The sequence below is a fragment of the Ranitomeya imitator genome, chromosome 9 (assembly GCF_032444005.1).
Source record: "Ranitomeya imitator isolate aRanImi1 chromosome 9, aRanImi1.pri, whole genome shotgun sequence".
NCBI lineage: Eukaryota > Metazoa > Chordata > Amphibia > Anura > Dendrobatidae > Ranitomeya > Ranitomeya imitator.
Genome location: NC_091290.1, coordinates 147,648,273 through 147,792,451, shown reverse-complemented (window position 1 = coordinate 147,792,451; position 144,179 = coordinate 147,648,273). Strand labels below are relative to the sequence as shown.

The following is a 144,179-nucleotide window of genomic DNA, read 5'->3' as shown; positions in this document are numbered from 1 at the left end:
CACAGGGGCTATAAAGGGGCGTTCCCGCCGACCGCCATCTTACTGCTGCTGATCTGAGCCTAGGGAGAGGTTGCTGCCGCTTCTTCAGAAGCAGGTATAGTGTTAGGCAGGGTCCATTAACCACCAAACCGCTTGTGCTGTAGCGATTTCCACTGTCCAACACCACCTTTGTTTGCAGGGACAGTGGAAGCTACATTTTTTTTTCCTCCGCGCTGTAGCTCATTGGGCTGCCCTAGAAGGCTCCCTGATAGCGGCATTGCTGTGTGTACGCCGCTGTGCAAACCAACTGCTTTTTTCAAAGCACAAATCCTGTTGTTCCTTCCTTTCTGCACAGCTATCTTGTTTGTTTGTCCACACTTTTTATTTCATTTGTGCAGCAGTCCACTCCTTATTGCTGCCTGCCATACCTGGCTGAGATTACTGCAGGGAGATAGTAATTGTAGGACAGTCCCTGTGTTTTTTTTTGTTTTTTTTTTAATTCTCCCTAAAAAAAAAAGCTGTGGGAGATTAAGATTGGCATTTCTACTCGAGTGCCATCCCTGTGTGTGCCATCTCACATAGTGGGCCATAGAAAGCCTAATTTTTTTTTTCTGTTTTTTTTTTTTGTGGGGTTTCTAAATTCTCCCTGAAAAAAAAAAAAACAGTGGGAGATTAATATTGGCCTTTTGGCTTGTGTGCCAGTCCTGAGCGTGCCATCTCTCTCTCAAATAGTGGGCCATAGAAAGCCTATTTATTTTTTTTTTATTGGTTTTATAAATTCTCCCTGAAAAAAAAAAACAGTGGGAGATTAATATTGCCCTTTGGGCTTGTGTGCCAGTCCTGAGCGTGCCATCTCTCTGTCAAATAGTGGGCCATAGAAAGCCTATTTTTTTTTTTATTGGCTTTATAAATTCTCCCTGAAAAAAAAAAACAGTGGGAGATTAATATTGCCCTTTGGGCTTGTGTGCCAGTCCTGAGCATGCCATCTCTCTGTCAAATAGTGGGCCATAGAAAGCCTATTTTTTTTTTTTATTGGTTTTATAAATTCTCCCTGAAAAAAAAAAAAACAGTGGGAGATTAATATTGCCCTTTGGGCTTGTGTGCCAGTCCTGAGCGTGCCATCTCTCTGTCAAATAGTGGGCCATAGAAAGCCTATTTATTTTTTTTTCATTGGTTGTATAAATTCTCCCTGAAGAAAATAAAAACAGTGGGAGATTAATATTGCCCTTTGGGCTTGTGTGCCAGTCCTGAGCGTGCCATCTCTCTGTGAAATAGTGGGCCATAGAAAGCCTATTTATTTTTTTTTCATTGGTTGTATAAATTCTCCCTGAAAAAAATAAAAACAGTGGGAGATTAATATTGCCCTTTGGGCTTGTGCCAGTCCTGAGCGTGCCATCTCTCTGTCAAATAGTGGGCCATAGAAAGCCTATTTATTTTTTTTTCATTGGTTGTATAAATTCTCCCTGAAGAAAATAAAAACAGTGGGAGATTAATATTGCCCTTTGGGCTTGTGTGCCAGTCCTGAGCGTGCCATCTCTCTCTCAAATAGTGGCCCATAGAAAGCCTATTTATTTTTTTTTCATTGGTTTTATAAATTCTCCCTAAAAAAAAAAACAGTGGGAGATTAATATTGCCCTTTGGGCTTGTGTGCCAGTCCTGAGCGTGCCATCTCTCTCTCTCAGATAGTGGGCCATAGAAAGCCTATTTTTTTTTTTTTTTTTGGTTTCTAAATTTTCTCTGAAAAAATCACTTTTTTTTATTTGTTTTCTAAATTCTTCCTTAAAAAATCATTTTTTTGTGTTTCTAAATTCCCCCTGAAAAAATAAAAAAAAACAGTGGGAGATTAATATTGGCCTTTCTGTCTGCTTGTGTGCCAGTCCTGACTCCTGGGTGTGCCATCTCTCTCTCTCAGATAGTGGGCCATAGAAAGCCTATTTGTTTTTTGTTTTTTTTGTTTGGTTTCTAAATTCTCTCTGAAAAAATCACTTTTTTTATTTTGTTTTCTAAATTCTTCCTTAAAAAATCTTTGGGGGGGGGGGGGTTTCTAAATTCTCCCTGAAAAAATTAAAAAAAACACAGTGGGAGATTAATATTGGCCTTTCTGCTTGTGTGCCAGTCCTGACTCCTGGGTGTGCCATCTCTCTCTCCCAGATAGTGGGCCATAGAAAGCCTATTTGTTTTTGTTTTTTTGTTTGGTTTCTAAATTCTCTCTGAAAAAATCACTTTTTTTAATTTGTTTTCTAAATTCTTCCTTAAAAAATCATTTTTTTTTGGGGGGGGGGTTTCTAAATTCTCCCTGAAAACATTAAAAAAAAAACAGTGGGAGATTAATATTGGCCTTTCTGCTTGTGTGCCAGTCCTGACTCCTGGGTGTGCTATCTCTCTCTCTCAGATAGTGGGCCATAGAAAGCCTTTTTGTTTTGTTTTTTTTATTTGGTTTCTAAATTCTCTCTGAAAAAATCAACTTTTTTTATTTGTTTTCTAAATTCTTCCTGAAAAAATCATTTTTTGGGGGGGGGGTTTCTAAATTCTCCCTGAAAAAATAAAAACAAACAGTGGGAGATTAATATTGACACTTGTGCTTGAGTGACAGTCCTGCGTGTGTGGCATCTCTCTCATTTGGTGCCACCAAGAACAGAGTGTGTAACATTGTGCCTGCATTTCCTTGCGGTGTCACCCACCTGTAAAGGGGTATCTAAATCATACTGAAGTTATAGCTCACCGTGTAAGTTGTTTGACAGCAACAAATACCGTTAGTTTGGTTACGTTTTTAAAACAATGAGGAAGTCTGGTGGAAGAGGTCGTGGCCGGGGGCGTTCATTGCAGCTGGTAATGAGGGTAGTGGTAGTGGTGGAGCATCAGGTGGTCGTGGGAAAAAAAATATTGCACCTAAGTCTGGAGCTGTGGAGCCAGGTTCGTCGTCTGGCTACACAAGGCCTCGAACGCTCCCTTTTCTGGGAGTAGGAAAACCGCTTTTAAAGCCGGAGCAGCAAGAGCAAGTTTTGGCTTACCTTGCTGACTCAGCCTCTAGCTCTTTTGCCTCCTCTTTTGAAACTGGTAAATGTAAAAGCAGCGCGTCGTTAGTGGATGTTCACGGTCAGGGACAAGTCGCTTCCTTGTCCTCTTCAGCAAAAACAACAACAGAGAAGGATGCAGCAGGCGACAAAATGGGTTACTCCATGGAGCTCTTTACACATACCGTCCCTGGCTTAGAAAGTGAAGCAGTTAACAGGCCATGCCCATTACAAGTTGAATCCGACATGGAGTGCACTGATGCACAGCCACAGCCAGACTACTATGCTGGTCCTTTGACTCAGACCACAACATTGCCCTCGCAGGGTACTGATCCAGAATCAGACCCTGATGAGACTATGTTGCCCTGTCACGAACGCTCTACCACCGACTTACACGGTGACACAGACGGAGTTGCGCACGAGCTAGAAGAGGAGGTTATAGATGACCCAGTTGTTGACCCCGATTGGCAGCCATTGGGGGAACAGGGTGCAGGCGGCAGTAGTTCTGAAGCGGAGGAGGAGGGGCCGCAGCAGGCATCAACATCGCAACAGGTTCCATCTGCCGGGCCCGTATCTGGCCCAAAACGCGTGGCAAAGTCAAAACCTGTTGGAGGACAGCGTGGCCATCCGGTTAAAGCTCAGTCTGCAATGCCTGAAAAGGTATCCGATGCTAGAAAGAGTGCAGTCTGGCATTTTTTTAAACAACATCCAATTGATCAGCGCAAAGTCATCTGTCAAAAATGTTCAACTACCTTAAGCAGAGGTCAGAATCTGAAAAGTCTCAATACAAGTTGCATGCATAGACATTTAACCACCATGCATTTGCAAGCCTGGACTAACTACCAAACGTCCCTTAAGGTTGTAGCACCCTCGGCCAATGAAGCTAGTCAGAAACGCAACATCCCTTCCGGCAGTGTAGGGTGTTGTGAGTTCTGTTTTTGGGCTCCCTCTGGTGGTTACTGATGGTACTGGGTGATTTGTGTTCTGCTGTCTCTGGTGTCCACCTGTTCTATTAGGATTTGGGAGTTTCCTATTTAACCGGGCTTTCTTGTCATTTCCCCGCCGGCTATCAAGGTTATCAGAGTGTTTTGTTACCTCAGCTTCTGGCTTCAGTAATCTTCAGGGCAAGCTAAGTTTTGATTTTCTTGTTCCACGTTTTGCTTTATTTTTGTCTTGTCCAGCTTGCATATAATTGTTTCTTTGCTGCTGGTTGCTTTAGTGGGCTGTAATTGCTCCTCATGTTCCATGAGTTGGAACATGAGTTCAAGTAATTACAGGATGGTTTTTTTAAGGGTTTTTTGCTGACCGCGCAGTTTACTTTTGTATCCTCTGCTATCTAGTTTTAGCGGGCCTCATTTTGCTGAATCTGTTTTCATACTGTGTATGTGCCTTCCTCTCATTTTACCGTCATTATATGTGGGGGGCTGCTATTTCTGTGGGGTATTTCTCTGGAGGCAAGAGAGGTCTGTGTTTCTTCTAATAGGGGAAGTTAGATCTTCGGCTGGTGCGAGACGTCTAGGATCAACGTAGGCACGTTCCCCGGCTATTGTTATTTGTGTGTTCAGGTTTAGGGTCGCGGTCAGCTCAAGTTCCATCACCCTAGAGCTCGTTGGTGCTTGTCCTTTTGTGATTCCCTGCCATTGGAATCATGACAGTATAGCCGGCCAAAATGTTTGGGCTGAAGTAGGAGGAAAAGTAGTCTGAGGAAGTTTTTTTTTTTTTCTCTCCTCTGAGGTTGCTGCCTAGCCTTAATTGCAGCCTGGCTGATTTTTTTTTTTCCTCCTCTTAATCCTTGAATGGCTCTGACCTTAGCTGTTTATCATGGACGTCCAGAGTTTAGCTTCCAGCTTGAATAATCTTGCTGCTAAGGTTCAAAATATACAAGATTTTGTTGTACATGCTCCTATGTCTGAACCTAGAATTCCTATTCCAGAGTTCTTTGCTGGAGATAGATCTAGTTTTCTGAATTTTAGGAACAATTGCAAGCTGTTCCTTTCTTTGAAATCTCGCTCTTCTGGAGACCCTGCTCAGCAGGTTAAGATTATTATATCTTTCCTGCGGGGTGAACCTCAAAATTGGGCATTTGCATTGGCACCAGGGGATCCTGCGTTGCTTAATGTGGATGCGTTTTTTCTGGCATTGGGTTTGCTCTATGAGGAACCTAACCAGGAGATTCAGGCTGAAAAAGCTTTATTAGCTCTCTCTCAGGGGCAAGATGAAGCAGAAATATATTGTCAAAAATTTCGGAAATGGTCAGTGCTTACTCAGTGGAATGAGTGCGCCCTGGCTGCAAAGTTCAGAGATGGCCTTTCTGAGGCCATTAAAGATGTTATGGTGGGGTTCCCTGCGCCTACGGGTCTGAATGAGTCTATGACTATGGCTATTCAGATTGATCGGCGTTTACGGGAGCGCAAACCTGTGCACCATTTGGCGGTGTCTTCTGAACAGGCACTTGAGACAATGCAATGTGATAGAGTTCAGTCTAGAAGTGAACGGCAAAACTATAGGCGGAAAAATGGGTTGTGCTTTTATTGTGGTGATTCAGCTCATGTTATATCAGCATGCTCTAAACGCACAAAAAAGGTTGATAAGTCTGTTGCCATTAGTACGTTACAGTCTAAATTCATTCTGTCTGTGACTCTGATTTGCTCATTATCATCCATTTCCGTCGATGCCTATGTAGATTCAGGCGCTGCCCTGAGTCTTATGGATTGGTCATTTGCCAAGCGATGTGGGTTTAGTCTTGAGCCTCTGGAAGTCCCTATTCCTTTGAAGGGAATTGACTCTACACCTTTAGCTATGAATAAACCTCAGTACTGGACACAAGTGACCATGCGTATGACTCCCGTTCATCAGGAGGTGATTCGCTTCCTGGTATTGTATAATTTACATGATGTTCTAGTACTTGGTCTGCCATGGTTACAAACTCATAATCCAGTCCTTGACTGGAAAACAATGTCTGTGTTAAGCTGGGGATGTCAGGGGGTTCATGATGATGCACCTCCGATTTCTATCGCTTCATCTACTCCTTCTGAGGTTCCTGTATTTTTGTCTGATTATCGGGATGTTTTTGAGGAGCCTAAGCTCAGTTCGCTTCCTCCTCACAGGGATTGCGATTGTGCTATAGATTTAATTCCTGGTAGTAAATTTCCTAAAGGTCGTTTGTTCAATCTGTCAGTGCCAGAGCATATTGCTATGCGGGATTATGTTAAGGAGTCCTTGGAAAAGGGACATATCCGTCCATCTTCGTCCCCTTTGGAAGCAGGTTTTTTTTTCGTGGCCAAAAAAGATGGGTCCTTGAGGCCTTGTATAGATTATCGTCTTTTGAATAAGATTACCGTAAAATATCAGTATCCTTTGCCTTTGTTGACTGATTTGTTTGCTCGCATTAATGGGGCTAAATGGTTCACTAAGATTGATCTTCGGGGTGCGTATAATCTTATACGAATAAAGCAAGGTGATGAGTGGAAAACCGCATTTAATACGCCTGAGGGCCATTTTGAGTATTTGGTAATGCCTTTCGGACTTTCTAATGCTCCTTCAGTCTTCCAGTCCTTTATGCACGATATTTTCCGTGAATATCTGGATAAATTTATGATTGTGTATTTGGATGATATTTTGTTTTTTTCTGATGACTGGGAGTCTCATGTTCAGCAGGTCAGGAAGGTGTTTCAGGTCCTGCGGGCTAATTCCTTGTTTGTAAAGGGCTCAAAGTGTCTCTTTGGAGTCCAGAAGATTTCTTTCTTGGGGTATATTTTTTCCCCTTCTACTATTGAGATGGATCCCGTCAAGGTTCGGGCTATTTGTGACTGGACGCAGCCTGCATCTCTTAAGAGTCTGCAGAAGTTCTTGGGCTTTGCTAATTTCTATCGTCGTTTTATAACTAATTTTTCTAGTTTTGTTAAGCATTTGACGGATTTGACTAAGAAGGGTGCTGATGTTGCTGATTGGTCTCCTGCGGCTGTGGAGGCCTTTCAGGAACTTAAACGCCGGTTTTCTTCTGCTCCTGTTTTGCGTCAGCCTGATGTTTCGCTTCCTTTCCAAGTTGAGGTTGATGCTTCCGAGATTGGAGCGGGGGCGGTTTTGTCACAGAGAAGCTCCGATTGCTCGGTGATGAAGCCATGTGCGTTCTTTTCTAGAAAATTTTCGCCCGCTGAGCGGAATTATGATGTGGGTAATCGGGAACTTTTGGCCATGAAGTGGGCATTTGAGGAGTGGCGTCATTGGCTGGAGGGTGCTAGACATCGTGTGGTGGTCTTGACTGATCACAAAAATCTGATTTACCTTGAGTCTGCCAGGCGTCTGAATCCTAGACAGGCTCGTTGGTCACTGTTTTTCTCTCGTTTCAATTTTGTGGTTTCATACCTGCCAGGTTCAAAGAATGTGAAGGCGGATGCTCTTTCTAGGAGTTTTGTGCCTGACTCCCCTGGAAATTCTGAGCCCACTGGTATCCTTAGGGATGGGGTGATTTTGTCGGCCGTCTTCCCAGACTTGCGACGTGCTTTGCAGGAGTTTCAGGCGGGTAAACCTGATCGTTGTCCGCCTGAGAGACTGTTTGTTCCGGATAGTTGGACCAGTAGAGTCATCTCCGAGGTCCATTCTTCTGCGTTGGCAGGTCATCCTGGAATATTTGGTACTAGAGACTTGGTGGCCAGGTCTTTTTGGTGGCCTTCCTTGTCGAGGGATGTGCGTTCTTTTGTGCAGTCTTGTGAGGTTTGTGCTCGGGCTAAGCCTTGCTGTTCTCGAGCCAGTGGATTGTTGTCACCTTTGCCTATCCCGATGAGGCCTTGGACGCACATTTCCATGGACTTTATTTCGGATCTCCCTGTCTCTCAAAAAATGTCTGTCATCTGGGTTGTGTGTGACCGCTTTTCTAAAATGGTTCATCTTGTACCCTTGCCTAAGTTGCCTTCCTCCTCTGAGTTGGTCCCTCTGTTTTTCCAGAACGTGGTTCGTTTGCATGGGATTCCGGAGAACATCGTTTCTGACAGGGGATCCCAGTTTGTGTCTAGATTTTGGCGGACGTTCTGTGCTAAGATGGGCATTGATTTGTCCTTTTCGTCTGCATTCCATCCTCAGACGAATGGCCAGACGGAGCGAACTAATCAGACCTTGGAAACTTATTTGAGGTGTTTTGTTTCTGCTGATCAGGATGACTGGGTTACCTTTTTGCCGCTGGCCGAGTTTGCCCTTAATAATCGGGCTAGTTCTGCTACCTTGGTTTCTCCTTTCTTTTGTAATTCGGGGTTTCATCCTCGTTTTTCCTCTGGTCAGGTGGAGCCTTCTGATTATCCTGGAGTGGACATGGTGGTGGATGGGTTGCATCGGATTTGGAGTCGTGTGGTGGACAATTTGAAGTTGTCCCAGGAGAAGGCTCAGCAGTTTGCTAATCGCCGTCGCCGCGTGGGTCCTCGACTTCGTGTTGGGGACTTGGTGTGGTTGTCTTCTCGTTTTGTTCCTATGAAGGTCTCTTCTCCTAAGTTCAAGCCTCGGTTCATCGGTCCTTATAGGATCTTGGAAATTCTTAACCCTGTGTCGTTTCGTTTGGATCTCCCGGCATCGTTTGCTATTCATAATGTGTTCCATCGGTCGTTGTTGCGGAGGTATGAGGTACCTGTTGTTCCTTCGCTTGAGCCTCCTGCTCCGGTGCTGGTGGAGGGAGAATTGGAGTATGTTGTGGAGAAGATCTTGGATTCTCGTGTTTCCAGACGGAAACTCCAATATTTGGTCAAGTGGAAGGGTTATGGTCAGGAGGATAATTCTTGGGTGGTTGCCTCTGATGTTCATGCTGCCGACTTGGTCCGTGCATTTCATAGGGCTCATCCTGGTCGCCCTGGTGGTTCTCGTGAGGGTTCGGTGACCCCTCCTCAAGGGGGGGGTACTGTTGTGAGTTCTGTTTTTGGGCTCCCTCTGGTGGTTACTGATGGTACTGGGTGATTTGTGTTCTGCTGTCTCTGGTGTCCACCTGTTCTATTAGGATTTGGGAGTTTCCTATTTAACCGGGCTTTCTTGTCATTTCCCCGCCGGCTATCAAGGTTATCAGAGTGTTTTGTTACCTCAGCTTCTGGCTTCAGTAATCTTCAGGACAAGCTAAGTTTTGATTTTCTTGTTCCACGTTTTGCTTTATTTTTGTCTTGTCCAGCTTGCATATAATTGTTTCTTTGCTGCTGGTTGCTTTAGTGGGCTGTAATTGCTCCTCATGTTCCATGAGTTGGAACATGAGTTCAAGTAATTACAGGATGGTTTTTTGAAGGGTTTTTTGCTGACCGCGCAGTTTACTTTTGTATCCTCTGCTATCTAGTTTTAGCAGGCCTCATTTTGCTGAATCTGTTTTCATACTGTGTATGTGCCTTCCTCTCATTTCACCGTCATTATATGTGGGGGGCTGCTATTTCTGTGGGGTATTTCTCTGGAGGCAAGAGAAGTCTGTGTTTCTTCTAATAGGGGAAGTTAGATCTTCGGCTGGTGCGAGACGTCTAGGATCAACGTAGGCACGTTCCCCGGCTATTGTTATTTGTGTGTTCAGGTTTAGGGTCGCGGTCAGCTCAGGTTCCATCACCATAGAGCTCGTTGGTGCTTGTCCTTTTGTGATTCCCTGCCATTGGAATCATGACAGTAGGGCCACCATTTTCCGCACCACCTGCAGTATCTGTGCAGGTTTCTTTGCCAGGCCAAAGCAGTCAGGGTCAGGGAATCACCAGTTTCTTAGTAGGAAACACTGCATCTAGGGCACCGGCGGCAACAATACCATCTCCCACCGTCTCTCAGTCTGCCATGTCCACCGGCACCCCCGCTAGTTCCACGATCTCCAGCTCTCCAGTCCAGCTCACCCTACATGAGACTATGGTTAGAAAAAGGAAGTGCTTAGCCTCGCATCCGCGTACACAGGGTTTGAACGCCCACATAGCTAGACTAATCTCGTTAGAGATGATGCCCTACCGGTTAGTTGAAAGCGAAGCTTTCAAAGCCCTGATGGACTACGCTGTACCACGCTACGAGCTACCCAGTCGACACTTCTTTTCCAGAAAAGCCATCCCAGCCCTCCACCAGCATGTTAAAGAGCGCATCGTCCATGCACTCAGGCAATCTGTGAGCACAAAGGTGCACCTGACAACAGATGCATGGACCAGTAGGCATGGCCAGGGACGTTACGTGTCCATCACGGCACACTGGGTGAATGTTGTGGATGCAGGGTCCACAGGGGACAGCAATTTTGGGACAGTTCTGCCTAGCCCACGGTCTAGGAAACAGTTGGCTGTAGCCGTTCCCACCCCCTCCTCCTCCTCCTCGTCCTCCTGCAGAAGCGAGAGCTCGTCCACAGACCGCAGTCGCACAACCACTCCATCTGCAGCTGCCACTGTTGCACACCAGGTCTCCCATTATGGGGCAGCTACTGGCAAGCGTCAGCAGGCTGTATTGGCTATGAAGTGTTTGGGCGACAACAGACACACCGCGGAAGTTCTGTCCGAGTTCTTGCAGAAAGAAACGCAGTCGTGGCTGGGCACTGTAGATCTTGAGGCAGGCAAGGTAGTGAGTGATAACGGAAGGAATTTCATGGCTGCCATCTCCCTTTCCCAACTGAAACACATTCCTTGCCTGGCTCACACCTTAAACCTGGTGGTGCAGTGCTTCCTGAAAAGTTATCCGGGGTTATCCGACCTGCTCCTCAAAGTGCGTGGACTTTGCTCACATATCCGCCGTTCGCCCGTACACTCCAGCCGTATGCAGACCTATCAGCGGTCTTTGAACCTTCCCCAGCATCGCCTAATCATAGACGTTGCAACAAGGTGGAACTCAACACTGCACATGCTTCAGAGACTGTGCGAACAGAGGCGGGCTGTTATGTTTTTGTGGGAGGATACACATACACGGGCAGGCAGTAGGATGGCAGACATGGAGTTGTCAGGTGTGCAGTGGTCGAAGATACAAGACATGTGTCAAGTCCTTCAGTGTTTTGAGGAATGCACACGGCTGGTTAGTGCAGACAACGCCATAATAAGCATGAGCATCCCCCTAATGCGTCTGCTGATGCAAAGTTTGACGCACATAAAGGATCAGGCGTCTGCAGCAAAGGAAGAGGAAAGCCTTGATGACAGTCAGCCATTGTCTGGCCAGGGCAGTGTACAGGACGAGGTAGCGGGCAAAGAGGAGGAGGAGGATGAGGAGGATGATGGGGATGATTATATTTTTAATGAGGAAGCTTTTCCGGGGCCACTGGAAATTGCTGGCGTGGCAAGGCCGGGTTCGGGATTTTTGAGGGACACAAGTGACGTAGATTTGCCTGAAACTGCCCCTCAACCAAGCACAACCGCAGATTTGACAACTGGAACTTTGGCCCACATGGCGGATTATGCCTTACATATCCTCAAAAGGGACACACGCATTACTAAAATGATGAACGATGACGATTACTGGTTGGCCTGCCTCCTTGATCCTCGCTATAAAGGCAAATTGCAAAATATAATGCCACATGAGAACTTGGAACTAATATTAGCAACCAAACAATCAACTCTTGTTGACCGTTTGATTCAGGCATTCCCAGCACACAGCGCCCGTGATCGTTCTCACACGAGCTGCAGGGGCCAGCAGACCAGAGGTGTTAGAGGGGCAGAAATCAGAAGTGGCGTTGGACAGAGGGGTTTTCTGACCAGGTTGTGGAGTGATTTTGCTATGACCGCAGACAGGACAGGTACTGCAGCATCAATTCAAAGTGACAGGAGACAACATTTGTCCAGTATGGTTACTAACTATTTTTCATCCCTTATCGACGTTCTCCCTCAACCGTCATTCCCATTTGATTACTGGGCATCAAAATTAGACACCTGGCCAGAATTGGCAGAATATGCATTGCAGGAGCTTGCTTGCCCGGCAGCTAGTGTCCTATCCGAAGAGTATTCAGTGCTGCAGGTTCAATATTAACCTAAAAAAGGACTCGTCTGGCTACCCAAAATGTAGATGATCTAACCTTCATTAAAATGAACATCAACTGGATTTCGAAATCTTTTGCCCCACCTTGCCCGGCCGACACCTAGCTTTCCTATGAAAAGGTCTTGCCTGTGGGCTATTCTGAATGACTTTTCCAATCTCGTAATTTGCAGCACCTGATTGTCCAGCATACGACATGTTTACACCTCCCTAAATGGCCAAACTCCCCACACGGGGCCGTGGTATCGCCACTTGGCGCCAGCACCCGTGAGAGTGCTGTTTGTCTGAAGAGGTGGGTGTGCCCGCTTTTGGTCGACGGCACTGCCACTGGGTCCCTCATAGTACAATAAAGTGTCTCTGGCGGTGGTGGTGTGCACCCAACGTCAGACACACTGTTGTAACATGAGGGGCCCTGGGCCTGTACCGCCGGCCACAAGACAGTTCCCCCACCTCAAACATTGCTAAACCAGTTGCACAATTATCTCTCACAGTTCCACCAATGTTTAGTCTATGCGCTGACATCCGTAAATTCCTGCCACTGACAATACCATTGTGTTGACATGTATGATGGTACTTAACATAGTCAGGGGCAGTGTCCTATATTTACCCAAGTAAATACTTTGTGCCAAATTACTAGGTCTGAAACTACGCAGAGGAGCCCACCCCAGTACCGAATGATTGCACCCTTTGGTGGTTTCGTTTTGTTGTCATGCGAGAGATTAACATGTATTTATTGTTTGGGACTACTAACTGGCAGACACTCATTACAATCGGCCTCCGCTGACAACACCAATGCTGCCCGTGTACCCCTGGAACCAATTATAAATTGCCTACAGCCCAATTTTATTATGTTAGGCCTTCGAAGCCTGTCTGCGGTCCCTTCTTTCTACTACTCCTCCACTGACCAGACCACTGCTGCCCGTGTACCCCTGGAACCAATTTAAAAGTGCCTACAGCCCAATTTTTTTTATGTTAGGCCTTCGAAGCCTGTCTGCGGTCCCTTCTTCCACTAGGCCTCCACTGACCTGTCTACTGCTGCCCGTGTACCCCTGGAACCAATTATAAAGTGCCTACATCCCAATTTTATTATATTAGGCCTTCGAAGCCTGTCTGCGGTCCCTTCTTTCTACTACTACTCCACTGACCAGACCAATGCTGCCCGTGTACCCCTGGAACCAATTAGAAAGTGCCTACAGCCCAATTTTTTTTATGTTAGGCCTTCGAAGCCTGTCTGCGGTCCCTCCTTCCACTAGGCCTCCACTGACCTGTCTACTGCTGCCCGTGTACCCCTGGAACCAATTATAAAGTGCCTACATCCCAATTTTATTATGTTAGGCCTTCGAAGCCTGTCTGCGGTCCCTTCTTTCTACTACTACTCCACTGACCAGACCAGTGTTGCCCGTGTACCCCTGGAACCAATTATAAAGTGCCTACAGCCCAATTTTTTTATGTTAGGCCTTCGAAGCCTGTCTGCGGTCCCTTCTTTCTACTACTACTCCACTGACCAGACCAATGCTGCCCGTGTACCCCTGGAACCAATTATAAAGTGCCTACAGCCCAATTTTTTTTATGTTAGGCCTTCGAAGCCTGTCTGCGGTCCCTTCTTTCTACTACTACTCCACTGACCAGACCAATGCTGCCCGTGTACCCCTGGAACCAATTATAAAGTTCCTACAGCCCAATTTTTTTATGTTAGGCCTTCGAAGCCTGTCTGCGGTCCCTCCTTCCACTAGTCCTCCAGTGACCAGTCCACTGCCGCCTGTGTACCCCTGGAACCTATTTCAAAGTGCATACAGCCTACTTTTTTTCTTTTATTTATAATTATAAAGCCCAGATGGACTACGCTGTACCACGGTAAGAGCTACCCAGTCGTCACTTCTTTTGCGAGAAAAGCCATCCCAGCCCTCCACCATCATGTAAAAATCCGCATTGTCCATGCTCTCAGGCTATCTAATAGTAGAAAGGTGCACCTGACAACAGATGCATGGACCAGTAGGCATGTCCACGAAAGGTTACATGTCCATTACGGCGCACTGGGTTAATGTTGTGGATGCATGGTCCACAGGGGACAGCCTACTAAGTCTGTCTGCAGTCCCAAATAGAAATTGTCCTCCGCTTACCACACCAATGCTGCCTGTGTACCCCTGGAACATTTTATAAACTCCATTGACCAAAATTTTGGGTTTAAAGCCTACTACCAGTGTCTGCCGCTCCAAGGTGTTCTCCGGGTTGCCTTTTCTGAGCTTTGATCTTCAGGCTCTCGTTTAGTAGTTTTTTTTTAAATCTAACTGCAGTGGGGCTAGTACTTGGGTTGGGGCCTAATACCAGTGTCTGCCGCTCCAAGGTGTTCTCCAGGTTGCCTTTTCTGAGCTTTGATCTTCAGGCTCTCGTTTAGTATTTTTTGGTAAATCTAACTGCAGTGGGGCTAGTACTTGGGTTGGGGCCTACTACCAGTGTCTGCCGCTCCAAGGTGTTCTCCGGGTTGCCTTTTCTAAGCTTTGATCTTCAGGCTCTCGTTTAGTAGTTTTTTTAAATCTAACTGCAGTGGGGCTAGTACTTGGGTTGGGGCCTACTACCAGTGTCTGCCGCTCCAAGGTGTTCTCCGGGTTGCCTTTTCTGAGCTTTGATCTTCAGGCTCTCGTTTAGTATTTTTTGGTAAATCTAACTGCAGTGGAGCTAGTACTTGGGTTGGGGCCTACTACCAGTGTCTGCCGCTCCAAGGTGTTCTCCAGGTTGCCTCTCCATTGCTTCAATCTTCTGGCTCTCGTTTAGTAGTTGTTGAAAACAACACTGCATGCGGCCTACAAGTTGGGTTAGGGTTGTAGAGACGGTGTGTTCCACTCCAAGGTGTTCCCCAGGTTGCCTCTCCATTGCTTCAATCTTGAGGCTCTTGTTAAATAGTTGTTAAATGGAACAACTGCATTTGGCCTACTAGTTGGGTTGGGGCCTACTAACCGTGTCTGCCGCTCCTGGTTTCCTGTCCTGAAATTCCATTTTCAGGCTCTTGTTAAGTAGTTGTTAATGTTAGACTGCATTTGGCCTACTAGTTGGGTTGGGGCCTACTATTGGTGTCTGCCGCTCCTTGCTGTTCTCCTCCACTGAACAAAGCTGTGCCGCCTGTTTACTACTGCTGCCAATTTCGAACTGCATTTAGACTAATTACTGATTTGGGCCTACTCTCTGTGTCAGCCTCTCATTACAGTTGTCCTCCACTGAACAAAGCAATGCCCCCTGGTTAGTCCTCTTACCAATTTTGAACTGCATTTAAACCACTTTATTCTTTGGGCCTATATCTGTGTTTCCTCCTCATCCTGTCCATTGCCCAGCCAGTGATAGATGAGTCTGCTGGTACATTGACCCATAACGCAACATTCCCCGTGCATGCAACACAGCAAGATTGTGACCCTGCTGAAAGTCAGGTTCCTCTTCCCGCATACCACCTTACACGGGGACAAAGAGGAAGGTGCAGATGAAAGTGCAGGTTCCTTCATCAGGTGGGGGGAGGAATACTCGTTGGCGACGTCACTGGCACAGGGCCCCTCATAGTACGCAAAAGTGTCGCTGCCGGTGGGAGGCGCCCCCGCCGTGCAAACACACCGCCGTACTTTGAGGGGCCCTGTGCCAGTGCCAATGCCAACGAGTGGGCCCCCCCTGCTTGCTCAGGATCACAGCACTTGCAAAGTTTAAATACTTACCTTACCTATTATTATAAGGGAAATTAAGATTGACAAGCTTCATTAAGAAGAATGCATGGTTTTGCCATTAAAATGGGCACTCTAGGTGTTTTCCTGGCCCCCACTCACTGCCGACTATGCTGCCCCATTGACTTGCATTGGGTTTCGTGTTTCGGTCGATCCCGACTTTACGTCATAATCGGCCGATTTCACTCGACCCGACTATTGAGATAGTCGGGTTTTGCGAAACCCGACTCGACTCTAAAAAAGTCAAGGTCGCTCAACCCTATTTCTGACCGCTCCTTCAGTGTTCTGTTCTCTGGCTCCACTGCATCTCCTCTTCCTCACTGTCGGGGTACCTCAGGGCTCAGTCCTTGGCCCCCTTTTCTTCTCCCTCTACACAGCCCCAATTGGACAGACCATCAGCAGATTTGGCTTCCAGTACCATCTTTATGCCGACGACACACAACTATACACGTCATCCCCTGACCTTACCCCCGCTGTACTACAGAACGCCACTGACTGTCTGTCCGCAGTCTCCAACATCATGTCTGCTCTCTATCTGAAACTCAACCTCTCCAAAACACGGCAAGGAAGGACCTACCGACAATCTGCAAGGACTTTGAAGAGTTGGGGAAGAAAGTAAAGGAACTGGATGCACAGGTAGTTTTTTCTTCTATCCTTCCAGTAGACGGGCATGGCACCAGGAGATGGAACAGGATCCTTGATGCAAACAACTGGCTAAGACGATGGTGCAGACAACAAGGATTTGGATTCCTGGACCACGGTGTGAATTACTGGTATGATGGACTCCTCGCCAGAGACGGACTACACCTCAACAAACCTGGGAAACACACATTCGCCAGAAGACTCGCTACACTCATCAGGAGGGCGTTAAACTAGAAGAAGAGGGGACGGGAAGAAAAACATTAGACTCGAACAAAGACGACCCAGGAAAACATACTCAGAAGGGAGGTAAGAACATTTCTAAAACAATCCACAGTGAGGAGATTGGAACAAAACAAAATCCTCTAAACTGCATGCTCGCAAACGCCAGAAGCCTGACAAACAAGATGGAAGAACTAGAAGCAGAAATATCTACAGGTAACTTTGACATAGTGGGAATAACCGAGACATGGTTAGATGAAAGCTATGACTGGGCAGTTAACTTACAGGGTTACAGTCTGTTTAGAAAGGATCGTAAAAATCAGAGAGGAGGAGGGGTTTGTCTCTATGTAAAGTCTTGTCTAAAGTCCACTTTAAGGGAGGATATTAGCGAAGGGAATGAGGATGTCGAGTCCATATGGGTTGAAATTCATGGAGGGAAAAATGGTAACAAAATTCTCATTGGGGTCTGTTACAAACCCCCAAATATAACAGAAAGCATGGAAAGTCTACTTCTAAAGCAGATAGATGAAGCTGCAACCCATAATGAGGTCCTGGTTATGGGGGACTTTAACTACCCGGATATTAACTGGGAAACAGAAACCTGTGAAACCCATAAAGGCAACAGGTTTCTGCTAATAACCAAGAAAAATTATCTTTCACAATTGGTGCAGAATCCAACCAGAGGAGCAGCACTTTTAGACCTAATACTATCTAATAGACCTGACAGAATAACAAATCTGCAGGTGGTTGGGCATTTAGGAAATAGCGACCACAATATTGTACAGTTTCACCTGTCTTTCACTAGGGGGACTTGTCAGGGAGTCACAAAAACATTGAACTTTAGGAAGGCAAAGTTTGAACAGCTTAGAGATGCCCTTAATCTGGTAGACTGGGACAATATCCTCAGAAATGAGAATACAGATAATAAATGGGAAATGTTTAAGAACATCCTAAATAGGCAGTGTAAGCGGTTTATACCTTGTGGGAATAAAAGGACTAGAAATAGGAAAAACCCAATGTGGCTAAACAAAGAAGTAAGACAGGCAATTAACAGTAAAAAGAAAGCATTTGCACTACTAAAGCAGGATGGCACCATTGAAGCTCTAAAAAACTATAGGGAGAAAAATACTTTATCTAAAAAACTAATTAAAGCTGCCAAAAAGGAAACAGAGAAGCACATTGCTAAGGAGAGTAAAACTAATCCCAAACTGTTCTTCAACTATATCAATAGTAAAAGAATAAAAACTGAAAATGTAGGCCCCTTAAAAAATAGTGAGGAAAGAATGGTTGTAGATGATGAGGAAAAAGCTAACATATTAAACACCTTCTTCTCCACGGTATTCACGGTGGAAAATGAAATGCTAGGTGAAATCCCAAGAAACAATGAAAACCCTATATTAAGGGTCACCAATCTAACCCAAGAAGAGGTGCGAAACCGGCTAAATAAGATTAAAATAGATAAATCTCCGGGTCCGGATGGCATACACCCACGAGTACTAAGAGAACTAAGTAATGTAATAGATAAACCATTATTTCTTATTTTTAGTGACTCTATAGCGACAGGGTCTGTTCCGCAGGACTGGCGCATAGCAAATGTGGTGCCAATATTCAAAAAGGGCTCTAAAAGTGAACCTGGAAATTATAGGCCAGTAAGTCTAACCTCTATTGTTGGTAAAATATTTGAAGGGTTTCTGAGGGATGTTATTCTGGATTATCACAATGAGAATAACTGTTTAACTCCATATCAGCATGGGTTTATGAGAAATCGCTCCTGTCAAACCAATCTAATCAGTTTTTATGAAGAGGTAAGCTATAGGCTGGACCACGGTGAGTCATTGGACGTGGTATATCTCGATTTTTCCAAAGCGTTTGATACCGTGCCACACAAGAGGTTGGTACACAAAATGAGAATGCTTGGTCTGGGAGAAAATGTGTGTAAATGGGTTAGTAACTGGCTTAGTGATAGAAAGCAGAGGGTGGTTATAAATGGTATAGTCTCTAACTGGGTCGCTGTGACCAGTGGGGTACCGCAGGGGTCAGTATTGGGACCTGTTCTCTTCAACATATTCATTAATGATCTGGTAGAAGGTTTACACAGTAAAATATCGATATTTGCAGATGATACAAAACTATGTAAAGCAGTTAATACAAGAGAAGATAGTATTCTGCTACAGATGGATCTGGATAAGTTGGAAACTTGGGCTGAAAGGTGGCAGATGAGGTTTAACAATGATAAATGTAAGGTTATACACATGGGAAGAGGGAATCAATATCACCATTACACACTGAACGGGAAACCACTGGGTAAATCTGACAGGGAGAAGGACTTGGGGATCCTAGTTAATGATAAACTTACCTGGAGCAGCCAGTGCCAGGCAGCAGCTGCCAAGGCAAACAGGATCATGGGGTGCATTAAAAGAGGTCTGGATACACATGATGAGAGCATTATACTGCCTCTGTACAAATCCCTAGTTAGACCGCACATGGAGTACTGTGTCCAGTTTTGGGCACCGGTGCTCAGGAAGGATATAATGGAACTAGAGAGAGTACAAAGGAGGGCAACAAAATTAATAAAGGGGATGGGAGAACTACAATACCCAGATAGATTAGCGAAATTAGGATTATTTAGTCTAGAAAAAAGACGACTGAGGGGCGATCTAATAACCATGTATAAGTATATAAGGGGACAATACAAATATCTCGCTGAGGATCTGTTTATACCAAGGAAGGTGACGGGCACAAGGGGGCATTCTTTGCGTCTGGAGGAGAGAAGGTTTTTCCACCAACATAGAAGAGGATTCTTTACTGTTAGGGCAGTGAGAATCTGGAATTGCTTGCCTGAGGAGGTGGTGATGGCGAACTCAGTCGAGGGGTTCAAGAGAGGCCTGGATGTCTTCCTGGAGCAGAACAATATTGTATCATACAATTATTAGGTTCTGTAGAAGGACGTAGATCTGGGTATTTATTATGATGGAATATAGGCTGAACTGGATGGACAAATGTCTTTTTTCGGCCTTACTAACTATGTTACTATGTTACTATGTTACTATGTAAAACTGAACTTCTTCTGCTCCCGCCATCTGCTAACCTCCCTAAATCTGACATTTCCCTGTCCGTGGATGGCACCATAATAACACCCCGGCAGCAGGCACGCTGTCTGGGTGTTATGTTTGACTCCGATCTCTCCTTCACATCCCATACACAATCTCTTGCCAGCTCATGCCCCTTACACCTAAAGAACATCTCTAGAATCCGCCCTTTTCTCACCATGGAGACAACAAAAACCCTCACTGTCGCCCTGATCCACTCCCGCCTGGACTACTGCAATGCTCTATTAATTGGCCTCTCCCTCACTCGACTTTCCCCTCTCCAGTCCATCCTTAATGCAGCAGCCAGGGTCGTCCATCTGGCTAATCGTTACTCGGACACGTCCGCTCTTCGCCAGTCATTACACTGGCTGCCCATTCATTACAGGATACAATTCAAAGTACTTGTTCTCACCCACAAAGCTCTCCACAGTGCGGCACCCCGTTACATCTCCTCCCTCATTTCTGTCTATCGGCCTAACAGACCACTGCGCTCTGCAAATGACTTTCGGCTAACCTCTGAACTAATCCGTACCTCCCACTCCCGACTCCAAGACTTCTCCCGCGCTGTGCCAATCCTCTGGAATGCTCTAACCCAAGAAAATAGGACCATCCACAATTTGCATCGTTTTAGGCGCTCGCTCAAAACTCATTTGTTCAGAGCGTTCTATCATGTTCCCTAATCAGTTATTTTGTTTGTGTGTGTAGACCATTCACTATCTCCATCTATCAACCACCCCCTGAAGATGGCTGGACCATCAATGTAAATACACCACTGTATATACACACCTGTACTTTGTATCTCCCCCACCTCATTGTAGATTGTAAGCTCTCACGAGCAGGGGCGGCTTGTGTTGCTTTAATTATTGTATTGTGAACATTGTTACTTATGACTGTTGTGTTTGAAACTGTTAAACTGTAAAGCGCTGCGGAATATGTTGTTGCTATATAAATAAAGATTATTATTATTATCTAGGTGCTGTATATCACTATATGGGCACTGTACATCACCATTTATCTGGATGCTGCAAATCACCATTGATCTGACACCATCCATCATCATTTATCTGGGGGGCTGTACATCACCATTTATCTAAGTGTAATATATCACCATTTATCTGAGCACTGTACATGACTATTTAGCTGGGCGCTGTACATTGCCAATTATCTGGGCATTTTACATTATTATTTATCTAGGTGCTGTACAGTGCCTACAAGTAGTATTAAACCCCCTGCAGATTTAGCAGGTTTACACATTTGGAATTAACTTGGCATTGTGACATTTGGACTGTAGATCAGCCTGGAAGTGTGAAATGCACTGCAGCAAAAAAGAATGTTATTTCTTTCTTTTTTTTTAAATTGTGAAAAGTCTTTTCAGAGGGTCATTTATTATTCAACCCCTCAACCCACCAGAATTCTGTTTGGTTCCCCTAAAGTATTAAGAAGTAGTTCAGGCACAAAGAACAATGAGCTTCACATGTTTGGATTAATTATCTCTTTTTCCAGCCTTTTCTGACTATTTAAGACCCTCCCCAAACTTGTGAACAGCACTCATACATGGTCAACATGGGAAAGACAAAGGAGCATTCCAAGGCCATCAGAGACAAGATCGTGGAGGGTCACACGGCTGGCAAGGGGTACAAAACCCTTTCCAAGGAGTTGGGCCTACCTGTCTCCACTGTTGGGAGCATCATCCGGAAGTGGAAGGCTTATGGAACTACTGTTAGCCTTCCACGGCCTGGACAGCCTTTGAAAGTTTCCTCCCGTGCCGAGGCCAGGCTTGTCCGAAGAGTCAAGGCTAACCCAAGGACAACAAGGAAGGAGCTCCGGGAAGATCTCATGGCAGTGAGGACATTGGTTTCAGTCAATACCATAAGTAACGTACTCCACCGCAATGGTCTCCGTTCCAGACGAGCCCGTAAGGTACCTTTACTTTCAAAGCGTCATGTCAAGGCTTGTCTACAGTTTGCTCATGATCACTTGGAGGACTCTGAGACTAACTGGTTCAAGGTTCTCTGGTCTGATGAGACCAAGATCGAGATCTTTGGTGCCAACCACACATGTGACGTTTGGAGACTGGATGGCACTGCATACGACCCCAAGAATACCATCCCTACAGTCAAGAATGGTGGTGGCAGCATCATGCTGTGGGGCTGATTCTCAGCCAAGGGGCCTGGCCATCTGGTCCGCATCCATGGGAAGATGGATAGCACGGCCTACCTGGAGATTTTGGCCAAGAACCTCCGCTCCTCCATCAAGGACGCTCCTCCATCATGGATCTTAAGATGGGTCGTCATTTCATCTTCCAACAAGACAACGACCCAAAGCACACAGCCAAGAAAACCAAGGCCTGGTTCAAGAGGCAAAAAATCAAGGTGTTGCAGTGGCCTAGTCAGTTTCCTGACCATAACCCAATTGAAAACTTGTGGAAGGAGCTCAAGATTAAAGTCCACATGAGACACCCAAAGAACCTAGATAACTTGGAGAAGATCTGCATGGAGGAGTGGGCCAAGATAACTCCAGAGACCTGTGCCGGCCTGATCAGGTCTTATAAAAGACGATTATTAGCTGTAATTGCAAACAAAGGTTATTCCACAAAATATTAAACCTAGGGGTTGAATAATAATTGACCCACACTTTTATGTTTAAAATTTATAAAAATTTAACTGAGCAACAAAACTTTTTTGTTTGTAAGATTTATGCATCTGTTAATAAATCCTGCTCTTGTTTGAAGTTTGAAGGCTCTAACTTATTTGCATCTTATTAAACCTGCTAAATCTGCAGGGGGTTGAATACTACTTGTAGGCATTGTATATCACTACATGGGCACTGTACATCACCATTTATCTGGGCACTGTACATCATGAATCTTGGCATTAAAAATTACCATTTAGCTGGGCACTAAAAATGACCATTATTTAGGCGCTGTACATCACCGCTGATCTGGATGCCTTACATCACCATTACTTGGGTGCTATCCCTGGGTGGCTTTCCTCACTTACAGACTTGCAAGGTCTGCTTATCTGTGGAGCTACAGAGTGGCAGATTTTGTTTAGTGTCACTGGAGCCGTGAGGAATATGCTGATCTCTCACAGACGGTCGCTGTCTCGGATTCTCGTGCTGGTGACTGTCGCTGCTGATTACGCTCTGATTACTGCAACTGAGAAGAATCTAATAAACTCCGAGAGTCATAATGAAGCCAAATACCAGGAGGGGAGCAGCGAAAGTCAATCACCGTATGTGAAAATAAAAGAACTCGGAAATATCATCAGTAAGTCATAGAGCTTTCTTAAAGGGGTTGTTCCATAACATATCGCAGGATAGGAGGGAGTGGTCACCCAACTTTCCCAAGCTCCTAAATAACAAACCTTCCTGGTGATAATGCCCTCTTTATCATATCACTGAAGTAGCTAGGCAGACGCGACATTCAGGAGACCAGGAAAGCCAGGTGACAACCTTCTGTGGCGACAGTGTCACCCATATTGGTTGTGAGGAGAGAAGCGGCGCCTTCACTGCTGCACTCCTGACGCTAATCTTTCCTGCACTTGTAATGAGCGATAATGAAGCCGGTTCCTCAGAAACGAAAATCTGCTCAAATGGTCACAAAAATGTGCCAGTGTGTAGGAAAAATTCTAATATTCAAGGGCCTCGAGGGACGTAAAATCATGCAGAGAAATGGCGTCCGGGGGCGAGGCAGTGAGGATTCTACCGCCGAGCGCTGAAACTAAGTAAATCCTCAGCGACGGGAAGATATAATCAGGACTTGTTGGCTTAGAAAATCTTAAAAGAGGAATAAAAAAAAAAAAAGGGATTTAGCCAAGTGAGAAGATCAAAGGCTTCCGGAAATGTGATCCGCTTGTTAGGGTATGTGTCCACGTTCAGGATTGCATCAGGATTTGGTCAGTATTTTCCATCAGTATTTGTAGCCAAAACCAGGAGTGGAACAATTAGAGGAAAAGTATGATAGAAACATCTGCACCAGTTCTGCATTTATCACCCACTCCTGGTTTTGGCTTACAAATATTGATGAAAAATCCTGACCAAATCCTGATGCAATCCTGAACGTGGACACATGCCCTTCAGGGGCTCGGATTTTACCCTAATTTGCAGATGATTTCTTTGTGGATTTCAGTACAAACTTTGCCCCGTTTTGCCTTTAACTGTTTTTATTTCGTGGTCATTAAACCTGCCGTAGTTTAAACTGCAAATTTGTAGAGGAAAATTGAGTTTCTGCGTCAAATTTTGCTGCGGATCAAGGAGCAAATTTTTCCCGAGTCAGATTTTTAGACCTGGAGCAGAGGACAAACATAGGCACTTGCACCCCTCACATAATGCACCATTATTGGGATCTATGGGGGTCCCGGTAGTCAGATCTAAAGTGATCAGCAAGTTATCACCTATCCTATGAATGGGAAATAACTTTTTTTTTTTCTGATAACCCTTTAACTACTTGCCATTTTCAGGAGCTCTGCTTGCTGTGATTGAATGAGAACATCCCTGACCACACGACTAGGCTGCGTCCAGTCCTCTACGAGCTGCACAAACCTCTCCTGTCTTGATTATTTGCTACAATGTAACAGAACAGATCCCATCATTCTGCTGTAGCTCGCAGAGGATTATCCAGACTGGATACAACTGTAGCAAACTCATCTGTGAGAAGTATTGTTACTGCAAACAATAACATTCCTATTCCATGACAGGAAGCAGAGATCTTGCAAAATGGTGACAAACTAAAATCCAAAGTCTACTAGAAACTTTCCATTATACTGCTATTAATGGTTATTTATAGACGCCTGGGAACTCGCTTTAAGCAGATTCCGTATATCCGTGACCTTCCTGACAATAATCGCCTTCTTTCTACGTCAACTTTCCCTTTAATTCACGACTGAACCCGTAAAAGGTCAATATTTAACGATGAAAATTAGCGCGGTGTCTGAGCGGAGTAATCTGATCTTCATTAACCCATCCTGAATGTCACATCTTCTCCTTGGCGGAGTCTCACCTAGCGAAGAACGCGGAGCGCGGAGACAGAAGAGGCGGCTTCTGCGTCGTCTAATGAATTGTGTTCTACAACTTTCCCGCTTCCTTTATTATTAATCATCGGTCTTGATGTCAGCGTTTGCTTTGTAAGTCTGACGTGCGTCAGGGTGTCAAGGTCTCCGAAGCAATGTTTTGGTTTTTTTTTTATAATGGCGTTTATTGTAAGTATTTGTGCGGCATAATAAAGTTTTGAATAGTCTTCCTCGGGATATCGGGGAGCAGCCATTGAAAAACATTAATATGGGGAGCGGTGGTATTCACGTACGCGTCACTCGTATATGAGATTTCTGCTTTCCACATTCAAGAATGGAAGACAGGAAAATAAAACGTGTGGGGGGGGGGATGTGAGGGGATACGACTGTCGGAGGGGTTTGGATAATGGCGCAGTAATAGGACGAATTTGGTGGATGTCCCACGTTCCTGCCTTCGTTCCGGCTTCCAGGTCGGTAATTAATGATATGATTAAATACCAGATATTTAGGAGACTCCCCAAAGTATCAGTAGAATATCATTCATCGTAGCGGACCCTTTTCCTCGTCTGCACCTTCCGTCTTCATGGGACCATGGAATGGAGACATTACTCATCGTGAATGTGATGAAGTAGCGACAACGCGGGAATCCGTAATTAGCCGCATTCTGAGGCTATTGTCAGTTTGTACGAAATTGTTGGAAAGAACCTCCATGGGGTTCTGGTGCTGAGACCCCCACAGGCAGTGCACTCGCTGCACCCTCGGCTGTGCTCGGCTCAGGTTTAGTGGTGTTTGGGCTCTAAGAAAGTCCGCACCCCGCACTGCTCCTAGGAGAATGGCGCAGATCCAAACACCACCCCTTATATCAGCCATTGGTGGGGTTCTCTGCACTAGAGGGTCAACACGAAAAATATACGTCGAAAATATAACAAATCATATCCATAAAAATACCCATTAACATTGAAAGATAAGGTTTAGTGGTGCTTGGGCTCTAAGAAAGTCCGCACCCCGCACTGCTCCTAGGAGAATGACGCAGATCCAAACACAACCCCTTATATCAGCCATTGGTGGGGTTCTCTGCACTAGAGGGTCAACACGAAAAATATACGTCGAAAATATAACAATTCATTGACATTAACATTGAAAGACACCTGGCCAGGCCAGAAAAATGGTCAAACACTGTACAATATTTCACCATTTTTCTGGCATGGCCAGGTGTCTTTCAATGTTTAATGGGTATTTTTATGGATATAAATTGGTATATTTTAAAGGTATAGTTTTTGCGTTGAGACAATTGATGTGCACCTATTTATCACAAGTTGATTTTTGTGTCTCTGCGCTAGAGCCCCCCGATCATCGTTAGTTTTCTAAAATTGGAGTTCAAAGTTGTAGGGAACTTTCACTAAAGTCCTGCAATTTCTATATAAAGTTCGGTGCCGACTTAGCAGTTGATTTTTTTTTTGCTCTGTGTTTTTCGTTGACATATCTTGTTTGCGCCAACTTTTTCAAAGACGTTGGCGCGCTTTTGATGAATTTTTGTGCAAAAGAAAAGACGCTAGTTTTTGTTTTTTTTACCTTTTATTTTTTGCCTCTTTTGAGAGCAAAAGGTTGCAAAATCCCTTACAATGTCGCATGATGGTCCTCATGTGTGCAAAAAAAAAGTTGAGCAATTGCATAAAAAAGCTGACGCAGAAAAAAAAAAAAAAAGGGAAAACTAGATAAAAAATAATGCAAAATAATGTAATAATGAATCAGGCATTTATTGTTTGCATCCAGGCCACCTGACCTGATACTCCTCACAGCTGAGGGTTTGTGGCAATGTATCCAGCCTACACAATAAAGCGCATCACATCAGCAGCGAACATCGCTCTTTAATCTTTATTTTGTTACAGTGTATCAGTGCAGTCCGGCACATGGCAGATCTTTATATACTTGTCTTTATGCCTTAAGCAATGTCTCCATTCACTATCAGACAGCAGAGATCTTTACAAAGCAGAATCTAGTTAATGGCGCCGCACACATCATTACCGGGCCCCTTTAAACCTGCGGAGTCCCTGGCAGGTGAAGCTGTCATCCTCCGCCTCAGGGGAACACACAATCATCCGCCGCTCGGAGGAGACAAGCGATTTCTCATGTAAATATGTTACCAGTTAATTACCCGGCTCGGCTCTGTAATTGTAGCACTGAGACGCACGGTGCTCTGATTAACGGTGATATTCCTGGTAATTAATCTTGACTGGGAAAATAGTCCCTGCTCTGACAACAAACAAAACCTACAGTATGTCACGGCCTGGACCATAGACCTTAAAGGGCATCAGCGGTCACTTGTAATTTCAACAGTACCGGCGGCGGAATGGCTTCTCAGACACAGACCACCTCTCAGTGTCACATGTTTTATAAAATGGGGTGCGCTAGCCCAGTTATTTTGTTAAGAATTTTCCTCCCATCATGCTTTGGAGGGGGAAGCGGCTGATTCCCCTGGGAGGAGTCTTGTCCTGCGCTTTCTCGCCCCCTGGTGGACACCGCACTGTAACTACTGTCCTGAGCACATAGGAAGTAACAGCCACAAGACTATAATAAATTTTTATTTATATAGCGCCAACATATTCCGCAGCGCTTTACAGTTTAAGTATGGAAATCTCTGGGGCCTCTGGTAACTCCTACTGGCAGAATAAAAGGAGCTGAAAATCCACACAAATGCTGACTACATAGAGTCCGAAGTGGCTGATAACAGAGAACAACAGGAGAGGAGGCTGATTAATGTCTCCAGATGCCAGAGGAGTTGCCTGCCAGCTCCGTCAGGCGCCATTTCGACACTCGCTGACGATCTGTCTCTTAGCAACATTAATGCACCTTTTTGGAGCAAAGAAAAAGCAAAAAGCGTCCAATCACGTCCCTCTCCAGCTTCGCGGCCCCCTCCGATATTGTGCAAATTGGCGGTGAGTGCGAGCGAGAGCAAACGGAAAAAAAAGTCCCTTTCATGGCGCCTTTGTTGTGGAGGAAATTATCTAGATGGTGGAGGAGTGAAGAGAAGCGACAGATCCCCCGAAGAGTTAGAGGGAGACGCAGGGGCGGCCGGACGGCGACGCCATGTACCGAAAACTGCAGATTCCACTGAACGTCCGAAAATCCCAACATATCGACACAAGCGGATTTTGTCCTTTATGATACTTTTTCCAATTTTTCATCAGTTTGCTACAATGTATCAGTCAAGATTTCAGCCTGGTACACATAGGATAAGTCATCAATATCAGATCAGCAGGGTCCGACATCTGATATTAATGGGGGCCCCTGGATATCCGATATTAATGACCTATATGAGGGTCACGCGGATATAGGACCCCCATAGAACAACCCCGTCTAGGCTGGATTCAATTGTAACAAACTCTCTGAGATGACGAGTCACGATACTCGCTGATTTATAGCATGTCTGTATATTCAACGTGTGTGTTAGACAATTGCTTAAATAACAACTCCTAAGAACATGTGTAAGTGCAGTCTTTATAAGCAGGAGGAGGAGCACCAGACGTCCAGTGTCTGTACTAATCTGGTTACCAACTGTGTGATCTGCATTACATTGTGCTTATCCATGGTCATCACTGGGCATCGGGGTCCGCAAGGGAAGTCCTGAAGATAATCAGAAATGGTGCTCCCTGCAAATGTAGCATTACCGAGAAAGCGAGAGTGCACCCGAAATATTACATCACCTGCACACAGCACAGGTGTGCACAACCTGCCCCCTGCTGGAGAAAAAGGAAACTGCAATACCAACAAGGAAGTGTGCATACAGGACAACATTTAGGCCTCCGTATCAGCTGATAACCTATAATACTGCCCCCTATGTACAATATAACTACTATAATACTGCCCCTATGTACAAGAATATAACTACTATAATACTGCTCCTATGTACAAGAATATAACTACTATAATACTGCCCCTATGTACAAGAATATAACTACTATAATACTGCCCCTATGTACAAGAATATAACTACTATAATACTGCCCCTATGTACAAGAATATAACTACTATAATACTGCCCCTATGTACAAGAATATAACTACTATAATACTGCCCCTATGTACAAGAATATTACTACTATAATACTGCTATGTACAAGAATATAAATACTATAATACTGCCCCTATGTACAAGAATATAACTACTATAATACTGCTCCTATGTACAAGACTATAACTACTATAATACTGCTCCCTATGTACAAGAATATAACTACTATAATACTGCCCCTATGTACAAGAATATAACTACTATAATACTGCTCCTATGTACAAGACTATAACTACTATAATACTGCTCCTATGTACAAGAATATAACTACTATAATACTGCTCCTAGATACAAGAATATAACTACTATATTACTGCTCCTATGCACAAGAATATAACTACTATAATACTGCTCCTATATACAATAATATATCTACTATAATACTGCCCCTATGTACAAGAATATAACTACTATAATACTGCTCCTATGTACAAGAATATAACTACTATAATACTGCTCCTATGTACAAGAATATAACTACTATAATACTGCTCCTATGTACAAGAATATTACTATAATACTGCTCCTATGTACAAGAATATAACTACTATAATACTGCCCCTATATACAAGAATATAACTACTATAATACTGCCCCTATGTACAAGAATATAACTAATATAATACTACTCCTATGTACAAGAATATAACTACTATAATCCTGCTCCTATGTACAAGAATATAACTACTATAATACTGCCTCTATGTACAAGAATATAACTACTACAATACTGCTCCTATGTACAAGAATATAACTACTATAATACTGCCCCTATGTACAAGAATATAACTACTATAATACTGCTCCTATGTACAAGAATATAACTACTATAATACTGCCTCCTATGTACAAGAATATAACTACTATAATACTGCTCCTATGTACAGGAATATAACTACTATAATACTGCCCCTATGTACAAGAATATAACTACTATAATACTGCTCCTATGTACAAGAATATAACTACTATAATACTACTCCTACGTACAAGAATATAACTACTATAATACTGCTCCTATGTACAAGAATATAACTACTATAATACTACTCCTACGTACAAGAATATAACTACTATAATACTGCTCATATGTACAGGAATATAACTACTATAATACTGCCCCTATGTACAAGAATATAACCACTATAATACTGCCCCTATGTACAAGAATATAACTACTATTATACTGCCCCCTATGTACAATATAACCACTATTATACTGCCCCCTATGTACAATATAACTACTATAATACTGCCTCTATGTGCAAGAATATAACTACTATAATACTGCTCCTATGTACATGAATATAACTGCTATAATACTACTCCTATATACAAGAATATAACTACTATAATACTGCTCCTATGTACATGAATATAACTGCTATAATACTGCTCCTATGTACAAGAATATAACTGCTATAATACTGCTCCTATGTACAAGAATATAACTACTATAATACTGCCCCTATGTACAAGAATATAACCACTATAATACTGCCCCTATGTACAAGAATATAACTACTATTATACTGCCCCCTATGTACAATATAACTACTATAATACTGCCTCTATGTGCAAGAATATGACTACTATAATACTGCCCCTATGTACAAGAATATAACTACTATAATACTGCCCCTATGTACAAGAATATAACTACTATAATACTGCCCCTATGTACAAGAATATAACCACTATAATACTGCCCCTATGTACAAGAATATAACTACTATTATACCGCCCCCTATGTACAATATAACTACTATAATACTGCCTCTATGTGCAAGAATATAACTACTATAATACTGCCCCCTATGTACAAGAATATAACTACTATAATACTGCTCCTATGTACATGAATATAACTGCTATAATACTGCTCCTATATACAAGAATATAACTACTATAATACTGCTCCTATGTACAAGAATATAACTACTATAATACTGCTCCTATGTACAAGAATATAACTACTATAATACTGCCTCCTATGTACAAGAATATAACTACTATAATACTGCTCCTATGTACAGGAATATAACTACTATAATACTGCCCCTATGTACAAGAATATAACTACTATAATACTGCTCCTATGTACAAGAATATAACTACTATAATACTACTCCTACGTACAAGAATATAACTACTATAATACTGCTCCTATGTACAAGAATATAACTACTATAATACTACTCCTACGTACAAGAATATAACTACTATAATACTGCTCCTATGTACAGGAATATAACTACTATAATACTGCCCCTATGTACAAGAATATAACCACTATAATACTGCCCCTATGTACAAGAATATAACTACTATTATACTGCCCCCTATGTACAATATAACCACTATTATACTGCACCCTATGTACAAGAATATAACTACTATAATACTGCCTCTATGTGCAAGAATATAACTACTATAATACTGCTCCTATGTACATGAATATAACTGCTATAATACTACTCCTATATACAAGAATATAACTACTATAATACTGCTCCTATGTACATGAATATAACTGCTATAATACTGCTCCTATGTACAAGAATATAACTGCTATAATACTGCTCCTATGTACAAGAATATAACTACTATAATACTGCCCCTATGTACAAGAATATAACCACTATAATACTGCCCCTATGTACAAGAATATAACTACTATTATACTGCCCCCTATGTACAATATAACTACTATAATACTGCCTCTATGTGCAAGAATATAACTACTATAATACTGCCCCTATGTACAAGAATATAACTACTATAATACTGCCCCTATGTACAAGAATATAACTACTATAATACTGCCCCTATGTACAAGAATATAACCACTATAATACTGCCCCTATGTACAAGAATATAACTACTATTATACTGCCCCCTATGTACAATATAACTACTATAATACTGCCTCTATGTGCAAGAATATAACTACTATAATACTGCCCCCTATGTACAAGAATATAACTACTATAATACTGCTCCTATGTACATGAATATAACTGCTATAATACTGCTCCTATATACAAGAATATAACTACTATAATACTGCTCCTATGTACAAGAATATAACTACTATAATACTGCTCCTATGTACAAGAATATAACTACTATAATACTGCTCCTATGTACATGAATATAACTACTATAATACTGCCCCTATGTACATGAATATAACTACTATAATTCTGCCCCTATGTACAAGAATATAACTACTATAATACTGCTCCTATGTACTTGAATATAACTACTATAATACTGCCCCTATGTACAAGAATATAACTACTATAATACTGCTCCTATGTACAAGAATATAACTACTATAATACTGCCCCTATATACAAGAATATAACTACTATAATACTGCTCCTATGTACAAGAATATAACTACTATAATGCTGCTCCTATGTACATGAATATAACTACTATAATACTGCCCCTATGTACATGAATATAACTACTATAATTCTGCCACTATATACAAGAATATAACTACTATAATACTGCTCCTATGTACATGAATATAACTAATATAATACTGCCCCTATGTACATGAATATAACTACTATAATACTGCTCTATGTACATGAATATAACTACTATAATACTGCCCCTATATACATGAATATAACTACTATAATACTGCCCTTTCTGTACCAGAATATAACTATAGCTTTGAGAGTTTTCAATAGATTTGCTCAGTGGTAATTGTTGTTATGGGGTTATTGTACAGGGTGGGGCGGTGCACGTTGTGTGCTACATGTATGAGGACGCGTTCACACACATTGCGGTTTTCAGAATATAGCCACTTATACCTGTAGATTGGTGCACACGGTTCTCAGAGAGATTCTGGCTTGTCTCTCTTCAGCACCAACACAAATCCAGTCTGGTCAGCTTCCCCCAGCTGACACTAGGCAGCTAGCCTGGTTAAATGCAGAGCCTGCCAGGCGCATCTACCTGGAGAGCTAGGATTTATCCCTGGCCTCCTTGGCTTTGCTACAGCCTTTAGGTTCTAGTTACAAGGTGCAATAGTATTGTTTTTAGTCATAAACTGATGGAAAACTTAAGATGGAAACTTTGCTAACACCATCTGGCCCTCTGAGAACTAAAAGCTGACGGAGTATGGTGCGCTGAATTTACAGAGCGGTGCACCTAACACTAGGCTGCCTGTGCGCCATATAATAAAAGCCGTGCCGCTATGAGATGTAGTACATTTTGGCTACAAAGCACGCCAGTTTTCTGGTAATTCAGTGGCGCGGTGGAAAGAGCTTGCACCCTTTTTGCAAAGCCAGGCCCTCTTTAAATAAAAGTGTCAGGGGCGTCACAAAAAGCTGCACATCTTTTGGCTGCAACATCCTCCACAGTCACAAAAGTTTCAATTTTTTTCACTTTTTTTATTATAAACTTTGTGGCACAAACGCTTCGGATTTCGCTCGGTAAAGGATGAAGTCTGCGGTGAAATCCCGCAGCAGAAACTGTCGTGCTCCTGAATGAAAGTGAAGGTCACGCTGCTGCTGATTGTTTTTTCACAGAACGTGGATTCAGCTTGTATGATCCACTGCAGGGAACCGCACGCTATTCCGCAATCCGCTACGTGGGCACATTCCCGCTTGGCGTCCATACATCAGTAATTACAGAACAAAACCACTCGTGGATCAATGGAATTGTAAATGTTTCCTTTCCCTGCTACAACCAGTGTCCCCATGTGCGGAACCGATCGCTCACTCGATAAGTCATACCTCCCTCATTATTTGCTGCTCCACATTTGGCTTTTACAGGTCAACAATGGAAAACAAAGAGAGCGGCCAACTGTACAGCCTGCTGGGAAAAGATGCCAAAGTGCCCGAGGGAGCGACTAACCCTCGTCTTCTAATTATGAAGGAAATGGATAATTGGCAGATGCAAGCGCTAATCACACAGGAGAACGAGGAAACAATATTCCCCAATTCTAGCAATTCCATGGGGTGGTGGAATGTTTTAGTGCAGCGCCACGTGGTGGTAACAGATGTCGCAGTGAATCAGAGAGACCAACGATGTCAAAGGGATTTCACTGCGACTTGCCACTGAAATGCGAAAATTGCAAAAGAAATAAATAAAAATGCACATTTACACATCGATTTTCGTGTACAAATGCTATCCGTGGGTTTCACCTGTACATGTGATAATCTATGGGGCTGGGAACAAGTCCGATTATCGTGCCGAGTGCTCCGCGGAAAATATTGCAGACATGTCCGATTGGAGCCGAGAGTCAGATGAAAACCGGCAGTGCAAGTGTATGGGTCCATGAAAAACAACGACCCAACTCGGATTTTATCAGAGCGTGGTGTAATTTTCACAGACTGTCAGAATGGAGAAGGAGGAGAAACTTTTATTTTTCTTTCCATGTACGCACATTTTTTTTTTTGTGGACCTATTCAGCTTGATTTTTGTCCGCAAGACGGCCCACAATGGGAAGTCTCTCTTTTTTTTTTAAGCAGACTGACAAAATATTATGAGCCCCATTCATCATTTGCGGGATTTTTTTGTCCTTTTTTGTCTTGTGGTATTTGACTTTTTTTTTTATACCTTTTTTTTTTTTTTTTTTAATTTCGCATGCCAGATTAAGAATTTTAGGATAAAAAAAATATTCATTTTTTAATTCTTTATTCGTTATTAACTATTTTTTTTTTAAGCAACTGCTTAAAGTACAAAACAAATCGATTGTTCTGCTAAAATGTGGAACAATATATATACATATATATATATATATATATATATATATATATATATATATATATATAACACTTTCCATGGATGGATCGGGGTGAACTCGCACCTGTAATAACACATGAGGTCTGAGCGGACGGCCATGTGCCACCAATTATACTATGGGCTATGCTGCGACTAGTAGTGCTGGGAATAGTGGAACTAGTAGTGCTACTGAGACTTGCCGTATCGGGAATACTGGAACTAGTAGTGCTGGAGATCATGGGACTAATAATGCTGAAGATGCAGGGACTAGTAAGGCTAGTAGTGCTGGAAGTAGTAGTGCTGGAGATGCTGGGACTAATAGTGCAGGGATTAGTAGTGCTGGGAATACTGGGACACGTAATACTGGGTGTGACATACACTCGACATTCGACATCCCTCACCTCTGGGGAAGAGAGAGAAAGACCCAGCAGGGATCGACTCTCTGGCGCCACCACTTACCGCAGGTCAGTCAGGGAACTGCACCGAGGGCAAATAGCAGCCAGAAAGGCTTCCCTCATAGGTACGATTTATTGAGGAGCTCCCAGTGAGGGGGGATATACATCACCGGTCCAGGCTGGAGATATATATATATAAACCTCCCGACCATCACTGTCATGGCTCCTCACTAACACAGTACGATATGCTGCCACTAGTTCCTCGTTAGATATAAGCCCCGTCTGACAACAGCCTTATATCGGGTCAGAAACCAACCCCGGGGTGGCATATAATAACCAATGGAGCGTGCTGATGTGGGGATTCATGAACAAAAGGTGCACTAGAAAGTTACAGGTATATACACAAGAGCAAATATACAAGTATACAGTCAGGAGTGTAGTACAAGGGTAGGGTACAGATAGATTACACTTACCGTGTTATGTAGCATGTGACCACAGGGAGGCGCTGATGAATCACAGGTCCAAATCTTCATTACGTAATTCTCTGGCCGTGTCAGCTAACGGTCCTCCTGCCAGTAGAAGAACCCAGTCCAAAATGAGGAGCTACCTATTATCCCCTAGGCTGCTCTCTTCCACACGCTGCACCCACCCGTGGGCTGCGCAGCCTCTCTCCTCCCGTATCTGAGAGTATGGTTTTCGCTCTAGAACCATGGATGCCCATAACTTTCCACCCAAAGCTCTAAATAAGACGGCGGCGCCGTCACTGGGTTCTGCTGGATTTTATCTATGCAGGGAGACCAATTACGGCTACCATATTTAATTCCTGGTAGCTATGCTTTACAACTCAATAACGCAGAGTTCCAGACATGGCTGCTTGGTATGGGCTTGTGGGGAAAGGAATGCAGATTCCGATTATGTGCTCGGCAAGGCTCAGAGATATAGAATTATAGGTCATTTTCTAGATTAAGTATCTCAGAGCCTTGTACTGGGAACCTGGGACCTGTGGTGCCACCATGTCTGCATGTCAGCCTAAGGCCGGGGTCACACTTGTGAGTGCCATGCGAGTCTCTCTCCTCAATACCCGGCACTGCCGCCGGCACTCGGGACCGGAGCGTGCGGCTGCATTTATTTTTTTTCAGCTGAAGGCTCCGGTCCCGAGTGCCGGTGCCAGGTATTGAGGCGAGAGACTTGTGCGAATTTCTCACATTGCACTCACAAGTGTGACCCCGGCAGTATAATAGTGCAGGAAATTTTGGAATTAGTTGTGCTGGAGATGCTGGGACTAGTAATACTGGGAAAAGTGCTGGAGATGCTGGGACTAGTAGTTTTGGGAATACTGGCACTGGTTGTGCAGGAGATGCTGGGACTAGTAGTGTAGGGATTAGTAATACTGGGAATAAATGGACAAGTAGGGCTGGGACAAGAAGAGCAGGAGATTCTGGAATTAGTAGTGGCATTGATTCTGGGACAAGTAATGCTGGGAATACAAGTGCTGGAGATGCCGGAGACTAGTGGTGCAGGAGATGCTGGGACTAGTGGTGCAGGAGATACTGGGACTAGTGGTGCAGGAGATGCTGGGACTAGTGGTACAGGAGATGCTGGGACTAGTGGTACAGGAGATGCCGGGACTAGTGGTGCAGGAGATGCTGGGACTAGTGGTGCAGGAGATGCTGGGACTAGTGGTGCAGGAGATACTGGGACTAGTGGTGCAGGAGATGCTGGGACTAGTGGTGCAGGAGATACTGGGACTAGTGGTGCAGGAGATGCTGGGACTAGTGGTGCAGGAGATGCTGGAGACTAGTGGTGCAGGAGATGCTGGGACTAGTGGTGCAGGAGATGCTGGGACTAGTGGTACAGGAGATGCCGGGACTAGTGGTGCAGGAGATGCTGGGACTAGTGGTACAGGAGATGCTGGGACTAGTGGTACAGGAGATGCCGGGACTAGTGGTACAGGAGATGCCGGGACTAGTGGTGCAGGAGATGCTGGGACTAGTGGTACAGGAGATGCTGGGACTAGTGGTGCAGGAGATGCTGGGACTAGTGGTACAGGAGATGCTGGGACTAGTGGTACAGGAGATGCTGGGACTAGTGGTGCAGGAGATGCTGGGACTAGTGGTACAGGAGATGCTGGGACTAGTGGTACAGGAGATGCTGGGACTAGTGGTGCAGGAGATGCTGGGACTAGTGGTGCAGGAGATGCTGGGACTAGTGGTGCAGGAGATGCTGGGACTAGTGGTACAGGAGATGCCGGGACTAGTGGTACAGGAGATGCTGGGACTAGTGGTGCAGGAGATGCTGGGACTAGTGGTGCAGGAGATGCTGGGACTAGTGGTGCAGGAGATGCTGGGACTAGTGGTACAGGAGATGCCGGGACTAGTGGTACAGGAGATGCCGGGACTAGTGGTACAGGAGATGCTGGGACTAGTGGTGCAGGAGATGCTGGGACTAGTGGTGCAGGAGATGCTGGGACTAGTGGTACAGGAGATGTTGGGACTAGTGGTACAGGAGATGCTGGGACTAGTGGTGCAGGAGATGCTGGGACTAGTGGTACAGGAGATGCTGGGACTAGTGGTACAGGAGATGCCGGGACTAGTGGTACAGGAGATGCTGGGACTAGTGGTGCAGGAGATGCTGGGACTAGTGGTACAGGAGATGCTGGGACTAGTGGTGCAGGAGATGCTGGGACTAGTGGTACAGGAGATGCTGGGACTAGTGGTACAGGAGATGCTGGGACTAGTGGTGCAGGAGATGCTGGGACTAGTGGTACAGGAGATGCTGGGACTAGTGGTACAGGAGATGCTGGGACTAGTGGTACAGGAGATGCTGGGACTAGTGGTGCAGGAGATGCTGGGACTAGTGGTACAGGAGATGCCGGGACTAGTGGTACAGGAGATGCTGGGACTAGTGGTACAGGAGATGCTGGGACTAGTGGTGCAGGAGATGCTGGGACTAGTGGTACAGGAGATGCTGGGACTAGTGGTGCAGGAGATGCTGGGACTAGTGGTACAGGAGATGCTGGGACTAGTGGTACAGGAGATGCTGGGACTAGTGGTGCAGGAGATGCTGGGACTAGTGGTACAGGAGATGCTGGGACTAGTGGTACAGGAGATGCTGGGACTAGTGGTGCAGGAGATGCTGGGACTAGTGGTGCAGGAGATGCTGGGACTAGTGGTGCAGGAGATGCCGGGACTAGTGGTACAGGAGATGCCGGGACTAGTGGTACAGGAGATGCCGGGACTAGTGGTACAGGAGATGCCGGGACTAGTGGTGCAGGAGATGCTGGGACTAGTGGTGCAGGAGATGCTGGGACTAGTGGTACAGGAGATGCTGGGACTAGTGGTACAGGAGATGCTGGGACTAGTGGTACAGGAGATGCTGGGACTAGTGGTACAGGAGATGCTGGGACTAGTGGTACAGGAGATGCTGGGACTAGTGGTACAGGAGATGCTGGGACTAGTGGTGCAGGAGATGCTGGGACTAGTGGTACAGGAGATGCTGGGACTAGTGGTACAGGAGATACTGGGACTAGTGGTGCAGGAGATGCTGGGACTAGTGGTACAGGAGATGCTGGGACTAGTGGTACAGGAGATGCTGGGACTAGTGGTGCAGGAGATACTGGGACTAGTGGTGCAGGAGATACTGGGACTAGTGGTGCAGGAGATGCTGGGACTAGTGGTGCAGGAGATGCTGGGACTAGTGGTGCAGGAGATGCTGGGACTAGTGGTACAGGAGATGCTGGGACTAGTGGTGCAGGAGATGCTGGGACTAGTGGTACAGGAGATGCTGGGACTAGTGGTGCAGGAGATGCTGGGACTAGTGGTGCAGGAGATGCTGGAGACTAGTGGTGCAGGAGATGCTGGGACTAGTGGTGCAGGAGATACGGGGACTAGTGGTGCAGGAGATACTGGGACTAGTGGTGCAGGAGATGCTGGGACTAGTGGTGCAGGAGATACTGGGACTAGTGGTACAGGAGATGCTGGGACTTGTGGTGCAGGAGATGCTGGGACTAATGGTGCAGGAGATGCTGGGACTAGTGGTACAGGAGATGCTGGGATTAGTGGTGCAGGAGATGCTGGGACTAGTGGTGCAGGAGATGCTGGGATTAGTGGTGCAGGAGATGCTGGGACTAGTGGTGCAGGAGATGCTGGGACTAGTGGTACAGGAGATGCTGGGACTAGTGGTGCAGGAGATGCTGGGACTAGTGGTGCAGGAGATGCTGGAGACTAGTGGTGCAGGAGATGCTGGGACTAGTGGTGCAGGAGATACTGGGACTAGTGGTGCAGGAGATGCTGGGACTAGTGGTGCAGGAGATACTGGGACTAGTGGTGCAGGAGATGCTGGGACTAGTGGTACAGGAGATGCTGGGACTAGTGGTACAGGAGATGCTGGGACTAGTGGTACAGGAGATGCTGGGACTAGTGGTACAGGAGATGCTGGGACTAGTGGTGCAGGAGATACTGGGACTAGTGGTGCAGGAGATACTGGGACTAGTGGTGCAGGAGATGCTGGGACTAGTGGTACAGGAGATGCTGGGACTAGTGGTACAGGAGATGCTGGGACTAGTGGTGCAGGAGATGCTGGGATTAGTGGTGCAGGAGATGCTGGGACTAGTGGTGCAGGAGATGCTGGGATTAGTGGTGCAGGAGATGCTGGGACTAGTGGTGCAGGAGATGCTGGGACTAGTGGTACAGGAGATGCTGGGACTAGTGGTGCAGGAGATGCTGGGACTAGTGGTGCAGGAGATGCTGGAGACTAGTGGTGCAGGAGATGCTGGGACTAGTGGTGCAGGAGATACTGGGACTAGTGGTGCAGGAGATGCTGGGACTAGTGGTGCAGGAGATACTGGGACTAGTGGTGCAGGAGATGCTGGGACTAGTGGTACAGGAGATGCTGGGACTAGTGGTACAGGAGATGCTGGGACTAGTGGTACAGGAGATGCTGGGACTAGTGGTACAGGAGATGCTGGGACTAGTGGTGCAGGAGATACTGGGACTAGTGGTGCAGGAGATACTGGGACTAGTGGTGCAGGAGATGCTGGGACTAGTGGTACAGGAGATGCTGGGACTAGTGGTACAGGAGATGCTGGGACTAGTGGTGCAGGAGATACTGGGACTAGTGGTGCAGGAGATGCTGGGACTAGTGGTGCAGGAGATACTGGGACTAGTGGTGCAGGAGATGCCGGGACTAGTGGTACAGGAGATGCCGGGACTAGTGGTGCAGGAGATGCTGGGACTAGTGGTACAGGAGATGCTGGGACTAGTGGTGCAGGAGATGCTGGGACTAGTGGTGCAGGAGATACTGGGACTAGTGGTGCAGGAGATGCTGGGACTAGTGGTGCAGGAGATGCTGGGACTAGTGGTGCAGGAGATGCTGGGACTAGTGGTACAGGAGATGCCGGGACTAGTGGTACAGGAGATGCCGGGACTAGTGGTACAGGAGATGCTGGGACTAGTGGTGCAGGAGATGCTGGGACTAGTGGTGCAGGAGATGCTGGGACTAGTGGTACAGGAGATGTTGGGACTAGTGGTACAGGAGATGCTGGGACTAGTGGTGCAGGAGATGCTGGGACTAGTGGTACAGGAGATGCTGGGACTAGTGGTACAGGAGATGCCGGGACTAGTGGTACAGGAGATGCTGGGACTAGTGGTGCAGGAGATGCTGGGACTAGTGGTACAGGAGATGCTGGGACTAGTGGTGCAGGAGATGCTGGGACTAGTGGTACAGGAGATGCTGGGACTAGTGGTACAGGAGATGCTGGGACTAGTGGTGCAGGAGATGCTGGGACTAGTGGTACAGGAGATGCTGGGACTAGTGGTACAGGAGATGCTGGGACTAGTGGTACAGGAGATGCTGGGACTAGTGGTGCAGGAGATGCTGGGACTAGTGGTACAGGAGATGCCGGGACTAGTGGTACAGGAGATGCTGGGACTAGTGGTACAGGAGATGCTGGGACTAGTGGTGCAGGAGATGCTGGGACTAGTGGTACAGGAGATGCTGGGACTAGTGGTGCAGGAGATGCTGGGACTAGTGGTACAGGAGATGCTGGGACTAGTGGTACAGGAGATGCTGGGACTAGTGGTGCAGGAGATGCTGGGACTAGTGGTACAGGAGATGCTGGGACTAGTGGTACAGGAGATGCTGGGACTAGTGGTGCAGGAGATGCTGGGACTAGTGGTGCAGGAGATGCTGGGACTAGTGGTGCAGGAGATGCCGGGACTAGTGGTACAGGAGATGCCGGGACTAGTGGTACAGGAGATGCCGGGACTAGTGGTACAGGAGATGCCGGGACTAGTGGTGCAGGAGATGCTGGGACTAGTGGTGCAGGAGATGCTGGGACTAGTGGTACAGGAGATGCTGGGACTAGTGGTACAGGAGATGCTGGGACTAGTGGTACAGGAGATGCTGGGACTAGTGGTACAGGAGATGCTGGGACTAGTGGTACAGGAGATGCTGGGACTAGTGGTACAGGAGATGCTGGGACTAGTGGTGCAGGAGATGCTGGGACTAGTGGTACAGGAGATGCTGGGACTAGTGGTACAGGAGATACTGGGACTAGTGGTGCAGGAGATGCTGGGACTAGTGGTACAGGAGATGCTGGGACTAGTGGTACAGGAGATGCTGGGACTAGTGGTGCAGGAGATACTGGGACTAGTGGTGCAGGAGATACTGGGACTAGTGGTGCAGGAGATGCTGGGACTAGTGGTGCAGGAGATGCTGGGACTAGTGGTGCAGGAGATGCTGGGACTAGTGGTACAGGAGATGCTGGGACTAGTGGTGCAGGAGATGCTGGGACTAGTGGTACAGGAGATGCTGGGACTAGTGGTGCAGGAGATGCTGGGACTAGTGGTGCAGGAGATGCTGGAGACTAGTGGTGCAGGAGATGCTGGGACTAGTGGTGCAGGAGATACGGGGACTAGTGGTGCAGGAGATACTGGGACTAGTGGTGCAGGAGATGCTGGGACTAGTGGTGCAGGAGATACTGGGACTAGTGGTACAGGAGATGCTGGGACTTGTGGTGCAGGAGATGCTGGGACTAATGGTGCAGGAGATGCTGGGACTAGTGGTACAGGAGATGCTGGGATTAGTGGTGCAGGAGATGCTGGGACTAGTGGTGCAGGAGATGCTGGGATTAGTGGTGCAGGAGATGCTGGGACTAGTGGTGCAGGAGATGCTGGGACTAGTGGTACAGGAGATGCTGGGACTAGTGGTGCAGGAGATGCTGGGACTAGTGGTGCAGGAGATGCTGGAGACTAGTGGTGCAGGAGATGCTGGGACTAGTGGTGCAGGAGATACTGGGACTAGTGGTGCAGGAGATGCTGGGACTAGTGGTGCAGGAGATACTGGGACTAGTGGTGCAGGAGATGCCGGGACTAGTGGTACAGGAGATGCTGGGACTTGTGGTGCAGGAGATGCTGGGACTAGTGGTGCAGGAGATGCTGGGACTAGTGGTGCAGGAGATGCTGGAGACTAGTGGTGCAGGAGATGCTGGGACTAGTGGTGCAGGAGATACTGGGACTAGTGGTGCAGGAGATGCTGGGACTAGTGGTGCAGGAGATACTGGGACTAGTGGTGCAGGAGATGCCGGGACTAGTGGTACAGGAGATGCTGGGATTAGTGGTGCAGGAGATGCTGGGACTAGTGGTGCAGGAGATGCTGGGACTAGTGGTGCAGGAGATACTTGGACTAGTGGTGCAGGAGATGCTGGGACTAGTGGTGCTGGAGATGCTGGGACTTTTGGTGCAGGAGATGCTGGGACTAGTGGTGCAGGAGATACTGGGACTAGTGGTGCAGGAGATACTGGGACTAGTGGTGCAGGAGATACTGGGACTAGTGGTGCAGGAGATGCTGGGACTAGTGGTGCAGGAGATGCTGGGATTAGTAGAGCTGAATATGCTGGAGATGCTGGGACTAGTGGTGCAGGAGATACTGGGACTAGTGGTGCAGGAGATGCTGGGACTAGTGGTGCAGGAGATGCTGGGATTAGTAGAGCTGAATATGCTGGAGATGCTGGGACTAGTGGTGCAGGAGATGCTGGGACTAGTGGTGCAGGAGATGCTGGGACTAGTGGTGCAGGAGATGCTGGGACTTGTGGTGCAGGAGATGCCGGGACTTGTGGTGCAGGAGATGCCGGGACTAGTGGTGCAGGAGATGCTGGGACTAGTGGTACAGGAGATACTGGGACTAGTGGTACAGGAGATGCTGGGACTAGTGGTGCAGGAGATGCTGGGACTAGTGGTGCAGGAGATGCTGGGACTAGTGGTACAGGAGATACTGGGACTAGTGGTACAGGAGATGCTGGGACTAGTGGTGCAGGAGATGCTGGGACTAGTGGTGCAGGAGATGCTGGGACTAGTGGTACAGGAGATACTGGGACTAGTGGTACAGGAGATGCTGGGACTAGTGGTGCAGGAGATGCTGGGACTAGTGGTGCAGGAGATGCTGGGACTAGTGGTACAGGAGATACTGGGACTAGTGGTACAGGAGATGCTGGGACTAGTGGTGCAGGAGATGCTGGGACTAGTGGTGCAGGAGATGCTGGGACTAGTGGTACAGGAGATGCTGGGACTAGTGGTGCTGGAGATACTGGGACTAGTGGTGCAGGAGATACTGGGACTAGTGGTGCAGGAGATACTGGGACTAGTGGTGCTGGAGATGCTGGGACTAGTGGTGCTGGAGATGCTGGGACTAGTGGTGCTGGAGATGCTGGGACTAGTGGTGCAGGAGATGCTGGGACTAGTGGTGCAGGAGATGCTGGGACTAGTGGTGCAGGAGATGCTGGGACTAGTGGTACAGGAGATGCTGGGACTAGTGGTGCTGGAGATGCTGGGACTAGTGGTGCTGGAGATGCTGGGACTAGTGGTGCAGGAGATGCCGGGACTAGTGGTACAGGAGATGCTGGGACTAGTGGTGCAGGAGATACTGGGACTAGTGGTGCAGGAGATGCTGGGACTAGTGGTGCAGGAGATACTGGGACTAGTGGTACAGGAGATGCTGGGACTTGTGGTGCAGGAGATGCTGGGACTAATGGTGCAGGAGATGCTGGGACTAGTGGTACAGGAGATGCTGGGATTAGTGGTGCAGGAGATGCTGGGACTAGTGGTGCAGGAGATGCTGGGATTAGTGGTGCAGGAGATGCTGGGACTAGTGGTGCAGGAGATGCTGGGACTAGTGGTACAGGAGATGCTGGGACTAGTGGTGCAGGAGATGCTGGGACTAGTGGTGCAGGAGATGCTGGAGACTAGTGGTGCAGGAGATGCTGGGACTAGTGGTGCAGGAGATACTGGGACTAGTGGTGCAGGAGATGCTGGGACTAGTGGTGCAGGAGATACTGGGACTAGTGGTGCAGGAGATGCCGGGACTAGTGGTACAGGAGATGCTGGGACTTGTGGTGCAGGAGATGCTGGGACTAGTGGTGCAGGAGATACTGGGACTAGTGGTGCAGGAGATACTGGGACTAGTGGTGCTGGAGATGCTGGGACTAGTGGTGCTGGAGATGCTGGGACTAGTGGTGCAGGAGATGCTGGGACTAGTGGTACAGGAGATGCTGGGACTAGTGGTACAGGAGATGCTGGGATTAGTGGTGCAGGAGATGCTGGGACTAGTGGTGCAGGAGATGCTGGGACTAGTGGTGCAGGAGATACTTGGACTAGTGGTGCAGGAGATGCTGGGACTAGTGGTGCTGGAGATGCTGGGACTTTTGGTGCAGGAGATGCTGGGACTAGTGGTGCAGGAGATACTGGGACTAGTGGTGCAGGAGATACTGGGACTAGTGGTGCAGGAGATGCTGGGACTAGTGGTGCAGGAGATGCTGGGATTAGTAGAGCTGAATATGCTGGAGATGCTGGGACTAGTGGTGCAGGAGATACTGGGACTAGTGGTGCAGGAGATGCTGGGACTAGTGGTGCAGGAGATGCTGGGACTAGTGGTGCAGGAGATGCTGGGACTAGTGGTGCAGGAGATGCTGGGACTAGTGGTGCAGGAGATGCTGGGACTAGTGGTGCAGGAGATGCTGGGACTAGTGGTGCAGGAGATGCTGGGACTAGTGGTGCAGGAGATGCTGGGACTTGTGGTGCAGGAGATGCCGGGACTTGTGGTGCAGGAGATGCCGGGACTAGTGGTGCAGGAGATGCCGGGACTAGTGGTGCAGGAGATGCTGGGACTAGTGGTACAGGAGATACTGGGACTAGTGGTACAGGAGATGCTGGGACTAGTGGTGCTGGAGATGCTGGGACTAGTGGTGCAGGAGATGCTGGGGACTAGTGGTGCAGGAGATACTGGGACTAGTGGTACAGGAGATGCTGGGACTTGTGGTGCAGGAGATGCTGGGACTAGTGGTACAGGAGATGCTGGGACTAGTGGTGCTGGAGATACTGGGACTAGTGGTGCAGGAGATGCTGGGACTAGTGGTGCTGGAGATGCTGGGACTAGTGGTGCTGGAGATACTGGGACTAGTGGTGCAGGAGATACTGGGACTAGTGGTGCAGGAGATACTGGGACTAGTGGTGCAGGAGATACTGGGACTAGTGGTGCAGGAGATGCTGGGACTAGTGGTGCAGGAGATGCTGGGACTAGTGGTACAGGAGATGCTGGGACTAGTGGTGCTGGAGATGCTGGGACTAGTGGTGCAGGAGATGCTGGGACTAGTGGTGCAGGAGATGCTGGGGACTAGTGGTGCAGGAGATACTGGGACTAGTGGTACAGGAGATGCTGGGACTTGTGGTGCAGGAGATGCTGGGACTAGTGGTGCTGGAGATGCTGGGACTAGTGGTGCTGGAGATGCTGGGACTAGTGGTGCAGGAGATGCTGGGACTAGTGGTGCAGGAGATGCTGGGACTAGTGGTGCAGGAGATGCTGGGACTAGTGGTACAGGAGATGCTGGGACTAGTGGTACAGGAGATGCTGGGACTAGTGGTACAGGAGATGCTGGGACTAGTGGTACAGGAGATGCTGGGACTAGTGGTGCAGGAGATACTGGGACTAGTGGTGCAGGAGATACTTGGACTAGTGGTGCAGGAGATGCTGGGACTAGTGGTGCTGGAGATGCTGGGACTTTTGGTGCAGGAGATGCCGGGACTAGTGGTACAGGAGATGCTGGGACTAGTGGTGCAGGAGATGCTGGGACTAGTGGTACAGGAGATGCTGGGACTAGTGGTGCAGGAGATGCTGGGACTAGTGGTGCAGGAGATGCTGGAGACTAGTGGTGCAGGAGATGCTGGGACTAGTGGTGCAGGAGATACTTGGACTAGTGGTGCAGGAGATGCTGGGACTAGTGGTGCTGGAGATGCTGGGACTTTTGGTGCAGGAGATGCCGGGACTAGTGGTGCAGGAGATGCTGGGACTAGTGGTGCAGGAGATGCTGGGACTAGTGGTACAGGAGATACTGGGACTAGTGGTACAGGAGATGCTGGGACTAGTGGTGCTGGAGATGCTGGGACTAGTGGTGCTGGAGATGCTGGGACTAGTGGTGCAGGAGATGCTGGGACTAGTGGTGCAGGAGATGCTGGGGACTAGTGGTGCAGGAGATACTGGGACTAGTGGTACAGGAGATGCTGGGACTTGTGGTGCAGGAGATGCTGGGACTAGTGGTGCTGGAGATGCTGGGACTAGTGGTGCAGGAGATGCTGGGACTAGTGGTGCAGGAGATGCTGGGACTAGTGGTGCAGGAGATGCTGGGACTAGTGGTACAGGAGATGCTGGGACTAGTGGTACAGGAGATGCTGGGACTAGTGGTACAGGAGATGCTGGGACTAGTGGTACAGGAGATGCTGGGACTAGTGGTGCAGGAGATACTGGGACTAGTGGTGCAGGAGATACTGGGACTAGTGGTGCAGGAGATGCTGGGACTAGTGGTGCAGGAGATGCTGGGACTAGTGGTACAGGAGATGCTGGGACTAGTGGTGCAGGAGATGCTGGGACTAGTGGTACAGGAGATGCTGGGACTAGTGGTGCAGGAGATGCTGGGACTAGTGGTGCAGGAGATGCTGGAGACTAGTGGTGCAGGAGATGCTGGGACTAGTGGTGCAGGAGATACTGGGACTAGTGGTGCAGGAGATACTGGGACTAGTGGTACAGGAGATGCTGGGACTAGTGGTACAGGAGATGCTGGGACTTGTGGTGCAGGAGATGCCGGGACTAGTGGTACAGGAGATGCTGGGACTAGTGGTACAGGAGATGCTGGGACTAGTGGTGCAGGAGATGCTGGGACTAGTGGTGCAGGAGATGCTGGAGACTAGTGGTGCAGGAGATGCTGGGACTAGTGGTGCAGGAGATACTGGGACTAGTGGTGCAGGAGATGCTGGGACTAGTGGTACAGGAGATACTGGGACTAGTGGTGCAGGAGATACTGGGACTAGTGGTGCAGGAGATGCTGGGACTAGTGGTGCAGGAGATGCTGGGACTAGTGGTGCAGGAGATACTGGGACTAGTGGTGCTGGAGATGCTGGGACTAGTGGTGCAGGAGATGCTGGGACTAGTGGTGCAGGAGATACTGGGACTAGTGGTGCAGGAGATGCCGGGACTAGTGGTACAGGAGATGCCGGGACTAGTGGTGCAGGAGATGCTGGGACTAGTGGTACAGGAGATGCTGGGACTAGTGGTGCAGGAGATGCTGGGACTAGTGGTGCAGGAGATACTGGGACTAGTGGTGCAGGAGATGCTGGGACTAGTGGTGCAGGAGATGCTGGGACTAGTGGTGCAGGAGATGCTGGGACTAGTGGTACAGGAGATGCTGGGACTAGTGGTACAGGAGATGCTGGGACTAGTGGTACAGGAGATGCTGGGACTAGTGGTACAGGAGATGCTGGGACTAGTGGTGCAGGAGATACTGGGACTAGTGGTGCAGGAGATACTGGGACTAGTGGTGCAGGAGATGCTGGGACTAGTGGTACAGGAGATGCTGGGACTAGTGGTACAGGAGATGCTGGGACTAGTGGTGCAGGAGATACTGGGACTAGTGGTGCAGGAGATACTGGGACTAGTGGTGCAGGAGATACTGGGACTAGTGGTGCAGGAGATACTGGGACTAGTGGTGCAGGAGATACTGGGACTAGTGGTGCAGGAGATACTGGGACTAGTGGTGCAGGAGATACTGGGACTAGTGGTACAGGAGATGCTGGGACTAGTGGTGCAGGAGATGCTGGGACTAGTGGTGCAGGAGATGCTGGGACTAGTGGTACAGGAGATGCTGGGACTAGTGGTGCAGGAGATGCTGGGACTAGTGGTACAGGAGATGCTGGGACTAGTGGTGCAGGAGATGCTGGGACTAGTGGTGCAGGAGATACTGGGACTAGTGGTGCAGGAGATGCTGGGACTAATGGTGCAGGAGATGCTGGGACTAGTGGTGCAGGAGATACTGGGACTAGTGGTGCAGGAGATGCTGGGACTAGTGGTACAGGAGATGCTGGGACTAGTGGTACAGGAGATGCTGGGACTAGTGGTGCAGGAGATACTGGGACTAGTGGTGCAGGAGATACTGGGACTAGTGGTGCAGGAGATGCTGGGACTAGTGGTGCAGGAGATGCTGGGACTAGTGGTACAGGAGATGCTGGGACTAGTGGTACAGGAGATGCTGGGACTAGTGGTGCAGGAGATACTGGGACTAGTGGTGCAGGAGATGCTGGGACTAGTGGTGCAGGAGATGCTGGGACTAGTGGTGCAGGAGATGCTGGGACTAGTGGTGCAGGAGATACTTGGACTAGTGGTGCAGGAGATGCTGGGACTAGTGGTGCAGGAGATACTGGGACTAGTGGTGCAGGAGATACTGGGACTAGTGGTGCAGGAGATACTGGGACTAGTGGTGCAGGAGATACTGGGACTAGTGGTGCAGGAGATACTGGGACTAGTGGTGCAGGAGGTGCTGGGACTAGTGGTGCAGGAGATGCTGGGACTAGTGGTGCAGGAGATGCTGGGACTAGTGGTACAGGAGATGCTGGGACTAGTGGTGCAGGAGATGCTGGGACTAGTGGTGCAGGAGATACTGGGACTAGTGGTGCAGGAGATGCTGGGACTAATGGTGCAGGAGATGCTGGGACTAGTGGTGCAGGAGATGCTGGGATTAGTGGTGCAGGAGATGCTGGGACTAGTGGTGCAGGAGATGCTGGGATTAGTGGTGCAGGAGATGCTGGGACTAGTGGTGCAGGAGATGCTGGGATTAGTGGTGCAGGAGATGCTGGGACTTGTGGTGCAGGAGATGCTGGGACTAGTGGTACAGGAGATGCTGGGATTAGTGGTACAGGAGATGCTGGGACTTGTGGTGCAGGAGATGCTGGGACTAGTGGTACAGGAGATGCTGGGACTAGTGGTGCAGGAGATGCTGGGACTAGTGGTGCAGGAGATGCTGGGACTAGTGGTGCAGGAGATGCTGGGACTAGTGGTGCAGGAGATGCTGGGACTAGTGGTGCAGGAGATGCTGGGACTAGTGGTGCAGGAGATGCTGGGACTTGTGGTGCAGGAGATGCCGGGACTTGTGGTGCAGGAGATGCCGGGACTAGTGGTGCAGGAGATGCTGGGACTAGTGGTGCAGGAGATGCTGGGACTAGTGGTACAGGAGATACTGGGACTAGTGGTACAGGAGATGCTGGGACTAGTGGTGCTGGAGATGCTGGGACTAGTGGTGCTGGAGATGCTGGGACTAGTGGTGCAGGAGATGCTGGGACTAGTGGTGCAGGAGATGCTGGGGACTAGTGGTGCAGGAGATACTGGGACTAGTGGTACAGGAGATGCTGGGACTTGTGGTGCAGGAGATGCTGGGACTAGTGGTGCTGGAGATGCTGGGACTAGTGGTGCTGGAGATGCTGGGACTAGTGGTGCAGGAGATGCTGGGACTAGTGGTGCAGGAGATGCTGGGACTAGTGGTGCAGGAGATGCTGGGACTAGTGGTACAGGAGATGCTGGGACTAGTGGTACAGGAGATGCTGGGACTAGTGGTACAGGAGATGCTGGGACTAGTGGTACAGGAGATGCTGGGACTAGTGGTGCAGGAGATACTGGGACTAGTGGTGCAGGAGATACTGGGACTAGTGGTGCAGGAGATGCTGGGACTAGTGGTGCAGGAGATGCTGGGACTAGTGGTACAGGAGATGCTGGGACTAGTGGTGCAGGAGATGCTGGGACTAGTGGTACAGGAGATGCTGGGACTAGTGGTGCAGGAGATGCTGGGACTAGTGGTGCAGGAGATGCTGGAGACTAGTGGTGCAGGAGATGCTGGGACTAGTGGTGCAGGAGATACTTGGACTAGTGGTGCAGGAGATGCTGGGACTAGTGGTGCTGGAGATGCTGGGACTTTTGGTGCAGGAGATGCCGGGACTAGTGGTGCAGGAGATGCTGGGACTAGTGGTGCAGGAGATGCTGGGACTAGTGGTACAGGAGATACTGGGACTAGTGGTACAGGAGATGCTGGGACTAGTGGTGCTGGAGATGCTGGGACTAGTGGTGCTGGAGATGCTGGGACTAGTGGTGCAGGAGATGCTGGGACTAGTGGTGCAGGAGATGCTGGGGACTAGTGGTGCAGGAGATACTGGGACTAGTGGTACAGGAGATGCTGGGACTTGTGGTGCAGGAGATGCTGGGACTAGTGGTGCTGGAGATGCTGGGACTAGTGGTGCAGGAGATGCTGGGACTAGTGGTGCAGGAGATGCTGGGACTAGTGGTGCAGGAGATGCTGGGACTAGTGGTACAGGAGATGCTGGGACTAGTGGTACAGGAGATGCTGGGACTAGTGGTACAGGAGATGCTGGGACTAGTGGTACAGGAGATGCTGGGACTAGTGGTGCAGGAGATACTGGGACTAGTGGTGCAGGAGATACTGGGACTAGTGGTGCAGGAGATGCTGGGACTAGTGGTGCAGGAGATGCTGGGACTAGTGGTACAGGAGATGCTGGGACTAGTGGTGCAGGAGATGCTGGGACTAGTGGTACAGGAGATGCTGGGACTAGTGGTGCAGGAGATGCTGGGACTAGTGGTGCAGGAGATGCTGGAGACTAGTGGTGCAGGAGATGCTGGGACTAGTGGTGCAGGAGATACTGGGACTAGTGGTGCAGGAGATACTGGGACTAGTGGTACAGGAGATGCTGGGACTAGTGGTGCAGGAGATGCTGGGACTAGTGGTGCTGGAGATGCTGGGACTAGTGGTGCAGGAGATGCTGGGACTAGTGGTGCTGGAGATGCTGGGACTAGTGGTGCAGGAGATGCTGGGACTAGTGGTACAGGAGATGCTGGGACTAGTGGTGCAGGAGATACTGGGACTTGTGGTGCAGGAGATACTGGGACTTGTGGTGCAGGAGATACTGGGACTAGTGGTACAGGAGATGCTGGGACTTGTGGTGCAGGAGATGCTGGGACTAGTGGTGCTGGAGATGCTGGGACTAGTGGTGCAGGAGATGCTGGGACTAGTGGTGCTGGAGATGCTGGGACTAGTGGTGCTGGAGATGCTGGGACTAGTGGTGCAGGAGATGCTGGGACTAGTGGTGCAGGAGATGCTGGGACTAGTGGTGCTGGAGATGCTGGGACTAGTGGTGCAGGAGATGCTGGGACTAGTGGTGCTGGAGATGCTGGGACTAGTGGTGCTGGAGATGCTGGGACTAGTGGTGCAGGAGATGCTGGGACTAGTGGTGCAGGAGATGCTGGGACTAGTGGTGCTGGAGATACTGGGACTAGTGGTACAGGAGATACTGGGACTAGTGGTGCAGGAGATGCTGGGACTAGTGGTGCAGGAGATGCTGGGACTAGTGGTGCTGGAGATGCTGGGACTAGTGGTGCTGGAGATGCTGGGACTAGTGGTGCTGGAGATACTGGGACTAGTGGTGCTGGAGATGCTGGGACTAGTGGTGCTGGAGATGCTGGGACTAGTGGTGCTGGAGATACTGGGACTAGTGGTGCTGGAGATACTGGGACTAGTGGTGCTGGAGATGCTGGGACTAGTGGTACAGGAGATACTGGGACTAGTGGTGCTGGAGATGCTGGGACTAGTGGTGCTGGAGATGCTGGGACTAGTGGTGCTGGAGATACTGGGACTAGTGGTGCAGGAGATGCTGGGACTAGTGGTGCTGGAGATGCTGGAGACTAGTGGTGCAGGAGATGCTGGGACTAGTGGTGCAGGAGATACTGGGACTAGTGGTGCAGGAGATACTGGGACTAGTGGTACAGGAGATGCTGGGACTAGTGGTGCAGGAGATGCTGGGACTAGTGGTGCTGGAGATGCTGGGACTAGTGGTGCAGGAGATGCTGGGACTAGTGGTGCTGGAGATGCTGGGACTAGTGGTGCAGGAGATGCTGGGACTAGTGGTACAGGAGATGCTGGGACTAGTGGTGCAGGAGATACTGGGACTTGTGGTGCAGGAGATACTGGGACTTGTGGTGCAGGAGATACTGGGACTAGTGGTACAGGAGATGCTGGGACTTGTGGTGCAGGAGATGCTGGGACTAGTGGTGCTGGAGATGCTGGGACTAGTGGTGCAGGAGATGCTGGGACTAGTGGTGCTGGAGATGCTGGGACTAGTGGTGCTGGAGATGCTGGGACTAGTGGTGCAGGAGATGCTGGGACTAGTGGTGCAGGAGATGCTGGGACTAGTGGTGCTGGAGATGCTGGGACTAGTGGTGCAGGAGATGCTGGGACTAGTGGTGCTGGAGATGCTGGGACTAGTGGTGCTGGAGATGCTGGGACTAGTGGTGCAGGAGATGCTGGGACTAGTGGTGCAGGAGATGCTGGGACTAGTGGTGCTGGAGATACTGGGACTAGTGGTACAGGAGATACTGGGACTAGTGGTGCAGGAGATGCTGGGACTAGTGGTGCAGGAGATGCTGGGACTAGTGGTGCTGGAGATGCTGGGACTAGTGGTGCTGGAGATGCTGGGACTAGTGGTGCTGGAGATACTGGGACTAGTGGTGCTGGAGATGCTGGGACTAGTGGTGCTGGAGATGCTGGGACTAGTGGTGCTGGAGATACTGGGACTAGTGGTGCTGGAGATACTGGGACTAGTGGTGCTGGAGATGCTGGGACTAGTGGTACAGGAGATACTGGGACTAGTGGTGCTGGAGATGCTGGGACTAGTGGTGCTGGAGATGCTGGGACTAGTGGTGCTGGAGATACTGGGACTAGTGGTGCTGGAGATGCTGGGACTAGTGGTGCTGGAGATGCTGGGACTAGTGGTGCTGGAGATACTGGGACTAGTGGTGCTGGAGATACTGGGACTAGTGGTGCTGGAGATGCTGGGACTAGTGGTACAGGAGATGCTGGGACTAGTGGTGCTGGAGATGCTGGGACTAGTGGTGCTGGAGATGCTGGGACTAGTGGTGCTGGAGATACTGGGACTAGTGGTGCTGGAGATGCTGGGACTAGTGGTGCTGGAGATGCTGGGACTAGTGGTGCTGGAGATACTGGGACTAGTGGTACAGGAGATACTGGGACTAGTGGTGCAGGAGATGCTGGGACTAATGGTGCTGGAGATGCTGGGACTAGTGGTGCTAGCACAGTTTTATCCTCCCGGCACATGAGCTGTAGACCCCCCTCCCCATCTGAGTCTCTGGGGGTCCTGGAGGATGGAGTGAGCTGGGCTCTAGTACTGAGGGATTTCCCTCTCGCACAGCCGCCCTCCCCTCTCGCACTGCCGCCATGCTCGTTACGTATCGTGGTGACGTCACTTGGCCCTGCACGGCGCTGGTTGTCGAGCGCAGCGAGCAGACGGCGCCGGTTGATGACGTAGCGAGTTGACGCCGGCACCAGTGGATGACGTCAGTGAGGCCGCCTGCAGCAGGAGCGGGATCCCGTCACTCGTTGTCGCCTGTGTGTGAGCGAGGATCCCGGCGCCGTCCCCGGCCCTCCAGCCTCAGGTAAGCGGGATATGAGGAGGCGGAGTGCTGGCCCGGACCCTGTACTGTACCGGGGCGCTCCTGTCATGGCCGCTGCCACAGTCCGGGGCTCTGCTGTTTGGGAGACGCCTCATCTCGTCCTCTTTGCCTCCACTCAGCTTTAGTATTGGGGCGTCTGTGTCCGGGGGTCAGTACCTGTAGAAAGAGGGGTACAGATTATGGGGGTCAGAGGTCACATTATGCCCAGTGTCGGGGTCCCCCCGGTATTATTGACCTGCCCGGTGTCGGGGTCCCCCCGGTATTATTGACCTGCCCGGTGTCAGGGTCCCCTCAGTATTAATGACCTGCCCGGTGTCAGGGTCCCCCCAGTATTAATGATCTGTCCGGTGTCAGGGTCCCCCCAGTATTAATGATCTGCCCGGTGTCAGGGTCCCCCCAGTATTAATGATCTGTCCGGTGTCAGGGTCCCCCCAGTATTAATGATCTGCCCGGTGTCAGGGTCCCCCCAGTATTAATGATCTGTCCGGTGTCAGGGTCCCCCCAGTATTAATGATCTGCCCGGTGTCAGGGTCCCCTCAGTATTAATGACCTGCCCGGTGTCAGGGTCCCCCCAGTATTAATGATCTGCCCGGTGTCAGGGTCCCCTCAGTATTAATGATCTGCCCGGTGTCAGGGTCCCCCCAGTATTAATGATCTGTCCGGTGTCAGGGTCCCCCCGGTATTATTGACCTGCCCGGTGTCAGGGTCCCCCCAGTATTAATGATCTGCCCGGTGTCAGGGTCCCCCCAGTATTAATGATCTGTCCGGTGTCAGGGTCCCCCCAGTATTAATGATCTGCCCGGTGTCAGGGTCCCCCCAGTATTAATGATCTGCCCGGTGTCAGGGTCCCCCCGGTATTATTGACCTGCCCGGTGTCAGGGTCCCCCCAGTATTAATGATCTGTCCGGTGTCAGGGTCCCCCCAGTATTAATGATCTGCCCGGTGTCAGGGTCCCCTGGTATTATTGACCTGCCCGGTGTCAGGGTCCCCCCGGTATTATTGACCTGCCCGGTGTCAGGGTCCCCCCAGTATTAATGATCTGTCCGGTGTCAGGGTCCCCCCAGTATTAATGATCTGCCCGGTGTCAGGGTCCCCCCAGTATTAATGATCTGCCCGGTGTCAGGGTCCCCCCGGTATTATTGACCTGCCCGGTGTCGGGGTCCCCCCGGTATTATTGACCTGCACGGCGTCAGGGTCCCCTCAGTATTAATGACCAGCCCGGTGTCAGGGTCCCCTCAATATTAATGATCTGCCCGGTGTCGGGGTCCCCTCAGTATTAATGACCTGCCCGGTGTCAGGGTCCCCTCAGTATTAATGATCTGCCCGGTGTCAGGGTCCCCTCAGTATTAATGACCTGCCCGGTGTCAGGGTCCCCTCAGTATTAATGACCAGCCCGGTGTCAGGGTCCCCTCAGTACTAATGACCTGCCCGGTGTCAGGGTCCCCCCAGTATTAATGATCTGTCCGGTGTCAGGGTCCCCCCAGTATTAATGATCTGCCCGGTGTCAGGGTCCCCCCAGTATTAATGATCTGCCCGGTGTCAGGGTCCCCCCGGTATTATTGACCTGCCCGGTGTCGGGGTCCCCCCGGTATTATTGACCTGCACGGCGTCAGGGTCCCCTCAGTATTAATGACCAGCCCGGTGTCAGGGTCCCCTCAATATTAATGATCTGCCCGGTGTCGGGGTCCCCTCAGTATTAATGACCTGCCCGGTGTCAGGGTCCCCTCAGTATTAATGATCTGCCCGGTGTCAGGGTCCCCTCAGTATTAATGACCTGCCCGGTGTCAGGGTCCCCTCAGTATTAATGACCTGCCCGGTGTCAGGGTCCCCTCAGTATTAATGACCTGCCCGGTGTCAGGGTCCCCTCTGCATTAATGATCTGCCCGGTGTCAGGGTCCCCTCAGTATTAATGATCTGCCCGGTGTCGGGGTCCCCTCAGTATTAATGACCTGCCCGGTGTCAGGGTCCCCTCAGTATTAATGATCTGCCCGGTGTCAGGGTCCCCTCTGCATTAATGATCTGCCCGGTGTCAGGGTCCCCTCAGTATTAATGATCTGCCCGGTGTCAGGGTCCCCTCAGTATTAATGACCTGCCCGGTGTCAGGGTCCCCTCTGCATTAATGATCTGCCCGGTGTCAGGGTCCCCTCAGTATTAATGATCTGCCCGGTGTCGGGGTCCCCTCAGTATTAATGACCTGCCCGGTGTCAGGGTCCCCCTGGTATTAATGATCTGCCCGGTGTCAGGGTCCCCTCAGTATTAATGATCTGCCCGGTGTCAGGGTCCCCTCAGTATTAATGACCTGCCCGGTGTCAGGGTCCCCTCTGTATTAATGACCTGCCCGGTGTCAGGGTCCCCCGGTATTATTGACCTGCCCGGTGTCAGGGTCCCCTCAGTATTAATGACCTGCCCGGTGTCAGAGTTCCCTCACTATTAATGACCTGCCCGGTGTCAGGGTCCCCCTGGTATTAATGACCTGCCCGGTGTCAGGGTCCCCCTGGTATTATTGACCTGCCCGGTGTCAGAGTTCCCTCACTATTAATGACCTGCCCGGTGTCAGGGTCCCCTCAGTATTAATGACCTGCCTGGTGTCAGGGTCCCCTCAGTATTATTGACCTGCCCAGTGTCAGGGTCCCCCCAGTATTAATGACCTGCCCGGTGTCAGGGTCCCCTCAATATTAATGACCTGCCCGGTGTCAGGGTCCCCTCAGTATTAATGACATGCCCAGTCTCATGTGCGGATTGTGCTGCACATACTATACACACGTGACACCTTCCTTGCTCCTGCGCGGACTGTTTTGCACCTGCTATACACCCCTGACACACGGTGTGAAGCCTGCCCTGCTCCTGTGTAAATTGTGCTGCACATACTATACACCCCTGACCCACGGCGTGAAGCCTGCCCTGCTCCTGTGCGGATTGTCTTGCACATACTATACACCCCTGACACACGGCGTGAAGCCTTCCCTGCTCCTGTGCGGATTGTGCTGTACATACTATACACCCCTGACACACGGCGTGAAGCCTTCCCTGCTCCTGTGCGGATTGTGCTGTACATACTATACACCCCTGACACACGGCGTGAAGCCTGCCCTGCTCCTGTGCGGATTGTGCTGTACATACTATACAACCCTGACACACGGCGTGAAGCCTGCCCTGCTCCTGTGCGGATTGTGCTGTACATACTATACAACCCTGACACACGGTGTGAAACCTGCCTTCTCCTGTGTAAATTGTGCTGCACATACTATACAACCCTGACACACGGCGTGAAGCCTGCCCTGCTCCTGTGCGGATTGTGCTGTACATACTATACACCCCTGACACACGGCGTGAAGCCTTCCCTGCTCCTGTGCGGATTGTGCTGTACATACTATACACCCCTGACACACGGCGTGAAGCCTGCCCTGCTCCTGTGCGGATTGTGCTGTACATACTATACACCCCTGACACACGGCGTGAAGCCTTCCCTGCTCCTGTGCGGATTGTGCTGTACATACTATACACCCCTGACACACGGCGTGAAGCCTGCCCTGCTCCTGTGCGGATTGTGCTGTTACATACTATACAACCCTGACACACGGTGTGAAACCTGCCTTCTCCTGTGTAAATTGTGCTGCACATACTATACAACCCTGACACACGGCGTGAAGCCTGCCCTGCTCCTGTGCGGATTGTGCTGTACATACTATACACCCCTGACACACGGCGTGAAGCCTGCCCTGTTCCTGTGCAGATTGTGCTGTACATACTATACACCCCTGACACACGGCGTGAAGCCTGCCCTGCTCCTGTGCGGATTGTGCTGTACATACTATACAACCCTGACACACGGCGTGAAGCCTGCCCTGCTCCTGTGCGGATTGTGCTGTACATACTATACACCCCTGACACACGGCGTGAAGCCTGCCCTGCTCCTGTGCGGATTGTGCTGTACATACTATACACCCCTGACACACGGCGTGAAGCCTGCCCTGCTCCTGTGCGGATTGTGCTGTACATACTATACAACCCTGACACACGGTGTGAAACCTGCCTTCTCCTGTGTAAATTGTGCTGCACATACTATACACCCCTGACCCACGGCGTGAAGCCTGCCCTGCTCCTGTGCGGATTGTGCTGTACATACTATACACCCCTGACCCACGGCGTGAAGCCTGCCCTGCTCCTGTGCGGATTGTGCTGTACATACTATACAACCCTGACACACGGTGTGAAACCTGCCTTCTCCTGTGTAAATTGTGCTGCACATACTATACAACCCTGACACACGGCGTGAAGCCTGCCCTGCTCCTGTGCGGATTGTGCTGTACATACTATACACCCCTGACACACGGCGTGAAACCTGCCCTGTTCCTGTGCAGATTGTGCTGTACATACTATACACCCCTGACACACGGCGTGAAGCCTGCCCTGCTCCTGTGCGGATTGTGCTGTACATACTATACACCCCTGACACACGGCGTGAAGCCTGCCCTGCTCCTGTGCGGATTGTGCTGTACATACTATACACCCCTGACACACGGCGTGAAGCCTGCCCTGCTCCTGTGCGGATTGTGCTGTACATACTATACACCCCTGACACACGGCGTGAAGCCTGCCCTGCTCCTGTGCGGATTGTGCTGTACATACTATACACCCCTGACACACGGCGTGAAGCCTGCCCTGCTCCTGTGCGGATTGTGCTGTACATACTATACAACCCTGACACACGGTGTGAAACCTGCCTTCTCCTGTGTAAATTGTGCTGCACATACTATACAACCCTGACACACGGCGTGAAGCCTGCCCTGCTCCTGTGCGGATTGTGCTGTACATACTATACACCCCTGACACACGGCGTGAAGCCTGCCCTGCTCCTGTGCGGATTGTTCTGTACATACTATACACCCCTGACACACGGCGTGAAGCCTTCCCTGCTCTTGTGCGGATTGTGCTGTACATACTATACACCCCTGACACACGGCGTGAAGCCTGCCCTGTTCCTGTGCAGATTGTGCTGTACATACTATACACCCCTGACACACGGCGTGAAGCCTGCCCTGCTCCTGTGCGGATTGTGCTGTACATACTATACACCCCTGACACACGGCGTGAAGCCTGCCCTGTTCCTGTGCAGATTGTGCTGTACATACTATACAACCCTGACACACGGCGTGAAGCCTTCCCTGCTCCTGTGCGGATTGTGCTGTACATACTATACACCCCTGACACACGGCGTGAAGCCTGCCCTGCTCCTGTGCGGATTGTGCTGTACATACTATACACCCCTGACACACGGCGTGAAGCCTGCCCTGCTCCTGTGCGGATTGTGCTGTACATACTATACACCCCTGACACACGGCGTGAAGCCTGCCCTGCTCCTGTGCGGATTGTGCTGTACATACTATACACCCCTGACACACGGCGTGAAGCCTGCCCTGCTCCTGTGCGGATTGTGCTGTACATACTATACAACCCTGACACACGGTGTGAAACCTGCCTTCTCCTGTGTAAATTGTGCTGCACATACTATACAACCCTGACACACGGCGTGAAGCCTGCCCTGCTCCTGTGCGGATTGTGCTGTACATACTATACAACCCTGACGCACGGCGTGAAGCCTGCCCTGCTCCTGTGCGAATTGTGCTGTACATACTATACTCCCCTGACGCACGGCGTGAAGCCTGCCCTGCTCGGATTGTACTGCACATACTATACTCCCCTGACGCACGGCGTGAAGCCTGCCCTGCTCCTGTGCGGATTGTGCTGTACATACTATACACCCCTGACGCACGGCGTGAAGCCTGCCCTGCTCCTGTGCGAATTGTGCTGTACATACTATACTCCCCTGACGCACGGCGTGAAGCCTGCCCTGCGCGGATTGTACTGCACATACTATACTCCCCTGACGCACGGCGTGAAGCCTACCCTGCTCCTGTGTGGATTGTGCTGCACATACTATACTCCCCTGACACACGGCGTGAAGCCTGCCCTGCTCCTGTGCAGATTGTGCTGTACATACGGTGCAGGCCTCGTCACCTCCGATGCACCGCTCTCCGGCATGGCAGATGAGCAGTAAATGTGTATCCACCCTCCTGCTAATATTTGGGGCCTGTGACCCCCTGTCTGGCACTGTCCCCCCTCCCCGCTCTTCACCACGGGGTCTCTGTGCACCTGGGGTTTTGCTGCTTCCTTGGATTCGTTTCCCATCGGGATCAATTATCTCACAATAGAAATTCCTTTTTTTTTTTCTGGATTGTTTCAGCGGTGGCCAGATCTCCTGGTGTAAGTTATAATCCATCTCCGCATAGAATAATACCGCAAACATGTCCTCTCGGTACGGGGACGCCCCTGTCATGTTCCCAGGATGGGTGCAGCTATTACCTGCCGGCAGAGACCCCCGTATGCTCCTGTGCACACCTGTGTGTCCTGATGGTTGCAGACAGCAAGCAATCCCTGCACTGTCTCTTTTTACTGTTGTGTCCCTCACCATCCGGGAGAAGGGACATGTTAGAGGGACTTTCCTTAGGATAGGCCTTGTGTCAGGACGCTGCGTGTCCTTGGCTGTAGGGAGTACGGAGCAATGTGATCACTGCAGGCTGGCGACTTCACATGGCTAATTGGTGCCGCCGATCTGATCCTCCCACCTGCCGGCATCCCCAACGCTTTTTTTTTTTTAAATGCCTGCTTGTCAGTGAATGGAAGCGCTGAAAGCGTAATACTTTTCACAGCGGAGGGTTTGCTCCAGATGCATCTGGTCTGGACATTCCCCTGTGATAGAAGCTGCACTAATATTTCTCCTGCTCTGATACTTTTTACAAAAATCTCCTTTTCGGCTTCATGGAAATGAGAAATGTTCTATTCACTGACAACAAGCACATATTTTGGTAATGGCGGAGACGTATCCGTATCCTGCTTTCCGCTTTGTTATGCTTTCATATTGTTTTTTTCAGGTACGTTGGATAAATGGCCTCCCCGGAGAGTCCTGAACGGGACCCACTGTCTCCTGAAGAAATCTTACCTGAGCTGACAGATGAAGAGGAAGACGATTACGGGGATCAGTCTTCAGACCATGAGCTGGACGCGGAGGAGGAGGATGGCCACAGGGACCCGATGGACGATAGGAGCCCTCTCAATGACTTGTCCGAACCTCTCTCGGGCTCTGAAGGACACTCTTCCCCCATATCAAACAATAAGAATTCGCCAAAGTCTTTCCCAGAGGATAAAGCTATGTCTGGGTCCAACTCTGAGCCCCTCCAAGATTCCCCTGATTCCCCTCCAGTGGAGAAAAGCAGCATAGACCTTCCAGAAAGGAACCAAGATGGCCCCGAAGAGCCCGAGAGCCGCCCAGCGAGGTCCCCTCTCCCCTCCGATGACGAGGATCACTTGAGTGAGACCAAGTCTCTGCGCTCCGAGAGCGAACACATCCGAGACGGTCCGCCTTCTCCGAACGAGGACGATGATGACCACAAAGGAGGCAACGACCTTCACGATGAGGCTTCTTCTGTGACTCGAGAACTGGATGAGCATGAACTGGATTATGACGAAGAGGTTCCAGAAGAACTGGCGGGCCCCAACCTGGAAGACGACCAAGAGAAACTTGTGGCTGACGACGAAGAAGACAAAGAAGGATCTCCGCTCAACAAGAAGGATGAGAGTCAGAAGGACAAGAAGAAGAAGGACGACGACGATGGAGAGATCGATGAAGGGGAGATTGATGTGAGTGACGGGGGGTTACACGTCACATATTTCATGGGTTTCCAACACGCGTGTCGGCCATATTGGGACCAGCGATGTATAAATACAGGAGACGATTGGAGCATGTCTGTTTGTGTGTCGGCCATATTGGAGACCAGCAATGTATAAATACAGGAGACGATTGGAGCATGTCTGCGCATGTGTGTCGGCCATATTGGAGACCAGCAATGTATAAATACAGGAGACGATTGGAGCATGTCTGCGCATGTGTGTCGGCCATATTGGAGACCAGCAATGTATAAATACAGAAGATTGGAGCATGTCTGTGAATGTGTGTCGGCCATATTGGAGACCAGCGATGTGTACGGTAAATACAGGAGAAGATTGGAGCATGTCTGTGTTTGTGTGTCGGCCATATTGGAGACCAGCAATGTATGAATACAGAAGATTGGAGCATGTCTGCGCATGTGTGTCGGCCATATTGGAGACCAGCAATGTATAAATACAGAAGAAGATTGGAGCATGTCTGTGCATGTGTGTCGGCCATATTGGGGACCAGCAATGTATAAATACAGGAGACGCCATATTGGAGAGCAGTCATCTTCTCATGTCCCAATCCATTATGTATGTCCCCACGCGCCGTCAGCGTCTAGAATTTTTGCATGCCTCACATGCACTTAAAGGGACACTGTCACCTGAATTTGGAGGGAACAATCTTCAGCCATGGAGGCGGGGTTTTCGGGTGTTTGATTCACCCTTTCCTTACCCGCTGGCTGCAATATTGGATTGAAGTTCATTCTCTGTCCTTCATAGTACACGCCTGCACAAGGCAAGATTGCACCTAGTGCAGGCATGTACTACGGAGGACAGAGAATGAACTTCAATCCAATATTGCAGCCAGCGGGTAAGGAAAGGGTGAATCAAACACCTGAAAACCCCGCCCCTATGGCTGAAGATTGTTCCCTCCAAATTCAGGTGACAGAGTCCCTTTAAGATTCTCATCACCATCTTTGAATTGCTCTTTACGGTATCTGTATTTCTGAAAGTTACGGACTCCTGTCGCACTACTGGAAATTGAACATAATCCGGAATAAAAGCAAGACAATATATTCAGAGTATACGAGATAATCACAGATCAGACTAGGTCCTTAAGTAATGGGATAAGAACCACCCGCACTGTGGCTAAAAAAGGCGCCGACTCTTGGTATTGAAACATAACAAAATCTCAATGCCTACATTTCACATAAATTTAATTTTTTCAAAAGTAATCGGATTATGGAGGAAAAATTCAACATGTCTTCAACATGGCCGACATACCTGTGCAGACATTCTCCAATCTTTTGTTTTCTCTTGTATTTGTACATTGTTGGTCTCCAATATGGCCGACACTCATGCGCAGACATGCTCTAGTCTTCTGTTTTCTCTTTTATTTATACATTGTTGTCTCCAATATGGCCGACACTCATGCGCAGACATGCTCTAGTCTTCTGTTTTCTCTTGTATTTGTACATCGCTGGTCTCCAATATGGCCGACACTCATGTGCAGACATGCTCTAGTCTTCTGTTTTCTCTTGTATTTGTACATCGCTGGTCTCCAATATGGCCGACACTCATGTGAAGACATTCTCTAGTCTTCTGTTTTCTCTTGTATTTGTACATTGTTGTCTCCAATATGGCCGACACTCATGTGCAGACATTCTCTAGTCTTGTGTTTTCTCTTGTATTTGTACATCGCTGGTCTCCAATATGGCCGACACTCATGTGCAGACATGCTCTAGTCTTTTGTTTTCTCTTGTATTTATACATTGTTGTCTCCAATATGGCCGACACTCATGTGCAGACATTCTCTAGTCTTCTGTTTTCTCTTGTATTTGTACATTGTTGTCTCCAATATGGCCGACACTCATGTGCAGACATGCTCTAGTCTTCTGTTTTCTCTTGTATTTGTACATTGTTGTCTCCAATATGGCCGACACTCATGTGCAGACATTCTCTAGTCTTCTGTTTTCTCTTGTATTTGTACATTGTTGTCTCCAATATGGCCGACACTCATGTGCAGGCATGCTCTAGTCTTCTGTTTTCTCTTGTATTTGTACATTGTTGTCTCCAATATGGCCGACACTCATGTGCAGACATTCTCTAGTCTTCTGTTTTCTCTTGTATTTGTACATTGTTGTCTCCAATATGGCCGACACTCATGTGCAGACATGCTCTAGTCTTCTGTTTTCTCTTGTATTTGTACATCGCTGGTCTCCAATATGGCCGACACTCATGTGCAGACATGCTCTAGTCTTGTGTTTTCTCTTGTATTTGTACATCGCTGGTCTCCAATATGGCCGACACTCATGTGCAGACATGCTCTAGTCTTCTGTTTTCTCTTGTATTTGTACATTGTTGTCTCCAATATGGCCAACACTCATGTGCAGACATTCTCTAGTCTTCTGTTTTCTCTTGTATTTGTACATTGTTGTCTCCAATATGGCCGACACTCATGTGCAGACATGCTCTAGTCTTCTGTTTTCTCTTGTATTTGTACATTGTTGTCTCCAATATGGCCGACACTCATGTGCAGACATGCTCTAGTCTTCTGTTTTCTCTTGTATTTGTACATTGTTGTCTCCAATATGGCCGACACTCATGTGCAGACATTCTCTAGTCTTCTGTTTTCTCTTGTATTTGTACATCGCTGGTCTCCAATATGGCCGACACTCATGTGCAGACATTCTCTAGTCTTGTGTTTTCTCTTGTATTTGTACATCGCTTGTCTCCAATATGGCCGACACTCATGTGCAGACATGCTCTAGTCTTCTGTTTTCTCTTGTATTTGTACATTGTTGTCTCCAATATGGCCGACACTCATGTGCAGACATTCTCTAGTCTTGTGTTTTCTCTTGTATTTGTACATCGCTGGTCTCCAATATGGCCGACACTCATGTGCAGACATGCTCTAGTCTTTTGTTTTCTCTTGTATTTATACATTGTTGTCTCCAATATGGCCGACACTCATGTGCAGACATTCTCTAGTCTTCTGTTTTCTCTTGTATTTGTACATCGCTGGTCTCCAATATGGCCGACACTCATGTGCAGACATGCTCTAGTCTTCTGTTTTCTCTTGTATTTGTACATTGTTGTCTCCAATATGGCCGACACTCATGTGCAGACATTCTCTAGTCTTCTGTTTTCTCTTGTATTTGTACATTGTTGTCTCCAATATGGCCGACACTCATGTGCAGGCATGCTCTAGTCTTCTGTTTTCTCTTGTATTTGTACATTGTTGTCTCCAATATGGCCGACACTCATGTGCAGACATGCTCTAGTCTTCTGTTTTCTCTTGTATTTGTACATTGTTGTCTCCAATATGGCCGACACTCATGTGCAGACATTCTCTAGTCTTCTGTTTTCTCTTGTATTTGTACATTGTTGTCTCCAATATGGCCGACACTCATGTGCAGACATTCTCTAGTCTTCTGTTTTCTCTTGTATTTGTACATTGTTGTCTCCAATATGGCCGACACTCATGTGCAGGCATGCTCTAGTCTTCTGTTTTCTCTTGTATTTGTACATTGTTGTCTCCAATATGGCCGACACTCATGTGCAGACATGCTCTAGTCTTCTGTTTTCTCTTGTATTTGTACATTGTTGTCTCCAATATGGCCGACACTCATGTGCAGACATGCTCTAGTCTTCTGTTTTCTCTTGTATTTGTACATTGTTGTCTCCAATATGGCCGACACTCATGTGCAGACATGCTCTAGTCTTCTGTTTTCTCTTGTATTTGTACATCGCTGGTCTCCAATATGGCCGACACTCATGTGCAGACATTCTCTAGTCTTCTGTTTTCTCTTGTATTTGTACATTGTTGTCTCCAATATGGCCGACACTCATGTGCAGACATTCTCTAGTCTTCTGTTTTCTCTTGTATTTGTACATTGTTGTCTCCAATATGGCCGACACTCATGTGCAGACATTCTCTAGTCTTCTGTTTTCTCTTGTATTTGTACATCGCTGGTCTCCAATATGGCCGACACTCATGTGCAGGCATGCTCTAGTCTTCTGTTTTCTCTTGTATTTGTACATTGTTGTCTCCAATATGGCCGACACTCATGTGCAGGCATGCTCTAGTCTTCTGTTTTCTCTTGTATTTGTACATCGCTGGTCTCCAATATGGCCGACACTCATGTGCAGGCATGCTCTAGTCTTCTGTTTTCTCTTGTATTTGTACATTGTTGTCTCCAATATGGCCGACACTCATGTGCAGACATGCTCTAGTCTTCTGTTTTCTCTTGTATTTGTACATTGTTGTCTCCAATATGGCCGACACTCATGTGCAGACATGCTCTAGTCTTCTGTTTTCTCTTGTATTTGTACATTGTTGTCTCCAATATGGCCGACACTCATGTGCAGGCATGCTCTAGTCTTCTGTTTTCTCTTGTATTTGTACATTGTTGTCTCCAATATGGCCGACACTCATGTGCAGACATGCTCTAGTCTTCTGTTTTCTCTTGTATTTGTACATTGTTGTCTCCAATATGGCCGACACTCATGTGCAGACATGCTAGACCCTTCCTTGTAGTGCTGGTTTACTTTGACCATGCGCAGTTTGCAGTTCCTGGATGCCGACTTCAGCGATGGTTTTAATATTTCCATTTAGGTAGATGGATATCCATTATATATAATTAGGGCCTTGTGCTTGTAACGTTTTGTAAATGTATGACGCTAATAATTAAATGAAACAAATCACATGGGGTCCCCCCTATTTTCGATAACCAGCAGTGGTAAAGCAGACAGCTGGGGTCTGATATTATCAGGCTGAGGAGGTCTCTGGTTATTGAGCCCTTCCCAGCCTAAAAATCCCAACCCGCAGCCGCCCCAGAAATGGCGCAGTACATGAGATGCTCCAATTCTGACACTTTGCCCGTCTCTTCCCAATTGCCCTGGTGCGGTGGCAATCGGGGTAAAGGTAGTTGGGGTTGATGTGATATGTCAAAACTCATAGCTGACATCAAGTCCTGGTGCAAGTGTGATCAGGTGGGGTACTAGCCCCCCAAACCCCATTGTGGACTCTTCATTGTACATCCAGACACATCAGCTAAGCCGTACTTACATGACACAGTCCCACGTAGAGGACAAGCGGATAATGCGGGAGGCGTCAGGATGTTCACAGAAGGTTTTCTGTTTCTTTGTGCCGAGAGTGGGTCCCTGGGATGGACATTTTACGCTGCCTTCTGCATTCTTAGGGGGGGTTTTGGTTTTTTTCTGGTGTAGTACCTCATTTGAGCAGCAGGGGTCGCTCAAGACTTCACAATTTTTGCAGAGAAAAAACGGATGGCGCGGTTTATTCTTGTGCCACTAGGTGTCAGTATTGTCACCATGAAAGGAACTGCGGCGGGATCTAGTGGTGGAAAGTTTTTTACGCTTTACCCCTCGGACCAGTTTGTGATGGTAATAATAATAATAATCTTTATTTATATATAGCGCTAACATATTCCGCAGCGCTTTACATTTTGCACACATTATCATCACTGTCCCCGATGGGGCTCACAATCTAAATTCCCTATCAGTATGTCTTTGGAATGTGGGAGGAAACCGGAGTGCCCGGAGGAAACCCACGCAAACACGGAGAGAACATACAAACTCTTTGCAGATGTTGTCCTTGGTGGGGTTCGAACCCAGGACTCCAGCGCTGCAAGGCTGCTGTGCTAACCACTGAGCCACCGTGCCGCCCTGTAGACGGCTGTTAATCGCCCCGACGCTTCGTCACATGTCACCTGATTGCTTTTATTCTGATCGTTAACTAGGCAGATTAAAAATTCACAGCAGCACAGAGTATTTTAAAGAGATGAGTTTGGTAATCTGGGTTATGGTGGGCAATTACTTGTTCAGCAATAAGGACAGAATGAATGACTGTATGGAGCAGGGTCGTCCGCAGGACAGAGTATTTCAGAGATGTCATTCTATACATGTGCTTTGTGGCTGATGTAATGAGCGGCTGTACTGGCGATGTTCACTCCTCATTTTTGTGCATGATGGGAGTATTCCTTGATGTCTCCTTAGCTCTTTGTACCCCCACATTGTGTATTTTTTGCATACACTGGGCAAATTACACTTTTTTTTTTTAAAACCAGGTGTGAACAGTCTCATCTGTGTCCTGAGCGTTTTTGCTCCTTTTTCTTATATCCAGACCCTTCACACAATTCATTTCTTACCACAGGACGACGACCTGGAAGAAGGCGAAGTGAAAGATCCGAACGACAGAAAAACCCGACCCCGACTCACCTGCCGCTTCTTCATGAAAGGTAAGGAACTAATCGGACGGTGGACAGAACTCTGACGAGAACTCGCTGCCTCCGGGCGCCGTAAAATATGTGCAAGTGCAGATAGGATCAGTCGTGTCTCGCCTTACGGCTGCTGCGAGGACGGCCATTGAATGAGAAAAGGATGAGTGAGTGTCCTGAATTACACCCCACGGTGCCCGTGATATTCCCCCTGTTTCTCATGGTCGACTCTCCGGTGATCCGGGTAGCCCCCCACCGTTTTCCATAACAGACACAAGTAGGATAATACTGGTCACCGCCGCCTTTATTATAAACATTGCAAACATATATAAACCATATTTAAGGCCCAATAACATTACAAGATCTGGTGACCTCCAAAATGACCATAAGCCTAAAACCATGATTGCTCCCTGCCACAACCAACAGGCTGAGGAGCACCAAAAACCCAAAGGTTCATTAATGGATAACCGCTGACCCGGGACTCGACATTTCTTTGCCTTAAGACGCACCAATCCCCAGACCAAATAACCAACTTACTACACGGGGATCTGTGTCCTGATGAAGTTAAAACCAACTTCGAGGACCCCGATACATGCCGCCACGAGAGAATTTGAACCCTAAAATGCTCAAGACCCCCTTACCTTTCAATGCTCGATGCTTTCTTGTGACGCCATAGTCTGAAAATCAATTTGCACAGCATTCAGCTGCACCCCGTCTGCTAAACAAAATTTGTCATTACCACTTTCTTAAACAAAATGCCGCATCTCCTCACCCCATTACGAGAAACCAAGTGTGAAATCGCCCTGATCACCTTTATTGGAGCCATGTCTAACTTCTCGACTGACCAAGCGTTTCGCCACTTCATCCGGGGAACGATCTCGGATGAAACCGGGATGTCCAAAGCCGTAAAAAAAAAAATCATGCTCCAGTTCTCTTATTAAATCCCTATAACCTCATAATTTGAAACCAAAGGCCAACCTGGAGATCACCTGGATTTACTTTTGACACCGACCACCTTTTTTTTGACACTTCCTTGCTTAACCGTAGCATCAACAATCCTACCTGCTCATCCTCAGACAACTCCTGACCAAACGATCCTTTCCACAACTCCTATACAGACCGGTATGGCATCCACATGCCGGCAGAAAGAGACCCTCTAATCAGCAATTCGGCTGCCCAAACGCCCAGGTCCATAACTGAGGAGGGCACCCCCAACCCTTTCTCCTTTGTGTCTAGTCGTCGCAACACAAGAATCACCATTGAATCCCCCATAAACCCTGTAAGGTGGGCACCTAAAGGCCTATGAAGCAGACGCAAACTTCATCCTGCAGTTTATCACCCAAATTAATCTTCTTGCCCTTATTGGTTTCCGCCTGAACAGGTGCTACCACCTGGGACACCCCCCCCCCCCCCCCGCCCAAACTACTATTCACATCACTGGCCAGCACCCAGACAGCTGTGCTTCGGTACCACAATTCCCAGCAGATGGGTCCCCAGCAGGTGTAGACAAGGGAGGGCGGCCATAGCCCTGGGTTCCTGTAAAACACGAGGGGCCCTGGGGAATGGCACTAAGTTAGAGGGTAGACCAACAAGCTTGGGTACCAAGGGGGACCCCTGGCAGCTAGCCTGCTGTCTGATATCGCTGAGGGGTGACTTTGAAGCACGTTCTCACTGCTGGCAGAAGCAGACCGCCCAATGGGCACATGAATGCGACAGCCCATCGTTGATTAATCCCGTCGCGAGTAAACGCATGCTAACTGCTAGCCCGCCAAGCCATGGACCTGGGTTCCTTCTGGCCCGGGGCTTGGCATGGAGGCTGGATTGGTGCATACGTGCCAGGGGGTCTCCTGTGCCTTACACATTGAGCCTGGTCAGGGGACAGCCGAGTGGGGGACCGAGACTGATGAGGGCGCCGTTCTAGTGGGGACAATGTCGCTGCCATCCTCACTCCACCGCCGACAAACCGTGCCACCTTCTTGTCTAACTAGCCCTGGGGGTGACCACTGGCAGCCATCCTCATAGATTGTAGGAGCTGATCCACCACCTCTTGAGGTAAGGTGACAGGGGAACTTGCTGTGTGACCCAGGGGGCAGGAAACTGGCAAATACTGCCCCTAAACCCCCTTATAAATGTCCCATCACAAAAAACCCTCCCACGTTAACCCTTGTCCCACCTCCTACAAACACTCGTCATTCCGGCCTCCTTGCGTTGTGCCAGCCCAGTGCTCCGGCTTCTCCTTTATGAATATTAACAGTCCTAGCTGGAGGATTCGGTGACTGGCCTCCAGCTGGGAAGGACAGTTGGCCGCCCGTTGTGGTGAAATCTATGCAGCGCTTGTTCTTAGCCAATCAGCAATTGTTAGACTTGTTGATTGGCTGAGAGCTGGTGATAGAGTCGGTCTCTCACCACACCCTGTGTTTCCGTTTGATGCTCTGGTTCTGGGGTTTTTGTCCCCCATATTTCCTAGATCCCTGACTGCTTTCCTTGGTTACACAGTATGTCTACTCCTGTCCTGTAGCCACCTCCGCCCTGGTCACTATTGGACATTATTATCAGCTGTCTGAGCGCTAGGAGAGTAAAAGTGACTGGTGCAGGAGACGTCACTGCAGGGCGCAGGAGGTGTCACCGCAGGGCGCAGGAGGTGTCACCGCAGAAGGCGTCGGCGCAGGAAGCGTCGCCACATGGCGCAGGAGACGTCTCCGCAGGGCACAGGAGATGTCTCCGCGGGGCACAGGACGTCGGTGCAGGGGGCGCAGGAGACGTCGGTGCAGGGGGCGCAGGAGACGTCGGTGCAGGGGGGCGCAGGAGACGTCGGTGCAGGGGGGCGCAGGAGACGTCGGTGCAGGGGGGCGCAGGAGACGTCGGTGCAGGGGGGCGCAGGAGACGTCGGTGCAGGGGGCGCAGGAGACGTCGGTGCAGGGGGCGCAGGAGACGTCGGTACAGGGGGGCGCAGGAGACGTCGGTGCAGGGGGGCGCAGGAGACGTCGGTGCAGGGGGGCGCAGGAGACGTCGGTGCAGGGCGCATGGCGCAGGAGACGTCTGTGCATGGCGCAGGAGACCAGGGTGCAGGGCACATGAGACCAGGGTGCAGGGCACAGGAGACGTCACTGCAGGATGCAGGGCACATGAGACCAGGGTGCAGGGCACAGGAGACGTCACTGCAGGATGCAGGGCACAGGAGACCAGGGTGCAGGGCACAGGAGACGTCACTGCAGGATGCAGGGCACAGGAGACCAGGATGCAGGGCACAGGAGACCAGGGTGCAGGGCACAGGAGACGTCACTGCAGGATGCAGGGCACAGGAGACCAGGGTGCAGGGCACATGAGACCAGGGTGCAGGGCACATGAGACCAGGGTGCAGGGCACAGGAGACCAGGGTGCAGGGCACATGAGACCAGGGTGCAGGGCACAGGAGACGTCACTGCAGGATGCAGGGCACAGGAGACCAGGGTGCAGGGCACAGGAGACGTCACTGCAGGGTGCAGAGCACATGAGACCAGGGTGCAGGGCACAGGAGACGTCACTGCAGGGCACAGGAAACGTCACTGCAGGGTGCAGGGCACAGGAGACCAGGGTGCAGGGCACAGGAGACCAGGGTGCAGGGCACAGGAGACCAGGGTGCAGGGCACAGGAGACCAGGGTGCAGGGCACATGAGACCAGGGTGCAGGGCACATGAGACCAGGGTGCAGGGCACATGAGACCAGGGTGCAGGGCACATGAGACCAGGGTGCAGGGCACATGAGACCAGGGTGCAGGGCACAGGAGACCAGGGTGCAGGGCACATGAGACCAGGGTGCAGGGCACAGGAGACGTCACTGCAGGATGCAGGGCACAGGAGACCAGGGTGCAGGGCACAGGAGACGTCACTGCAGGGTGCAGGGCACATGAGACCAGGGTGCAGGGCACAGGAGACGTCACTGCAGGGCACAGGAAACGTCACTGCAGGGCATGGTGCAGGGCACAGGAGACTTCTCACTTCTGGGATTTTTTACTTTGGGTGACCTCATCCATTAACAAATTGTAATCTGCGTCTGGCAATAAGGGGGCGATTGGGTGACCCCCAACTATAACGTACAGCATGTCCGTATATTACATGCTCTGATGCAGGGGACTGACTGCTCTCTGATGAGAAGCACCAGCAGCACAGAGGATTTCAGGAGAGATATGTGCAGATTGCAGCCTGAGAGTTAGATAATAGGAGGAGTTGGGTCCGTTCGGCAGCACAGAGTGTTGTGAGTGAAGTCAGAGAGATCAGGGTTACTTCAGCAGCACAGAGTGTTTCAGGAGGTGAGCTCGCTGATCTTTTGGGACATTGGAGACTAATAACTAGGGGCATTGCCTCACAGCAGCACAGAGTATTTTCTGAGGGTGGTTACGGACTGAGTGTTGCATAACTGACAGCATGGCCCTTTCAGCAGCACAGAGGATTTCAGAGGAGAGCTCACTGATCCCTTAGGAGTTGACAGGTTGTAGCTACGTATTGATGGGATTTTGGAGCCCTTTCCTGCTTTTTGTCGGTGGGATCTGCTCCCTATTTTGGCAGGAGGTACCCTCGGGAGCCACTTTGGGGTGTTGGCTCCTGAAATCCCCCCTTTACGTCACCCTATACCATGACGATGGCGTCGGATTGCAGCCCGCGGGCGGCTCCTCGCCGGATTTCACCCCTTGTTCTGTGTATTTTTAGACGATGTTTTACAGTTTGTGATTTTTGGGGAAATGTGTGATGTAAATGTGCGGCCTCTGGTCCCGGTGATTTCTGGACATACCTGTGCGGTGGCGCAATATCCTGTCCTGCCGGGTAGTACGCTCTTGTGACACCGGCCCGTGACTCAGCCGACACTTCACGTACAATGGCAGTGACGTCACGCCCGGTGTCATCCCGAATTTTAGGGTTACTTCACTTTTGCACCTTGTTTCTCCATTCAGTCACCTATAACTGAGTCACCTATAGACGCAGCACGCCGATCGCTTGGCCAACAGCCCCTGATTGGGCGCGGGTCTGTCGTCACACCTGCTGACTGTTTCCACTTACTAGAGTCAAACTGTCATGAGTGTGTATCTGTCCCGGAGGTGGGTTTATCCAGAAATCCCCAAATTACAGGCGGCCGCCCGACCACACAACCGCTGCAGCCAGTCTCTGGCCTGCACCTCTATCGCTTTAAAGGCCGGTGATTGGCTGCAGCCATTGTTTGGGTTCACCGAACGTCCCATATTCTTCCCCCCCTGCTTCACCAGAAATGGCGCCACTTTTCTCCATGGTCCTGCAGATGATAAATATTTAAAAGAATAATATAAAAACATGTCTCTTGTTGATTCCTGTAGAGAAAACCTACCGCCACAGATACAGAAGTGTTGTGTTCACAAGTCACATCCAAAGCTGCAGCTGAAACCTTCATTGGAAGTGACCTAGTGGGGGAAGTCTGCAAGGCTCCAGGTGCAGCTTTGGTTGTGATCGGAGCATGAGACGCGATGGACCTCTGGATCAGCCATCACAATTATTCAGTCAGTGCCTTTTAATCTGGCGTCCAGTACTCCAGAAAGTCTGATAATCCGGAACTCGCTTCCAGTCCTGAGTGTCAGCGTTATAGGAAATTTCCCAGTAGCGGAGGAAATCACTCCCCAAGTTATTGTCTGATAATCCAGAATATTTGATAACCCGGTGCCTTTTGGGTCTGGTCAGTGCCGGATTACAGGAACTTAACCCCCTGCGTCTCTTCTAGGGAACTGCACGTGGGGGATGAGCTGTCGCTTCTTACACCCCGGCATGAATGATAAGGGGAATTACTCGCTCATCACCAAACCCGACCCCTTCTCCACGAACGGCACCGCTGCTGGAGGGACGCCGCTCGCTCCGAACCCCTGGGTAAGTGTCCGTACCCCCTGCGGACCTAGGACCTCTCATTGGGGTTATTACCGGGCGCGGCTCCTTTCTTTCGGACTGATCGGGGACCCTATTTGGGGTAAGAGGAGCCGCAGTTCATCGTCTGGGGCAATAGTCTGTGTCGCCCCCCACACATTTCCATGGAGGCTTTACTCTTGGGCAGAATTGTGATTTATTTATTATTGATTTATTTTGCATTAATAGTCTTGTAACTGTACATTTCTCTTCCACAGGGGGCTCCGGCCTCTGAGGAATTACTACTCCCCCTAATCCAGGACCCCCCGACAGAAAGTGCCTGGGAGAGAGGCCTCCGGCACGCCAAAGAGGTAACGCAGTGGTACTTTTGGAGCTGATGACTTTCCGGTTAGTTTTTCTGTGCCAGATAACCGCTTCCGTCATCAGGATTGCATGTTCTCCTGCAGATAAAGTCCGCCGGTGCTGCCGCGCTTCTGTGCTGCAGAAATAAAGGAACTTTTACAAAACCTCTTAAAGGGGTTGGCCTCCTCACCATCGGTGGCGCTCCGCTCCTGAGCCTCCTGCTCGATGGACGGTTCATGGAGGCCGTCGCTTTACCTCTGCACCATCATTGGGGGACAGATGCACTGAAATTGGCTGAGATTTGTGTTCCGGCGAGCTTCAGAGCAGAAATCATAAGGCTATGTGCACACGTTGCGGATTAGGCTTAGGAATTTCCGGTGCGGATTCTGCCTCTCCTGGCAGAAAACGCCCCTGCGGATTTGTTGCGTTTTTTGTACGTTTTTGCGGCGGTTTTCTTGCGGATTTATTGCGCTTTTGACCCCTGCGGTTTTTTATAATGGAATGGGTACAGAAACACTGCAGATTCACAAAAAAGAAGTTACATGCTACTTCTTTTAAAGCAAAGCTTTTCCGCAAAGTGTACACAGCATTTTTTTTTTCTCATTGATTTACATTGTACTGTAAATCAATTGCTTTTCTGCACTGCAAAAAAACGCTGCGGATCCGCAGAGAATCCACAACGTGTGCACATAGCCTAAGAGACGTAGAAAGGAGCTTGTAAGCACTGCACATGGTTGGCCACTGTTACTGGACTGCAGAGGGTTTTTTTATTTTTTTTTAACAGGACCAAAAGGGCGCTGACTTGAACTTTTGTATTTTTTTTTTCATACTTATAAAAGCTTTTTTTTTTTTCTTTTCATGCTGGATTTAATATAGTCCCCTTAGTGGACTTGAAGCTGCAATCATAGCAGGGCTTCAGCATCACTAGGTGTAGAGAAAATCACGCTGGCTTTCACAGGAGTATAATAATGACTGGCATTGAGGTCCTCAGAAGACCCCCAGCTGTCCTGACAACCCATTCCTGCCCCTTAATCCCGTCACAGGCACTCTGCTTCACCCGTGGCTGTTGGAGGCAGATGATGGCTGAATAGATAAGCCATCATCAACCAGGAAAGATGTTGGCTGGGCGATATGGAGAGTTTGCTTTCCGTTTAAAAATGTTAGTTGTTTTTTTTTAAATATTTATCTGTATTTTAGGTGCTGAAGAAAGCCACAATGAGAAAAGAGCAGGAGCCCGACTTTGAGGAGAAACGTCTCACTGTCACCATCGGGGAAGACGAGAGGGAGTTTGATAAGGAGAATGACTATTTACGGGACTGGAATTATCGGATCACTAGAGAAGTTCGTGAAACTGGGTGCGTATGTCCCACCATATGTGCTGCGTAACTGGGTGCATATGTCCCACGGCATGTGCCATATAACTGGGTGCGTATGTCCCACCGTATGTGCCGCGTAACTGGGTGCCTATGTCCCACGGCATGTGCCATATAACTGGGTGCGTATGTCCCACCGTATGTGCCGCGTAACTGGGTGCCTATGTCTCACGGCATGTGCCATATAACTGGGTGCGTATGTCCCACCGTATGTGCCGCGTAACTGGGTGCCTATGTCTCACAGCATGTGCCATATAACTGGGTGCGTATGTCCCACCGTATGTGCCGCGTAACTGGGTGCCTATGTCTCACAGCATGTGCCATATAACTGGGTGCGTATGTCCCATCGTATGTGCCGCATAACTAGGTGCATATGTCTCACGGCATGTGTCACGTAACTGGATGCGTTTGTCCCACCATATGTGCCGTGTAACGGAGTGTGTATGTCCCACCGTATGTGCCGTGTAACTGGGTTTGTATGTCCCACGGCATGTGTTGCGTAATCGGGTGCATATGTCCCACGGTTCCGGGTCCCATTGTATGTGCCACAGATTCTTATGATCCTTCTTGTTTTCTAATAATGTATTCTTTATAAATCATCTGTTTGTCTGTTCCCCCTCGTTCCCCGATTTGCCTCGTTTCCCGTTGCCCTCGGATATTTTAGATGCTGATGAATAGAACCAGAGCAATGAAAATGAAAGTACTTTTTTTTTTTTTTATTATCGTGATCTGGCAGTTTTATAGTCTCGTAGTAAAGTTTTATAATCTGAAACTTGTATCCAGAATAGAGCTGTAATCCAGAGTGGAATTTCACATGAGCAGAAGGCGGAGAGGAGAGAAACAGAAGGGAACCTCCTCCGATTAAAGGGATCCGGCCGGGGACTCTGCATCTTGGATGACTGGTCCCTCGGCGTCTTCTCCCCTTGACTGACAGGTCTCTCCCTGTGCACACGCATTCATGTGTAGGTGACTTCGCCGGTGCCTGTGCACACGCATTCATGTGTAGGTGACTTCGCCGGGGAGAAACCACCAGGGAGCTGACTTAGTCTCCTGCGCCGTGTAGTCTCCGGCCGGACTTTACCTTTGATTTTGGCTCCTTTCCCCGAGTGTTCCATGAGGCACCCTATCCCATAACACCTGAGATTTCAGCCTCTATGGGGTCCCGTTGATGGCAGACTGAAATTCAGCCAAAGAAACGGACTTGGCGCTGCACAATTTCCAGGAGGTTTCGATGCTTTTTGCAGCTCTCAACACAAAGTGGATTTATAAACTGCAGTGGATGTCTTAATTGCATCAATGTTTGGTGCTAAGTATTAGTATGAGGTCAGTCAGCCGCGCGGTGGAGTGTGGAAGCGTGTGAGATCTGTGAGTTTGGCGTCCAGTCTCTGCCAGTCCCGTACACATTGCCGAGGCACCTGAGACATTGACTAAGACGGGAATAACGCTTTTATCAGCCCCATCGGGTGTTACCGCGCCTCATTCTGCAGTAATATGTTTTTACAGCGCTGTGGAACAAGCCCTGAGCCGCCGGGGCGGGCCCAACACCTCCAACAATCCATAAGGTGACGGGGCTCAGTAACGAGGAGCAGCTACTCTTCTACCCCAACCAAAAAGTGCTGCTGGGGCCTGTAGTGCTCATGTATAAATGATAAAATAATATTTCTAGATTTAAATCTTTTATATATATTTTTTCTTTTCCAGGGAAGTAGAATTTCGAGAAACGGTGACGCAAGGGTAAGTGGCTGCTGTCGGGAGCGTGGCTACATGGTCCGCTTTATACTTGGTCCTAGAAGCCGATATCGGCAGGGTCGACCATCTTTAGTCTAATGTGCGTGGCTGCTGTCAGGAGCGTGGCTACATGGTCCGCTTTATACTTAGTCCTAGAAGCCGATATCGGCAGGGTCGACCATCTTTAGTCTAATGTGCGTGGCTGCTGTCGGGAGCGTGGCTACATGGTCCGCTTTATACTTGGTCCTAGAAGCCGATATCGGCAGGGTCGACCATCTTTAGTCTAATGTGCGTGGCTGCTGTCGGGAGCGTGGCTACATGGTCCGCTTTATAATTGGTCCTAGAAGCCGATATCGGCAGGGTCGACCATCTTTAGTCTAATCTGTGTGGCTGCTGTCGGGAGCGTGGCTACATGGTCCGCTTTATACTTAGTCCTAGAAGCCGATATCGGCAGGGTCGACCATCTTTAGTCTAATCTGTGTGGCTGCTGTCGGGAGCGTGGCTACATGGTCCGCTTTATACTTAGTCCTAGAAGCCGATATCGGCAGGGTCGATTATCTTTAGTCTAATGTGCGTGGCTGCTGTCGGGAGCGTGGCTACATGGTCCGCTTTATACTTGGTCCTAGAAGCCGATATTGTCAGGGTCGACCATCTTTAGTCTAATCTGTGTGGCTGCTGTCGGGAGCGTGGCTACATGGTCCGCTTTATACTTGGTCCTAGAAGCCGATATTGTCAGGGTCGACCATCTTTAGTCTAATCTGTGTGGCTGCTGTCGGGAGCGTGGCTACATGGTCCGCTTTATACTTGGTCCTAGAAGCCGATATCGGCAGGGTCGACCATCTTTAGTCTAATGTGCGTGGCTGCTGTCGGGAGCGTGGCTACATGGTCCGCTTTATACTTGGTCCTAGAAGCCGATATCGGCAGGGTCGACCATCTTTAGTCTAATGTGCGTGGCTGCTGTCGGGAGCGTGGCTACATGGTCCGCTTTATACTTGGTCCTAGAAGCCGATATCGGCAGGGTCGACCATCTTTAGTCTAATCTGTGTGGCTGCTGTCGGGAGCGTGGCTACATGGTCCGCTTTATACTTGGTCCTAGAAGCCGATATCGGCAGGGTCGACCATCTAGTCTAATCTGTGTGGCTGCTGTCGGGAGCGTGGCTACATGGTCCGCTTTATACTTGGTCCTAGAAGCCGATATCGGCAGGGTCGACCATCTTAAGTCTAATCTGCGTGGCTGCTGTTACAGATGCGAAGTAGTTAATTTTTGGCCACATTCTAGGGGGATAGTCCTTGTGTGAAGCCCCCCATTGCAGGCTGTGCATCCACATAGCCTCTGAGTGTTGGGCTTGTAAGCCGCAGTTCACACAGGCGAGATCCTACGTCCGGTTTGCACTCACCAGACCTCTGACGTACAATGTTTAGGATTTGGAAATTACCCAGAGCTTTAACCACGTGGATTTACTATAGAGGGTGCGGAGTAAACTTCCACCGTCGTATACGGCAGCCACTCGCTGCATCTTTACAGCTGTATATCGGCACGGGACACCGTATAAATCCTTTTATGATTATGTCTATTTTTTGCATCATCTTGTAGAAGCCATATTATTTTATGGACCATGAGGCATTTGTAAATAGACTAGGGACAAAAACTTTCCACAGGGACACATGGAGGAAATGCTTAGACTGTTATGTTTACACCTCGTGACCATTTTACGGTTTTATTTTGTGCTGATGATATGACACGCGCCGTGTGCTGAACGTCCTCTTGTAAGGGCGTCACTTAACATTACCTAAACTGTTCTCTATATTGTTTTTGTTTCAGCCCCGATCCCTTTGCTGATCCCTACTATGACCTGGAAATGGAGAGATACTGGCGTGGCGGGCAGTACGAAAACTTCAGAGTACAGTACACAGAGGCCGAGCCGTATCGCTATAGAGTACGTAACTGCAAAGTGGCTGCAACAATCCTCACCCTGCATTCACTCTGCTCTCATCTCATCACACTGATCCTGAGTTACGTCCTGTATTATACCCCAGAGCTGCACTCACTATTCTGCTGGTGCAATCACTGTGCACATACATTACATTACTGATCCTGAGTTACATCCTGTATTATACTCCAGAGCTGCACTCACTATTCTGCTGGTGCAGTCACTGTGTACATACATTACATTACTGATCCTGAGTTACATCCTGTATTATACTCCAGAGCTGCACTCACTATTCTGCTGGTGCAGTCACTGTGTACATACATTACATTACTGATCCTGAGTTACATCCTGTATTATACCCCAGAGCTGCACTCAGTATTCTGCTGGTGCAGTCACTGTGTATATACATTATATTACTGATCCTGAGTTACATCCTGTATTATACCCCAGAGCTGCATTCACTATTCTGCTGGTGCAGTCACTGTGTACATACATTACATTACTGATCCTGAGTTACATCCTGTATTATACCCCAGAGCTGCACTCACTATTCTGCTGGTGCAGTCACTGTGTACATACATTACATTACTGATCCTGAGTTACATCCTGTGTTATACTCCGCAGCTGCATTCACTATTCTGCTGGTGCAGTCACTGTGTACATACATTACATTACTGATCCTGAGTTACCTCCTGTATTATATCCCAGAGCTGCACTCACTATTCTGCTGGTGCAGTCACTGTGTACATACATTACATTACTGATCCTGAGTTACATCCTGTGTTATACTCCGCAGCTGCATTCACTATTCTGCTGGTGCAGTCACTGTGTACATACATTACATTACTGATCCTGAGTTACATCCTGTATTATACCCCAGAGCTGCACTCACTATTCTGCTGGTGCAATCACTGTGTACATACATTATATTACTGATCCTGAGTTACATCCTGTATTATACCCCAGAGCTGCACTCACTATTCTGCTGGTGCAATCACTGTGTACATACATTACATTACTGATCCTGAGTTACATCCTATATTATACTCCAGAGCTGCACTCACTATTCTGCTTTGCAGTCACTGTACATAAGGCAGATTGCTTCCTTACTTTCCTGAGCGGCTGAGTTTTGCAGTCTCTCCGTGTAGATGGCGTTTTGCACTCTGATCTCCTAATACTTTTTTTCTTCTTTTTGTGCAGGAAAGAGAGCGGGAGCGAGATCGCGATAGGGATAGAGACAGACAGCGAGACAGAGACCGCGAGAGGGACAGAGATCGAGAGCGTCGTCAGCGAGAAAGAGAGCGCGATAGAGAACGGGAGCGAGAGAAGGACCGGCAGAAACGGAAAGATGAATGGGAGAGAGATCGAAGCAAAAGGGACGAGAAGGAGCGGCAGAAAGATAAAGACAAGGAGAAGGACAAAACGAGGACAAAGTCTCCGCTGCTGCCCAGGTTAGTGGTCGTCTCCTGCCTGAAACGATTGTGCTGCCAGGTGAGGAGCGGCATCTACAGACGAGACTGCTGGGCTCATAACGGGGCGTGCGCCAGCAAGGGACCACCTGGCAACGATGACATTTTTGGGGGTATATTTACATCCCCCAGAAATTGAATAAAGGGAGATCATCAAGTCGTATTGACACCAAAATGGTACAAAAAAACCTACATTTCGAAAAGCAAAAATATAACACGTCCTGGATACAACTCCGAAAAATAGTTCTATCTGTCAGAAAATGTCAACTGATCGCTAGAGACAAGGAAAACAAATCGTAAAGGGTGAAACCTCTATTTATTTTCCTTAATTTCACCTCACTTAGGTTTGGGGTTTTTTGGGGGAGGGTTTTGCTGTTATTCAGTACATTATACAGTCATGGCAAAAATGTTGGCGCCCTCCTTAATATTTTGTTGCACCCCCTTTGGAATAATTACCTGCAATCAGTCGCTTCCTATGACCATCCACAACCTCTCAGGTGGGATTTTGGAGCGCTCTTCCATTGCAAACTTCTCCAGGTGTCTCATATGTGAAGGCGTCTTCTCCCAACAGCAATTTTAAGATCTCTCCTCGGGTGATCAATTGGATTTAGATCCGGACTCATCTCTGCCATTTCATAAATCTCCAGTGATTTGTTTCCATCCATTTCTGGGGGCTTGAGGTATGTTTGGGGTCATTGTCGTGCTCGGAAGACCCATGACCTAGGACACACTACCATCTTTCTGACACTGGGCAGTACATTGCCACCCAAAATCCTTTTGGTAATCTTCAGATTTCATGATACTTTGCACACAGTTTAATCACCCAGTGCAAGAGGCAGCAAACCGACCCCAAAACATCTGTGACCATCCACCTTGTCTGACTGTAGGTACTGTGTTCTTTTATTTGTAGGCTTTATTCCTTTTTTGGTAAACAGTAGAATGATGTGCTTTACCAAAAAGCTCCATCTTGGTCTCATCTGTCCATGAGACACATTAACAGAAGTAACTCGCATACATTTTGGCAAACTGCAGTGTTATCTTTTTTATGTCTCTGTGTCAGCAGTGGGGTCCTCCTGGGTCTCTTGCCATAGTGTTTGCGCTAACACTGATGTACTCTGAGCCTTCAGGACAACTTGGATTTCTTTGGAATTTGATTGGGGCTTATCCACCATCTTGATTTTTATGTTCTGCAACCTTTAATCAATTTCTACCATTCAAGGAGATTAGCTGCAGTGCCATGGGGTGTAAACTTCGTCATTATGTTGCGCACTGTGGAAATAGGAACACCAAGATCTCTGGAGATGGACTTTGTAACCTTGAGATTGTTGATGTTCAAAAATTTTGTTTCTCAAGTCCTCAGTCCGTTCTCTTCTCCTCTTTCTGTTCTCCATATTTGGTGTGGCACACACAGACACACAATGCTACGATGGAGTCAACTTCTCCCCTTTTTATCTGGTTTCAGGTGTGATTTTCATATTACCCACAACTGTTACTTGTCACAGGTGAGTGTGAACGAGCATCACATGCTCGAAACAAAGTTCTTTACCCACAATTTTGAAAAGGTGCCAACGATTTTGTCCGGTCCATTTGGGGGGTTTTGTGTGACGTTATGTCCTATTTGCTTTTTTTTTTGTTTTGTTCCAATACACACAAAGGAAATAACATTACAAAATGTGTGGAACTGCAATAATTTTCTGGGAAAAATACTTCATTTTTGGAACAAGTTCAAGGGCGCCAGCACTTTCGGTCATGACTGTATATTAAGATGATTGGTCTCATTTGAGAACACAGCTGAGGCTATAAAGAAGCCTCATAAGTCCGTGTCCACAGTACAATGGTTATGACCCAAGGGGAGGAAAAAAACAAAAGAGCAAAAATAAAAGATGGAAGCTGCTGGCAGGGGTTGATGGCACCTTCCCCTAAACACTGTCGTGTGTTTTCAGCGTTGGTGCGTGGAGCTCTCTGCTGAGGCGGATCAGAGCCTCGGGCTCCGTCCTGGTTTTTCCTTTTTTTTTTTTTTTTTTTCTATTTTCAGTCTTAAATTTGGTTGTAACAAGACGAAAGGAGCTTCCAGGAAACTTTCCCCGGCCGTGCATCAGCCGGGCCTTGTACTTTCCTCTGGTTTACCTGATCCTTGTGACCCTGCCTCTTTCAGCGTGTGGTTTTCCCCTCCGTACGCGCTCTTTATTCTTTATTTGACAGCAGTTTACGACCTGCCCGGCTTGTTTTTTCTCTTTTTTTTTTTTTTCCCCCTTCCATCAGTGACGAGTCAGACACATATTTCCTAACATCTAGTGAAGCTTTCAAGGTATTCATCTTCTAATCCGCTGAGCCCTCATCCTCTTCTAGACTTCAGTCCTTTAGATGTGTTATATTAACCTTGCACAGAAACAATCAGCAGGCAGGTGGATTGTGATTCTTAGCAGGCAGGCCGATTGTGATTCTTAAACTGTAATTTTTTTAAAAGGGGGGAAAATTGTAAAGTGCTTGGGAAAAAAAAGCAAAATCCTCTCTGCTGCAAAGAGCGGAGGTGGCTGGTCTGTCAGCTGTGGCCAGGTAAGGAGCGCAGCGCTTACAAGCTCTTAACTCTTCAGCTATGTTCCTCTGATGTTGTAAATGTCAAAGCTGCTTCTGTTTGCGGTGTGGGAAGCGCACGGTTTGGGCAGACGCTCCGCCATGCCTCTGGTCTTAGTGTTTATTTTCAGGTGTGCACTTAGGTGTTCATAAAGGGAATATAGTAATAATATTTTTACATTAATAGTGCAACAGCCATGTATTGGGGGGTCTGCAGTCCCCACACACACCACCCTGAACCTGCCACTTTCTTCTGGGCCCCCTGTAGTATTTGGTGGGGAGAGACCTGGCCTCGCCTATTAAGGTTAAAAATTGGGCTGTCATTCCCCTTGCGCTGGTAAAGCCACTGGTGCTTTCCCCGTGCGCTGGTAAAGCCGCTGGCGCTTTCCTCGTGCGCTGTTAAAGCCGCTGGCGCTTTCATCGTGCGCTATTAAAGCCGCTGGCGCTTTCCTCGTGCGCTGGTAAAGCCGCTGGCGCTTTCCTCGTGCGCTGGTAAAGCCGATGCTGCTTTCCTCATGCGCTGGTAAAGCTTATGGCGCTTTTCTCGTGCGCTGGTAAAGCCGATGGCGCTTTCCTCGTGCGCTTCGTAAAGCTGCTGGTGCTTTCCTCGTGCGCTGGTAAAGCCACTGGCGCTTTCCTCGTGCGCTGGTAAAGCCGCTGGCGCTTTCCTCGTGCGCTGGTAAAGCCGATGCTGCTTTCCTCATGCGCTGGTAAAGCTGATGGCGCTTTTCTCGTGCGCTGGTAAAGCCGGTGCTGCTTTCCTCGTGGATGGTAAAGTCGATGGTACTTTCCTCGTGCGCTAGTAAAGCTGATGGCGCTTTCCTCGTGCGCTGGTAAAGCCGATGGCGCTTTCCTCGTGCGCTGGTAAAGCTGATGGCGCTTTCTTCGTGGCTAGTAAAGCCACTGGTGCTTTTCTCGTGCGCTGGATAAGCCGCTGGTGCTTTCCTCGTGTGCTGGTAATGCCGATGGAGCTTTCCTCGTGCGCTGGTAAAGCCGATGGCGCTTTCCTCGTGTGCTGGTAAAGCCGATGGCGCTTTCCTCGTGGCTAGTAAAGCCGCTGGTGTTTTCCTAATACTGAATTCTGTGCTGTGTTTCATCCGTGCATGAAATTCCTCTATGTAACGTAAGTTCTGGTTACATTCTGACATTTTCTGCTTTTTGCTTTTCTATGGGAGAAGAAGCTTCAAATTTCAATTTTTTTTATAGTTCTTTTAAATAAAACAAAAACGTATACACTATGTTCCAAATTATTATGCAGATGACATTTTTCTCAGATTTTCCTAAATGGTCAGTGCAAATGACAGCCAGTCTAATAAGTCATCACCCGTTAGATTATACATCGATTTTTATTGAAGAAACCTCCCAATGATAACAGTATAATCTCCAAAATGAATAAAAACTCAATGCACTGTTCACAATTATTAGGCACAGTAGAATTTCTATACATTTGATCTGTTTTAAAGAACTGAAAAAAGCTATTTAACTCCAAAACATCCTAACAGGCCAAGTTACATGTTAACATAGGAGCCCTTCTTTGATATCACCTTCACAATTCTTGCATTCTTGAGTTTTTGGAGAGTTTCTGCTTGTACGTCTTTGCATGATGTCAGAATCGCTTCCCAGAGCTGCTGTTTTGATGTGAACGGCCTCCCACCCTCATAGATCTTGTGCTGGATGATTCTCCAAAGGTTCCCTATAGGGTTGAGGTCAGGGGAAGATGGTGGCCGCACCATGAGTTTATCTCCTTTTATGCCCATAGCAGCCAATGACTCCGAGGTTTCTTTGCAGCATGAGATGGGGCATTGTCAGCATGAAGATGATTTTGCTCCTGAAGGCACGTTTCTGCTTCTAGACCATGGAAGAAAGTTGTCAGTCAGAAACGCTATTTACTTTACAGAGGTCATTTTCACACCTTAAAGGGCCCCACCAGCTGTTTCCCCGTGATTCTGCCCCAAAACATGACTCCTCCACTCCTTGCTTATGTTGCAGCCTTGTTGAGACATGGTGGCCTCCACCAACCATCCACTACTCCATCCATCTGGACCATCCATTGTTGCTCGACACTCATCAGTAAACAAGACTGTTTGAAAATTAGTCTTCATGTATGTCTGGGCCCACTGCAACCGTTTCTGCTCATGAACACTGTTCAGGGGTGGCCGAATAGTAGGTTTATGCACCACAGCAAGCCTTTGAAGGATCCTACACCTTGAGGTTCGAGGGACTCCAGAGGCACCAGCAGCTTCAAATACCGTAACTGTTTGCTGCTTTGTAATGATATTTTGGCAGCTGCTCTCTTAATCCAATGAATTTGTCTGGCAGAAACCTTCCTCATTATGCCTACATCTGCATGAACTCTGTCTGTGCTCTGTTTTAGCCACAAATCTCTTCAAAGTGTGATGATCACAAAGTTTTTGTGAAGTATCTAATTTTTTCATACCTTGTCCAAGGCATTGCACTATTTAACGCTTTTCAGCAGCAGAGATATCCTTTTTATTTCTCATATTGCTTGAAACCTGTGACCTGCTTAATAGTGTGGGACATAATTTTTAAGTAGTTTTCCTTTAATTAGAATCACCTGGAAAACTAATTATCACATGTGTTTAAGATTGATTTCAGTTATCTATTGAGCCCTGAGACACAATAACATCCACGAGTTTATTTGAAAAACAAAACAATTAAATCTTTATGACACTTAAATCCAATTTGCATAATAATTTGGAACACCATGTGTATTCGCATGCCTGGCACTGTTCAATGGAAGTGTAAATCACGTGGTCGTGGGCTGCAGCCGCGCTGCTGTAACTATACACTGCTGGTATACAGATGTTGATTATTTCGTTCTGCTGCCAGTTGGGTTTCCCGGGGCCTTGTGATTCCTCCAAAAACCTTTACCAATCCCTTGGATCTAATATTGACAAATCCACTTTTTTCTTTTCAACTGATCAGTCGATTGCGGGGCAAGCAGTTTGCTTAGCGGTCATTTGCTCACTTGTCGATCAAGCGGACAATCAATTGCTTGTCCTGCAGTTGGGTAAGCAGTTCTTTGATCGCTCGACCAATAAGTGAGTCGGCTGAGCGCTCGTTTTCTAACTTATTTCTATAGCGATCAATCAGTTGCTTGCCCTGCGGTTGGCTGAGCGCTCGTGTGCTCACTTATTGGTCGAGCGATGGATTGCTTGCCCTGCGGTTGGCTGAGCGCTCGTGTGCTCACTTATTGGTCTAGCGATGGATTGCTTGTCCTGGCTGAGCGCTCGTTTGCTCACTTGTCTGATAATGTATTGTGGCTGCACATTCACCCTGGTGCCAGTGCCGGGTGTCGGTCGGATGCACATTGCTCCGTATCCTTATCATCCTCAGTGACACGCTCGCTTCTCCCCGCGCGGTGGCGGATCCTGACCCGCTCGCTCTGCATTCCAGCTCCGCACTTCTCGCCTTTGGTCTGTGCAGCTATTAATAGATGGAGCTAAAAATAGCCCAGAAAGAGTCTGCACTCAGGCGTGGCCATGGATCTGTGTGTTCTGTGTCACTCATGGAACGTGCTGCTTGGTGTTAAATGGAATCTGAGAGCAGCATAATGTAGAAACTGAGACCCTGATTCCAGCAATGTCACTAATGGCGCTGCATGCTGTACTTTGGAAAAAATCTGGAGATTAACACTTGAGGGACTAGTAACCTGCTGCCAGGTCGTCTTGCAAATGGCGATGTGAGCAGCATCGGTGCAGGACTCTGGCGCTCCTCCGACGTCGGTGCAGAACGCTGGCGCTCCTCCAGCGTCGGTGCAGAACGCTGGCGCTCCTCCGGCATCGGTGCAGGACGCTGGCGCTCCTCCGGCGTCTGTGCAGGACGCTGGCTCTCCTCCGGCATCTGTGCAGGACGCTGGCTCTCCTCCGGCATCTGTGCAGGACGCTGGCTCTCCTCCGGCATCTGTGCAGGACGCTGGCGCTCCTCCGGCATCGGTGCAGGACGCTGGCTCTCCGGTATCAGTGCAGGACGCTGGCGCTCCCCCGGCATCGCTGCCGGACGCTGGCGCTCCTTCGGCGTCTGTTCAGGACGCTGGCTCTCCTCCGGCATCGGTGCAGGACGCTGGCGCTTCTCCGGCATCTGTGCAGGACGCTGGCTCTCCTCCGGCATCTGTGCAGGACGCTGGCTCTCCTCCGGCATCTGTGCAGGACGCTGGCGCTCCCCCGGCATCGCTGCCGGACGCTGGAGCTCCTCCGGGGTCTGTTCAGGACGCTGGCTCTCCTCCGGCATCGGTGCAGGACGCTGGCGCTTCTCCGGTATCTGTGCAGGACGCTGGCTCTCCTCCGGCATCTGTGCAGGACGCTGGCGCTCCCCCGGCATCGCTGCCGGACGTTGGCGCTCCTTCGGCGTCGGTGCCGGACGCTGGCGCTCCTCCGGCATCGCTGCCGGACGCTGGCGCTCCTTCGGCGTCTGTTCAGGACGCTGGCTCTCCTCCGGCATCGGTGCAGGACGCTGGCGCTTCTCCGGCATCTGTGCAGGACGCTGGCTCTCCTCCGGCATCTGTGCAGGACGCTGGCGCTCCCCCGGCATCGCTGCCGGACGCTGGAGCTCCTCCGGGGTCTGTTCAGGACGCTGGCTCTCCTCCGGCATCGGTGCAGGACGCTGGCGCTTCTCCGGTATCTGTGCAGGACGCTGGCTCTCCTCCGGCATCTGTGCAGGACGCTGGCGCTCCCCCGGCATCGCTGGCGCTCCTTCGGCGTCGGTGCCGGACGCTGGCGCTCCTCCGGCATCGCTGCCGGACGCTGGCGCTCCTTCGGCGTCTGTTCAGGACGTTGGCTCTCCTCCGGCATCGGTGCAGGACGCTGGCCTTTCTCCGGCATCTGTGCAGGACGCTGGCTCTCCTCCGGCATCTGTGCAGGACGCTGGCGCTCCCCCGGCATCGCTGCCGGACGCTGGAGCTCCTCCGGGGTCTGTTCAGGACGCTGGCTCTCCTCCGGCATCGGTGCAGGACGCTGGCTCTCCTCCGGCATCTGTGCAGGACGGTGGCTCTCCTCCGGCATCTGTGCAGGACGCTGGCACTCCCCCGGCATCGCTGCCGGACGCTGGTACTCCCCCGGCGTCGGTGCCGGACGCTGGCGCTCCTTCGGCATCGGTGCAGGACGCTGGCGCTCCTCCGGCATCGGTGCAGGACGCTGGCGCTCCTCCGGCATCGGTGCAGGACGCTGGCGCTCCTCCAGCATCGGTGCAGGACGCTGGCGCTCCTCCGGCATCGGTGCAGGACGCTGGCTCTCCTCCGGCATCGGTGCAGGACGCTGGCGCTTCTCCGGTATCTGTGCAGGACGCTGGCTCTCCTCCGGCATCTGTGCAGGACGCTGGCGCTCCCCCGGCATCGCTGGCGCTCCTTCGGCGTCGGTGCCGGACGCTGGCGCTCCTCCGGCATCGCTGCCGGACGCTGGCGCTCCTTCGGCGTCTGTTCAGGACGTTGGCTCTCCTCCGGCATCGGTGCAGGACGCTGGCCTTTCTCCGGCATCTGTGCAGGACGCTGGCTCTCCTCCGGCATCTGTGCAGGACGCTGGCGCTCCCCCGGCATCGCTGCCGGACGCTGGAGCTCCTCCGGGGTCTGTTCAGGACGCTGGCTCTCCTCCGGCATCGGTGCAGGACGCTGGCGCTTCTCCGGCATCTGTGCAGGACGGTGGCTCTCCTCCGGCATCTGTGCAGGACGCTGGCACTCCCCCGGCATCGCTGCCGGACGCTGGTACTCCCCCGGCGTCGGTGCCGGACGCTGGCGCTCCTCCGGCATCGGTGCAGGACGCTGGCGCTCCTCCGGCATCGGTGCAGGACGCTGGCGCTCCTCCGGCATCGGTGCAGGACGCTGGCGCTCCTCCGGCATCGGTGCAGGACGCTGGCGCTCCTCCGGCATCGGTGCAGGACGCTGGCGTTCCTCCGGCGTCGGTGCAGGACGCTGGCGCTCCTCCAGGATCGGTGCAGGACGCTGGCTCTCCTCCGGCGTCGGTGCAGGCCGTCGGCGCTCCTCCGGCCTCTGTGCAGGCCGTCGGTCCTCCCTCCGGCATTTTGGTGCAGGCAGTCACTGATCCGGTCCATTCTCCGGTCACTATTGTTACCATTGATACCTTTTGATACCTTCTTAGTAAGTTTTTAGTGATGTTTTTATTTTGTATTTGTTCTTTATTCGCCCCATGGAAGGCGGCAGTGAACCAGACTGACCTGGAATTGTTTAGTGTAGAGATTTCCTTTTTTCTCTCCGCTCGTCCCGGATGTGAGTCATTTCCCCACACGCCCAAATTGCATAATCGAATAATAGAAAAGAATATAACGTTATTTTGTATCTTGTTGTCGTCATAGTCAGCGAAACAGATCAATCCTGGAAGTCGTTACACAAGAAGAAATGTAGATAAAATCATCAAGGTGTTATCTCCAGATCATCATCAGGAGGGGGAACAAGCGTTACTAATATCTGCTGTCCGAGGGGAGACGCTCTACTGATCGTGGTTACATCCTGTATTATACTCCAGAGCTGCACTCGTTATTATGGACTACACAACATGGGAGAGAAACAGGACGGAGGCACAGCTGTATAATCTCGGGTTAATGTAGCTGCACACACACCACGGATTACCACTTCCAAAGAAAGAGAATCTGTATGTCCATAGAAAAGAAAGCGGATTGGCACATACCGTCCTGTGCAACAAAATCCCGTCCCGTGCAAAAAAATTATGGACTACACTGGGGTATAATGCAGGATGTAACTCAGGATCAGTAATGTATGTACACGGTGATTGCACCAGCAGAATAGTGAGTGCAGCTCTGGAGTATAATGCAGGATGTAACTCAGGATCAGTAATGTATGTACACGGTGATTGCACCAGCAGAATAGTGAGTGCAGCTCTGGAGTATAATACAGGATGTAACTCAGGATCAGTAATGTAATGTGCAGTCACTGTGTACATACATTACATTACTGATCCTGAGTTACATCCTGTATTATACTCCAGAGCTGCACTCACTATTCTGCTGGTGCAGTCACTGTGTACATACATTACATTACTGATCCTGAGTTACATCCTGTATTATACTCCAGAGCTGCACTCACTATTCTGCTGGTGCAGTCACTGTGTACATACATTACATTACTGATCCTGAGTTACATCCTGTATTATACTCCAGAGCTGCACTCACTATTTTGCTGGTGCAGTCACTGTGTACATACCAGCAGAATAGTGAGTGCAGCTCTGGGGTATAATACAGGAGGTAACTCAGGATCAGTAATGTAATGTATGTACTCAGTGACTGCACCAGCAGAATAGTGAGTGCAGCTCTGCAGTATAATACAGGATGTAACTCAGGATCAGTAATGTAATGTATGTACACAGTGACTGCACCAGCAGAATAGTGAGTGCAGCTCTGGAGTATAATACAGGATGTAACTCAAGATCAGTAATGTAATGTATGTGCACAGTGACTGCACCAGCAGAATAGTGAGTGCAGCTCTGGGGTATAATACAGGATGTAACTCAGGATCAGTAATGTATGTACACAGTGACTGCACCAGCAGAATAGTGAGTGCAGCTCTGGGGTATAATACAGGAGGTAACTCAGGATCAGTAATATAATGTATGTACACAGTGACTGCACCAGCAGAATAGTGAGTGCAGCTCTGGGGTATAATACAGGATATAACTCAGGATCAGTAATGTAATGCATGTACACAGTGACTGCACCAGCAGAATAGTGAGTGCAGCTCTGGGGTATAATACAGGAGGTAACTCAGGATCAGTAATGCAATGTATGTACACAGTGACTGCACCAGCAGAATAGTGAGTGCAGCTCTGGAGTATAATACAGGAGGTAACTCAGGATCAGTAATGTAATGTATGTACACAGTCACTGCACCAGCAGAATAGTGAGTGCAGCTCTGGAGTATAATACAGGATGTAACTCAGGATCAGTAATGTAATGTATGTACACAGTGACTGCACCAGCAGAATAGTGAGTGCAGCTCTGGAGTATAATACAGGAGGTAACGCAGGATCAGTAATATAATATATGTACACAGTGACAGCACCAGCAGAATAGTGAGTGCAGCTCTGGAGTATAATACAGGATGTAACTCAGGATCCTGGAGTATAATACAGGATGTAACTCAGGATCAGTAATGTATGTACACAGTGACTGCACCAGCAGAATAGTGAGTGCAGCTCTGGAGTATAATACAAGAGGTAACTCAGGATCAGTAATATATGTACACAGTGACTGCACCAGCAGAATAGTGAGTGCAGCTCTGGGGTATAATACAGGATGTAACTCAGGATCAGTAAGGTAATGTATGTACACAGTGACTGCACCAGCAGAATAGTGAGTGCAGCTCTGGGGTATAATACAGGAGGTAACTCAGGATCAGTAATGTATGTACACAGTGACTGCACCAGCAGAATAGTGAGTGCAGCTCTGGGGTATAATACAGGAGGTAACTCAGGATCAGTACTGTAATGTGTGTACACAGTGACTGCACCAGCAGAATAGTGAGTGCAGCTCTGGGGTATAATACAGGAGGTAACTCAGGATCAGTAATGTATGTACACAGTGACTGCACCAGCAGAATAGTGAGTGCCGCTCTGGAGTATAATACAGGATGTAACTCAGGATCAGTAATGTAATATATGTACACAGTGACTGCACCAGCAGAATAGTGAGTGCAGCTCTGGGGTATAATACAGGAGGTAACTCAGGATCAGTAATGTAATGTATGTACACAGTGACTGCACCAGCAGAATAGTGAGTGCAGCTCTGGAGTATAATACAGGATGTAACTCAGGCTCAGTAATGTAATGTGTGTACACAGTGACTGCACCAGCAGAATAGTGAGTGCAGCTCTGGAGTATAATAAGAAGTAATGTGATTTATTTGTGGGGTAGTTGCACTGTATATAGGGTATAGTGTGGGGATCACTATTCTGGGATGTCTGGTTCTTACACCTCCAGTTCCGTGTCCTCTGGTCGTGGCTGGCGTTTATGTGCGGTTTGTTGCTGCTGGCACCGCTCGCCCTGTGTTACATACTCGCCCCGTAGTAGCGGGCACAGTCTGACATCAGGGTGTGTGCCTCCTATTTAGCCTGCAGCCTTTTCCTCGTCCGCTGTTGACCAATCTGGGATTTCACCGGCTTTTCTTGCGGAGGATGTGTGGACGGTGTTGGACACAGGGCCGCTCCTCCTCTCCAGGCGATGACATCGGAGTAAAATCCTTCCTGTTTTCTCTATGAAATAATTGCTTGCGGAGTTAATTACGTGACTTGTGTCCTTCTGTGCTAAGTGTGGACTGGACGTTCCAGTACACGGCGGCACCTCCGCCCTGGGCACAGAGCCGTTGGTGCCGTCGGACCTGGAGCCGTTATGTTCCCTATGATCTTGAATAAAGGCCCCGATTTTAGTCTTTATGGAATTAGTGGCTTATATGATTTACCGTGCAGAGGAAGCAGCTATTGCTCCCTGTTATCACCCATTCCACTGCTCGTCCTCCCGCCGTGCCCCATAGACCCGTGCTCTGCATTCTCTCCCCTCTGAGATCAGCGGGGCCATGCAGCCGCTCGTCTCCTTCGCTGTATTCTCCTATAATCCATCACTTTATTTGGAAGGCGTCAGACGACCTCCTGATAATCTGGAATGGATGAGGTTGTGCCCGGATGGTTCCCTCTTCCTTCCTCGCGGCTCCCCACCCGTCACGAATACGTTTATCTTATAGATGTCCGATAATCCAGAGTGTGTCCTCCGGGCCTGTTCTTTCTGAATTATCAGACGTCTGCTGTGACAGGCGGGGCGGATTATTATCGGGTCTGGATCTCCTCCAGGATGCAGATGGTTCCAGCGTGAGATCACTGGGCAGATATAGATGGGTATAAATAGCAGCCGGGCACGATTAATATTTAACGGTGACGTCGGCAGGTGCGGACGGGCACCCGGTTGTGTCTGGGTCACTCAGGAGCACAGTAACCTCTGTGCCCCTCGACGTGTTTACTTAAAGGGCCGGTACGCTCTTTGCTGCGTGCTCAGTCCAGCGTTTTGGATGGGTATTTTTCCTTGCCGCTGTAAACAGAGGAAATGATTCCTTCAAGAACAAGCAGCGATCAAATGTTATCTAGTAACACGCAGCGTGACGCCATCGCGAGGAGATATTGGCTGGCAGAACAATGCTCGGCCTGTGGCATCTCTGCTGCTCCGCATTGATGCGCTGCTTCTGGAGCACAGGCCGTATGTCTCATTGCAGCGTACAGCACGTATCTGGTGGATGCACCAGTGTTATTAAGAGTTTTTACCGTCATTCTATTTATTTTTCCAAACGCAGCGTGATTTGTCTCCGGCGATCATTTTCCTGCAGACGTCTGTACAGATGATCTGCAGCAAATGTGACCCAGCATCGACTTCCCTGTAATGTGGCCGGGGTCCATGTTACCCCTCATAATCCGATAGCGTCCGGACTGTACCGTCCCCATTGGGGTCACCGAAACTGATCACGTCTTGGTCTTAAAACCTTCTGTAGTGAGGTGTACAAAATCACTGATCCCGTTGTATATCTGTGTGCCCCCCTACAGTGATCACCGCTGATCCCATCGTATGTCTGTGCCCCCCGCAGTGATCACCGCTGATCCCATCGTATGTTTGTGCCCCCCGCAGTGATCATCGCTGATCCCATGGTATGTCTGTACCCCCCGCAGTGATCACCGTTGATCCCATAGTATGTCTGTGCCCCCCCAGTGATCACCGCTGATCCCATCGGATGTCTGTGCCTCCACAGTGATCACTGCTGATCCCATCGTATGTTTGTGCCCCCCTACAGTGATCACTGCTGATCCCATCGTATGTTTGTGCCCCCCTACAGTGATCACCGCTGATCCAATCGTATGTCTGTGTCCCCTCAGTGAACACCGCTGATCCAATCGTATGTATGTGCCCCCCGCAGTGATCACCGCTGATTCCATCGTATGTCTGTGCCCCTCGCAGTGATCACCGCTGATCCCATCGAATGTCTGTGCCCCCGCCAGTGATCACCGCTGATCCCATCGAATGTCTGTGCCCCCGCCAGTGATCACCGCTGATCCCATCGTATATCTGTGCACCGTAGTGATCACTGCTGATCCCATCAAAAATCTGTGCCCCCGCTGTGATCACCGCTGATTTCTTTGTATGCTGCGCTCGCCGCCGTGATCACCATTGATTCCATCTTATGTCTGCCCCCGCAGTGATCACCGCTGATCCCATCGTATGCTGTGCCCCCCCAGTGATCACCGCTGATCCCATCATGTCTGTGCCCCCCCCAGTGATCACCGCTGATCCCATTGTATGCTGCGCCCCCCCAATTATCACCGCTGATCCCATCGTTTGTCTGTGCCCCCTACAGTCACCGCTGATCCCGTCGAATGTCTGTGCCCCCGCAGTAATCACCGCTGATCCCATCGAATGTATGGGCCCCCCGTGATCAACGTTGATCCCATCGTATGTCGGTGCCCCCTAGTGATCACCGCTGATCCTGTCGAATGTCTGTGCCTCCGCAGTGATCACCGTTGATCCCATCTTGTCTTTGTGCCCCCCTATAGTGATCACCGCTGATCCCATCGTATATCTGTGCCCCATTAGTGATCACTAGAAACCTTCCAGGTTGGTCTATACATAAACCTCGCCTCTATCATTAGTATCTGGTGACGTCCGGCCTCCTCGTCCGTTGTCGGTATCCGGCGACCGCCGGCCGCCTCCTCCGTCATCGCTATCTGGTGACCGCCGGCCGCCTCCTCCGTCGTCGCTATCTGGTGACCGCTGGCCGCCTCCTCTGTCGTCGGTATCTGGTGACCGCCGGCTGCATCCTCCGTCGTCGGTATCTGGTGACCGCCGGCTGCATCCTCCGTCGTCGCTATCTGGTGACCGCCGGCCACCTCCTCCATCATCGGTATCTGGTGACCGCCGGCCGCATCCTCCGTCATTGCTCTCTGGTGACCGCCGGCCGCCTCCTCCGTCATCGGTATCTGGTGACCGCCGGCCGTCTCCTCCGTCGTCGGTATCTGGTGACCGCCGGCCGCCTCCTCAGTCGTCGCTATCTGGTGACCGCCGGCCGCATTTTCCGTCGTCGTTATCTGGTGACGGCCGGCCGCCTCCTGCGTCGTCGCTATCTGGTGACCGCAGGCCGCCTCCTCCGTCGTCGCTATCTGGTGACCGCAGGCCGCCTCCTCCGTCGTCGCTATCTGGTGACCGCAGGCCGCCTCCTCCGTCGTCGCTATCTGGTGACCGCAGGCCGCCTCCTCCGTCGTCGCTAGCTGGTGACCGCCGGCCGCATCCTCCGTCGTCAGTATCTGGTGACCGCCGGCCGCATCCTCCGTCGTCAGTATCTGGTGACCGCCAGCCGCATCCTCCGTCGTCAGTATCTGGTGACCGCCGGCCGCCTCCTCCGTCGTCGGTATCTGGTGACCGCAGGCCGCCTCCTCCGTCGTCGCTATCTGGTGACCGCAGGCCGCCTCCTCCGTCGTCGCTATCTGGTGACCGCAGGCCGCCTCCTCCGTCGTCGCTAGCTGGTGACCGCCGGCCGCATCCTCCGTCGTCAGTATCTGGTGACCGCCGGCCGCATCCTCCGTCGTCAGTATCTGGTGACCGCCGGCCGCCTCCTCCGTCGTCGGTATCTGGTGACCGCCGGCCGCCTCCTCCGTCGTCGGTATCTGGTGACCGCAGGCCGCCTCCTCCGTCGTCGGTATCTGGTGACCGCAGGCCGCCTCCTCCGTCGTCGCTATCTGGTGACCGCCGGCCGCATCCTCCGTCGTCGCTATCTGGTGACCGCCGGCCGCCTCCTCCGTCGTCGCTATCTGGTGACCGCCGGCCGCCTCCTCCGTCGTCGCTATCTGGTGACCGCCGGCCGCCTCCTCCGTCGTCGCTATCTGGTGACCGCCGGCCGCCTCCTCTGTCGTCGCTATCTGGTGACCGCCGGCCGCCTCCTCCGTCGTCGGTATCTGGTGACCGCAGGCCGCCTCCTCCGTCGTCGCTATCTGGTGACCGCCGGCCGCATCCTCCGTCGTCAGTATCTGGTGACCGCCGGCCGCATCCTCCGTCGTCGGTATCTGGTGACCGCCGGCCGCCTCCTCCGTCGTCGCTATCTGGTGACCGCCGGCCGCCTCCTCCGTCGTCGCTATCTGGTGACCGTGTGTGTGGCCGGCTCACATGTAATGTCATTTATTTTGCTCCTTCGTCGCTTGTCTGTTTATTGTTATTTTTTAGCTGCGTTCACTTAACTTGGATCGAATGTCTGTCTACGTGATAAAATGTCATCTCTCCGAGCAGTGCAGGAATGCAGGCCACCTACACCAGTGGAAAATCTCACTCCACAGCGTCCGTGTGATGTCACTGCCATGCTGCGGCTGACCACTGGGGGGCGCTGTGTGCAGGTACGCTGCGGGCTGACATCACACGCCTCCTGACGTGAACCCTGTGCAGACAGCCGGCTCCGAGCTGTAATACTGTCCTGCCGTTCAGCCCACGGTTTTAGCAATTCGTGTGAAGGGAGAAGAAGCCGCTTAATAGAGCGTGATTTAGTATCCTGCGTCTGTTGCCTCATGTGAGCCGAAGTCAGATAGTCCTTGTAAAAACAACAAATATGTAATTTACTGCTTATAAAAAATTGCAGCCATTCATGAGATATTAACACTTTTTGTTCTTGTTGCCTAGGAGACCGACCACCGCTGTTATTTTAACTTGTAAGCACGACTATGAAGCCAGCGATGCAGCGAACTCTCCAGCTTCAGAACCATGCTTACAAGAGCAATACAAAAGCTTGTAAGCACTGCACGTATTTTCCCAGCGGCAGTCGGTTTCCAAGGCGACGGGCTGTAAACAAATGTTATCTCAAAAACGGCTGGAAATTTTAACATATGGTAAATTGCAAAATTGTTTGTACGAGCCCTATACAACAAATCCCCATTTATGAAGAGAAGGTTTTCAAGATCTCTGCTTGCTGTGTATCCCACTGGATAGGAATCTGCTCTGATCATATGATGGACGCGCGACTCTTTACAAGACACAACTGATGACTGTACAGGCCGCATGTCCAGGACAGATCCAGAGCAAACCATGAACATTACAATGAACTGACAGCAAGCAGAGGTCTTAAGAGCCTCGAGGGATTGATTTATTATAAATATATAAGTCTCTCCCTCTTTGTCATGTTCATATGTTGTGCTGGCAATGGGTCTGTTCTGGGGTACGTCTGACTAGATTGTGCCATGCACCACCCTCCGTGATTTGTGCAGTCGGCAACGGAGTCCATATATAAGTGCAGTTCTGTATGGAGTGCGGGAGGTCTTCCCTGGGAGGGGTTTGCAGGAGGCCGTCCCCGAGGGGTTGTGAGCTGTCGTTCTGGGGGAGGGGGATTGCAGGGGGAGCCTTGCCTTTTTGTGTTTGTTGTGTAGACCACAGGAGCGCTTTGGACAATCGGCAATAATCCAGTGAGGGGCTAGCAGGCAGGTTTCCCCCCAGCAGTATGGAGTTAGCAGGCAGGTTTCCTCTCCCCAGCAGTGTGGGGCTAGCAGGCAGGTCCCCCTCCAGCAGTGTGGGGCTAGCAAGCAGGTCCCCCTCCAGCAGTGTGGGGCTAGCAGGCAGGTCCCCCTCCAGCAGTGTGGGGCTAGCAGGCAGGTCCCCCTCCAGCAGTGTGGGGCTAGCAGGCAGGTCCCCCTCCAGCAGTGTGGGGCTAGCAGGCAGGTTCCCCCCCAGCAGTGTGGGGCTAGCAGGCAGGTTCCCTCCAGCAGTGTGGGGCTAGCAGGCAGGTCCCCCTCCAGCAGTGTGGGGCTAGCAGGCAGGTCCCCCTCCAGCAGTGTGGGGCTAGCAGGCAGGTTCCCCCCCAGCAGTGTGGGGCTAGCAGGCAGGTCCCCCTCCAGCAGTGTGGGGCTAGCAGGCAGGTTTCTCCCCAGCAGTATGGAGTTAGCAGGCAGGTTTCCTCTCCCCAGCAGTGTGGGGCTAGCAGGCAGGTCCCCCTCCAGCAGTGTGGGGCTAGCAGGCAGGTCCCCCTCCAGCAGTGTGGGGCTAGCAGGCAGGTCCCCCTCCAGCAGTGTGGGGCTAGCAGGCAGGTCCCCCTCCAGCAGTGTGGGGCTAGCAGGCAGGTTCCCCCCCAGCAGTGTGGGGCTAGCAGGCAGGTTCCCTCCAGCAGTGTGGGGCTAGCAGGCAGGTCCCCCTCCAGCAGTGTGGGGCTAGCAGGCAGGTCCCCCTCCAGCAGTGTGGGGCTAGCAGGCAGATCCCCCTCCAGCAGTGTGGGGCTAGCAGGCAGGTCCCCCTCCAGCAGTGTGGGGCTAGCAGGCAGGTTCCCCCCCAGCAGTGTGGGGCTAGCAGGCAGGTCCCCCTCCAGCAGTGTGGGGCTAGCAGGCAGGTTCCCCCCCAGCAGTGTGGGGCTAGCAGGCAGGTTCCCCCCCAGCAGTGTGGGGCTAGCAGGCAGGTTCCCCCCCAGCAGTGTGGGGCTAGCAGGCAGGTTCCCCCCCAGCAGTGTGGGGCTAGCAGGCAGGTTTTCCCCCAGCAGTGTGGGGCTAGCAGGCAGGTTCCCCCCAGCAGTGTGGGGCTAGCAGGCAGGTTCCCCCCAGCAGTGTGGGGCTAGCAGGCAGGTTTTCCCCCAGCAGTGTGGGGCTAGCAGGCAGGTTCCCCCCAGCAGTGTGGGGCTAGCAGGCAGGTTCCCCCCCAGCAGTGTGGGGATAGCCGGCAGGTTCCCCCCCAGCAGTGTGGGGCTAGCAGGCAGGTGTCCCCCCCCCCCAGCAGTGTGGGGCTAGCAGGCAGATTTCTCCCTTTCCCCCCCCCCCCCCCCCAGTAGTGTGGGGCTAGCAGGCAGGTTCCCCCCCCCCCAGCAGTGTGGGGCTAGCAGGCAGGTTTTCCCCCAGCAGTGTGGGGATAGCCGGCAGGTTCCCCCCCAGCAGTGTGGGGCTAGCAGGCAGGTCCCCCCCCCCCCTTCCCCCCAGCAGTGTGGGGCTAGCAGGCAGATTCCCCCTCAGCAGTGTGGGGCTAGCGGGCAGATTCTCCCCCCCACACACACACACACACACAGCAGTGTGGGGCTAGCAGGCAGGTTCCCCTCTCCCCCAGCAGTGTAGGGCAAGCAGGCAGGTTCCCCCCAGCAGTGTGGGGTTTGCAGGCAGGTTCCCCTCTCCCCCAGCAGTGTAGGGCTAGCAGGCAGGTCCCCCCCCCCAGCAGTGTGGGGCTAGCAGGCAGGTTTTCCCCCAGCAGTGTGGGGATAGCCGGCAGGTTCCCCCCCAGCAGTGTGGGGCTAGCAGGCAGGTCCCCCCCCCTTCCCCCCAGCAGTGTGGGGCTAGCAGGCAGATTCCCCCCCAGCAGTGTGGGGCTAGCGGGCAGATCCGAACCCCCCTCCCCAACACACACACACACAGCAGTGTGGGGCTAGCAGGCAGGTTCCCCTGTCCCCCAGCAGTGTAGGGCAAGCAGGCAGGTTCCCCCCAGCAGTGTGGGGTTTGCAGGCAGGTTCCCCTCTCCCCCAGCAGTGTAGGGCTAGCAGGCAGGTTCCCCCCCCACACACACACACACAGCAGTGTGGGGCTAGCAGGCAGGTTCCCCCCCCCCCACACACACACACAGCAGTGTGGGGCTAGCAGGCAGGTTCCCCCCCCCCACACACACACACACACACACACACACACACACACACAGCAGTGTGGGGCTAGCAGGCAGGTTTCCCCCCCCCCCCCCCCCCCACACACACACACACACACAGCAGTGTGGGGCTAGCAGGCAGGTTCCCCCCCCCACACACACACACACAGCAGTGTGGGGCTAGCAGGCAGGTTTCCCCCCCCCCCCCCCACACACACACACACACACACAGCAGTGTGGGGCTAGCAGGCAGGTTCCCCCCCACACACACACACACACACACACACACACAGCAGTGTGGGGCTAGCAGGCAGGTTCCCCCCCCCCCCACACACACACACACACACACACACACACACACAGCAGTGTGGGGCTAGCAGGCAGGTTCCCCCCGCAAACACACACACACACACACACAGCAGTGTGGGGCTAGCAGGCAGGTTCCCCCCCCCCCCACACACACACACACACACACAGCAGTGTGGGGCTAGCAGGCAGGTTTCCCCCCCCCCCACACACACACACACACACAGCAGTGTGGGGCTGGCAGGCAGGTTCCCCTCTCCCCCAGCAGTGTAGGGCAAGCAGGCAGGTTCCCCCCAGCAGTGTGGGGCAAGCAGGCAGGTTCCCCCCAGCAGTGTGGGGCTAGCAGGCAGGTTCCCCCCCAGCAGTGTGGGGCTAGCAGGCAGGTCCCTTCCCCCCCCCCCTCCAGCAGTTTGGCTGTAGTTGTATTCTGAGATCATGCAGTGTCCATGTCCCAGGATACAGCAATAAACACAACTATATGATTGACAGGATGGACAGTAAAGACATAAATCTGGCAGTGACCCAGAGCAATAACGCAGGTAATCTGTAAACTTTATAAGGCAATAATCTGTCATTGGTGGAAACCCCCCTCCAAGTGTGAGCAGATGAACACGCAGGGACATGGTGGACATGGAAGGTCTGCCGCCGGCGTGGACAGGACGCAGCGGGGGAGGCGAGTTACTAGTGTCGGGGCGCAGTGTCTGCACCCACGTTCTTTGCCGATCCTCCTGTTTATCAGAATTTACAGCCGTGATATCCGCTCCGCTCGGGACTTATTGACAGAGCAATAAACCTGGCAGTAAACCCGGCGAGTGCAGGATTAATTGCCTCCTCTTCATCTCGTGTGAGAGTGATCGGGGTCATCAGATATTCTGGATTATCAAATTAGAAAAATGACCCAACATTTAATGTAACTGTGCAGCCTGCATGCGAGTCCACTTTTTCCAACTTTTTGCTTCTTGTTCTGTGCCAGATTAACAGACATTCTGGATTATTGGATGTGAGAATAAAAAATAGTTTTTCCTAAATTAGCAACTTGTCTCCAATCTACAGAATAGGTGGTACGGTGCTGATCCCTCGGATCCCTGTAAGCCCCTCATTGCGGGCAGTTCTGGTGCAATCCCATGCAGAGGAGTGATTCAGAACTGATTGTTCAGTTGCAGGAATTTCTGCAGTGTGAATTCAGTCTTAAAGCCCTGGCCGGAGCGGAGTGATGGCTGCACAGCGTTGGAGTGGGCCGGCGGTGCCCACCTTGGCGTCCATCGCTCCTTCATCGGTGCAGCGTGCAGTTAGCGCTCCGTTCTTGGAATCCCAGAGATCAGGCCGGTCCTTAGCGCAGCAGTGTCGCTCTGCTCGGATGTGTGGCTTCACCCCGGTGTATCACAGCCACGTCGTCGTTTCGCATCGGGTCCAATGGTTTCCTATACAGTCACATTGCGACCTACGATGGGCTGCGACCATTTTGCATTTTCTGTCGCGTTCATCCTGTAGGTGACGTTACCGTCCTGACCATGGCATCGAATTAGAGAATTTTCAGTATCTCTGCCTCTCCGGAGAAATGCAAATCGCCTCTTTGATACAGCAGTGAAATGCGATTGCCATATTAGCAATTCTAATCGGTGGGAATCGATTCAGCTGATGTGACCTGGAGCGGATATATAGAGAAGTTAGGTAGTTACCAATCAAACCGTTGGGATCTGGTGAAACTAGGTAATTACTACGTGAGCAATTTTTTCATTAGCATAGAATTTGCATAATGCTGGTCGAGCCGTTTAGCTAAACGGCTGAATATATGGGATCGCTAGTCAAGCCATTCTCCCCCATGAAACTTGCACACTGCTAGCTCAGTAATCTAGATTGGTGAAACGTGCTAGTAATTGTCCTGAGCGTGCAGCGTCAGGGTTCGCTTCCTGCACATGTCCGCAGTTATGCACGCTCGCTCCGCCATGTTGTCTCATCGGATGTCGCGCGGCCTGCGGACACGGTGATTGTTGGTGCTTTGCAGCCGTGTACTCGGCATGTGATGAAGGATTGATCTGCCGCCACCTCGGGCCATAAACGCTGATAATCCGTGTAATCTTGTCCCGCGCGGTGATTACCGCCCATGAATTGCGATTCTTCTGCCTTTATTGACGCGCTTGTCTATGTAATGCCGGTATTTTGTGTCTTATTCCTGCCCAGCACCAAACGATGGACGTCAACATCTATTGTTTATGAAGGAACTTCTCAAGACTCAGCGCGTTTTCTGCGGAGCGCCCCGAGATAACGATCGCAGCCCCGGCTCTGCCGCTCTGGGCTTACGTAGGCAGTGAATGATTGACGGCTGTTTCCTCTGCTAATTACTCACATTCACTTGTTTTTCTGATTATTTTTTTCTTCCTGGAGGAATGAGATTGTTTGTGCAGCGCCCTCATCCACCCTGTCCACTGTCACAGCGCTCGGTGTGCGCAGCGCAGCACCGTCACTGGTCCTCACTATCAATGCAGCCATATAATGCTGGCAGCCGCCGCATGTAATCACAACAGCACCACGTGAGCGGCTCCAAAGAGCTTCTGAGCTGGGAAAGTCCTCTGCTAGGACAACATATAGTCATGCATTGCAAGACCCCAATAGCCCCCAAAGATGGCAGAGCATAAGTCCTATGTATCATATATCTGCCCCCAAAGATAGCAGAGCACAAGTCCTATATATCATATATCTGCCCCCCAAAGATAGCAAAGCACAAGTCCTATATATCCTATATCTGCCCCCCAAAGATAGCAGAGCACAAGTCCTATATATCATATATCTGCCCCCCAAAGATAGCAAAGCACAAGTCCTATATATCCTATATCTGCCCCCCAAAGATAGCAGAGCACAAGTCCTATATATCATATATCTGCCCCCCAAAGATAGCAAAGCACAAGTCCTATATATCGCATATCTGCCCCAAAGATAGCAGAGCACAAGTCCTATATATCGCATATCTGCCCCCCCCAAAGATAGCAGAGCACAAGTCCTATATATCGCATATCTGCCCCCCCAAAGATAGCAGAGCACAAGTCCTATATATCGCATATCTGCTCCCCCAAAGATAGCAGAGCACAAGTCCTATATATCGCATATCTGCCCCCCCAAAGATAGCAGAGCACAAGTCCTATATATCGCATATCTGCCCCCCCAAAGATAGCAGAGCACAAGTCCTATATATCGCATATCTGCCCCCCCAAAGATAGCAGAGCACAAGTCCTATATATCACATATCTGCCCCCCAAAGATAGCAGAGCACAAGTCCTATATATCACATATCTGCCCCCCAAAGATAGCAGAGCACAAGTCCTATATATCGCATATCTGCCCCCCCAAAGATAGCAGAGCACAAGTCCTATATATCGCATATCTGCCCCCCAAAGATAGCAGAGCACAAGTCCTATATATCGCATATCTGCCCCCCCCCAAAGATAGCAGAGCACAAGTCCTATATATCGCATATCTGCCCCCCCAAAGATAGCAGAGCACAAGTCCTATATATCACATATCTGCCCCCCCAAAGATAGCAGAGCACAAGTCCTATATATCACATATCTGCCCCCATAGATAGCAATGTCTCGGTGGGGTCTCATTGTCCCAAATTCTCCTGCTGGGCAAACATCCCTGCACCGATCAGCAAACAGAGGAGGCTCAGCAGCCATAGTGCGGAGGCGACCTGCCCACATAATCAGTATTTGCATATTGTCAGTGTGGCAAGTAATTATGTGGTGTTGTCACCGCTGCTTCCCGGGAATTGTTTCCTTCCCTCCGCCGGTGATGTAAGAGCTTCCCTCTGACAATCAGCACTTACATCACCTGCAGAGGAAACATCATTAAATTTACCTGCAGAAAGCCGCGGCCCACGGGACCCCCTGTGAGGAATACGGGTGTCTCCGCTCGCCCTCAAAATAATAGTAAATTCTCCTGTGAAATGAATTACAAAACTGTGTGGAGATAAGCAGCAAAGAGTTCTGCAGAAACAGCCGAGAATCTGCCAAGTATGAAGCCTGTGTACATAAATGATAATACAGGGGGACAATCCTAGACATGAGACCTAGCAGAAAATGGATAGGAGACATTCTCAGTGATGTCACCTCTGATCTCTGGTGATGGATAGGAGACATTCTCAGTGAGGTCACCACTGATCTCTGGTGATGGATAGGAGGCATTCTCAGCGATGTCACCTCTGATCTCTGGTGATGGATAGGAGGCATTCTCAGTGATGTCACCTCTGATCTCTGGTGATGGATAGGAGACATTCTCAGTGAGGTCACCACTGATCTCTGGTGATGGATAGGAGACATTCTCAGCGATGTCACCTCTGATCTCTGGTGATGGATAGGAGGTATTCTCAGTGATGTCACCACTGATCTCTGGTGATGGATAGGAGACATTCTCAGTGAGGTCACCGCTGATCCCTGGTGATGGATAGGCGGCATTCTCAGTGATGTCACCTCTGATCTCTGGTGATGGATAGGAGACATTCTCAGTGATGTCACCGCTGATCTCTGGTGATGGATAGGAGGCATTCTCAGTGATGTCAACGCTGATCTCTGGTGATGGATAGGAGACATTCTCAGTGATGTCACCTCTGATCTCTGGTGATGGATAGGAGACATTCTCAGTGATGTCACCTCTGATCTCTGGTGATGGATAGGAGACATTCTCAGTGATGTCACCGCTGATCTCTGGTGATGGATAGGAGGCATTCTCAGTGATGTCACCTCTGATCTCTGGTGATGGATAGGAGGCATTCTCAGTGAGGTCACCGCTGATCCCTGGTGATGGATAGGAGGCATTCTCAGTGATGTCACCGCTGATCTCTGGTGATGGATAGGAGACATTCTCAGTGATGTCACCGCTGATCTCTGGTGATGGATAGGAGGCAGTGATGTCACCGCTGATCTCTGGTGATGGATAGGAGGCATTCTCAGTGATGTCACCTCAGATCTCTAGTGATGGATAGGAGACATTCTCAGTAATGTCACGGCTGATCTCTGGTGATGGATAGGAGACATTCTCAGTGAGGTCACCGCTGATCTCTGGTGATGGATAGGAGACATTCTCAGTGATGTCACCTCTGATCTCTGGTGATGGATAGGAGGCATTCTCAGTGATGTCACCGCTGATCTCTGGTGATGGATAGGAGGCATTCTCAGTGATGTCACCTCTGATCTCTGGTGATGGATAGGAGACATTCTCAGTGATGTCACCTCAGATCTCTAGTGATGGATAGGAGACATTCTCAGTAATGTCACGGCTGATCTCTGGTGATGGATAGGAGATATTCTCAGTGATGTCACCTCTGATCTCTGGTGATGGATATGAGGCATTCTCAGTGATGTCACCTCTGATCTCTGGTGATGGATAGGAGACATTCTCAGTGATGTCACCTCCGATCTCTGGTGATGGATAGGAGGCATTCTCAGTGATGTCACCGCTGATCTCTGGTGATGGATAGGAGACATTCTCAGTGATGTCACCTCTGATCTCTGGTGATGGATAGGAGGCATTCTCAGTGATGTCACCGCTGATCTCTGGTGATGGATAGGAGACATTCTCAGTGATGTCACCTCTGATCTCTGGTGATGGATATGAGGCATTCTCAGTGATGTCACCGCTGATCTCTAGTGATGGATAGGAGGCATTCTCAGTGATGTCACCTCTGATCTCTGGTGATGGATAGGAGGCATTCTCAGTGATGTCACCTCTGATCTCTGGTGATGGATAGGAGGCATTCTGTGATGTCACCTCTGATCTCTGGTGATTGATATGAGGCATTCTCAGTGATGTCACCGCTGATCTCTAGTGATGGATAGGAGGCATTCTCAGTGATGTCACCTCTGATCTCTGGTGATGGATAGGAGACATTCTCAGTGATGTCACCTCTGATCTCTGGTGATGGATAGGAGACATTCTCAGTGATGTCACCTCTGATCTCTGGTGATGGATAGGAGACATTCTCAGTGATGTCACCGCTGATCTCTAGTGATGGATAGGAGACATTCTCAGTGATGTCACCTCTGATCTCTGGTGATGGATAGGAGACATTCTCAGTGATGTCACCGCTGATCTCTGGTGATGGATAGGAGGCATTCTCAGTGATGTCACCTCTGATCTCTGGTGATGGATAGGAGACATTCTCAGTGATGTCACCTCTGATCTCTGGTGATGGATAGGAGGCATTCTCAGTGATGTCACCTCTGATCTCTGGTGATGGATAGGAGACATTCTCAGTGATGTCACCTCTGATCTCTGGTGATGGATAGGAGGCATTCTCAGTGAGGTCACCGCTGATCTCTGGTGATGGATAGGAGGCATTCTCAGTGATGTCACCTCTGATCTCTGTGATGGATAGGAGGCATTCTCTGTGATGTCACCGCTGATCTCAGTGATGTCACCGCTGATCTCAGTGATGTCACCGCTGATCTCAGTGATGTCACCGCTGTTCTCTGGGATATCGTAGCTTTGATTTTTTGCATAATATGGAAATGTACTGAAATGTCATTTTCTTATTCTGTTTCCACAGTCGCCCTATTGAAGCCCTGAAGAAAGAGTCTCCTGCTGTTGCGACTTTGTCGGCTGTTAATCCATCGGCATCTGCTGTGGCCCCTAATTTATCTGGTCCTACGTCAGTAAAAAGGGCCGATGAGTGGAAGGACCCCTGGCGTCGATCAAAGTCCCCAAAAAGGAAACTTGGCATGTCTGGCTCTCCCAGCAGGGGGCGCAGGCGGCGCCGCACCTCAGGGTCCTCCGATTCTGGATCCAATTCATCCAGGTAAATGCGCGCTGGTCGCTCTGCGGGGCACAGTCTGATCTGATCCGTACCTCCGACTGACACCTCTGAACGATAGCTTAAACTCTGGACAAGACTTGTGCCATAGTGAAGTATTACTCACAGCTGAGCGTTTGCTACACTTGTATCCAGCCCTGGTAAAAGTCCTTGTATTTGCTACAATGGATCAGTCGGGAGTCCAGGCTGTTTATGGCCCAAACCCTCAGCTGTGGGAAATGTGACATCATTGCCTCTGAGGTTTCCATTCATTGACTGCAAGCAGAGGGGGTAAAACATGAAGTCCTCAGTTTTCCTACACAGACTCCATGATGATTTGTGACGTTTCTTTCTCAGGTCCTCTTCTCGCTCGTCTTCATACTCGGGGTCCGGGTCCTCGCATTCTCGGTCCTCATCGTACAGCTCTTACTCCAGCCGCAGCTCGTTTTCCGGCAGCCGTTCCAGGTAACCTTTACGTTTTTCTTTCTGTTTTTACTGTTTTGTATAACTCAGAATCTAAAAGGTAAAATCTCCGCTGTGAAAGTGGAAATAATGCCGGTCCGACCGGTCTGCCTGGTACCGGGAACTGACACTTCAGGTGTGGAGCCTGTATTCCTGGTTTCTACACAAACTTGTCAACGAAAGTCTTTTTTTTTTATTATTATTATATATTTTTTTAAGATTTTGCCATCTTGATCGCTACTCACTGAGCCAGTGAAGTGGCTGATAACAGAGAACAATAATGTTCAGCAGACCCATGCAGTGAGGGGATAAAGTGTGTAACTGGCACATAGCAGGGGGTGCACAGACATTAGGAGGGCACAACGCCACTGTGTGCGGATCACTCTATAGATGGCTGCCTATCCAGGGGCAGCTGTGTAGTGAAGGGCTGTCCCAAGCAGTATAAAGGTGTCCCCCGGCGCCATCCAGAGCCGCTCACTTCCATATTCAAGGCGTGCTGTGCCCATGACGTTGTGCTGATCATGGACACGTCACCTGCACCACTCGCCCCCATGAGACTGTTTTTCAACCCCTTTTTTGTTGCTGATTCCTTTATGTCACGCGTTTCTCCTCCATAGTGGGGTCTTCCTCAGCATGTAGTACAGGCAGAGCTAATCTGCGGCGTCGGGTCGTGTTCTCCAGCACCCTGCCGCCGGTGTTTGCCGCCTCGTGCACACTGCAGTGACTGCAGCAGCCCCGTGTTTCCTGCACCTTGCAGATTTCGTTGCCTTGCATTCACCTTATACGCCTCCCCCCCCACCCCACCCCACCCACCTTATACGTTCCGTATCCTTCACACTTGCTGCGTGGAGTTACCATCTCTGTTTTGTCGCTTGCTTCTCCGTCTTTAGGTCTGGATCTTTCTCCTCATCACCGTCTCCATCACCGAGGCCGTCTCCACATAAAGCCTCCGCGAAGGGCAAAGGAGAACCTACCCCAGCTGCCTCCACCGCCGCTGCTAAAGGGTGAGTCCGAAATAAGGGGGAGCTGAGCTCGGATGCACAGCAGCGGCCATCATGCTTTGTATTGGTCACATACATCATGGCTGCACTCTCCACCCACGGCATACATCGCATCCTCTGATTTACTGCAGATACAATAACGTTCAGAATGGAAGTATATCGAGTATAACTGGAGGCATGCTGCTCAGTGTAGCAATGAAAGCCTCCATTCTTTACACTGCAGGATGCACCTGTGCAATGCTATAGATGCATTTACCTTTCCTTTAGTCCGTCCATATCTATATCTAGATGAACGCTCGACTCAGCTGATCGTGCACGTGTTTTCTGTGAGCAGAAGGAGTGAACCACTGACGGACACGGCCTATCTCTCACAGAAAACAAACAGAAACGTGCGCGATCCTTCTCTGTGCTGACGTCCCCGGGCTGGGGGTCTGTACACATTAGTTGGTCGTGAGAAGGCTGTAATATATTTCTGTGTTCAGGGAGAAGGTAATTGTGAAGAAGGTTGCACCCCCTCCAGCAGCAGCTGCCGCCGTTGCCACCACCACCGCCGCTGCCCCCACAACCGCCACTGCTGCCGCACCCACCGCTGCTACGGTAAAACCACCAAAGGTTGGACCAGAAGCGGCTAAGACTGGCGAGAAAAGAATTGGCAGAACGAAAGAGCCAAAAAGGAAAGCTCCGCCAAGAAGGTAAGAACCGTAATGACCACCCAAGTGATTACTGACGTGTCGTCCTATGTATCACACTGTCATCTGCTGCAGGAGGACCGTCAGCGGCAGCATCAGCGGCAGCAGCTACAGCGGCTCCAGCTCCCGCTCCGGGTCTCGTTCGCTCTCCAGATCGTCGCGATCCACGTCTGCTTCGCTCTCGCCTTCTCCGTCTGCGTCTCGAAAATCCAGGTATGATGGCAGAACCGGACTGCGGACCGTAGAGGAGGCCACGGATGGGGCCAGTTAGTATAACGGGGTGCTGATGACGCTAGTTACACGTGTCCGGATTTCTGGACCTTCATTGTATGTGGACCTGATGATGCTGGTGGAGTTGCCACCGTTGCACCCTAAGTGTTACCCTCTACACCGAATATCTGGTGAGGGGCGACCCCTGGGGTTAGAGCCTGGTATTAATAGGATGGAGCCAGTTCAGTTAATCATGGCTGTGTTAAGCGATTATTAGGAAGTGTCGCTTCCACTGTAACCAGAGCCGCGCTGATACAGCGATCTTAGACGCCTGTCCTTCGTCACATTAGATCCCTGTGATCGTAAAGGATCTACTCTGATCCGCTTTTCGTCGCACACTGTAATCGCTTCTCTTGTGATTTGTCTTTATTTTTTTCGCTTCACATCTGGAAACACGAGCAGGAAATCCAGGTGAGCGCGTCCTCGGCAGCGGAGGGGGCCGTTTACTTTTGGATGGGGCATTCTACTTGTCGCACCCCCCGCCATTTAATCCGCTGCTATATATCTTAGAAATACACATGAATATGGTCACTTTCCTCCTCTTGTCTGTTTTCCCCACGTTGGTATAAATTCAGGTTTTTGATTATTTTTTTTTTGTTTTGCCTACCTTGGTGATCTCTATCAGACATCTATACATTTATGCCTTAATATGGCGATGTGTAACTACAATTCCCAGCATGTGTACACAAGAAAAACAATCTGGGCCGTGCACGAAAAGTCGTTCCCTTGCAGGAGAGGTTTGGAGTTGTAGTCTTACGTATGGGAACACATTGGGTACAAGTTATACTCTTTTCTCTCCGGTGTCTGGTGCATCACCAGGAAAACACCGGTGACTTTCGCCACCCACTCGCTCCCGGCGCGGCCGATCTCCTTTGTCTGCAGCGTTTCATGAAGAATAAATTGGGGAATTTCATAGAAAACCGTTGTATATTTAGAGATTACAGGAACATAACTGGTAGGAATGAAGGATGGGCAGGAAAGCGATCCTTCTGCAGGATAGCGGGCCGGACGGTTGTTTGGCGTCCTAGTCCTCATTTATTAAGGTTTCTGCTTTGTTTTACACCCATTCACATTTGATGGCTGGTTCAGATTCACTGACAGCAAACGGATACGTGGATAATGGTGAAGAATTGAATTGCAAAGTGTAATGGTTTCGTCTGGCGTTCTGTGCAGACGGTGTGCGGCTCTGAGGGTCATGGGTAATTGCACGGTCTCTGCCCGCAGGTCTCTGAGCGTCAGCAGCGTGTCGTCCGTCTCCAGCGTCTCCTCCTCCAGCAGTTCTGTGCGCAGCGCCGACTCCGAAGACATGTACGCCGACCTCGCCAGTCCCATCTCCTCCGCCAGCTCCCGATCCCCGACGCCTTCACAGCCGAAAAAGGAAAAAGGTAAGCTACTACCCCCAGACAGCCCACCCGCAGACCCCAGTGCATTAATGCATTCTCTCCATTCTTTGTAGCACCTGAAAAAAACAAAAAGAACGATCCACGGCCTAAGGAAGACAAAAGAACCCGCGATCCCACCGCCGCCGCCATCGTCACCGTAGCACAGCCGCCAAAAACCGCTCCAGTAAAACTGCCGAAACCCATCAGCAGCAGCAAAATGGTTCCCCAGCCCCCGATGGCACCATCCCAGGCCCAGAGCGGCTTCAGTGCCCACAAGGACATCAAGCTGACGCTTCTGAGCAAGGTGATGTAATGCGCCGTTAGTCACACATTTACAGAAGCGATGACATTCCTGCAATTCTTCAGCCTCCGCAGGGTTAAGTTTCCTCCTTTACGTTACGTCAGTAACTTCCCATTAACCAGAGCAGAAATATTCAGCGGAGGATTCGCTGGCTGTCGGCCAAGCGGGAGGAAGTGCAGCACGGAAACCCCGTTAAATCACTGATGCGCCTGGCAGCGGCCCGTACTTTCCTGCTCCATCTTCATGATACCGGGGAAAGTTGCCTATCCAAATCCCCAAAGTAGTCGGAGCCATAATCTGCTCTTAGGAAACCCTGGAGACCACTAATATGGCCGCTGCGTTACAGCAAAACGTCCGTACAAAGTTCTGGGACGTTTTGTGGCGGCCATATTGGTGCTCAATTCCAAGTCAGACGTGTTCGTCGCAGCGGTTTTAGTTCTCAGGACACCGCTGTATGTCTAATATTGGTGTGCCGTATGTTTAATATTGCCGGAGTGGGTCGTACGCCGAACCCCTGTAATAATGAGGGTAGTAGTCCCCCAAGGATTTATCACTCTGATCGTGGGGGGGGGGGGGGGTCACAGCAAACCAGCAATAACCAATGGATGTTCAGTGGATGAGCTGTGACCGATACCGCAGATCATAACTCTCATCGTTGTGTCTCCATACAGAGCGCTGATAAGGGGAGCAGGAAGCGGTACGAGCCCTCAGACAAGGAGAGGCCGGGCTCCCCCCCTACCAAGAAAGCCAACATGTCCCCCGAGCGAGGTAAGATGTGGACGGATGTCGCACACATGGGGGGTGTAACGTGGGGAGAGGTGGCGCCCGCTGGATCAGGGTCAGCACTAATGTAAAGCAAATGTTTGATTCAGGAAAAAAAGACAAAATGGGAAACCAAATGTCGCTGCTGTTCAGACTAATCCGCAGCGGTCCGTGTTCACACGGCTGTAATCGGCCGACGGGGGAATTTCATGCAGTTTGTGTCCTGGTTTCTTATTCACAATCTGTCAGATTAAACAGAAATGTTATGATCACCAAGCACAAGCAGTCTAAAGGCGACGACATCTCTGAACACCACGGCTTCAACACTTAGAAATGTGATCGCAAAACTTCCATCTGATTAAGGCTGTCGACAGCCTTCTAGGGTGGGTCCGAGGAGGAGGAGAACCGATGGGGGTCCGAGGAGGAGGAGAACCGATGGGGGTCCGAGGAGGAGGAGAATCGATGGGGGTCCGAGGAGGAGGAGAATCGATGGGGGTCCGAGGAGGAGGAGAATCGATGGGGGTCCGAGGAGGAGAATCGATTGGAGGATCATTGGAAAGTGGGTTTGAAATGTGCAAAGTAATTTCATAGAAAGAACTTCAGGTGAAGACATCAGAAGCGATGGGATCGACCCGTACTGTGCGCTGCACTAAATGGGGCACAATTCTATAAATAAAAGTGCCCCCCACCTACAGCGACGGACAGCACAGGAGCCTATAGAGATAAGTGCCCCCCACCTACAGCGACGGACAGCACAGGTGCCTATAGAGATAAGTGCCCCCCACCTACAGCGACGGACAGCACAGGTGCCTATAGAGATAAGTGCCCCCCACCTACAGCGACGGACAGCACAGGAGCCTATAGAGATAAGTGCCCCCCACCTACAGCGACGGACAGCACAGGTGCCTATAAAGATAAGTGCCCCCCACCTACAGCGACGGACGGCACAGGAGCTTATAGAGATAAGTGCCCCCCACCTACAGCGACGGACGGCACAGGAGCCTATAGAGATAAGTGCCCCCCACCTACAGCGACGGACGGCACAGGAGCTTATAGAGATAAGTGCCCCCCACCTACAGCGACGGACAGCACAGGAGCCTATAGAGATAAGTGCCCCCCACCTACCGGGACGAACGGCACAGGAGCCTATAGAGATAAGTGCCCCCCACCTACAGCGACGGACAGCACAGGAGCCTATAGAGATAAGTGCCCCCCACCTACAGCGACGGACAGCACAGGAGCCTATAGAGATAAGTGCCCCCCACCTACCGGGACGAACGGCACAGGAGCTTATAGAGATAAGTGCCCCCCACCTACAGCGATGGACGGCACAGGAGCCTATAGAGATAAGTGCCCCCCACCTACAGCGACGGACAGCACAGGAGCCTATAGAGATAAGTGCCCCCCACCTACAGCGATGGACAGCACAGGTGCCTATAGAGATAAGTGCCCCCCACCTACAGCGACGGACAGCACAGGAGCCTATAGAGATAAGTGCCCCCCACCTACAGCGATGGACAGCACAGGTGCCTATAGAGATAAGTGCCCCCCACCTACAGCGACGGACAGCACAGGAGCCTATAGAGATAAGTGCCCCCCACCTACAGCGACGGACGGCACAGGAGCCTATAGAGATAAGTGCCCCCCACCTACAGCGACGGACGGCACAGGAGCCTATAGAGATAAGTGCCCCCCACCTACAGCGACGGACGGCACAGGAGCCTACAGAGATAAGTGCCCCCCACCTACAGCGACGAACGGCACAGGAGCCTATAGAGATAAGTGCCCCCCACCTACAGCGACGGACGGCACAGGAGCCTATAGAGATAAGTGCCCCCCACCTACAGCGACGGACGGCACAGGAGCCTACAGAGATAAGTGCCCCCCACCTACAGCGATGGACGGCACAGGAGCCTATAGAGATAAGTGCCCTACAGCGACGGACAGCACAGGAGCCTATAGAGATAAGTGCCCCCCACCTACCGGGACGAACGGCACAGGAGCTTATAGAGATAAGTGCCCCCCACCTACAGCGACGGACGGCACAGGAGCCTACAGAGATAAGTGCCCCCCACCTACAGCGACGAACGGCACAGGAGCCTATAGAGATAAGTGCCCCCCACCTACAGCGACGGACGGCACAGGAGCCTATAGAGATAAGTGCCCCCCACCTACAGCGACGGACGGCACAGGAGCCTACAGAGATAAGTGCCCCCCACCTACAGCGACGGACGGCACAGGAGCCTATAGAGATAAGTGCCCCCCACCTACAGCGATGGACGGCACAGGAGCCTATAGAGATAAGTGCCCCCCACCTACCGGGACGAACGGCACAGGAGCCTACAGAGATAAGTGCCCCCCACCTACTGGGACGAACGGCACAGGAGCCTATAGAGATAAGTGCCCCCCACCTACAGCGACGGACGGCACAGGTGACTATAGAGAAAAGTGCCCCCCACCTACAGCGACTGACAGAGGTGCGGGTGATGGGGACTGTGACCTGAATATTCTATTACTGGGTGGGGGGCTTCTTGTCTCGCCAGTAGACCCTGACTTTCTGCGATACTGCTCCGCGTGGACGTCTGCTCTCGTCTTGCTGGATTCCTCAGGAGGAGCTGACATGGGGCTGATGTCATTATTTAGCTCCTGTTGTGATTTCGGTGCTGTTTACACAGCGGGGGAGGGGGTCTTGTCCACTACGTGAAATCTTAGAGGATAAAATAAGCTCCTGTCACCCGGCGAGGAAAGGTTCACTTACTTAATCCGGAGCGCGGAGTATATATAGAAAGCGGAAGACGGAGCATTGCTATTTCTGCGGAGCTATAATTAGCCGTAGATCCAGCCACAGATTGTCAGGACGCGTCACACATGTACCTGTGTGGTGATTGGGGTGCTGGGTCTCTGGGGATCGATAAAAAAATGCTGATTAATGGGGGATGTCCATCTACCGGGACTCACACTGATCTGGAGAACATACACTCCATTCATTGTCTATGGGATGGCTGCACTTTATCGGTCAGTCCCATAGACAATGACTGAGCGGGGCGCAGGCCCTGGCGATCGGTGCGTTATTACCTGTACTGCAGAGTCGTGCGCTGGCACATGCTTCACGAGCCGCCATTACCATTTTTCCAGCCATGATGCGATAATGATTTTTTTTCCTTTCCTTGTCGTATTTGCAGCAGCAACGCGAGAACGTAAGCAAATGGGAAAACCACCATCACCGAAATTCGAACGCCAGCGGATGCCCAATCTCAAGCCGCCTCTCACTCAGCCAGACAGGTACGTGAAGGGTTCCCTACACAGCGCCTCCCCTGTGCACAGGTTGTACGCGGTATTGCTGATCGGCCATTCTGCATCTACCCGATTGTCCCTGTCCTCCTAGGCTGAAGAATTGTAGCAAACCCTCAGCTGCGTGAGGCTAAGATGTTTACGTGGCTGCATCTTGATATGTTGTGGAATTGCTAGTTGAGCAGTTAACGGATGAAGATTTTTTTTGTTTTTAACCTTAATTTGTGTTTTGTTTTTTTTATTTGTCTGCTGCAGGAAACGTCCGGCTTCTCCGGCATTGAAGAGTTCCAGCAAAGTCACCAGCATCCCAGGGAAAGCTCCGGAGGTGGCCCCTTCTGCCTCCGCTGCCAAAACCGGCAAGGCGAGCACGTTATCCCGCAGAGAGGAGCTCCTCAAACAGCTCAAAGCTGTGGAAGATGCCATCGCTCGCAAGAGAGCCAAAATACCGGGGAAAGTATAGCGGCGGGGCCCTGGGCCCCCAGGAACGTCCACAGAGACACTTTTTTTTTTTTCCTACATGTGCCGTCATGGTTTGGAGCCACTGATTGAATCTGGCTACTAGGAACCTGCAGCAAGTGAAGCAATGACCCGTGAAGCAGGAGCATCCAGCAGACGCAGCGTGACCAATGTGCCGTCACTCTTCCGGAGGAGTCGTTAAAGCTTTTTTTTTTTTTTTTTTTTTTTTTTCTGGGTTACTTTGTTTTTGGTATTACGGCCCAATCCCAAAACTGCTGCAAGTCTCCCCGGACCCCCAGGCGCTGTCTCTTTATCAGTCTGAATGCCCCCTAAGATGATGCGGTCTGAGGGTCTCCATGACCTGTTCTCTCCCCCCCCTCCCTGGTTTATTTGATGAGTATTTTGAGGTTTTTATTTGTAGGAGTTTGCCCGTTTTAGCCGGTGAGGACCAGAGCGAGCGGCGCAGTGCGACAGCCGGTGCAGCGCTTTGTGGGGTGGGATCGTCTGCCTGTTCATATTTTGGGGAGGGGGGCGGACAGGAGACTTATCCCTGAAATAAAGTATTTTGATAAAACATTTCCCGCTGTGAAATATTCAGTTTCCTCGCTCCGTATGTACGACATAACGACTCCGTTCAGTGCTCGGGGGTCTCGGCCAGATGGGGGACCGCCATTGTAAGAACCTCAATAGATGAGGGGATCTTTCAGAATCCAGTAATTGTCCAGAACATGAATGAAGAATTGCAATATTTCCTGTCCGGCCTCAGACTTGTTCCGCATGTAATCGTCACACACACCCCAACACCTATCCTCCCCCCCCTGTTAAACGTGGTCTATGAAAAAAAAAAAAAAAGTTTTCTGAACAGCCATAACTTCAGTTTTTTTTCCACTGACAACACATGGACCTAAAATATGGTTTTCTGAACTTTGCAGGAAGCTCAGAAAAATGGCTGAGAACGAGTTCACTGTTCAAGCCTGTAGAACAGAAATGTTTTAACCACTTGTAGACCAACCACAGACCATGAACGTCGCGCTTTCTACTCTGCAGAGTCATGAACTGTTGCTGCAATGTACAGTCACGTGAGATGGTGCAGCTGCGGCGTCCGGCTGTCTGACAGATCCGGGACTCCTTGTAGAGAAGGCAGACACTGCTTATTACCATCTCTGCCTGCCTGATCACGGGCTACAAAGTGCGATCGGCGTTTCCTCCTCCTGATACAAGGGTCACATGAAATTATTTAAAAAAAAAACTGCCGTGTATTTCCTTTATTTTTGGGGGGTGAAATCAGATGAAAAATGAAGCTCTGCACATCCCGAGCCAAAAATGTGCAATCTATTTGATTTATATGAATGAGAAAACAAATATTGCAGCTCTTTAAAGCTCAAAAAACGGAGCTAGGTAAATGTCACGGTCCTGGTCTGGTTAACGGAACCCAATTGAAAAAAAAAATAAATGTTTTTTTTTTTGTGACACCTTTTTGGTGACAATCTTTAATTTTTTGCCTTATGATGTTGGGACAGAACAATTGGAGCCGCTGGCTGTAAACGGATTGTGGTTTTAGATGCAAAGATGATCGCTTAAAGGAACCTTCTGGTACTGCGGCGGGAAGCAACAAACCGTAGAGGACGCCGTATACTCTGTAGAGGACGCCGTATACTCTGCAGGGTATAGAATGAATTATCACACGTGTTCCGGAACCATTAGACCTCATTGTAGAACGCCGCTCGCTCAGCTCTGCTACATCTGCCGACTACCATTAATAATTGTAAGAAGAGCGCCACCTGGAGGTCACAGTCATGGCTGACATCTGCGCTGCCTGTTCCTGGAGGGAATGTACATTTTACTATTTATTGACGTCTGCAGCCGGACCGACCTGGAATATTGATTTTCTATTTCTAGGCGGCCCGACCCGCCCGCCCGCCCGCAGCGCCGTCCCTCATTACTCTGCCCTCAGGAAGTGTTCTCATAGCGGAGGCCTGGCCCGAGGTATTTGGAAATGCCAGGCTAGGTCACAGCTATTTGATTGTGTTACCTGATGACAAACACTAATCGCTGACCCTAATTAACGCCGCACATGGCACCCGGACTGGCAGGATGATGGAAGTGTTGGCAGAGGGACACAGTCAAGACTTGGATAAGTAAAAAATAAAATACATTGGACAATGTGACGTATGAAAAGTTTTTGTACGCAGGCTATGACGACATGCTGGGAGTTGTAGTTGCAAAAAAAAAAAAAAAAAGTTTATCTTTAATACTTCCTTATAAGTCACAACTTAAAGCCGCATTCGGAAAAATTCCCATGGTAGTGCCAGGTGGTAACTTGGGCTTAAAGGAGGAGGTGAGCAATGCAGGAAGTGTTACCATGGGGCCACTGATGTAACAGACCTGAAGATCCTTTGCCCTGTGTTTGGCCATTTGCGGTCTACCAGAAAAACCGGTCTTCTGCCCAAAGCTGCCGATCCTGGGGGGAGAGAATGGGAAACATGATTTGTGCTCCTATGCGGCCTTTTCCTGGGTCCCGAGGATGGCGCCGGACATGACGTCTCCACCGCACGGCCGCACCGCTTACAAAGGAGGCAAAAATTACAATTCTAAACAATGGAGATTTTACAAAAAGTTGCCCAAATCCCCATTTTTATGTTCATCCTATAAATTTGGAGGCGGCGAACAAGAAAAAAACGTCTATAATCGACTTAATTTCTCAAAAAAAAAAAAAAATAGTCCCAAAGTCGAGGTCTCTGCGGAATCCAAAAATGTTCCAAATTGACACGTTTAAAGCTGAAACGACGGCAAAATCCAACTTTCCTGGGGACGCAAAAGTTTTCTTTTTGAAAAAAAAAAAGCGTAATCTTGTATTTCAAAACTTTTTTTTTTTTGTCTTTTCTGTATAGTTTTTGGTCTGATTTCTTTGTTTTATTTGCTTCTTTATTTTATAAATAGTTTTTCTTTTTGTATTTGTTTTATGGCATCATTTTACAAAACCAAAATGTCCCAATTCTTTGTTGTGATTGGAAATTCTCGTGGCCCGCAGAGTTCCCAGGGTCATTACGGCGGGCTCGTCGGAGGGGGGACGACAGTGCAGCCTGCAGGGAGCTTTACTAACTGCCTCATTGAGGAAAGCGGAAAAAAAAAAATTTCAGCTAAATTATAAATAGACGAGGCGGCTGCAGCGAATGGAATGCAGCGAGTTCTCTTATCCAAAGCTTTACCTGCGAGTGACAAGGAAGTCGCATGAGTGTAAAATCAAACTTCCCTTTTACGTAAGGTGGAGGTGGAGACTTCTCTTCACCTGGATTTTCCAAGGGAGGATTCAGGTTTGTATATAAAATGACAGAGCAAGCGAACAACGGCAGAACTCAACTGAGCATCCAAAACCCATCCAGACCATCACACCAGCTGCACCAGCGAGACTCCAGGAGAAGACCGCAGCCACCATGCACAGTCTGGTAAGAGACCCCTCGCCGGGTACAATGATGGAGCAATGATGTTCACATGTAGATTGTGACATCTAGAGGCCACATTTGGAATTACACCATTTTATTAGAAAAACGTTTTATGTTCATGCACTATATTCTGAGCGATGCGCACTTAGGATCAGAATATTTAGGGGAATAAAAATGTTTGCTGTTAAGATCCTATATATTAAGGCTTGGAGGAAGTAAAATAATTCTTCAAATTTTTTCTTATTTCTGCTTTTTTTTTTTGTTTCTCTCTCTCCAGTGGGTCGTTTTATTGTTGGCAGTTTGCTCCATCACCGTCTGCTGTGCAAAGCATTCGAAGTCCAAGAAGCACCAACACAACCACCACCATAACCACCATGCTCAGCCGGAGAGCAGCTACTGCTTCAGCGACGAAGACCTGGAAGATAAAACGTCGGAGGTCCTCAATCACTTTGTTAGCGGCAAGATGCGCTGGGACAGATACACCGCCGTCAACATGGTGCCTCATCTGGAGAACTCCGAGAGTAGGAGAAAGAGACGCCGGAGAGCCTCACAAGCCACCTGCCCAGAACTGAAAACGTTGCAAAAAGGACTAACCACGAACGAGCGCTCCATCTCACCATGGACCTACCGGTACGTACCAGAAATCGGTATACGCCACGACCTTGATAGTGGAGGCTTTAGCTGGTCGCAGCCTGGCATTGGGTAGCAGTAAATGGGAAGATAAAGTAGTCGATGAAAGTTTGGATGTAAATAGTTGTCAGGACTCGCTGGCAGTTGTAGTTTGCAGCTGTTGTAGTATAAGTTCCATCTCTTCTAACCGCTCTCGTTCACGTCCACAGGATTGACACCGATGAGAGTCGTTATCCTCAGAAGTTGGCATTTGCGCAATGTCTCTGCAATTACTGCATCAGCTCCGAATCCGGGATCGAGACGTCAGCCTTGAATTCGGTGTCGGTGAAGCAGACGATGCTGGTTCTGCGTAAGAAGAGCTGTCCGCACGATGCCGCCTTGTCCACCTTCGCGCTGGAATACATAAGTGTCCCGGTGGCGTGCACCTGCTCCGTGCCACGGTACGACTAATCTGCTCCTATGGAGCCCTGATCCTACGACTTATCCAGACACCCGGTCGTGACTATGTCACACAAAGTTTGTTTGTTTTAGAACACGATATGTCTGATCGTCACTGTGTAATGTATTCTGGGGAAGCCGCTGAATTAGCAATTCCCCGATAACTTGTGTTTGGGTGTTTCAATTACCCGCTATATAAGATCCCCAGTAGGGAGTTGCTAGTTAAGCAATTCTCTGCTATCAGTGTAAAGTGAACCCTTACATCCGGGATGATTCGCAGGTCGAATCTTTGTTACCTTGATTCAATACGTAAATGTCATATTTATTAAGCCTCCATGGGTCGACAGCTGTTGTGGAACTATAACTCCCAGCATTTGCTGAAAACCCCTGAGGCTCACAGTGTGATCTCCATTTTCGGAAACTTTACTGCTATAATATAGCTGATTGCCATAATATTAATCTCTTCTCACTCGTCTCTGGGTCAGGGTCTGGGGTGAGAGGAGACCGTGATTTTTATTTTTTAACAATATAGCAGATAAATATTTATTTAATTATTTAATAATATTTAATATATGAAGTTGTGATGAGGTTTATATTATTTATTGTTTGTCGCGTTGCGATAGAAGAATGGCGCGGTGCTCCGACTACGTGCGTCGTCTTCTCACCGATGAATTTTTGCATTTGAAGTTTGTGTATCCAATGAAAAAAATAAAATGGAACAATTTCACAAAACAATGATTAAGTGTCCTTTTGTACAACCAGAGACTCAGTACTGTGCAGTGCCAGAGGCGTAGAGGGGTTTAGCTCAGGGGGTCCTAACCAGGTGACCCTGAATACAACAATGGTGGCACCCCCTAATGGTGGATGTAGGAGAACCTCAGCAGATGACCGCGCTGTTAAGAAAAAAAATTCTATACAAAGACCAACACTGATATTACCGCCATATGGTGACATAGTGGTAGATACCAGTCCTGCAGCACATATAGGAGATTAAGATGGTGACTTACAGCTGACGATCTTTCTGGTGAAGTTATAAACTTTTCCATCTGGCCCAGACCGACATGACAACTTCTCCAGTCAAGACTCGGCTGAACAGATTTCAGCACACACATTTGACTTCTCACATTTCCAGCACCGTCCTCATCTATCACCAGCCTGCACAAACCCCTCATCCTGCTAATACACCAGTACTGAGCCACTGCTGCCGTTTGTGTCCCTATTACTGACCCTCCTGTGTGCCCTCTAATTTTCATCAAACTGGAGACCGAGTTGCCTCTTTTATTCACATCGTACTTTGAGTGCAATGAAAATGCCCCACAAGCACAGTATGATACCACCACGGTGAAATATTCCACCTTACCCTCCACACCCATAGTATGATGACCCTACTGTTCCCCACCCCTCAACTCCCCTGGAACAGTATGATAACCCCTACACTGTACAATCCCCCAACTATGACCCCCCACACACAGCTCTCCCTGCAGTATAATGAGCCTACATACAGAAAAATGGCCCCACACCTCTCCACACAGATTGACCTCATACAAAACTTTACACTGTGTAATTGCTTGCACACAGCATAAAGGCTCACACATAACCCTCCAAGTATTCTAATATAATCCACATAGCCTTCCATATAGTATAATGCACTCCCCATAGTCCTCCATATAGTGTAATGCGCTCCCCATAGTCCTCCATACAGTATAATGTGCTCCCCATAGTCCTACATACAGTATGATGTGCCCACATAGTCCTTCATACAGTATAATGCGCTCCCCATAGTCCTTCATACAGTATAATGCACCCACATAGTCCTTTGTGCAGTGTAATGCACTCCCCATAGTCCGCCATACAGTATAATGTGCTCCTCATACTCCTCCATACAGTGTTCCCCATAGTTCTCCATACAGTGTAATGCGCCCATGTAGTCCTCCATACAATATAATGCGCCCACATAGTCCTCAATACAGTATAATGCGCTCAGCATAGTCCTCCACACAGTATAATGCGCTCCCCATAGTCCTCCATACAGTATAATGCGCTCCCCATAGTCCTCCATACAGTATAATGTGCTCCCCATAGTCCTACATACAGTATGATGTGCCCACATAGTCCTTCATACAGTATAATGCGCTCCCCATAGTCCTTCATACAGTATAAAGCACCCACATAGTCCTTTGTGCAGTGTAATGCACTCCCCATAGTTCGCCATACAGTATAATGTGCTCCCCATACTCCTCCATACAGTATAATATGCTCCCCATACTCCATACAGTGTTCCCCATAGTTCTCCATACAGTGTAATGCGCCCATGTAGTCCTCCATACAATATAATGCGCCCACATAGTCCTCAATACAGTATAATGCGCTCAGCATAGTCCTCCATATAGTATAATGCGTTCCCCATAGTCCTCCATACAGTATAATGCGCTCCCCATAGTCCTCCATACAATATAACGCACTCCCCATAGTCCTCCACACAGTATAATGCGCTCCTCATAGTCCTCCATACAGTATAATGCGCTCCCCATAGTCCTCCATACAATATAATGCACTCCCCATAGTCCTCCATACAGTATAATGCACTCCCCATAGTCCTCCATACAGTATAATGGGCACCACATAGTCCTCCATACAGTATAATGCGCTCCCCATAGTCCTCCACACAGTATAATGCGCTCCTCATAGTCCTCCATACAGTATAATGCACTCCCTATAGTCCTCCATACAGTATAATGGGCACCACATAGTCCTCCATACAGTATAATGCGCTCCCCATAGTCCTCCACACAGTATAATGCGCTCCTCATAGTCCTCCATACAGTATAATGCGCTCCCCATAGTCCTCCATACAATATAATGCACTCCCCATAGTCCTCCATACAGTATAATGCGCTCCCCATAGTCCTCCATACAGTATAATGGGCACCACATAGTCCTCCACACAGTATAATGCGCTCCTCATAGTCCTCCATACAGTATAATGCGCTCCTCATAGTCCTCCATACAGTATAATGCACTCCCCATAGTCCTCCATACAGTATAATGCGCTCCCCATAGTCCTCCATACAGTATAATGGGCACCACATAGTCCTCCATACAGTATAATGCGCTCCCTATAGTCCTCCACACAGTATAATGCGCTCCTCATAGTCCTCCATACAGTATAATGCACTCCCTATAGTCCTCCATACAGTATAATGTATATATATAACACAACTGGGGGATAAACCTGCTCGTCTGACCAAGCATGTCTCTAGACCTGAACCCTATTGAGCATCTAAGTCATCCTGAAAATGTCATGGAGGAGTGGAAGAGGATTCCAGTGACCACAAGTGAAGCTCCAGTGAACTTAATGCCCAAGAGACTTAAGGCAGTGCTTTAAAATAATGGTGGCCACAAAAAATAGTGACACCTTGGGCACAATTTTGCCATTTTCATTTAGGGGTGTACTCACTTTTGTTGACAGCAGTTTAGGCATTAATGGCTGAGTGAGATATTTAAAATGCACAAAATTTCCACTGTTATACAACAGCAGTCAGATGTTTTTTGTAGCTGATGATGAGGTTTGCGCACGTCAGGAGGAATTTTGGGCCACTCCTCTTTGTAGATCATCTCTAAATCATTGAGATTTTGAGGCTGTCATTTGGCAACTCGGCACTTCAACTCCCTCCATACGTTTTCTATGGGATTAAGGTCTGGAGACTGGCTAGGCCATTTCATGACCTTAATGTGCTTCTTTTTGAGCCACTCATTGTTGCCTTGGCTGCATGTTTTGAGTCATGGTCTTGCTGGAAGACCCAGCCAGGACCAATTTTAATGTCCTGGCGGAGGGAAGGAGGTTGTCACTCAGGATTTCACGGTACATGGCTCCATCCATTCTCCTATTGATGCGGTGTAGTCCTGTGCCCTTAGCAGAGAAACACCCCCAATGCTGAAGCATCCCCAGATCATCACCGATCCTCCACCAAATTTCACAGTGGGTGCAAGACACTGACTTATACACCTCTCCAGGTCTCCGTCTAACCATTAGACGTCCAGGTGTTGATCTGGAGATGCTTCAGCAAGGCTGGAATTGGGCAAGTTGTTCTTTGTGAAGGACGTATGAATCGAGCCACATAAAAGGTTATCCTGGAAAAACTATTGATTCCTTCTGCTCAGGCAATGTTCCCCAACTCTGAGGACTGGTTTTTCCAGCAGGAGCATTCCAAGAAGCATGAAAGCTGGGATTAAAAATCATGGTTATTCCACAAAATATTGATTTCTGAACTCTTCCCGAGTTAAAACATTAGTATTGTTGTTTCTAAATTATTATGACCTCTTTTTTTTTTTTTCATTAATTGAGATCTGCAAGCAATGCATTTTTTTGTTATTTTGACCATTTCTCCTTTTCAGAAAATAAATACAAAGTTTATTGCTTGGAGACATGCTGTCAGTAGTTTATAGAATAAAATAACTTGCATTTCACTCAAAAATATACCTATAAAGAGAAAAATCAGACAAACTGAATATTTTGCAGTGGTCTTAATTTTTGCTAGAGCTGTATACAGGATGGGAGAAGTGGTACTGTGCAGTGCATATATACAGGACAGGAGGAGTGGTACTGTGCAGTGTATATATACAGGAGGAGTGGTACTGTGCAGTGTATATATACAGGACAGGAGGAGTGGTACTGTGCAGTGTATATATACAGGACAGGAGGAGTGGTACTGTGCAGTGTATATATACAGGAGGAGTGGTACTGTGCAGTATATATACAGGAGGAGTGGTACTGTGCAGTGTATATATACAGGACAGGCGGAGTGGTGCTGTGCAGTGTATATATACAGGACAGGAGGAGTGGTACTGTGCAGTGTATATATACAGGACAGGCGGAGTGGTGCTGTGCAGTGTATATATACAGAACAGGAGGAGTGGTACTGTGCAGTGTATATATACAGGACAGGCGGAGTGGTGCTGTGCAGTGTATATATACAGGACAGGAGGAGTGGTACTGTGCAGTGTATATATACAGGACAGGAGAAGTGGTACTGTGCAGTGCATATATACAGGACAGGAGGAGTGGTACTGTGCAGTGTATATATACAGGAGGAGTGGTATTGTGCAGTATATATACAGGAGGAGTGGTACTGTGCAGTGCATATATACAGGACAGGAGGAGTGGTACTGTGCAGTGTATATATACAGGAGGAGTGGCACTGTGCAGTGTATATATACAGGAGGAGTGGTACTGTGCAGTGTATATATACAGGAGAGGAGGAGTGGTACTGTGCAGTGTATATATACAGGACAGGAGGAGCGGTACTGTGCAGTGTATATATACAGGAGCAGTGGTACTGTGCAGTGTATATATACAGGACAGGAGGAGTGGTACTGTGCAGTGTATATATACAGGACAGAAGGAGCGGTACTGTGCAGTGTATATATACAGGATGGGAGAAGTGGTACTGTGCAGTGTATATATACAGGAGGAATGGTACTGTACTGTGCAGTGTATATATACAGGACAGGAGGAGTGGTACTGTGCAGTGCATATATACAGGACAAGAGGAGCAGTACTGTGCAGTGTATATATACAGGAGGAGTGGTACTGTGCAGTGTATATATACAGGACAGGAGGAGTGGTACTGTGCAGTGTATATATACAGGAGGAGTGTTACTGTGCAGTGTATATATACAGGAGGAATGGTACTGTACTGTGCAGTGTATATATACAGGACAGGAGGAGTGGTACTGTGCAGTGTATATATACAGGAGGAGTGGTACTGTGCAGTGTATATATACAGGATAGGAGGATCGGTACTGTGCAGTGTATATATGCAGGAGGAGTGGTACTGTGCAGTGTACATATACAGGACAGGAGGAGTGGTACTGTGCAGTGTATATATACAGGACAGGAGGAGTGGTACTGTGCAGTGTATATATACAGGACAGGAGGAGTGGTACTGTGCAGTGTATATATACAGGAGGAGTGGTACTGTGCAGTGTATATATACAGGAGGAGTGGTACTGTGCAGTGTATATATACAGGACAGGAGGAGCGGTACTGTGCAGTGCATATATACAGGACAGGAGGAGCGGTACTGTGCAGTGTATATATACAGGACAGGAGGAGCGGTACTGTGCAGTGTATATATACAGGACAGGAGGAGTGGTACTGTGCAGTGTACATATACAGGAGGAGTGGTACTGTGCAGTGTATATATACAGGAGGAATGGTACTGTACTGTGCAGTGTATATATACAGGACAGGAGGAGCGGTACTGTGCAGTGTATATATGCAGGACAGGAGGAGTGGTACTGTGCAGTGTATATATACAGGACAGGAGGAGTGGTACTGTGCAGTGTATATATACAGGACAGGAGGAGTGGTACTGTGCAGTGTATATATACAGGAGGAGTGGTACTGTGCAGTATATATATACAGGAGGAGTGGTACTGTGCAGTGTATATATACAGGAGGAATGGTACTGTACTGTGCAGTGTATATATACAGGAGAAGTGGTACTGTGCAGTGTATATATACAGGAGGAGTGGTACTGTGCAGTGTATATATACAGGACAGGAGGAGTGGTACTGTGCAGTGCATATATGCAGGACAGGAGGAGCAGTACTGTGCAGTGTATATATACAGGACAGGAGGAGTGGTACTGTGCAGTGTATATATACAGGAGGAGCGGTACTGTGCAGTGTGTATATACAGGACAGGAGGAGTGGTACTGTGCAGTGCATATATACAGGACAGGAGGAGTGGTACTGTGCAGTGTATATATACAGGAGGAGTGGTACTGTGCAGTGTATATATACAGGACAGGAGGAGTGGTACTGTGCAGTGTATATATACAGGACAGGAGGAGTGGTACTGTGCAGTGTATATATACAGGAGGAGTGGTACTGTGCAGTATATATACAGGAGGAGTGGTACTGTGCAGTGTATATATACAGGACAGGCGGAGTGGTGCTGTGCAGTGTATATATACAGGACAGGAGGAGTGGTACTGTGCAGTGTATATATACAGGACAGGCGGAGTGGTGCTGTGCAGTGTATATATACAGAACAGGAGGAGTGGTACTGTGCAGTGTATATATACAGGACAGGCGGAGTGGTGCTGTGCAGTGTATATATACAGGACAGGAGGAGTGGTACTGTGCAGTGTATATATACAGGACAGGAGAAGTGGTACTGTGCAGTGCATATATACAGGACAGGAGGAGTGGTACTGTGCAGTGTATATATACAGGAGGAGTGGTATTGTGCAGTATATATACAGGAGGAGTGGTACTGTGCAGTGCATATATACAGGACAGGAGGAGTGGTACTGTGCAGTGTATATATACAGGAGGAGTGGCACTGTGCAGTATATATACAGGAGGAGTGGTACTGTGCAGTGCATATATACAGGGCAGGAGGAGTGGTACTGTGCAGTGTATATATACAGGAGGAGTGGTACTGTGCAGTGTATATATACAGGAGAGGAGGAGTGGTACTGTGCAGTGTATATATACAGGACAGGAGGAGCGGTACTGTGCAGTGTATATATACAGGAGCAGTGGTACTGTGCAGTGTATATATACAGGACAGGAGGAGTGGTACTGTGCAGTGTATATATACAGGACAGAAGGAGCGGTACTGTGCAGTGTATATATACAGGATGGGAGAAGTGGTACTGTGCAGTGTATATATACAGGAGGAATGGTACTGTACTGTGCAGTGTATATATACAGGACAGGAGGAGTGGTACTGTGCAGTGCATATATACAGGACAAGAGGAGCAGTACTGTGCAGTGTATATATACAGGAGGAGTGGTACTGTGCAGTGTATATATACAGGACAGGAGGAGTGGTACTGTGCAGTGTATATATACAGGAGGAGTGTTACTGTGCAGTGTATATATACAGGAGGAATGGTACTGTACTGTGCAGTGTATATATACAGGACAGGAGGAGTGGTACTGTGCAGTGTATATATACAGGAGGAGTGGTACTGTGCAGTGTATATATACAGGATAGGAGGATCGGTACTGTGCAGTGTATATATGCAGGAGGAGTGGTACTGTGCAGTGTACATATACAGGACAGGAGGAGTGGTACTGTGCAGTGTATATATACAGGACAGGAGGAGTGGTACTGTGCAGTGTATATATACAGGACAGGAGGAGTGGTACTGTGCAGTGTATATATACAGGAGGAGTGGTACTGTGCAGTGTATATATACAGGAGGAGTGGTACTGTGCAGTGTATATATACAGGACAGGAGGAGCGGTACTGTGCAGTGCATATATACAGGACAGGAGGAGCGGTACTGTGCAGTGTATATATACAGGACAGGAGGAGCGGTACTGTGCAGTGTATATATACAGGACAGGAGGAGTGGTACTGTGCAGTGTACATATACAGGAGGAGTGGTACTGTGCAGTGTATATATACAGGAGGAATGGTACTGTACTGTGCAGTGTATATATACAGGACAGGAGGAGCGGTACTGTGCAGTGTATATATGCAGGACAGGAGGAGTGGTACTGTGCAGTGTATATATACAGGACAGGAGGAGTGGTACTGTGCAGTGTATATATACAGGACAGGAGGAGTGGTACTGTGCAGTGTATATATACAGGAGGAGTGGTACTGTGCAGTATATATATACAGGAGGAGTGGTACTGTGCAGTGTATATATACAGGAGGAATGGTACTGTACTGTGCAGTTTATATATACAGGAGAAGTGGTACTGTGCAGTGTATATATACAGGAGGAGTGGTACTGTGCAGTGTATATATACAGGACAGGAGGAGTGGTACTGTGCAGTGCATATATGCAGGACAGGAGGAGCAGTACTGTGCAGTGTATATATACAGGACAGGAGGAGTGGTACTGTGCAGTGTATATATACAGGAGGAGTGGTACTGTGCAGTATATATATACAGGAGGAGTGGTACTGTGCAGTGTATATATACAGGAGGAATGGTACTGTACTGTGCAGTGTATATATACAGGAGAAGTGGTACTGTGCAGTGTATATATACAGGAGGAGTGGTACTGTGCAGTGTATATATACAGGACAGGAGGAGTGGTACTGTGCAGTGTATATATACAGGACAGGAGGAGTGGCACTGTGCAGTGTATATATACAGGAGAAGTGTTACTGTGCAGTGTATATATACAGGAGAAGTGGTACTGTGCAGTGTATATTTACAGGAGTGGTACTGTGCAGTGTATATATACAGGACAGGAGGAGTGGTACTGTGCAGTGTATATATACAGGACAGGAGGAGTGGTACTGTGCAGTGTATATATACAGGAGAAGTGTTACTGTGCAGTGTATATATACAGGAGAAGTGGTACTGTGCAGTGTATATATACAGGACAGGAGGAGGGGCACTGTGCAGTGTATATATACAGGACAGGAGGAGTGGCACTGTGCAGTGTATATATACAGGACAGGAGGAGTGGTACTGTGCAGTGTATATATACAGGAGAAGTGGTACTGTGCAGTGTATATATACAGGACAGGAGCAGTGGTACTGTGCAGTGTATATATACAGGAGGAGTGGTACTGTGCAGTGTATATATACAGGAGGAGTGGTACTGTGCAGTGTATATATACAGGACAGGAGGAGCGGTACTGTGCAGTGCATATATACAGGACAGGAGGAGCGGTACTGTGCAGTGTATATATACAGGACAGGAGGAGTGGTACTGTGCAGTGTACATATACAGGAGGAGTGGTACTGTGCAGTGTATATATACAGGAGGAATGGTACTGTACTGTGCAGTGTATATATACAGGACAGGAGGAGTGGTACTGTGCAGTGTATATATACAGGAGTGGTACTGTGCAGTGTATATATACAGGATAGGAGGATCGGTACTGTGCAGTGTATATATGCAGGAGGAGTGGTACTGTGCAGTGTACATATACAGGACAGGAGGAGTGGTACTGTGCAGTGTATATATACAGGACAGGAGGAGTGGTACTGTGCAGTGTATATATACAGGACAGGAGGAGTGGTACTGTGCAGTGTATATATACAGGAGGAGTGGTACTGTGCAGTGTATATATACAGGAGGAGTGGTACTGTGCAGTGTATATATACAGGACAGGAGGAGCGGTACTGTGCAGTGCATATATACAGGACAGGAGGAGCGGTACTGTGCAGTGTATATATACAGGACAGGAGGAGTGGTACTGTGCAGTGTACATATACAGGAGGAGTGGTACTGTGCAGTGTATATATACAGGAGGAATGGTACTGTACTGTGCAGTGTATATATACAGGACAGGAGGAGCGGTACTGTGCAGTGTATATATGCAGGACAGGAGGAGTGGTACTGTGCAGTGTATATATACAGGACAGGAGGAGTGGTACTGTGCAGTGTATATATACAGGACAGGAGGAGTGGTACTGTGCAGTGTATATATACAGGAGGAGTGGTACTGTGCAGTATATATATACAGGAGGAGTGGTACTGTGCAGTGTATATATACAGGAGGAATGGTACTGCACTGTGCAGTGTATATATACAGGAGAAGTGGTACTGTGCAGTGTATATATACAGGAGGAGTGGTACTGTGCAGTGTATATATACAGGACAGGAGGAGTGGTACTGTGCAGTGCATATATGCAGGACAGGAGGAGCAGTACTGTGCAGTGTATATATACAGGACAGGAGGAGTGGTACTGTGCAGTGTATATATACAGGAGGAGTGGTACTGTGCAGTATATATATACAGGAGGAGTGGTACTGTGCAGTGTATATATACAGGAGGAATGGTACTGTACTGTGCAGTGTATATATACAGGAGAAGTGGTACTGTGCAGTGTATATATACAGGACAGGAGGAGCGGTACTGTGCAGTGCATATATACAGGACAGGAGGAGCGGTACTGTGCAGTGCATATATACAGGACAGGAGGAGCGGTACTGTGCAGTGTATATATACAGGACAGGAGGAGTGGTACTGTGCAGTGTACATATACAGGAGGAGTGGTACTGTGCAGTGTATATATACAGGAGGAGTGGTACTGTGCAGTGTATATATACAGGAGGAGTGGTACTGTGCAGTGTATATATACAGGACAGGAGGAGCGGTACTGTGCAGTGCATATATACAGGACAGGAGGAGCGGTACTGTGCAGTGTATATATACAGGACAGGAGGAGTGGTACTGTGCAGTGTACATATACAGGAGGAGTGGTACTGTGCAGTGTATATATACAGGAGGAATGGTACTGTACTGTGCAGTGTATATATACAGGACAGGAGGAGCGGTACTGTGCAGTGTATATATGCAGGACAGGAGGAGTGGTACTGTGCAGTGTATATATACAGGACAGGAGGAGTGGTACTGTGCAGTGTATATATACAGGACAGGAGGAGTGGTACTGTGCAGTGTATATATACAGGAGGAGTGGTACTGTGCAGTATATATATACAGGAGGAGTGGTACTGTGCAGTGTATATATACAGGAGGAATGGTACTGCACTGTGCAGTGTATATATACAGGAGAAGTGGTACTGTGCAGTGTATATATACAGGAGGAGTGGTACTGTGCAGTGTATATATACAGGACAGGAGGAGTGGTACTGTGCAGTGCATATATGCAGGACAGGAGGAGCAGTACTGTGCAGTGTATATATACAGGACAGGAGGAGTGGTACTGTGCAGTGTATATATACAGGAGGAGTGGTACTGTGCAGTATATATATACAGGAGGAGTGGTACTGTGCAGTGTATATATACAGGAGGAATGGTACTGTACTGTGCAGTGTATATATACAGGAGAAGTGGTACTGTGCAGTGTATATATACAGGAGGAGTGGTACTGTGCAGTGTATATATACAGGACAGGAGGAGTGGTACTGTGCAGTGTATATATACAGGACAGGAGGAGTGGTACTGTGCAGTGTATATATACAGGACAGGAGGAGTGGCACTGTGCAGTGTATATATACAGGAGAAGTGTTACTGTGCAGTGTATATATACAGGAGAAGTGGTACTGTGCAGTGTATATTTACAGGAGTGGTACTGTGCAGTGTATATATACAGGACAGGAGGAGTGGTACTGTGCAGTGTATATATACAGGACAGGAGGAGTGGTACTGTGCAGTGTATATATACAGGAGAAGTGTTACTGTGCAGTGTATATATACAGGAGAAGTGGTACTGTGCAGTGTATATATACAGGAGCAGTGGTACTGTGCAGTGTATATATACAGGACAGGAGGAGGGGCACTGTGCAGTGTATATATACAGGACAGGAGGAGTGGCACTGTGCAGTGTATATATACAGGACAGGAGGAGTGGTACTGTGCAGTGTATATATACAGGACAGGAGCAGTGGTACTGTGCAGTGTATATATACAGGAGGAGTGGTACTGTGCAGTGTATATATACAGGAGGAGTGGTACTGTGCAGTGTATATATACAGGACAGGAGGAGCGGTACTGTGCAGTGCATATATACAGGACAGGAGGAGCGGTACTGTGCAGTGTATATATACAGGACAGGAGGAGCGGTACTGTGCAGTGCATATATACAGGACAGGAGGAGTGGTACTGTGCAGTGTATATATACAGGACAGGAGGAGTGGTACTGTGCAGTGTACATATACAGGAGGAGTGGTACTGTGCAGTGTATATATACAGGAGGAATGGTACTGTACTGTGCAGTGTATATATACAGGACAGGAGGAGTGGTACTGTGCAGTGTATATATACAGGACAGGAGGAGCGGTACTGTGCAGTGCATATATACAGGAGGAGCAGTACTGTGCAGTGTATATATACAGGACAGGAGGAGTGGTACTGTGCAGTGTATATATAAAGGAGGAGTGGTACTGTGCAGTATATATATACAGGAGGAGTGGTACTGTGCAGTGTATATATACAGGAGGAATGGTACTGTACTGTGCAGTGTATATATACAGGAGAAGTGGTACTGTGCAGTGTATATATACAGGAGGAGTGGTACTGTGCAGTGTATATATACAGGACAGGAGGAGTGGTACTGTGCAGTGTATATATACAGGACAGGAGGAGTGGCACTGTGCAGTGTATATATACAGGAGAAGTGTTACTGTGCAGTGTATATATACAGGAGAAGTGGTACTGTGCAGTGTATATTTACAGGAGTGGTACTGTGCAGTGTATATTTACAGGAGTGGTACTGTGCAGTGTATATATACAGGACAGGAGGAGTGGTACTGTGCAGTGTATATATACAGGACAGGAGGAGTGGTACTGTGCAGTGTATATATACAGGAGAAGTGTTACTGTGCAGTGTATATATACAGGAGAAGTGGTACTGTGCAGTGTATATATACAGGAGCAGTGGTACTGTGCAGTGTATATATACAGGAGGAGTGGTACTGTGCAGTGTATATATACAGGAGGAGCGGTACTGTGCAGTGTATATATACAGGAGGAGTGGTACTGTGCAGTGTATATATACAGGAGGAGTGGTACTGTGCAGTGTATATATACAGGACAGGAGGAGGGGCACTGTGCAGTGTATATATACAGGACAGGAGGAGTGGCACTGTGCAGTGTATATATACAGGACAGGAGGAGTGGTACTGTGCAGTGTATATATACAGGAGAAGTGGTACTGTGCAGTGTATATTTACAGGAGTGGTACTGTGCAGTGTATGTATACAGGACAGGAGGAGTGGTACTGTGCAGTGTATATATACAGGACAGGAGGAGTGGTACTGTGCAGTGTATATATACAGGAGAAGTGTTACTGTGCATTGTATATATACAGGAGAAGTGGTACTGTGCAGTGTATATATACAGGAGCAGTGGTACTGTGCAGTGTATATATACAGGACAGGAGGAGGGGCACTGTGCAGTGTATATATACAGGACAGGAGGAGTGGCACTGTGCAGTGTATATATACAGGACAGGAGGAGTGGTACTGTGCAGTGTATATATACAGGAGGATTGGTACTGTGCAGTGTATATATACAGGACAGGAGGAGCGGTATTGTGCAGTGTATGTATACAGGACAGGAGGAGTGGTACTGTGCAGTGTATATATACAGGACAGGAGGAGTGGTACTGTGCAGTGTATATATACAGGAGGAGCGGTACTGTGCAGTGTATCTATACAGGACAGGAGGAGTGGCACTGTGCAGTGTATATATACAGGACAGGAGGAGTGGCACTGTGCAGTGTATATATACAGGACAGGAGGAGTGGTACTGTGCAGTGTATATATACAGGAGGAGTGGCACTGTGCAGTGTATATATACAGGACAGGAGGAGTGGTACTGTGCAGTGTATATATACAGGAGGAGTGGTACTGTGCAGTGTATATATACAGGAGGAGTGGTACTGTGCAGTGTATATATACAGGACAGGAGGAGCGGTACTGTGCAGTGCATATATACAGGACAGGAGGAGCGGTACTGTGCAGTGTATATATACAGGACAGGAGGAGTGGTACTGTGCAGTGTATATATACAGGAGGAGTGGTACTATGCAGTGTATATATACTGGAGGAATGGTACTGTGCAGTGTATATATACAGGACAGGAGGAGCGGTACTGTGCAGTGTATAGATACAGGACAGGAGGAGTGGTACTGTGCAGTGTATATATACAGGACAGGAGGAGCGGTACTGTGCAGTGGATATATTCAGGACAGGAGGAGCAGTACTGTGCAGTGTATATATACAGGACAGGAGGAGTGGTACTGTGCAGTGTATATATACAGGAGGAGTGGTACTGTGCAGTGTATATATACAGGAGGAATGGTACTGTACTGTGCAGTGTATATATACAGGACAAGTGGTACTGTGCAGTGTATATATACAGGAGGAGTGGTACTGTGCAGTGTATATATACAGGAGGAATGGTACTGTACTGTGCAGTGTATATATACAGGAGAAGTGGTACTGTGCAGTGTATATATACAGGAGGAGTGGTACTGTGCAGTGTATATATATATAGGACAGGAGGAGTGCTACTGTGCAGTGTATATATACAGGACAGGAGGAGTGGTACTGTGCAGTGTATATATACAGGACAGGAGAGGTGGTACTGTGCAGTGTATATATACAGGACAGGAGGAGTGGTACTGTGCAGTGTATATATACAGGACAGGAGGAGTGGTACTGTGTAGTGTATATATACAGGAGAAGTGTTACTGTGCAGTGTATATATACAGGAGAAGTGGTACTGTGCAGTGTATATATACAGGAGGAGTGGTACTGTGCAGTGTATATATACAGGACAGGAGGAGGGGCACTGTGCAGTGTATATATACAGGACAGGAGGAGTGGCACTGGGCAGTGTATATATACAGGACAGGAGGAGTGGTACTGTGCAGTGTATATATACAGGAGAAGTGGTACTGTGCAGTGTATATATACAGGACAGGAGGAGCGGTACTGTATAGTGTATATATACAGGAGGATTGGTACTGTGCAGTGTATATATACAGGACAGGAGGAGCGGTATTGTGCAGTGTATATATACAGGACAGGAGGAGCGGTATTGTGCAGTGTATGTATACAGGACAGGAGGAGTGGTACTGTGCAGTGTATATATACAGGAGGATCGGTACTGTGCAGTGTATGTATACAGGACAGGAGGAGTGGTACTGTGCAGTGTATATATACAGGAGGAGCGGTACTGTGCAGTGTATATATACAGGACAGGAGGAGCGGTACTGTGCAGTGCATATATACAGGACAGGAGGAGCGGTACTGTGCAGTGTATATATACAGGACAGGAGGAGTGGTACTGTGCAGTGTATATATACAGGAGGAGTGGTACTGTGCAGTGTATATATACAGGAGGAGTGGTACTGTGCAGTGTATATATACTGGAGGAATGGTACTGTGCAGTGTATATATACAGGACAGGAGGAGTGGTACTGTGCAGTGTATATATACAGGACAGGAGGAGTGGTACTGTGCAGTGTATATATACAGGACAGGAGGAGCGGTACTGTGCAGTGCATATATTCAGGACAGGAGGAGCAGTACTGTGCAGTGTATATATACAGGACAGGAGGAGTGGTACTGTGCAGTGTATATATACAGGAGGAGTGGTACTGTGCAGTGTATATATACAGGAGGAGCGGTACTGTGCAGTGTATATATACAGGACAGGAGGAGTGGTACTGTGCAGTGTATATATACAGGAGGAGTGGTACTGTGCAGTGTATATATACAGGAGAAGTGGTACTCCTTAAGCTGTTGAGTACTGCTGCTCTCCAGCTCTACCTATTACTACACCATGGAAACAGGAACACATGGGCTACTTGCACAGTGAACAAGTCTGTATGATCATGTTCACACACCACCAAGAAACCTGAAGACACAAAAGAGAATAGTAAAACCAAAAACACTCAGTTTGAAAAAATGTTGCAGTAATCCGCAAGTGCTAGTAAAAGATGTAAAAAACAGGGTATTTGGTTGATACGTTTTTTGCAAAAAATGTATACTAAGCTGCTCTACCAATCTTCACGGTATACCCTTATCAGAGCAGTCCTAACTAATGTATGCAATCCCTATCTGATGTATTAAAAACCAAAAACACTCAGGTTTTTAAATACATCAGATAGGGATTGCATACATTAGTTAGGACTGCTCTGATATGGGTATACCGTGAAGATTGGTAGAGCAGCTTAGTATACATCTTTTGCAAAAAACGTATCAACCAAATACCCTGTTTTTTACATCTTTTACTAGCACTTGCGGATTACTGCAACATTTTTTCAAACTGAGTGTTTTTGGTTTTACTATTCTCTTTTGTGTCTTCTATTACTACACCATACTGGAAGGTTGTAAGATACCCAGACAAATTCTACATAAGCTGAGCAGTGCCGTAGCCCAGTGGAATTAACTGATTTTTTAAAATATGAGAGTCCATAGTTCAAGTTGCAAGTGGACGTCCTCCAGTTTTTCCTAATCTTCCCATTGGTGCTTGTTGTAATATCAACAAGTAAATAAGGCAGCACACTGCAGCGCTAAAACATGCAAACATGAAACACGAAAATCGAACTGCATTACTGCACTAGAAATATGAAAAATGAGAGCGTTTAGCGCATAAAAATGGCCAATTTTATGTGTACCTGGTAGCCACTTTACGGCATCTCTCTTATACCAGGTCCTAAACTTGCCTTGACTATCTACAAGTTGGCGACTCAAGGTTCAGCACCTGTTCACACTTAGTCTATGTTTGGATGTGACGGTCAGTTTTTTGAAATGTTGTAATATCAACGACTTCACCAAAAGTTATCCACCGAGCTAGCACGGTGGCCCAGTGAAAGACACTGGTTCAAATCCCACCATGGGAAATTGCAAATGGACATGCTTAATTTTTTCCTGATCTTCCTATAGGTTCTGGTGGTAATATCAACGACGTTGCAATAGGTTATATTCTGATCAGCACGGTGGCCCAGTGGAAAGCACTCGAGCCTTGCAGTTTGGGAGTCCATGCTTCAAATCACACCATGAAAAGTTGCAATGTTCCTGCTCTAGCAATTCCTGACCTTCCCAATGGTGCTGGTAGTAATATCAATGACTTCACCAAATGCTTTTCTCTGAGGAGTACAGTGGCCTAGTGGAAATCAGATGGTGCTTTGCAGCATGAAAGTCCATGGTTCAAATTCCACCATGGGAAGTTGCAAATGGACCTGCTCTATTTTTCCTGATCTTCCCATAGGTGCTGGTAGTAATATCATTGACTTTGCCAAAGGTTGTTTTCTGAGCAGCACGGTGGCTCAGTTGAAAGCGCTTGTGCTTTGCAGCATGGGAGTCCAGGGTTCAAATCCCACCTTGGGAAGTAAGGAATGGACTTTCTCTAATTTTTCCTTATCTTCCTGGTGCTGGTAGTAATATTTATGACTTCGGAAAAGGTTATTTTCAGAGCGGCACGGTAGCCCAGTGGAAAGGACTGGTGCTTTGCGGCATGGGAGTCCAGGGTTCTGATCCCAGCATGGACGACATCTGCAAGGAGTTTGTATGTTCTCCCCGTGCTCAGGTGGGTCGTCACCCATGCGCCAAAGACATACAGGTAAGGTCCAGTGATGGAAGTGCTGTGGCTAATGATGTGTCACCTGAGCAGCGTCCAGGAGGGTTGCTTGCCCTTTGGGCAAGTATCCTGATTGGATCAATGTTCTGACACAATTAGCAACAAATTGATTTGTATATAAGCAGCTCAGCACAAGCTGAGCTGCAAAAAGGTGTTTTTGGACTTAGAAAAATTTTTCCCCTGCTACATATCATTTCAGTAAATCCTGATTTTACTCCAATCCTCAGAATAAGAGAGATTTACGCAGGTAACACCACAGAACTTCCATCTCTGGACCGTACCTGTATGTCTTTGGCGCATGGGTGACGACCCACCTGAGCACAGGGAGAACATACAAACTCCTTGCAGATGTCATCCATGGTGGGATTAGAACCCTGGACTCCCATGCTGCAGAGCACCAGTCCTTTCCACTGGGCTACCATGCTGCTCAGAAGATAACCTTGGCAAAGTCATTGATATTACTACCAGCACCAATGGGAAGATCAGGAAAAATTAAAGCAAGTCCATTTGCAGATTCCCATGGTGGGATTAGAACCCAGAACTCCCACACCACAAAGCGCCTGTGCTTTCCACTGAGCCACCATGCTGCGTTAAATTGCACTATGAGAAATTGCAAATGGATTAGCTTTAGTTTTTCCTGATCTTCCCATTGGTGCTGGTAGTAATATCAATGACTTCTGCAAGTGCTATATTCTGAGCAGCATGGTACCCCAGTGGAAAGGACTGGTGCTTTGCAACATTGGAGTCCAGGGTTCTAATCCCACTATGGATGACATCTGCAAGGAGTTTGTCTGTTCTCTGGTGGGTGGGCACCCATGATCTAAAGACATACAGTGATGAAAGTGTTACTTGTGTCAAGTAACTGGCCTGTGTTTCTGAAGACAGGAGGAATATCAGGATTTATAGAAATGAGAGGGAAGAAAGGGTGAAAATTTTGGCTAAGGCCAAAAGGACTTTGTGCAGCTCAGCTAGGCTGAGCTGCATATATAACAGCTGATCAGGATACTTGCCCAAAGGGGGGACAGGCAAGTAGCCCTCCTGGATGCTGTTCAGGTGACACATCATTAGCCACAGCACTTGTCCACACCTGTATGTTTTTAGAGCCGCCTACCTGAGCACGGGGAGAACATACAAACTCCTTGCAGATGTCGTCCATGGTGGGATTAGAACCCTGGACTCCCATGCTGCAGAGCACCAGTCCTTTCCACTGGGCTACCGTGCTGCTCTGGAAATAACCTTTTCCAAAGTCAATGATATTACTACCAGCACCAGGAAGATCAGGAAAAATTAGAGCAAGTCCATTCCTAACTTCCCATGGTGGGATTAGAACCCTGGACTCCCATGCTGCAGAGCACCAGTCCTTTCCACTGGGCTACCGTGCTGCTCTAAAAATAACCTTTCCCGAAGTCATAGATATTACTACCAGCACCAGGAAGATCAGGAAAAATTAGAGCAAGTCCATTCCTTACTTCCCATGGTGGGATTAGAACCCTGGACTCCCATGCTGCAGAGCACCAGTCCTTTCCACTGGACTACCGTGCTGCTCTGAAAATAACCTTTTCCGATGTCATTGATATTACTACCAGTACCAGCACCAGGAAGATCAGGATAAAACTAGAGCAGGTCCACTTGGTATTTCCCATGGTGGGATTAGAACCCTGTACGCCCATGCTGCAAAGCACCAGTCCTCTCCACTTGGCCACCATGCTGCATGGAAGATAACATTTGCCAAAGTCATTGATACTACTACCAGCACCAATGAGAAGATCAGGAAAAACGAATAAAATTCCATTTACAACTTCACATTTGGGGGTTTGAATATATATATATATATATACTGTATATATACACACACACACACACACACAGGAGGAGTGGTACTGTGCAGTGTATATATACAGGACAGGAGGAGTGGTACTGTGCAGTGTATATAAACAGGACAGGAGGAGGGGTACTGTGCAGTGTATATATATATAGGACAGGAGGAGTCGTACTGTGCAGTGTATATATACAGGACAGGAGGAGTGGTACTGTGCAGTGTATATATACAGGATAGGAGGAGTGGTACTGTGCAATGTATATATACAGGACAGGAGGAGTGGTACTGTGCAGTGTATATATACAGGACAGGAGGAGTGGTACTGTGCAGTGTATATATACAGGACAGGAGGAGTGGTACTGTGCAGTGTATATATACAGGATAGGAGGAGTGGTACTGTGCAATGTATATATACAGGACAGGAGGAGTGGTACTGTGCAGTGTATATATACAGGACAGGAGGAGTGGTACTGTGCAGTGTATATATACAGGACAGGAGGAGTGGTACTGTGCAGTGTATATATACAGGAGGAGCGGTGCTGTGCAGTGTATATATACAGGACAGGAGGAGTGGTACTGTGCAGTGTATATATACAGGAGGAGTGGTACTGTGCAGTGTATATATACAGGAGGAGTGGTACTGTGCAGTGTATATAAACAGGACAGGAGGAGGGGTACTGTGCAGTGTATATATATATAGGACAGGAGGAGTCGTACTGTGCAGTGTATATATACAGGACAGGAGGAGTGGTACTGTGCAGTGTATATATACAGGACAGGAGGAGTGGTACTGTGCAGTGTATATAAACAGGACAGGAGGAGGGGTACTGTGCAGTGTATATAAACAGGACAGGAGGAGTGGTACTGTGCAGTGTATATATACAGGAGGAGTGGTACTGTGCAGTGTATATATACAGGACAGGCGGAGTGGTGCTGTGCAGTGTATATAAACAGGACAGGAGGAGTGGTACTGTGCAGTGTATATATACAGGAGGAGTGGTACTGTGCAGTGTATATAAACAGGACAGGAGGAGTGGTACTGTGCAGTGTATATATATATATAGGACAGGAGGAGTCGTACTGTGCAGTGTATATATACAGGACAGGAGGAGTGGTACTGTGCAGTGTATATATACAGGACAGGAGGAGTGGTACTGTGCAGTGCATATATACAGGACAGGAGGAGTGGTACTGTGCAGTGTATATAAACAGGACAGGAGGAGGGGTACTGTGCAGTGTATATAAACAGGACAGGAGGAGTGGTACTGTGCAGTGTATATATACAGGAGGAGTGGTACTGTGCAGTGTATATATACAGGAGGAGTGGTACTGTGCAGTGTATATATACAGAAGGACCGGTACTGTGCAGTGTATATATACAGGACAGGAGGAGCGGTACTGTGCAGTGTATATATACAGGAGGAGCGGTACTGTGCAGTGTATATATACAGGAGGAGCGGTACTGTGCAGTGTATATATACAGGACAGGAGGAGTGGTACTGTGCAGTGTATATATACAGGAGGAGTGGTACTGTGCAGTGTATATATACAGGAGGAGCGGTACTGTGCAGTGTATATATACAGGAGGAGCGGTACTGTGCAGTGTATATATACAGGACAGGAGGAGCGGTACTGTGCAGTGTATATATACAGGACAGGAGGAGCGGTACTGTGCAGTGTATATATACAGGACAGGAGGAGCGGTACTGTGCAGTGTATATATACAGGAGGAGCGGTACTGTGCAGTGTATATATACAGGAGGAGCGGTACTGTGCAGTGTATATATACAGGACAGGAGGAGTGGTACTGTGCAGTGTATATATACAGGACAGGAGGAGTGGTACTGTGCAGTGTATATACAGGACAGGAGCAGTGGTACTGTGCAGTGTATATATACAGGAGGAGCGGTACTGTGCAGTGTATATATACAGGATAGGAGGAGTGGTACTGTGCAGTGTATATATACAGGACAGGAGCAGTGGTACTGTGCAGTATATATATGCAGGACAGGAGGAGTGGTACTGTGCAGTATATATATACAGGACAGGAGGAGTGGTACTGTGCAGTGTATATACAGGACAGGAGGAGTGGTACTGTGCAGTGTATATATACAGGAGGAGTGGTACTGTGCAGTGTATATATACAGGAGGAGTGGTACTGTGCAGTGTATATATACAGGAGGAATGGTACTGTACTGTGCAGTGTATATATACAGGACAGGAGGAGCGGTACTGTGCAGTGTATATATACAGGACAGGAGGAGCGGTACTGTGCAGTGTATATATACAGGACAGGAGGAGTGGTACTGTGCAGTGTATATATACAGGAGGAATGGTACTGTACTGTGCAGTGTATATATACAGGACAGGAGGAGTGGTACTGTGCAGTGTATATACAGGTCAGGAGGAGTGTTACTGTGCAGTGTATATATACAGGACAGGAGGAGTGGTACTGTGCAGTGTATATATACAGGAGGAGTGGTACTGTGCAGTGTATATATACAGAAGGAGGAGTACTGTGTAGTATATATATACAGGAGTGGTGGTACTGTGCAGTGTATATATACAGGACAGGAGGAGTGGTACTGTGCAGTGTATATATACAGGACAGGAGGAGCGGTACTGTGCAGTGTATATATACAGGAGGAGCGGTACTGTGCAGTGTATATATACAGGAGGAGCGGTACTGTGCAGTGTATATATACAGGACAGGAGGAGTGGTACTGTGCAGTGTATATATACAGGACAGGAGGAGTGGTACTGTGCAGTGTATATACAGGACAGGAGGAGCGGTACTGTGCAGTGTATATATACAGGAGGAGCGGTACTGTGCAGTGTATATATACAGGACAGGAGCAGTGGTACTGTGCAGTATATATACAGGACAGGAGGAGTGGTACTGTGCAGTGTATATATACAGGACAGGAGGAGTGGTACTGTGCAGTGTATATACAGGACAGGAGCAGTGGTACTGTGCAGTGTATATACAGGACAGGAGCAGTGGTACTGTGCAGTGTATATATACAGGACAGGAGGAGTGGTACTGTGCAGTGTATATATACAGGAGGAGTGGTACTGTGCAGTGTATATATACAGGACAGGAGGAGTGGTACTGTGCAGTGTATATACAGGACAGGAGCAGTGGTACTGTGCAGTGTATATACAGGACAGGAGCAGTGGTACTGTGCAGTGTATATATACAGGACAGGAGGAGTGGTACTGTGCAGTGTATATATACAGGAGGAGTGGTACTGTGCAGTGTATATACAGGACAGGAGCAGTGGTACTGTGCAGTGTATATATACAGGAGGAGTGGTACTGTGCAGTGTATATATACAGGACAGGAGGAGTGGTACTGTGCAGTGTATATACAGGACAGGAGCAGTGGTACTGTGCAGTGTATATACAGGACAGGAGCAGTGGTACTGTGCAGTGTATATATACAGGAGGAGTGGTACTGTGCAGTGTATATATACAGGAGGAGTGGTACTGTGCAGTGTATATATACAGGAGGAGTGGTACTGTGCAGTGTATATATACAGGAGGAGTGGTACTGTGCAGTGTATATATACAGGACAGGAGGAGTGGTACTGTGCAGTGTATATACAGGTCAGGAGGAGTGGTACTGTGCAGTGTATATATACAGGAGGAGGAGTACTGTGTAGTATATATATACAGGAGTGGTGGTACTGTGCAGTGTATATATACAGGACAGGAGGAGGAGTACTGTGTAGTATATATATACAGGAGTGGTAAAAATTAGTCATTATGGGGTCATTATGGAACGGAGAGGTGATGCGCCATAGATATTTAAGTGTTACATTCTATAACTTGTATTTGTAATGGAGTCCCCCATCTCGGGAAAAGGTAGCTGGATAGCACCACGGGGCAGTGTCATCACAGAATTTCAGACCTGGTTCGCCCCCGTCCAAGGCTCCCGTACCCAAGGCTGAGAATATTACAGAGCAGCGGTCACTATAACAGCGGGACGCTTCCACACTCCCTGTACAGCGATTGTGCTGCACTTTAGGTAATTCTTGGAAAGCAGAAGTGATCGGCTCAGACGCCTCTGGTCACTGGAAGAGAAACAATTAAAACTTCAATTACAAAACCGCAGGTTCCTCCAACTTTCCAGAGGCCAAAACCTCAAATTGGTGCAAACCCCAAACCCAGTCGTAAGTATAATCCAGACTGTAACTGTGAGTGCAACCATAACCCAATCCTAATCCCAACCATAACATAATCCTAATCGCACCATAACACAATCCTAATCCTAACTATAGCCCAGTCCTAATCTCAACCATAATGCAATCCTAATCCTAACCATAATCCAATCCTACTGTATTTCCAACCATTACAGAATCCTAATCCCAACCATAACACAATCCTAATCCTAACTATAACGCAAACCTCTGTTTTGCAAGTCAACAAACTGGCTGGCATGGACAATGTGTAATCAACATATCAGCAAACATCATTGTGCAATGGCCCTGCTTGAAAGAAGAGTCAACATTTTAGACTCTTGACCAACTTAAGAAAAAATGCATAAATTCAACAGTCAACATATAGATAACAGTCTATTCCTCCTGGTTTGCTGAAAATAGATGTCGGGTTAATTAAGATAAAATGCTGTGTCATCACAATCAGTTCCT

General features: G+C 48.9%; 2 protein-coding genes across 2 annotated transcripts; both read left to right on the top strand.

The window, feature by feature from the left end:
* Window positions 1–53,487: 53,487 nt before the first annotated feature.
* On the top strand, window positions 53,488–115,725 carry ZC3H18 (zinc finger CCCH-type containing 18). The gene is made up of 19 exons (XM_069739382.1): window positions 53,488–53,617; window positions 60,568–61,333; window positions 67,524–67,608; window positions 73,309–73,451; window positions 73,703–73,795; window positions 74,985–75,142; window positions 76,862–76,894; window positions 78,711–78,825; window positions 80,020–80,270; window positions 106,293–106,541; window positions 106,893–107,000; window positions 107,888–108,001; window positions 108,481–108,690; window positions 108,763–108,900; window positions 110,182–110,342; window positions 110,414–110,643; window positions 111,312–111,408; window positions 114,585–114,684; window positions 114,949–115,725. The coding sequence occupies exons 2-19, from the start codon at window positions 60,581–60,583 to the stop codon at window positions 115,151–115,153; spliced, it is 3,243 nt and encodes a 1,080-aa protein (XP_069595483.1). The 5' UTR covers window positions 53,488–53,617; window positions 60,568–60,580; the 3' UTR covers window positions 115,154–115,725.
* Window positions 115,726–118,343: 2,618 nt separating this feature from the next.
* On the top strand, window positions 118,344–120,374 carry IL17C (interleukin 17C). The gene is made up of 3 exons (XM_069739381.1): window positions 118,344–118,595; window positions 118,870–119,222; window positions 119,432–120,374. Exons 1-3 carry the CDS (start codon window positions 118,584–118,586, stop codon window positions 119,670–119,672), a joined length of 606 nt encoding a protein of 201 aa, XP_069595482.1. The 5' UTR covers window positions 118,344–118,583; the 3' UTR covers window positions 119,673–120,374.
* The last annotated feature ends 23,805 nt before the right edge of the window (window positions 120,375–144,179 follow it).

Excerpts from the sequence above, each read along its gene's own strand:
- IL17C (XM_069739381.1), top strand. Across the intron at positions 119,223-119,431 it reads ATCTCACCATGGACCTACCG|GATTGACACCGATGAGAGTC; the intron begins GTACGTACCAGA and ends TCACGTCCACAG.
- ZC3H18 (XM_069739382.1), top strand. The coding sequence starts at position 60,581 with ATGGCCTCCCCGGAGAGTCCTGAACGGGACCCACTGTCTCCTGAAGAA. Across the intron at positions 108,691-108,762 it reads AGGAAAGCTCCGCCAAGAAG|GAGGACCGTCAGCGGCAGCA; the intron begins GTAAGAACCGTA and ends CATCTGCTGCAG. Across the intron at positions 108,901-110,181 it reads TCTGCGTCTCGAAAATCCAG|GTCTCTGAGCGTCAGCAGCG; the intron begins GTATGATGGCAG and ends CTCTGCCCGCAG.